This window comes from Pinus tabuliformis, chromosome 1_2, assembly GCF_031772625.1.
Source record: "Pinus tabuliformis cultivar Carrire ecotype Pingquan chromosome 1_2, CPIR1, whole genome shotgun sequence".
NCBI classification, from domain to species: Eukaryota; Viridiplantae; Streptophyta; class Pinopsida; order Pinales; family Pinaceae; genus Pinus; species Pinus tabuliformis.
In genome coordinates this window covers 1,106,431,817-1,106,575,995 of record NC_142298.1, presented here as the reverse complement: position 1 = coordinate 1,106,575,995, position 144,179 = coordinate 1,106,431,817, and the positions used below count along the sequence as shown (strand labels likewise).

General features: G+C 37.1%; 1 pseudogene; it reads right to left on the bottom strand.

The window, feature by feature from the left end:
- Window positions 1–59,153: 59,153 nt before the first annotated feature.
- Window positions 59,154–104,504, bottom strand: LOC149210027 (chaperonin CPN60-2, mitochondrial-like; annotated as a pseudogene).
- Window positions 104,505–144,179: the final 39,675 nt, after the last annotated feature.

Below are 144,179 nucleotides of genomic sequence, written 5' to 3'. Positions count from 1 at the left end.
ACTATTTGAAGGATTTTCATACCATGTTCTTTGAAAGGTATAAAGAATCTTATCCATCATTAAATTTAGTTCAGAACCGTTGCGAACATGCTTATAGATTTATTGAAAGTCTTGAGAAAGTTTATGAATATGATGACTTCATGGATGATGAGATCATGGAAGCCCTGTATGAAAATCCATTTTAGTAGTATAAAGAGAGTGATACGTATCAAGATGATCAGGAAAATTTGCAGCAGGATCAAGATCTTAATACGGTGGAAGATGATGAAAGAGAAGGTTTTATTTTAGATCTGTCCATAGAAGAAGACAACATGCAGGAAAGTCAAGTTTCAATTTCAGAATGTGATAAAGTCAAGTTGGCTAGTTCAGATCTAGATTCAGATCGTGATGATCAAGACAACCTTGTTCTGAATCCCTTGAAGGAGAGCTCTGCTGTTGAGATCATCTGGAATGAAGAAGACAAAGTTACTGACCCAAGCCTTCATGAGGAGGTAATCCAGTCATTTCATGAAAATCAAGATGAGACCTTTGTTCGAGTAAGTGAAAAATATTCTTTCGATAACTCAGTGGTCAATGATAATTTGGATAATTTGATTGCAATGTCATATGAAGATGATCGACAATGTTTTCAAATTTCAGAAGATCAGGGAAATGAGGATTGTCATTTAGGTTTTTCATGTTCTGAAATGTTATTTCATGAAGAAAATAATCGCTTGAGAAAAAAAAAACAAAATGTAGTATCTCCTCTGTCTGAAGATGAGATAGATCGACTCTTGAAAGGTCAGGTTACAGCCAAAGCTAATGCAGGTCTGCAGTGTGCACATGGCCAAGACGGTGTTGGTGAAACTTCTTCTTCTTTTGAAAATGATGAAAGTCTTGACATTAACCTTATAGATCAGCGAATAGATAATATTCTCTTTCATGAAAATGATAAGGCTGTGATGCTTTAAAATATTGAATATTGTTTTCTATTTAAGAATGACCTAGACCATGAAGTCGAGGGATATGGGTTTGAGAGAGACAATATGCCATAATTTCTCATGGTCAAGGAATTTACAACTAATACTCAGATGGTAGAAGCTTATACCTCTCTGTGCCTTCCTATCACTCAGTAACTAGTTGTTCTTTCAGATCAGAATGAAGGGAGTACTTGTATTTTTTCTATTGGATCTCAAGACAAGCTAGTGCTTCAATATTTTCAATATCCTTTTGGCATTATTTTGCAAGCACCAGAGAATATGAATGTTGGCTGGTTTGTTAGCATAAGCCTTGGTTTCAATTGTGAGTTGCCTACATGTACATCGTTCTGCCTACTCGAGGAAAGAGAGAGCAGAATTTCATTGAGTAGCCATTTGTTGGATTGGTTCCATTGGAAGGCCCACTTCACGTGATTATACATATTTCATTAGTAAGCAGGTAGTTTTCGTCATGATTTGAAACCCTTAAATCTCGATGGACTGCTGCCCTTTGAAAGCTTTGTAAATACTTGTTTTAGTTAAGTCAGTCTTGAGTCATTTTCTGTTTTAGTCAGTTTAGTTTAAAGATAGTTTCAGCTGAGTGTCTAGTTTTAGCTTCTGAGAGTCTTGTTTCAGTTTTGGATTAGTCAGTTCAACTATGAGTCTTGAGTCAAAGTTTCATTGTAATTGGTTTTTGGTTTTTCGAAGTTATTGACTCCATAGCCCAATGGACGAAGGCATTGCCTGCTTTCCCAGAGATCTGTAGTTCTTGGCACCTCCAAGGAGCTACCATCCCCATTGGAGCCAATGTTAGTGTCAGTATGTTAGAGATAAAATCCTATTGTTGCATTGCATATTAGGTGTCCCGCCCAGTCAGCTACATTCCATTAGGCGCATGGATCATCTGATGATAGTGGCTTCTCCTACAGTTTCCCTCATGTCATTTAGCTACTGGCTCATGTTTATTCATCAAAAATTGTATACAGACACCTTTTTTGTCTTAAAGATTACAGAAGTCTTTTCTAGGGTTTCTTTGTCATTTAGGTCTAGGGTTTCATTAGGCTTTCATCAAAAATGGTTTTTAAAAGTCTAATAACAACTAGCAGGCACATGGGGAGGTTCCACCATCAATAGAAAACAGAGTATCTTTAGATTTTATTGTACAAGTTCATGTAATTTTATCCCTTCATATGTAAATTGCTTCAGCTGCAACCCTGGTCACTTTTCCTAGCCTTAGTAGCTCCAACACCTTGCAAAAAAAGCAAAACGTAAGTCATTCAGTTCATGACAAGCTCTAATAAGGTGAAAAAGTTCAAAACAGAGTTAAAATAAAGTCATTTTCAAAACATTGTAAAACTGGGTTTTGCCAACCAAAATATTAAAAGACTCCTAGTATATAAGCCATGTCTCCAATTTGAGAAGCTCATTTGCACACTTAGAAGCAAAGAAAATTCATGTGAAGAGTGAGTAAGAGAAAGTGGGATAAATTTACCAAAAAACAGAGGCACGACACATTGGGCAACTAGCGTGGTGCACATAACTGCCGTGGCACATTGGGCTGCAATTTCGAGTGCAAATTTACACAGGCTCGGCGCACATAACTGGAGCAGTGCGTTGGGTTTGATGTGTCGTGCATATAGCCAGCAAGCTCGAAATCTTCAACAATTCATTCCAAATCACCCAAAACGTGTGGATCATCATTTGTGCAAGTAGGTTGAGCCTTCATCAAACCCTATATCTTGAAATCTTTCAAAGGAAATTGTTTCCTAGGGTTTGAACTGTTGTTTTGGCTACCATGTCCATCTTTCTATTCCCTCACCACTCCCTTACTCCACTTTTCCCTTGATTTCCCTATTCCCTCAATTCCACATTCCTAAAACATCATCTATTCCTACCCGAATTCCCACTTCCCCAACATCCCAAATACAAATTCCCAAACCCTAGTCCTATACCAAAAACTCCCAAATCATTCCCTAATTCCCTTTTTCCCTAACTAAACCCTATCCTAACAGTCCCTAAAATCCTTCATTTTCCCCTTCATCTACAATCCCTCATATCACTTTTCCCTTGGTGGAAAAATTAAAAACACATCAAAAATCACCTTCTCATCAAGACAGTTCATCCACTAGGAGAAATGGCATCTGATCCCTCATATGATTATGAAGAGGAGACACACAGTGACTCACCGATAGAAGAGCCAATATCCATTTGGAGAGGAAGTTAGAAAAGGCCATCAATGAGAAGAATATGCTGAGAAACATGGCATATCATTATTTGTCAAGGAAGATGGTGTGCCAAGCTAGAATAAGGAGCTTGAAGGCAAAATTGAAGAGAGCATCAAGGAGGCAAAAGGAGCATGAAGGACTTCAGATATTGGTTGGGACTTCCTTGGCCCAACACAATGCTTGATAAATGAGTCAAATCACAAGTTGACTCATCTCCCTTACATATATCTATATACGGATCCCTCATCCCAGAGATACAAAGGCTGGAATTTTGCATCTTGTAAGGAATTATTGTTGGTTTCTTGAGGCAACATCTTAGTGTTGGGTGATCTAAGCTTTACATGAGGTGAAGAAGGGCTTACATGCTGAGAGGATGATGCTGGGTCAGAACAACTGGTTGTAACTCTCTTGGCTCTTTCTTAATTATCAATAAAGCTATTCAAGTTTTCCTCCATACTCTTGTGTAATCTATGTTTTGTGCGTTTGTATGGTCAATTTACATCTGATCCTAGATTTTTTATGACAATAGATCCATGTTCTCATATAGCGTTATGCTGCTTTGATTCTACAGGTACTCTGTAAAGCTGGGTATACAAGGAAGCAAGTAGAAAAGGACTATCAGAAGAGAGAGGAATCGAGCAAGGAACCAAGCACAAGACAAAGGTTGGTCTCTTTTATTCTTCTCTCATCTATATTTCATAAAGGAAAACGAAAGTAGTTTTACTTTGTTTGTTTCTAAGGTAGCTACCACACCTTAGTGGGATTAGCAGTTCTGCATAGAAACTTTTCCCTGAAACAAAATGGCGACTCCACTGGGGAGCGACTAGGTTGTTTGTTTATATACATTTGTTTACTTTATAAACTTACAGATGGAGCCTGAAGTTGAGCCAGGTAGCTTTCAAACTGCATTTGCTATGCAAATGCAAAGTAGATAAATGTCGCTTCAGTCAATCTTCGGGTTTTGTTTATGAATTAAACAACTGATTTACAAACTCTCTAATTTCCCTCATGGTGGCTCTAGTAATCTCCTTAGATCTACCCCTGTTGTTGATTTACTGATTACCACTTGCTTGGCCAAAATCCCTGAACTGAACTACAAAATGTGACCCGAAACCTAAGCAAAGTCTTGTCCCTGGCCCAGCACACTCTCTGTTCTGTGAATCTGAAATTCAGCGGACTTCCCGAGTGTAGTAGGTGCGCTGCATTTCAAATTCACTGTGTTACAGGTGCGCTGATCAGACTAGGCATTGTTCCTAAATTGTGGTTTCTTTTCACTCTTTTCAGATCTATTCAAGAATTTTGCTACCTGTAGTCAGTACACCTCTGTTTGAAACCCCTTTCCTTGCTATTATTCCACCTCGTGCAAAGAACTGTTAATGTTTTTGTGTATTTGTTGAGTCATTTTCAGTTCTCCTTTGTAAAAAAGTAACGTAATTGTACTGTCATTTCTTGATTGGAAAGTGTCGCAAGTTTCGTTTTCAGTCATATAAGAGAGTCCAATTGGTCTTGATAGTTGATTACCCTGTTACTATTGTATTTGATTTGAATTTGTAGTTTTTCTATTGTCGAAAGCAAGTCTTCATTTCCAAATCGCAAAGTGTTGTCATTGTCTTCCTTTTGATTTTGAAAAGAAACTTGTTAGTAATTGTCGCTTGAAAAGTAATTCAGATTTGCGCATTAGCTTTCTTTTTATCATTCACATAGTAAGAATGCTTAAAACAAATACATGCATGTGCATTTGCATTTAGACTGTTTGATTGGTTTGATTTACGACAGTGCATATAGTGTGTGCTCTTTGCTCTTTGTTGAAAGAATTATGTCTTTCTTTCCTTAGTAGCTAGGATTTTCATTGCACAAAGAAGATAAAAAACTGTTTATCATCTTAGATTGCATTTTAGGAATTGTATATCTACATCACGCGGTGAACCTGAAACGCAAATTTCTTAAGAAAGATCAACTATAAAATAAATTTAATGAATCTAACAACACTTTGGAACCTAACACACAACATCTAGAAGTCTAGGCTAGAGACGTATTCTGGTGTTGTAAAGCCTGGTAATTGTTGTTCTCACTGTTGGTTGGGTGATTCCTCCACTTTGAGATGATAAGTATCAGTACAGACTTGTGCTCCCACGTACCGTCGAGTATATTTTGGGAGACCACAACAGGCTTAATTCTTTATCCTTAGGAAGCCGTGTTTGTCGCCCTATCGATCGCAATGCACTGAACATAGAATTCGGGAAGATTGATTGCCGTATTGTAACAAGTATTCTACAGTTTTGCGATTGGTTTGGTAATCCCTCTGCCTAGATTTCCAGAGTAGTCCCTTTCGTTCCTTTTCAGACTCCTTAACGGAAAAGGTTCATCTGAGCACTTGTCACTTCAGGCTCATTAAAAATCAAAGGCGACTAGAGTCATCTTTTGTTTTTTCTTGACTCTTTAAAATTAAAAAAACAAGTTGTGTCAAAGCGTCTAAAATTTATTTTAAACGGAATAATCACCACCTTTCCTACGTTGGTCTTGGGTTGAGAAAATGGAGTCTAACAACCAAGGAGTTCCCCTTGGAGGAAATCCTAGTCCCTTCTCCTCTTGGGGAGATGTTGGTGCACCCCACATGGCCAAATTGTCACTTCCAGGATTGACGATTGGCTTGCCTGTATGGCTTTTCTCAACCTCTGTCGTTCAGAACACCGCGATTCCTGAAAAATCGAGTCAGGAACTAGACAATTCCAGAGTTACCCACCAACCGTCTACTTCATCCAATTCTTCTTCTCCTCCTTCCTCTTCGCTCGATGGGGCTGGTGAAGCCAAAAATCAAGTATCTGAGAAGAAGAAGGAAAAGAAGAAGAAAGAGAAGAAGAAGAAGGAGCCAAAGGCGAAAGGGTGAAATCAAGCGTCGTCTAACGAAAATCCACACACTGTACCAACCAGGCCTAAATCGCCATGTGTCATTTGCAAATGAGACCACTATCATAGAGATTGTCCCTGCATCCCTCGGATCTTAAGGGACTGGTCTCCTCGTTTGCACAACCCGATGTCGTCAACCTCTGATGATCATGTTGAAAACACACCGTCGACTAGTGAAAGTGAAGTCCCTGGACAAAAAGGAAAGTGCAAGTTTCCTTGTAAACTGTGTGAAGGAAATCACGTCGTCCACCGTTTTCCCTTCTTAGACAAGGCTAAACGAGTTTTGGACGATCGTCCGGTTTCACCGTTACGACTTCCTCCTGGATATAAGAAACTCTTTTCCAGTCCGTCGCTAGTTGAAAATCCGGCTAACCCGCCCATGTGGTTGCCCGAAGCAACTATCGTTGAAGATAAACCTTCTGAACCGATACCAGATGAAAGTCAAAAGGTCGAGGCGGCAGTTGACCGGATCTTGCCTTAAGAGGTTCCATCTTCAGATGATACAGTCACTGAAGAGAACAAGGATGACACCGTCCAAGTTCTTTTCGTAAACACAAACTCTGATGAACATGGGGGAAATTTACCCATTCCTTTACCACAGGAAGGAAGTTCGTCAGAATCGTACCCGGCCGTCCATTCGGTCCCACCTCCAAGCAACCTAGTTGTTTCCTTCGACTGGAATTAGCTAGGTAGACCCCGTTTATCGGCTAGTATACCATTCCGAATCATTGCTCAAATATATAGAATGGTTATGGCCGGTACCATCATAGATGGAGGGGCTTCTGTGAGTATCCTTTCCTCGACTGCTTGGAAAGCGCTTGGTTCGCCATCGCTTTTGCCTAAGATGAGAAATCTAACAGGCTTTGACAAAGGAACCAGTCAACCATTAGGGATCCTTCCCAATGTGCCCATAACACTGAGAGGAAAAACAGTTCATATGAACGTAATGGTAGTCTAAGGACCCCTAATTATAATCTACTCCTTGGACGAGACTATATTTATTGCATGGGAGCCATTGTCTCATCACTCTTTAGAGTAATGTGTTTTCGGTACGAAGGAACAGTGGTTAAGCTCGTAGACCAGCTTTCATTTCCCAGTTCACACATAGCAAATAGTCATATACCATCCCTAAATGGTCTTTTCACACAAGAAATGTCTCATCAATCCCCAGCTCGTCCTCCTGATGAGCATGAGTGATTCGGAGGACATGACTGAAACCCAGGGGGCATGCACCCTGGTCTGCTTTGGCAAGAAAACTTCAGATATAGGGTAGGTTTCCGCGAGGGATATATGACTAGTCTGATGCTCCCGTCCGTGGTTGGAAAAGGGGGTTGGACTAGAATAAGATTCCCTTGTCAAAGTTATGTGGGTGGAGGTGTCTGTGCCACTCGCCTTTGTCTATTTCGGTAGGCATCGCCGAAGAAGTGTTTTTTTTGAGGTCCAGATAAAACAATCTTTGGTAACCTAAAAGAGGTAAAACTTTCCGGATAAAATGAATGTCTTGTCGGTAGAATAGAAGGTGACCTTAAAACTCTATTTTATACCTGGGGGAATGCAAACCTTTTGGCGTGCAAGCGAAGAGAGACCATTTATTTTTTAAATTTGTAGGTCCTCTAACCCTTTAAACTCGTAGGATTGGTCGTTTCCTAACTTGCATAAAGAAAGGATGTGAGGCAAAGGTTCGAAAAATTGTCGTTTTTATATATGAGACATCCTTATTATACGACTGGATATATCGAGCAATTTTAACGCGGACTTCATGCTTGTTAAAAAATAAACATAAGAAATGAGCAAATGTTACCCCCAGCATTTAAGCTCAATAAAAAATGAACCAATTCCCGGTAAACAACCATCATGAATGTAGTACTTCAGCCTTTAAAGCCTTGGTCGTGTTCCCATCATCACCTCCACTCTATATTGGCCGATCATTCACCTCCATTTGATTGTTTACCCCTTTTGAGGAACAGCTGCGAAGAGTGATCCCACTAGCCATCCTTGTAACACTGTTGTGATTGGAAAATTCCAAACCTTTCCTGGAATCAGCTGCTACCCAATTTTATCACTTGTTCCTCAAAGACGAGTCTCCTTTAAGCTCTTTTCAACTGACTCGTAAAATATGAAAAGATTGTCGAGCCATTGGCCTCTCCAGCTCGTTAAAAGGACCGGAAGTGCTATCCCTCCTTTAGATTTTAATCTTTTTGGACGTGAGGGATTATTACACAAAAATATCTAGCGCTTGTTTTGTTCGGCTCGTTAAAAGTATTGAAAATTCATCCCTTCTGTATTGTTTTATACTTCTTCGGACTTAAGGGATTAGATGACGAAAAAGGATTTTTGGAGTTTCCCTTACATCCTTTTTAGACTCTCTAAAATTGAAAAGGACCGAGTAATCTTTATCGTTAAACTCGTTAAAACCTAATAGCGACAAACTTGTCAATAGCAGACAAGAACGAGTTTCACTATCGCTAGTCTCGTTAAAACATAGCGATGGGTTCGCCCGAAGGGAAAATTATACAACAAGCATATGTTATCCTCCTCAAGCTTGACAAAAATAAAGAGGTACTGGTCAGCAATGACTGGGGAAAAATTGGGAAGAAAACTTGAAGAAACTTTGTTGGTAGCAAGTCGCTCTTGAACATGACACTTTCACTCCGCATCCAAGTCGAGTTGGGTTGTTTCATTCACCGGTCACATCACCATGGTCCCATCACACCATCCACACTGGGGTTAATGCTACCAATCCATCACGTCAGTGTCGCTGGTATGTTCAAGAGAAGTCACTCAGAGAATTCACCTATGTCTCACCTGCTACAATACATTTACGGTCCATTCTTTCATGACCCCCACCCTAAACCTTATATCACAAGATCGTTTTCATCTCCATTAAAATCATTTGCTCTGTTCCATGTCATTAATGTGGGATTCGTTATGGCCCTCCTTTGATGGATCACTTTTTGTCGACATCAGCTCATTATCCAAGAAGCCGATCTAGGAACACCCCTTTCAGTACTTTGAAGCTTGCATGCCTCAATGGCAAGTTTCTCACTTCCGGCGACAGGTTTACATCAATGACCTTCGACTGAAAGATTTTGCATGGTGTTCGATGCCAAGTCCTTTATTCATGCCACATGAATTGTACTGCAATACCTTGAGGGTCATTATCATTATTGGTGATTCCTCTTGCGCCTGTTAATAGCTTACATCATTGGCTGGTAATCAGGAGATGTCTTTCCATGTTCAACTCCAGAACATCTCTCACATGGATCGACTTGTACTTTGAGTGAAGATCGAATGAGATTGAAGATCCCAGATCTCGTTTCATCCATCCAGGCTGCGATACATATTCAGGAAAATAAAGGCATCAAATGTACATCATTGCTGCATGGATAATCATCCAATCAAAGGGATGATGGCTCTACCAGAATCATCAGTCTACACTCAGACGATTGTCTGTCCTATGTACATGAAAATGAATTTATAAAGCTGAGCATGGGAATGCACGCCTCAGCTAGATCACGAAAATATTATGAAGATAATGTATTGTATTGTATCTTATAACAAGTCTCCTCCCAACTTGAAATAACTTCGGATCCTCATGATAAAGCATTTCATCCGACATAAAAAAAGATTAATGACCTCATGCTCTAGGGGGCAACTGTTATAGACATTTTTGGGCACTGTAACCCCAAGCATAAAATTTCCATAAACCAAGGGCTCCTAAGCCCCTAAAAGTGTTGTTCCAACCCCTAAAGGAACAAGGTCAACTGATTACAGCTTCTCCCAGAAGTTCTCCATGAAAAACTACTCAGAACTGGTCAAAACAGGATCATTTCACCTGCTCCATAGGCAAAGTGCATTGCATCTCACCTAAGTACACTCTGTGGGTGCGTTGCATTTCAAAAATCCCTTCTATGGGGTGTGATGGGTGAGAAGAGACAAATGGCAGTGTCAATCTGCGAGGTGGAGAGGCATGGAATCTTCCACAAACTTCTCCTGTGACACTTGCCTCTCCGAATTCGACCAAGGATGAGTAAGAGATCATCAATATCCTAGTGGAAGCAAGAACTATCAGAGGGAAGACACTAGTCAATCACAAACTGAATCATCTCCCTTACAAATATCTATATATGGATCCCTCATCCCAGAGATCCAGAGGCTGGAATTTTGCATATTGTAAGGAATTGTTGTTGGTTTCTTGAGGCAACATCATAGTGTTGGGTGATCTAAGCTTTGCATGAGGTGAAGAAGGGCTTACCTGCTGAGAGGATGATGCTGGGCTAGAACAACTGGTTGTAACTCTCTTGGCTCTTTCTTAATTATCAATAAAGCTATTCAAGTTTTCCCCCATACTCTTGTGTAATCTATGTTTTGTGCATTTGTATGGTCAATTTACATCTGATCCTAGATTGTTTACGATAATAGATCCATGTTCTCGTATAGTGTTATGATGCTTTGGTTCTACAGGTAATCTGTAAAGCTGGGTATACAAGAAAGCAAGTAGCAAAGGACTCTCAGAAGAGAGAGGAATCGAGCAAGGAACCAAGCGCAAGACAGAGGTTGGTATCCTTTATTCTTCTGTCATCTATCTTTCATAAATGAAAATGAAAGTAGTTTTACTTTGTTTGTTTCTAAGGTAGCTACCACACCTTAGTGGGATTAGCAGTTCTGCATAGACACTTTTCCCTGTAACAGGCATGTTGTTCCACTGCCTAATTTCTAGTTCTTAGTTTAGAATCAGTTGCAACAGCTCCTAAACATCTCAGCCTGACCCCTAGAGGCCAGGATGAGTTACGGTTTTTCTATATCTTGTGATCTTTCAGTCATTAGCATGGTTGGACTTTTGAGAAATCCTTGAGCTTCATTGTACACTCATATGAACATTTTGGCTAAGGAATTGAGATCAGGATTTGCAGCACTCTTTGGGATCCCTGTGGCATTTTGTTTTGGTATAGTTATTTTCTCTGTAATTGTGAATTTACTTATGCGTTATGTATGACATTATCTATCTTGTTCTTCATGACTAAATCAAACAAGAGTGTAAGCCGAATCCATTGAAATTGCAGTGTTCTACTTGAGGTTTGCTTTAGTTTCGTGATGTTTTCAGTTGTTTGGAGAGGATCCATGGTTTCTCTTGCCCTCTTCAACTCCTCACCTATCTAATCCTTCCATCTCATTCAATTTTAAGTGCCCAAAACAATTTCCTACCTTGCCCCATTAAGATCTCTGCAAGATTGAGCCTCATTCCCCGCACCCAAAATCTGCCTTTTTGGCCTTCGGTTCTCCGGCTCTCCATGTGACCAAGTGCTCAGGGCTTATCCATTTTGAGCCCTTCCGCCCAATGATGTGCGATTAGCGCTAATCGCGCATCAAAAACCTCCTCTGTTTCCCAATATGGGCTTCCCTAGGGCTAATTCCATCTCCTACGCAGTCTCCATGGGCCTCAGTTAGCACGATTTGACCGGGGTCCTCATCGTTCCATGGTAGCTGCCACTGCCACTAGTTTAGAGGTGTTTTTTATCATTCTTCTGATTTCTTTGATATTTGTCCTGACTTGGTACAGCCATGGTTCTCTCGATTATTCCTCATGGATCTAATTCAGATCATGGCCTCGCCATTGAAAAGCTTTTGGACCACAAAAACTTGGCTTTCAAGCATCGACTAAGTGAGGGAATTTTTTTCTCACTTGTCCAATCTCAATCCATTTTGCACTTCTTGGCTTTGAACCTTTGAGCCCAATCCTGAGGTACTCCACATCTCGTTTGAACGTCGTCCTCACCTTCCTGTCCAGTACTGTGTCTTCCTGCAATTCATTAAGATATACAGGTAGCAGGTCATTAATAGAAGGCAATTCACTTTTCTCTTTAGGGCCTTAATCATTCAAGGTTCAAACAATCTCAAGAAATCCACATTTACAACTGAGTAGATGTCCATGTAAGCTGGTAGATCAAGGCGAAAAGCATTTTCACCAATCTTTTCAAGTATCTTAAAGGGTCCATACCTGATAGGCTTTAGCTTTTTACCTTCACCTTGCATCCTATCCTTGCTTATATATAGCTAGACTTGGTCACCAACTTGAAAACTATGCCCCATCTGATGCTTGTCATTCCTAGCCTTGTATTTGGCTTGGCTCTTTTCCAGTTGTTCTTGTATTACCTGGTGGATCTCCTGGATTTTTTCAATGAACCTAGTTTCCTTGTCCACATCACTGTGTTCATCAGGCATGGTATATTTACCAAAGACAAAATCCAAAGGAGACCTTGGTGTGAAACCAAAACATGTCTCAAAAGGAGATCTATGTGTAGAAGAGTGTTTGCTCTGTTGTAAGCATGATGCACATAACACAAGTGTTCATCCCACAGCTTAGGATGTTTATTGCAATATCCTCTGAGTAACTGGATCACTCTCCTGTTAGCTACTTTTGTCGAGCCATCAGTTTGTGGATGAAGTGTTGTGCTTTTCTTTAATTTTGTGTCCATCAGTTCCCACAGACTCGACCAAAACTTTCCCACAAATCGGGTGTCTCTTTCAGATACAATAGAAGTGGGTAATCCAAAATGAACCCATACATGTTCAAAGAATAATTTTGTGGTTTGTTCAGCTATAATCTGTTTATTTCAAGGTATCAAAATACACATTTTGTTGAACCTATCCACAACAATAAATATATAATCATGACCTTTCTTAGATTTAGGTAGTCCTCCAACAAAATCCATGGAAACACTTTCCCAAGGGTGAGAAGGTACTGGTAAGGGAGTGTATAAGCCTAGTTTTCTATTGTTGGGCTTGCTTTTAGCACACATAGTACACCCTATTACATATCTAGAAACTGTCTCATTCATTTTTTTCCAATAACAAAATCTTTGTAGTTTTGCAACTATTTTACTTACCCCAAAGCGACCTAATATCAGAGAAGTATGTGCTTCCCTAATTATCTTTACTCTCTCAGTTTGTGGAATACAGAGTTTCCCACAATGATATAAGAGTCAGTCTTTTACATGATAATCCAATTTTTCTACTCTTTTTCCTTGACTTAAAGTTGCATATACATCTTTAAAGTCCATATCCTGAGCACATTGTTCAATATAGCTTTCATGTAGTACAAAATTATGCTTAAGTATGGTCGATGCATTTATAATGGGTCTAGATAACATGTCTGCAACTTTGTTATGTATGCCCTTTTTATATCCAATGAATAAATGAAACTTTTGTAGAAAACCCATCCCTCTGTAATGTCTTGATTGTTGCAACTTAGTTTGGGAGTGTAGATATTGAAGTGGTTGATGATCAGTATGTATTACTGTCTCTTTTCCCATTAAGTAATGTTCCCACTTTTTCACACTCTGAACTAATGCATACAATTCTTTATCATATGTAGGATAGTTAACTACTGCAGGATTAAAAGTCTTACAATGATAACATATGGGTTTACCATGTTGTGTCAACATTGTTCCCATGGCATAGTCGCCGCATCTGTTTGGATCTCAAATGGTCTTTGTAAATCAAGCAGTGCTAGTATAGGTGTTGTACTAATCTTTTCTTTCAAGGTGTCAAAGGCTTTATGATGTTTGCCTCCCCACTAAAACACCTTGTTCAATCATGTTAAGGCATGTAAGGGAGTTTCAATTGAGGAAAATTTGGAAATGAACTTCCTCCAATATTGTGCTGCTGCTAAGAAGCTTCTCACCTCTGTAGCAGACTTGGGTTTAGGCCAGTTTACAATGACTACCACTTTAGAGGGATCTATTTTCAATTCACCACCCCCTACTATATGACCCAAGTAGTTTAGATATGTCTTGCCAAACTCACATTTTGAGAGTTTAACATAAATTTTTTCCCTTTTCAAAACATCTAGTGTCTGCCTAACATGATTTAAGTGTTCTTCCCACGTTTTACTAAAGATCATAATGTCATCCAGATACACAATAACAAAATCATCAAGAAAAGGTCTGAGTACATCATTCATCAATCTCATCAAAGTAGCAGGAGCATTGGTGAAGCCAAAACGAATAACCAGCCACTCATACAATCCCTGCCTTGTTTTGAAAGTAGTCTTCATGCATCTTGCTCTGCAACCATGACTTGATGGTACCCACTGTGCAAATCCAACTTGGTGAAATAAACAACTTCCTTCAGTTGATCTAAAAGATCATCTATGTGGGGAAGGGGATAGTGATTTTTTATCGTTATCTTATTCAATGCTCGGTAGTCAATGCACATTCTCCACGAGCCATCTTTCTTTGTCACCAAAACGGTTGGTGACCCACATGGTGATGTGCTAAGCCTGATGAATCCCTTCTTGAGCAACTCCTACACCTGCTTCTTGATTTCGGCATTCTCTAAAGCAAACAACCTGTACATTCCAATGTTAGGGAATGGAACATCTTGCTGCAAAATAATATCATGTACTATTCCCTTTTTGGCTGTCAGACCTTTAGGTTCTTGAAATAAGACATCATACTCTGAAACAACCTTTTCTATATCAGCCTGTTATTCAACATTACAGTCCCCAAATACATTGGTTTTAGCAGGTTTATTTTCCTTTACAACCATCAGTAAGAATTGTTTGCTTGAATTTATCATTCTTTTCGCCTGCCCTGAGTTTATGAGAGTATAATTATTCTTGAGCTTATGAGCTCTTACAAGATATTCCATTCCATCTTTAACGAGCAGATACTTGTTCTCAGCTCTATAGAAAATAGCCTTCCTATCATACAAGTAAGGACTTCCTAAAACAATTCCACATATATCCAAAGGAATTATGTCTAACTCAACCTCATCTACAAATTCTAATCCAAAAGAAAACTTGATTTTGCACTCTCTAGTCACTTGTAGTTGTGCTTTATCATTCAACCATCCTAATGTATGAGGTGTAGTTGTTAATCCCAAGTTCTTTACAATTACTTCATAAATTAGATTTACTTGTGAGCCCCTATCAAACAATGTATAAATCTTTTGAAATTTGGAAACAACCGAATATGGAAAAGCTCATGTCCTTTTCTCTCATTTTCTTCATCAATAGTAGATTGAGCAGAATTACTAGTAGATGCTTCAGAATTCTTAACTTTTATGCCTGTGGTTAAAATAGTTGTTTCATCTCCTGAGTTTGACCCCAAATCTTTCTGAATAACTACAACAGTCTTCTTCTTCTTGCCCTCAGACTTCTTAGGTCTCAACTCTGGATGCAGAATCCAACAATACTCATCATCATGCCCATCCTTTTTACAGTGAGTGCAAGAAGCTTTTCTTTGCTATGCAGTGTTCTCCTTCCTTGCTTTCCACTTCTGCTTTCTTTTCTCCTTGCTCTTGCTTGCAGTGGGTTGGGATGGTCCCCAAACTTCTGGATTTCCATTCTTTCCTCTAGCTTCTAGATGAGTAGCTTGTATAAATACCTCATCTATACTAGTGGGATTAAACATGAGGATGGTATGCCTCATGTAGATGTGTAGACCACCAATGTACTTCAAAAGAGTCGCAGTGAGTCTAATGAGATTCCTAGAATCAATGCTCTCTTTCTGAATTCTTGAGTGCACCCTTGCACACATTGCCCTTTCAACTCCGAAGAGTTTGCCAACTCATCATGGCTTGTTGCATGTAGGCCAATGGATAGAATTGCTTCTTGATTGCAGAAACAAAGTCACTACAGACATAGATAGTCTTAACATGTCTTTTCATGTCAGCTTGAGCTCAACCTTCCCACCAAACCAAGGTAGTGCCTCCTAGGCATAGGCTTGCTAGCTGAATCTTGCTCTTGTCTGAGTCTATGTTCTATACCCTGCAATACACATCAATCTGTCTTATCCAATTGTCAAACTTTTCAGCATTTAGCTCTCGATCATATATAGGCAAATAAAATTTAACATCTAGTTTGATTAAGGATGCTTTCTTGTTATGCACAGGGCTATTAGGAGGTGTGAGAAAGTTTTCTTCTTTCCCTTTGCCTTTCGATTGGTCATGGAGATGAGATTCATCTCCTTTGTCTTGTTTAGAGCCAGATGGGTCTTCATCCTTTTGTTTTCTAAAATCCTTATACATTTCCTCTACCGTGGACCTCAACGCTAGGAAACTTTCTAGGAATTGATGGTCTGGCCCTGCAGAACCTTCTTCTAACATTGTCTTCTGAGGGTAGACTCTTCCAATCTCAAGATTAGTTGTGACCAACTCTCCTTCTCCTAATTTGAGCTTTGGTCTAGTTAGCATTCAATAGCTAAACCAACATAAGCTTGTCTAACCTTACAACCTAGAACTCTGATACCACTTGATCCGATAATCACCTTATGAGTGACCTCAGTTAAATATTTAATAAAATGAAGGTATTACAAACTCATGTGCTGGTGTGTGTGTCTATGTTATTTAGGCAAGAAATCAATCAGATTGCAAATACACAGACACTTGAAATGGAAAGACATCAGAGAAATACAGTAAGCAAATACAAGAACACAAGAAATCAATAAGGAGTTCACCCGATCCCCCAGGGCTACATCTTCGGTCCAGCTCTCAGTGGTGGCCTTATTTCATTGTGTCTTAAGCAGAGAATTACAGTGTAGGAGCTTAATATGAGTCTCCTAAAATATATCTACTTGGTAGGGTGGTCCTTGGATTCCCCAAGCCACTGGAGTGCACAAACTCTATTACCTACCAGCTCTTTGACCTCTTTGGTCTGACAGATCCTCTCGGGGATTGGCTTGAATCTCTCAAGCTCTCTGCTACTCGACGTTGCCTTTGGTCAGCTCTGCCCTCTGTCTTCTTACTGCTTTTCTTTATTTCACACTCTTCTTTGCTTCTCTATCTTCTGTCTTCGGTTCTTCCTTTTCCCAATGTGTCTTGTGTTCTTTGTTCATGACTTTAAAGCCATTCATCCCATGTTTGTTTAGTTCATCTTCCTCCTCCATCGAATCACCTATTGTAGCTGCACTTGGAGTTCCCTGTTCGGCATCATCATTAGGCTCATAGGGAGTGGCCACATGTCCTCCTGGAACTGCGCTAGCCTGCTTCGTCGGTTCAATTCTTCAGTTACGTCATGGAATGACTCTTCCTCCACCATGGCAGTCAAAGAAGACCTCAAATCCTTCTAAATCATGGCTTATTCCCTTATTAAATCTAGTCTTATCATTGGGCGCAATATCAACCGTCAGATCTGGATCCCCGAGATCCAACTTTGTTTGCTCATTTCGCGCAGTTGACTTGCTCGACTGTTAACGCACGATGAGCGGTGGTTCTCTCTCTCCTCCGCTTGCCACGCATCGGACGTTGAGTGGAATTGCTCTGATTTCATCCAAAACTGCTTACCGTTCAAGGAGCCCCTGATCAATACCGTTGGTTTTGGGGCAGGTCCTGCCTTTTATCTTTTAGCCTTTTCACCTTTTTTCCTTCGGTTCTCTCACTCTCCATGTGACCAAGTGCTCGAGGCTTCTCCATTTCGAGCCTTTTCGCGCAACAATGTGTGATTAGTGCTAAGCGCTAATCGCACATCAAAAACCTCCTCTGTTTCCTAATCCGGGCCTCGCAGGGGCTAATTCAGCCTCCCGCGTAGTCTACATGGGCCTCGATCAGCGTGCTTTGACGGGGGTCCTTGTCGTTCCACATTGGCTGCCACTGCGATTGGTTTAGAGGTATTTTTGATCACTGTTTTGATTTATTTTATGTTTGTCCTGACCTAGTACAGTCATGGTTCTCTCAATTATTCTTCATGGATCCAATTCAGATCATCCTAGTCTTCCACTTTATTCCATGCTCACGACACTGTCTCTTTTCCTTTACTAGTTGTTGTTGTCATATCAATTGAACAACAATCATCCAATCTATGTTCCTACATATAAAGATAGTGGAAGTCAGTTTTCTACACCCAGATTTATTTAATTTGTTACTAATCGATTTTACCCAACTTCTGTTTTCGTTTCCTCTATTTTTATCCATAAAACAAAGATAAACATGTGAAGATAAATGCTTAATTAGGTTATTTATGATGAGAAAACATACCTTTTCCTCGTCCCAATAGGCGCAATCACTCAAACACCTTTCTTATTCCCCCCGCCTAGGTTCGTCTAACACCAAGTCATTGCAACACTCTTTTTGCCCCATATGGCTCTTGTGATACCATTATGGTATCCTGCCCCTGAGGCCATGGCAACAAGCTCAGGAATCACTACAACATGTGTTAGTCTTATTCCTCCTGTAGATAGCGCACCATAACAAGAAGTTCCTACACCAACACCAACCAATGCTAGAACAAGGGATAAGCAAAAAGCTAAAATGTTGGAAGTATCAAACACTCCCTCCTATAGGGTACCTCAACCTTGTGCTTTGTGTAAAACAATTGGGCACCCCACCCGTAGGTGACCAGAGTTAAACAAGCTCAAATTTCTTATGCATGTCCTAAAAGCGGTAGTAAATCATTTTCCCCCTGCTAGAGAAAATAACATACCCACACATCATAAGGCATTGCGCACCAATCATGCATGTTTCATATGCACAAAATATAGACATTACACTCATCATTGCCCAAAAATCCCTCAATATCGAGCTGCCCTAGGTTCACTAATCCGAACCAACACCCTGTTACTCCCAGTAGAGGATGCATCCAAAAGCCCTTTTTACCTCATGAGGGAATAAGCTTCTTACACCTAGCCCTCTTCTGATCCATAAAACTCCCACCATGATTGGAGGTAACTTCAACCAGCGAGACCCCTACCAACACCCACTTGTTCTTTATGCAATGAACTAATTCATTTCATCAATCAATGTCTTGAATTAAGGTCCCTTAACTGACTGTATCCGCTTACCCTCATTTCCCAAAGCGCCAGACCCAGGCACAGGCGTCACACTTGCATATATTTTTGCAGGAAATCATCACGCGTGGCACTGTCCCTAACTTTCTCAATTCTATTCTATGTTAGGATTCATGCGATGATTTATCATTGAGAATTCTAATTTAGTAACTTCAAATGCTAAACCATTAGATCATACCACACAACCAGGGAATGCAACATCTAGGTCCATTTTGTGTGTGTTTGACATGAAACAGTTGTCAACAGTTCACCAAGGCCCCCATCATTACATCACCCCTCACCATCATCAATATAGATTGGGAAAAAAATAATCTAATGTCATCTGGGAAAAAAGATCACCACCATGTGTGCCCTATGTGATAACCCCAACCACTTGGTAAATTAATGCCACAGATTGAGTAATTTTAATGACATATTTCTCTTAGTGGTCCAAATTCCACAAATCCACCTCTCAAATCAAGAGAAACATACACACTATTATTGTCGCGTCTTCTCTCAATTACATCAAGGACTTGTTAGTACCTTCCATGTTTTCATGCAACGAGAGTAGAATTGAGGCATGTCCACACTAGGAAGTCATTTCATGCCAATACTAACACCCAAAGAAGGCTATTACCTAAAGATGTCCCATCCCATGATGTCAACCAAGCATCATCATCTCATACTATGAGCAATACCGCTACCCACACTCTCTATTTGGTTAGTTCTAGTCCACTATGTAGTATCTACAATAGTACCTGGCATTGAACAGACACATATGATATGTTACAAAAATTTCAGAAGCTTAGGATTTTGCATCAAACTACTATGGAGGAAGAAAATTCTCCTCCTTCTACGCCAACAAGACTGCAATAACTTCCTCCCACTTGGTATCAACCCACCATAACTAAAATTATACCACCACATAATGTTGATGAAGCACAAGACCATATATAATTCATTTCCTCATCATTAGGAACCATGATTCATGTTGTCTGTTCATCATTTTTTGTTCTTGAGACACTAAAATCCACCATACTAGTGGTAACACCACCGACAGTGTACACCCATCCCATCTGCACATTTTCAACCTCACTTGGTTCTACAACACCAACCAATGAATCATCTTCTTTCTTATCAACCAACACAACCAAATTTGAACTCCAACCTTAAGACTTGACACAACCCAAGTCAATGCTAGATAATAATTTTCACTCTGATGATGATATTCTAGAGGCTATGGAAAAACTCGAGTGTCCATGGGACAACATGCACCATCTTTCTTTTTTCTATCGTGAAAAGAATTTATACTTACTAGTGCACCGACCCACGATATCTATGCCATAGAGTTTAAATATTTCCTACCACCAGGAAAGGTCAATTGGTTCAAGAATCCCATCCCAACACCTATTGAATTTGAGGAAGGGAATATGTCAAATATTTCACCTACAATCAAGGTAAATATTTCAAAACAACCTACAAAAGTCAAATATGTCTCCTTGGGTGAAACATGCTCTCAAGAAGAAATAACCACATACACATCCTTGTTCCAATAATACACGGATATTTTGCATGGATTACTCTCAGATGCGAGGCATCAGTCCCACCATTGTAGAAAACCATATTGACATGTGGCTTGATGCCCATCCTGTCATGCAAAAACAACGTCATTTACATCCTTCTAGGGCAGAAGCAATCAAATAGGAAATCACTAAACTCCGCAAAGTTCGGTTCATCTATCCTATATCTTACACATCTTGGGTTTCTAACCCTATAATCATCATAAGAAATAGGCCACCATCCACATTTGTATTGATTTCCAATATATGAACAAAACTTGTCCCAAAGACAATTACCCTATGCCATTCTTCAACCATGTCATCAACACTTATGCCAATCATGAGGTCGTGTCCTCCATGGACAGGTTATTTGGGTATAGTCAAATCTATATTTGTCATACGAATTAGTACAAACCCATATTTATAACCCCTTGGGGTAAACTCAAATACCAAGTTATTCCTTTTTGTCTTAAAAATGATGGCACCACCTTCCAGTGTGCCATGAATTACATCTTCCATAATTTAGCTAATCTTATCCTCACATATTTGGATGACCTTACATTATGATCCAAGAAGTGTTCTAACCATTTAGAGGATCTCCACGTCGTCTTCCAGAGATGTCGAAAATATAACCTATGGTTGAACCATCTCAAGTGTGTATTTTGTGTCAATTTTGGAAGACTATTTCGATTTATAGTTTCCAAACAAGGTATCATAGCTAACCTTCTCAAAGTACAAGCCATTAAGCAACTACCACCTCCAAAAAAATTGAAACATTTACCAAGCTTACATGGTAAGGCCAATTTCTTATGATGCTTTTTCCCCAATTATAATACTTGTGTGCAAGGATTTTTGTGCCTCCTTCAATAGGATAATCCCTTCCATTGGGATGATCAAGCTCAAATATAATTTGAAGCTTTAAAAGACACATTATCTCAAGCTCCTTTGGATATCCCACCTTACCACAATAAAGACTATACCATATATCTATCAACATCATATCTACTTGTCGCTACGGTGTTAGTCCAAGATGGACCAGATAACAAGGAGCACATAATTTATTACATCAAAAAGAACATATCTAGGCCTACATTGAATTATGAACTGGAAGAAAAAACTTCCTTAGCTCTAATACATTATGTATAGAAGCTTCATCATTATATCATCCTTCATACCACTACGATAATAGCAACTATTAACCCCATGAGGTAACTTAACACTCACCATATGATGAACCACAAATATGCTCAATGGATTGTTATTATGCAAGAATTTGATTTACAGTTTAATTCTTCTAAAAGAAAAAAGGTGCTCGTTCTCGTCAAGTTCATAATAGATCTCCAAAAAAATACCTAAGGCTCTCTCATCAATGATGCTCTTACCGGCGAACATCTATTTCTAGTATGAACAAACGACCCTTGTATGGTGACATCCTCCACTTTTTATGAACAAAAATGTTCAAACCCCAACTTACCCACGATGATCGAAGGTGCATTCGTCCCCTTAACATTCAACAACTACACAAGTCTTCATATCAAGGTGGTATTGTACTTCATGACCGTTGCAGTTCTATCATTTAGTCGAAGACCGCTACATCACAAAGCACCTCTTTCAGTAGTGCTTAAATCATGATACCGAATAGGTACTCAAATTCAAAGACTTATGCATACCTCGACAGGGCATTCAACAATGCTTCACCTTTCTTATGCATGGGGGAACCAAGTTCAGTTTATTTGTTGAAGAAACAACCTTGAGGGTGTCAACAGTTATCATCATCAACCATTAGCATGTCAAACACCATAATGTTGACTAGACAAAACTATTTTCTGTTTGATTGTAATAATTTGTCACTAGTCATCATAATGAGCATGGGACATGTTGGCCTCGTATAGACACCTTTTTACTCTTTAGATTTTCTTCACAACGTGGGTATCCTTTATACTAAGTCAAGGTGTTTCCCTACTCCTCTCCATAACAATTTATCTTCGCTCTCAAAATGTTGATCAAATTCTCCATTAGAATAGAAAACATGATGTATTTCAACTATGTGTTTACTCCTAACCTCATACATGAGGGGGAAACTGTTAACACCAGAAAATTGTACAAATGTTTTCACAATCTAGAAGATGCTAAAAGATGTCCAATATAATGCACAAGTGAAGGTTTTCTAGTTGAAGACATTATGAAGATTAAAAAATTTAATTTCTCCTAAGTCCCAAAGTTTATAGAGTTTAAAAATGGAAGACTCTACAACTATTTCTTCGATAACAGCGCACCGCACGAAATTTTCTTCTAAAGTTATGCGGTCAAAAAAATTATTGACTCAACGAATTGGAGACCACTTCACACACTTGGAGGCGATTCTCTGATAGGATCTCAGTCCAAGAGAGTCGACTTCGAGTCACCTTGAAGATATGCAACCCTCAATGGAATCATCTTGTCCTACTCATGAGTAATTTTCATTCATGAACTAAGAGAGGGAACATGGATCCAAAAATTCTATATAAATAGGCTATGGGAGAATCAAATATGAGGCAATGTTATGCTAGTCAAATTTCTATCACGACAAACCAACATTTCATTGTTTAAGCCAAAGAAAGTAAAAGTAGTAGCATGTTGGCCATATTGCTTCTAAGAAATCCATCGTCTTAGTGAGAGGAGAAGAGTCCACCACTTAGAGAGTCTTCATGCTTATTTGAGAGAGAAGAGACACTTGAAAAGAGATTCAAGAAAAGAACCTTGATCCTAACAATTTTTGGGCACCATAGCTCAAAAAATTCTCTTCAAGTGTTTAGTATTCGTCTAGTGTATTCAACTTCTACTACCAACAATCAATAAAGTGATATTTTTCCATTATTTTGATGACTTGTTTGATCCATTGAACTTTTAATTGTGTATTTATCACTTTGTTTTAGTTCATGTTTATGTATGCATTGTTTCCACTATTTACAATTCTTAGTTCATCTAAGTTTGTTCACTAACAATACCAACTCTATCTGTGTTACTTTTCAGGAAATAACCAATTGCTAAAGAGGTGTCTTTTGGTACAAGATTATCACAAAAAGACACCACATTGTTGTCCAAACACTACATTCTTATGGGGGGACGTGCCCCCTCTTGTATGTTGATCCATGGAGTACCAGTAACTTATATGAACCTAAAAGGGAAACCCTACAAGAAATTTCAAAGTGGAAAAAAACAAAGCTCATCTGATTAGAAGAAAATTTGGATATTGAGATTGGTATTGTGTACCTCATTCACCATATTCAAACTTAAACCGTTAATAGAAGGTAAATAGAATACGTAGTGAAATTATAGAATTCAAAGTATACAAAACTTGTATAATTACAATACATTTATGTAGGCCTCTATGGTTTATTGTCATATCTAATTTATACCAAATTTAAGAAGAGTAACCCAACTATTTCTAATAAAAACAAAACAAATATAATCATAGTGTTATATCATTAATGTAATAATTGACATGTAGTAATCAACTCCAACATGGTCTTAATGCTTAAGTTGCAAAAAAAATACTAAATTCAACTACAAACTAAATTACGTGCAACGTATTTAAACACTAAGCTTCTTAAGTTGTGTGATAAATATAGTAAATCTGTATCTCATGAGTATAGTTGTTTAATTCCGCTACTCAACTCCCGAAAGAACTCATGACAAATCATGGACATTCAGGAGACCAGCTCCTCAACTAAGTAGACAGCTATCAGATATCATAGCGAGCTTTTACCTGATCCTTTACTCTTATAAAAAAGAAGAAGTCAAAAAGAACTTTCATTGATCTCGTTGGTTTTGAGAAATGGCTATATTTGTGGAATTTTTTTAGTTTGTCTTTTTAAATATCATTTGCGCGGCTTTTGCAACACTCACACTGCTTTTCGAATGCAATGGTTTAAATCCAAATTTCATGTAATAGAAGCATGCTTGGTTTTTCTCTCTTGGAAAATAGTGCAATTTCCATTTCAGAACCATCTTATATATGTGTCCTACATTCTTTTTCTTTTCTGGTAAGAAATGTGCTAATCATGAGGACATTTGAATTAAGGTAAAACATCATTGTTATAAATTGAACATAGAATATGTAAGAAAAGTGTTTTTGCATCTTTGGCCTTAAATAATTTCTTCTAATTGTATTTTCAAAGATATTAGATCATTTATATGAATAAATATGGATGTCTCATCGCCTATTTGGTTGCCATTCTCTCAGATGATTTTATTAAATCAAATAAGATTAAAAAAGAGAAAATCCAATTAGAAAATTAGCTTTCTTCTTGTTTTCTTCTAGAAAAATTATGTGTCATCGTAGAAAATAACCATGATGGCGGAACATATATGGGTGCAGCATCGACCATAAATGTTGGTCATTTTAATCATAACTGACCACATCAATTCTACCTGCGAAATCCTGCAAACTCAAACACTTACCTTTGCCACTTAATTATTGTTTCGTATATGTAAATGTTGCTTCTGTACCTTTTACCATACCATGTAAATTCTTATTTATCAATTACATTTGTATTTTACCTTCTCATTATGGAAATTGGGACCACTAAAATTTTAAGTAATTATCAACTCCAAAAGAAGCTAAAATTCAAATCGATCACCTCCTCCTTAACTTGAAATCCAGGCTGTCACTCAATTTCAGACTGCTCTCGTGGAAGGATTCAAGGATTCTTAAATATTGCACTGAGCTTGAAAAGAATGAAAGGAAGTGGTTTTTGTATGAAAACACCTGTTTTTGACTGATTTTCATGATACACAATATATCAACAAAGTAAACATAATATACAGCGAAATACAGTAGACACAGAAAACACTTCACATTTATATATTAAAATTGGTGCAAATACAATAATAAGATTCCAACTTATTTTATAATAGGAACAGAAGTTGAGAAAATATCTCAAACTATCTATAACAAACACAAACCAAATCTAATACATGTATTAATGTATGGTAGGAGACGCTATAACTGCAGAATACTTTATATAATAGAAGAGACAATATAAGCTAGCCGTAGTATGCATTTGTCAGAAGCAATACGACGTCTTATTATAAAAGTTTAGTGGCATTCACTGCCTTCGCCGGACTATGCCATTCAGTGCCTCGACCCATGTACAGTATTGTGACCAATACCAGGGCTGTGGCCTAACCGTTGAAAGGGCGGAATGGTTTTCTCCAATTCATGTTGAACCACTTTAAATTTTTGAGAAAGAAGTATTGGCTGCACAACTTCACCAGAACGCTGATGTGAAGCCTTCGACTTTGCAGATAAATTCGGATTCAAGTTACGCTCTGAACCATAATTCTCTTCAAGTTCTGCTCTTCTGCCAACATATTCTATCAGCTCCACAACTCCCTTCTCAGTAGTCATTTCCTCGTTATTGGGAGGGAATGACCTGAAGCCGATTGTCCGAGGAGCCTCACCTGATGGTACTACAAACAACATTATGATAATCATAGCACAGCTCTTCATCATACAAGGCAACCTCTCTATCTGGACCCAACGTGATTATAAGAGAAAAAGTAGCGGACGCAATAACGTATTATCCACGGACAATTTCACTCTGAAGAAGAGAGGAGAATACAAAAGATTACACGGAGATGCGCGTCTGCATCATAACTCGACTGATGAAATGTTTAGACATTGTCATTCTATTTATCTGTTTTCTCTCGGGACCAGTCCACGAAATATAGATTCGAGTCATACCATGGAGGAATTATTTAAGAAATTTCAACCAACCAAAATGGAATAGGATTGATTCTTGTAAAGACGGAATGGCCGCACGAACACAATAAAATCGTACAACCTTCCGTTGGGCAAGCCACCCCGAACATATGGCAAGAATTATTGTGATTGCTTTCTTATGTGCGAGATTCCTGCACAGTTAAAGCCATGAATGATTACCTTTCCCCTTACTGTCCTTGACTTGAGAAATGCTTGACTGTTGACTTCCTTCTTTGACGTTGACTAATAAAAAATTGTTCAACAAGAAAACTGTAATAAATTATTGGATATTTCGAATATTTGAGGAGGAATTAGCATTTGCTTCACGTGTGACTGGCGTTTGTCCTAAGTGAAAGTAAGACAGTGGCTAAGAAGAGGGCTGGCCAGGGCCTGTTCTAGATTATACTTGATTCGAACCGTACTTATAAAAATAATAATATGCCCCTTCGGTACCGTTCACCTTTTTTGTCACATAAAGTTTAGATTCTCCGTCACTTTGGCGTGGATCTTTCCTATTCGATTTATTTAAGAGCGTGGCAAATTTTCTCCTTCATAATACTGCGTCAATCCACGAACATAACGGTTCATATCCGACAAGCTGCACAGGAAGGGTACCGACCTACATGGCATGCGTTTCTTCTTTTGTGTTCAACTTTTACAAGAAAATCTCCCATTCGGGTTTTGCCTTTGTCTCGTTGGTCTAGATCCTTGGCTTGACTCTTTGAATGTTGTGGGAATTGACTAGGTGTTGTGGCTGCAGTACCTTTATCAGTGTTGCCTCACAAGACTACATTCCTATAGGAGGGGGTAGTACCCCTATCCTATGGTGAGCCATGGAGATTCTCAGCAGAGGAGCAATGCAAGAACTTGAAGGAAACCCCAGAAGAAAAACACAGCACATCTATTCCTATCAGAAGAACGTTTGAATGTTGAGGTTCGGGATATGTATATGATTGACGATATTCTGACTTGAATTATTAATAGGAACTAAATAGAATATATAGCTAAGTTATAGAATACAGAGTATATAAAAACTGGTACAATTATATTGTGATATTCATCTCATCCAATATTTAGGAAAAAGTAGCTCAACTATCCCTATACAAGACAAAGTCTTATCATCTCGTTATATCATTAATGTAAGAATTAACCCTAACACCTTCTTAATGCTTAAGTCGCAGACAGAAATGCTAAGTTCAACTACAAACTCAGTAACGCTAAACATACGTAAACAATAAGCTTCCATCAAGATGCCCGACAAGCTTAGTAAAGTTGTATCTCATGAGTAGAATTTCCTAATTCCACTACTCAAATCCAATCAAATCATGGAACTTTTGGAGTCCAACACTTAATTAACTAGACAACTACGATAGTGAGCTTTTACCTAATCCTTTATTCTTTTAAAATATTATAAAATATCATAAACCCACCTCCCTTGGGTTTTCGAAAAAGTTAAAAAAAATTACCTTTCAAAAAAAATTTAAAATATTAAAATCACTTGTGAATGTCCAAGTTAGATTTTTATATTTCAAAATGAAAGACAATTTTTATAATAACCAATCATTATTTTTTTCCCAATTTCTTTAACTCGACACGTAGAAATTATAGGGAATTCTTAACTTCTCCTAAGTCACCAAGCACCTATGTTAGGAGACCTATCAACAGGTCGGCCTCAACAAAAGGGAAGGGTCTCCTACAAGAAGCACAGAGAGAACTACAGGAACCAGAAATGGTCCTACAGGAAACCCTATCAAAGCTACAGGAAAGAGAAAAAAAAGATCAAGAAAGGATGCAAGGGCAAAGCGAAGAAAGAGAAGCAGAAGTTACTTAAGAAAAAATAGAGGAAGATGTAGAGGAGATGAAGGAGCCTAGCCCATAGCTAAACATCACCTCCTACTACAGATTAATTGGAGGTAGGGTGATACCACAAAAATTTTCCATTCCTCTATTCTTTGAACTTGAAAAAGAGAGAGCAAGGACACATTGGTGGATGCAAATTGCTAAATCAAAAGGGGTGGAGGATGTAGGCCACATGGAAGAGAAGGTGCAAGAAATGGGCAGACAACTAAGTAGCATAAGAGACAGGCCGGCCTCAACAAAAGGGAAGGGTCTCCTACAAGAAGCACAGAGAGAACTACAGGAACCAGAAACGGTCCTACAGGAAACCCTATCAAAGCTACAGGAAAGAGAAAAAAAAGATCAAGAAAGGATGCAAGGGCAAAGGGAAGAAAGAGAAGCAAAAGTTACTTAAGAAAAAATAGAGGAAGACGTAGAGGAGATGAAGGAGCCTAGCCCATAGCTAAACATCACCTCCTACTACAGATTAATTGGAGGTAGGGTGATACCACAAAAATTTTCCATTCCTCTATTCTTTGAACTTGAAAAAGAGAGAGCAAGGACACATCGGTGGATGCAAATTGCTAAATCAAAAGGGGTGGAGGATGTAGGCCACATGGAAGAGAAGGTGCAAGAAATGGGCAGACAACTAAGTAGCATAAGAGACAGGGAAACAATGAAGAAATCTCAATTAGAGGCTGAGAACACTTGGCTAAGAAAGAAGCTATACGAAAAGGAATGTCAATTGGAAACCATGGCAAGTTTATCCATAGAGGCAATTCAATGCAAGATGCCAGCGAAGTCATATGCCTTATACCTCAAAGAACAATGGCTACAGTTCCTGATAAATCCCTAACACAAAGAGGAACTATGCCTTTCCAAGACTACAGGCAGTTCATTGACCTCTATGATCAAAGCACCCTAGAGGATCAAGCAAATATATATGAGTTCTAGCTACACGATTTAGGTCTCATAGATTTAAATGTATTGGACCCCAATCCAAAGTTAGGGGACTTACAACTAATGGCCTTGGCATCTTGGATGAGATTGTCATGACGAATCCAGAGCTAACTAAATGAAAATGGTGTTGGAAAGAGAATAAGCATAACCCCTTTTCATCGAAGGAGAACAATCTAACTCAAAAGTTGTCATCAACACTCACAACCTCATTGTAAATGATCCCAAGTTTGCACCATGATACCTTGATGTACAAGAACAAGCAGTCATTCATTTTGAAGACATATTAACATTTGTAGGAGTTGAGAGCCAGCAAACCTGCCAAAGGAGATGGTACACCTTACCCTACAACCTAAAGATCAAAGAATATCATTGTCCTGATAGAATGAGGGATGCACTAGAAAGAGTCCCAATGTATAAGAAAACAATATAGAAACTAAAATTCAATTGGATTGGATTGGAACTCGGCCCACCATTTATTTTAAGTATGCTAGAGGGGAGAAAGGAAGAAAAAGAAAGAAAGCAGTGGGAGGAGATAGAGGGGAATGCAGGTTTTTATCCACAAGACGAGGATACTACATTAGAAGCTTAGGATGTCAGGGAGGCCACCAAAGCAATCAAATACATGGATATATATTGAGTTTCTCAGAGGATAAGAAACATTTTCAGTAGGGGGTGATGATGAGGCTCATAAATGGTTAAATTATATGAACCTTAATGCACTTCCAACTTACTAAAATCATATTTTTGCATCATTCTTTACATGTTTTAATTATGTTTTACTTAATGAGGAGATCAAAGATGAGATATCATGTATAGTAGTCCAGTGTGCATTGGTTGCAGGTTTTGGAGAAAATTTTTGATAATTAAAGTGCAGGAACTCGAATGGAGACAAGCAAGAGGGATTCTAGGAGACAAGATCTCCCTCCCTAACTCCCCATTACTTGAAAATTCATCAATCAAATCTCATCAGCTTGGAGTTGCAAGCAGCCGAGTCATGAAGTGATTCGAGTTGACTCAGCTTACGAATTTAACCAAGATCTTTTGCTTTCATGATGTGATTAGAATTACATTTAAAATAGCATAATGGAACATAAATGTGTGCCGTAAAGAAGAAAGAACATGACAAGAATCAACAACATAAAACACAAGACGTTGATAATGGAGTTCGTCCACGAGGAACTACGTCTTCGAGCCCTAGTGTGAAGATGGTGTAGGCCGCTACATTAAGTGTTTTCAATAGTCATGATGTACATAGGTGGTGACATCGCTGTCATACAAGGAAAATGCCCTCATGTAGGAGTGGCTCCAAGAGATGTTCCGCTGCAGGAACTCTTACTAAAAAAGGACTGATATCAATATGACCTAAACTCATGCATGATGAAAATGAGCATCCTGCCAACATGTCATAAAAGGCATCTCAATGCAAACATACATGGTGACACATGAGTATCCCATCAAGATAACAACAAAGGGATCTCAAACAAAACATGATGAATCATGACAACAAGTACATCCCACAGATGATGTCGCGTCACATCAAGCAAGAATCATGAAACAAGTAAGGAAACAAGATCCCACATCAAACATCAAACAGGGATCTGTGCAACACAATGAATCTCATAGCAAAAGGAAGTACATGAATACATTTCATATACCTAACATCCTGGGGCCATTTGAAGAAAATGATGCCAAACTATTGAAGCTAGTTGTACCATCAATCGTGCGGTGTCCAATCTCATGGAAATGGCCACTTACACATGAATATTAACACCTACACTGCACTTTAAAAAGTGGCCGAAAAATGAAATGCTCAAATGGAAAATCTAAATGCACCATCAGTTTTTGGGCATCAAATAGGGTAAAATCAACTATCAAATTTTTGAATTCTGAGAAAGTGAAAATCTGTGGCTTAAGGAATCTTGGAGATTCCCCTTAGGTTCCTCAAAGATTCCCTCCTCTAGGTCATATGAATATCTTCTACTCAAATCAGGAAACTGACAGTGCCAACGGGTTTGTGTCGCCAAGAGGTGTAGGATAGACATAAAGTTTGTCTAATTTGGACAATGGAAAAATTTCGCCCTCCTGAGAATTTCGGTCAATCATGGTTCCACCTATGATTTTTCAAGAATCATGGTTCAACCTGCAAAACAATTAAAAAAATCAGTGTCTCGAAAATCGTTCTAAGCTCTGCCTTCCTCCCCCTGGGTGCATTGCGGAAATGGGTTTATATACAAACTTTGGGGTGGATTTAACAATGAATTCTGTTGTAGACAGATTGGTATTAAGATTCATGTCATGAGGAGGAGGTTGGGTGGTCAGACCCTGATCCCTCCATATTAAAACCCATTTGGGTTTTTTTTGAAAAAACATATTTAACATTTTTGGGGGTCGGGTCCGCATTGGGCGACCCGCCCATAAACCTCCATTGCGCATTCGTATGTGTCCCGTTTCATTTCTAGGAAAGGTGTGGTTGGTGGCGCATTTGTTTGGTTGCATATTAAATGGGTGTTGTTGTTTGGTTGGGTCGCCCGTGGTGTGGGCCGGCCACGTGGCTGGGCGGGTTCAATTCCTGCCGGCCCAAATGCATATATTGCATATGTATATAATGGGAGTGGGGCATGCATCAAATCCACTCGATGTGGCCTACCCACCACCCATAATTATGTTTATATGTGGTGTGCGATGGTTGAGGGAGGGCTGGTGGGGATCATGGCTTGTCGGCCCCATAACTAAAATTTTGTGATAATATAGTTTGGGTCTGATGGGAGTGGCTGGGGTCATGGTCCGCCACTGAAATTAATATTTTTTTTATTTGTATATAATAATAAACATTTTTCAATTTTTTCTAATATAAGGGATATTAGAAAAATTAACGATCCGACAAATTCACCCAATTCGGGACCTACCTTTCATGCCTCGAGATCGGTCAAATTGTAGGACACTTAAACTTAGCACACAACCCAAATTTTACCAAAACTTTAACTGGCTCATTCTCCCTCATACAAGCTTGGATTGATGAACCGTTGACACCATTGCGATTAGGACGATAAGATCTACGCACTGGTCCTGGTTCAAAAGTATTCTAATCACATTGATTTTTGAGCTTCCATAAGCTCTCTTTGTCCTGTGTGTGTCTCTGGAGCCACCTAGATCAATCCTCCTCACTGAGGAGATTTTGGTCCTCCAAAAGCATGAAAAATAATCTACAACTTCTCTGTACCTTGTCTACATCACAAGCGTCCTGGAAAGTTCTCACATCCATCTCCTTCACCTTTGTTCTTCAAAGACTTAAGTGATGAGACGACACTTGCAACCTCTGTAACCTGCAGTATATTGTTTTTTGCAAATTACATGCTTGACCAACTCATGACCCTAGCAACCCATACTTGCCATGAATTTACAACACATATTTGGTGGTCAAGTTTACATCCAAATGGAAATAATACCCCAGCTACGAAAATAAGGCCAACATATGATTGTTGCTTCAACGGGTGATGGAAAGCACATGTTGGGTCCCTATAATACTAGTGATTACCCCACTAATATTGTATTTATACCCCTTATTAATATTGTTGTGCCCCTATTGTCCCCATATTGTTATCACTGTGCCCCATAGAATCCCTCTATTGTTATTTTTGTGGCTTTATATTATTATTGTTAGGTCGGCTGGGTTATATTGTGATTCCTTAGACTCCTATATATAGAAAGGAGGTTTTGTCATTTGAATCATCTAAGAATTGCTCATTTATGTAATGTAAAGGAGGTTTCCACCTCGAAGTGGCTGAATTCTAAGGCGTGGATATATCTTTTCTATCTTTTTGTGAGCTGGTTTCATAACATTTGGTTTCAGAGCTTTGGATTCTAGGGTTTCGCTGCTCCAAACAGGTCATCGTGGCATTTCCGCTATAACTTTTTTCTGCGACGTTTCAAAAGTTGAAAAAAAACCCATTTGATAAGACATCGCACTAGATCTCAGGTCTAAAGTTCAGAGATTTTTGTGCTATATTTGCGGAGATATGATTTGAGGAAGTTGGGCTTTTTGCAGACTCCTGAATTACATTCCAAATAGGTGACCTGGGGAAAAACGTCATAACTTTTTCTCTGAGCATTGGATTGAAATTTCGTAAGAAGGTGTAGAAAGAGGACAGACTGTAGTTTATTTTATATATTTTTTAGAGCTAAAGGTAGAAACAGTCACTCGTGGCATGTCATACAAGTTCGCTCTACTAAACTAGTCTATAATCTGGTCACTTTGGGAGATTTCGCATAACCCTTCCTTGGAGAATCCAATTTGTATCAGACTGGTGGAATTGGAAACAGGACACAGAGGGCTACAACAGATCATAATTTCAGAACTGGATGATCCGAAATTACAGTGATACATCAGATTCAATATCAGGCTCCTACAATGTGAAAAAAGGTGTGTAGTTTTTTTAAAATTTTTGCATAAGATTGGTTTGAAAAGTTAGTTTGAAGGAATTAAAAGGGCATAGTAAAGCATTATTATTGGTAATTGATGCCCCGAGGAAAGAAAATGCAAACACCTAGTAAGCAACCTGAAAGCTCTAGCTTGACCCATGAAGAAGAGGAAGAAATGCAACATGATATATCAAAATTACAAGACCAAGTGCAACAATTGTCACTTGGACAAAAAGGAACAAAATCTAAGATGGATGGTTTAAAGAAAGATGTAGAAGCCAAGATGGATGGTTTAAAGAAAGGCATAGAATCTAAGATGGACAATTTGAAGATAGATTTGAAGACAAACATGGACAAATTGTAGATAAATATGAATAAGTTTCTACAAGAAATGGTCACTAATGGTGAAAGGGTAGTAAAAGAAACCCATGATGACAACAAAAGAAATGTTAATCATGATTCCATAGACTCTAATGTTGGATCGAAGACCCACGATATTCAAAAAATCAATATGAAGAAGTTTGATGGCAAGGATCTCGCAACATGGATATTACAAATGGAGCAATTTTTCGATCTCAATAATGTGCAACACATAAAATGTACGTATTGCAACTTTATATTTGGAACCAAATCAGTTTGTATGGTATCAATGGCTTTGCTCTCATAAACAATTTATCACTTGGGCAATTTTTATAGAATAATTGATAGCACATTATGAGGATATAAAAAGCAACACTTTTTTTAGTCAATTGATAAGTCTCAAACAAAAGGGTTCAATAATGGAGCACATTGAGGAATTCCAAAAATTGAACATAAGGGTAAAAGATATTCCAGAGGAGCATAGGATTGATGTGTTCGTAGGGTCTTTAAAGGATAATATCCAACATGATGTTCGCCTTTGGGAACCTGATTCATTAGAGAAGGCATTTAGGTTAGCAACAAAAATGGAAAGCAAAATTATGGTAACCAGGAAGCATACCACTCACAACTATAAATATGGAAGTGTTGCTGCCCCTAGTCTTCCACAACCTATAAGGTTGACACCACAACAATTGGAAGAAGAAAGAGTGAAAGGGCTTTGTTACAGTTGTGATAGCACATACACTAAAGGTCATAAGTGTGCTGAGAAGAAATTATTCTACATAGATTTTGAAGAGGAAGAAGAAAAGGAGCAAGAAAGATCAAAAGAAGAGGATGTACTCCAAGAACAAAGCCTAGATAAAGAAGAAATGAATCCAACCATATCTTGTAATGCATTGGCTGGAATTACCACTCCTCAAACCAACAAGATAGAAGGACAAATCAAGAAGAAAAAGGAAATAGTGTTGATTGATTCAGGAAGCACCCATAATTTTATTCATTGGAAGGTAGCAAAAGAATTGAATTGCCTCCTATATCCAGCACCAGAATGTCATGTGATGATTGCAAAAGGAGGAACAGTAAATTTCTCTAGAAAGTGCCATAATATCAAGCTATCCATGGGAGAATATGTATTGACTAGCCCAATGCTTGCCATTCCAATGGGAGGTGCTGATGTTGTACTAGGAGTCCAATGGCTACAATCCCTGGGTACAATAGCTTTTAATTTTCAAGAACTTTTCATCAAATTTTCTGCGGAAGGAAAGGAAGTTGAATTAAGGGGTATTGCAGGGAAACCAAGAAAGATAATCAGCTCTAATGGTATGACAAAGCTTCTAAAAAGGGAACAAGGAGGTGTAATTGCACAATTATGTTCGCTAGATGTTTCCACATTGGAATCATCTATTTCTCTAGATCTCAAAAACGTCTTGGACAATCATTCCAAGGTATTTGAGACTCCCAAAGGTCTCCCACCTATGCGTGATCATGATCATGCTATTCATCTGATTCCAAGAAGTGTTCCTCCAAACATCAGGCCGTACAGATATCCCTATGCCGAAAAGAGCGAAATTGAACATATGGTTGCAGAAATGCTAGAGGCTGGTATAATTCAACCGAGTCAAAGTTCTTTCTCTACTCCAGTAGTATTGGTGCATAAGAAGGATGGATCATGGCACATGTGTCCGGATTATAGGGAGCTCAACAAGCTCACTATTAATGATAAGTTTCCCATTCCTGTCATTGATGAATTACTGGATGAATTGCATGGATCAATTTACTTCACCAAGTTGGATCTTCGTTCAGGATATCATCAAATCAGAATGAAGATTGAATACATTCCAAAAACAGCATTTAGAACTCATGAGGGTCATTATGAATTTTTGGTGATGCCTTTTGGCCTTACCAATGCACCTTCAACATTTCAAGGTTTGATGAATTCAATTTTCAAACCATTCCTTAGAAAATTTGTGTTAGTATTTTTTGATGATATACTAATCTACAACAAGTCTTGGAAGGATCATGTTGAACATGTTGAGAGGGTGCTACAACTATTTGAGGAGAAACAATTATATGAAAAAAGATCCAAAAGTTTCTTTGGAGTCCAAGAGGTGGAATATCTGGGTCATATTGTATCTCATGAAGGAGTTAAGGTAGACCCTAGCAAAATTAAAGCCATTAAGGAATGGAAAATCCCCACATCCATAAAGCATCTGTGAGGATTTCTCGGGTTGATGGGGTATTATCGCAAGTTTGTTAAGAATTATGGGAGAATAGCAGCACCTCTAACAACATTATTGAAGAAAGATGCATTTTCATGGACTCTGGAAGCAACAAAGGCCTTCGAACATCTTAAAGAGGTAATGTTCCAAGCACTGGTCTTAGCTACACCGGACTTCACGAAAAACCTTTATTGTCGAATGTGATGCTTCAAGAAATGGAATTGGTGTTGTTCTTATGCAAGATGAAAGACCCATTGCTTTTGAAAGTCGTCCAATCAAGGGAATGTTTTTACACAAAGCTATTTATGAGAAGGAAATGTTGGCAATACTCCACGCACTTAAGAAATGGGACCCTACCCAATGGGAAGACACTTTAAGGTAAAAATGGATCATGACAGCCTTAAATACTTTTTAGAACAAAGATTATCCTCTGAAGAGCAACAAAAGTGAGTCACAAAGATGTTGGGTTATGACTTTGAAATCATCTACAAAAAGGGAAGTAAAATGTGGTGACAGATGCACTCTCAAGAAAGGATGAGGATGTGGAAGCATTGTTGTGCGCCATTTCTATTGTCCAACCAGATTGGATAAATGAAGCAAGGGAGGAATGGAAGAATGACGAATCAGTGTGGGCACTTATTTGAAAGTTACAACAAGATTCCAGTACGTCTGATACATTTAGCTGGAAAAATGATTCGTTATGTTACAAAGATCACTTATACCTCTGTAAGAATTCCCAGCTAAAACAAAAGATTCTTATGGAATTGTACACTTCTCCCTTAGGAGGACACTCAGGATTTTTAAAAACTTACCATAGGGTTAAGAAGGAATTTTTTTAGGATGGCCTTAAATCAGATATTCAAAAGTTTGGGGCAGAATGTTTGGTTTGCCAACAAAATGAATTTGAAACAATTAAGACACCGGGTCTATTACAACCTTTATCCATTCCAAGCCAATGTTGGGAGGAGGTTTCAATGGATTTTATCATAGGTTTACCCAAGTCTGAGGGAAAGAGTGTCATCATGGTGGTAGTTGATAGACTTACCAAGTACGCACACTTTTGTGCATTATCACATCCATTTAAAGCCAGTACAGTTTCTACTGCATTTATGGAAACAATTCAAAAGCTACATGGAAACCCAAAGATTATTGTAAGTGACAGAGATCCCATTTTCACTGGAAATTTTTGGACAAAATTATTTTCTTGTCTTGGTACTCAGTTAGCTCATAGCTCATCTTATCATCCTCAATCTGATGGGCAAACTGAGATATGAAACAAACGTTTGGAAGGATATCTTCGTTGCTTTGTATCTGATAAACAGGCACAATGGGTCAAATGGCTGCCTCTGGCGGAATGGTGGTATAACACTTCCTTCCATATAGCAACAAAAATTACCCCATTTATGCCACTTTATGGATATCAGCCACCATCCATCACATCATATTTAAGAGAAAATTCTAAGTTTCAGGCAGTGGAACATCACATCGAACATCAACAACAAGTCCTCCAACTCTTAAAGGATAACCTCGTGTTAGCATTGAATATAACGAAACAACAGGCAGATCAACATCGCAGTGAAAGAAGTTTTGATGTAGGCGATTAGGTATTCCTACGGCTACAACCATATAAGCAAATGTCCCTCAAGCAAGCTAAGAAGGATAATAAATTATCACCAAAGTATTATGGTCCATACAAGGTGTTGCAAAAGAATGGTACTATGGCATGCAAATTGGATCTTCCTGCAGCTTCTCGATTGCACCCAGTTTTCCATGTTTCATGTGTAAAGAAGGTTACAGGCGACAAGATCCTAGTTCAAACTATATTGCTATAACTTGACGAGGAAGGAAAAATTGTATTGGAACCAGAAGCAGTCACAGAAACAAGAACTCGACAGCTACGAAATCGATCAATTTCGGAGTATATTATCAAGTGGAAGAACTTATCCGCTGAAGATTCCACATTGGAGGATGAGAATTTTATACAGAAGTATCCAGAACTACTCAAGCGTTGAGGACAACACTTTTTTGAAGGAGAGGGGCATGTTGGGTCCCTATAATACTAGTGATTACCCCATTACTATTGTAGCTATACCCCTTATTAATATTGTTGTGCCCCTATTGTCCCCATATTGTTATTACTGTGCCCCATAGAAGCCCTCTATTGTTATTTTTGTGGCTTTATATTATTATTGTTAGGTCAGCTGGGTTATATTGTGACTCCTTAGACTCCTATATATAGAAAGGAGGTTTTTTCATTTGAATCATCTAAGAATTGCTCATTTATGTAATGTAAAGGACTTTGCCCCCTCGAAGAGGCTGAATTCTAAGGCGTGGATCTCTCTTTTCTATCTTTTTGTGAGCTAGTTTCATAATAGCACACCATCACTGTAACACATGATTTACCACAATAAGGCCAAACACTATTTTTTCTTTGACAAGTGAGGAGAACATGACATCACTTTCACAGTTTATCACGCAACACAAATTGAGACCAGACATCATTGTTGCTTAAAAAGTGATGGGAAACACATAATCACTTTTATATTTTAAAATGCAACAAATTATTTACAAAAGCACGACCATGACAAGCCAACATATGTAGAAACCATTTTTCACTTATCGATGCAAATCAGTCAACCCCTCGTGGCGCATTTGCTGGTCGAACAACCATTTCATCTGGTTCATGCACCGACACTTTGTCTTTAAGGCGCTACTCTCGAAGGAGCCTCCATCCAGTGGCTCTTTAATGACCACCTCTGTTGCAATGACTGCAATACATCTTCTTCCTCCAGATCTACTTAACATGTTTCTTTACATGTTGTTGAGAAGGTTGTTCAGGCCTCCTCCTTTTGTGTGCTTCTATTCTTTTCCAACACTTAGAAAATGTATGGTTATGTAATTCACAAAAGGTACATGTTTTTCAATGACATCCTTTACGTTCATCATTAACAACATGATTATAATTGAAATGAACATTCTAATGTTGAGACTGGTTTTACCTTCCCTTTCCGTCTCTAGTGTAAGTAGGGCGATGAAAGCTTGCCTCAGCTCTTCCCCTACAATGGAAACTTCCATCGGATGATGGGGATTTGTTCCCATCATTCTCTTTCCTCGATGGTTTCGACGATGTCTCTGAAGAATCTAACACCTTCAACCATTATCCTTCGGTGTATCTCAAACCCGCAAATCGATGTCTCTGCACAACCTCTAATGGTTGAATTATGCCTTGGATATTAACACCAAGTTATTTTTCCTCTTTGTATCACATCCTGGTAAGGAGCCCGCGTTTGTCCCTATAATTGGTATCTCCACATCTCCAATAGAAATCATACTATGTGAAGACGAAACCGAAAGGAAATCAACATATTTTACCTCCTCTGTCAATTTCTAAAGAACTGATGAGGGCTTCTCATCATCTTTTGTTGGTGGTTTTCTGGTTGTCTTAGCAGATTCCAAAACCTCCTTTCCAACATACCCAAGTCCTATCTGATGGGGTAATTCTTGTACTTTGATGGGGTTGACAACACCTTGGCCATTAATGCACAAGCCTTTTCCTTCATACCCTATTTTCTTCAATAGTCTTGAGCCAATTCTTGTGGTATGATTTTCAAAAATAGTGAAATCATCATCAGGAAACATACATGGAGATGGAGAAGTTCTTTTTACATCACATGGGTCATGGTGCAGCTTTTTGAAGGCCTCGTACTTGGCTTGTAGTTGTTGTAGCAAACTCTATTTTTCCTCTTTCTCTTCATGTAGAAGCATATTCAATTCAACATTCTTTGTTTTAAGGTTTTCATTGTTGTGCTTCAGTTCTTCCAGGGCCTCTTTTGTGCTCGCAACTGGAGTTGCAATCGCTCCTTTTCCTCTGTCTCTTTTTGTAGAGATTCATACATTATTTCCACCCTTTGGGAAATTTTGAGCATGGTCTCGTACATCACTTTTTCATCCTCTGTCGCTGCACATTCCATTTTTCACGCTTGCAATTCACATTTATTGAAAGATCGCTTTGATACCAAACTTGATTCGAGTTGACTCAGCTTATGGGTTTAACCAAGATCTTTCGCTTTCATGATGTGATTAGAATTGAATTTAAAATAGCATAAAGGAACATAAATCCATGTTGTAAAGAAGAAAGAACATGACAAGAATTAGAAACATAAAACACAAGACATTGATAACAGAGTTCGTCCACAAGGGACTATGTCCCTGGGCCCCAATGTAAAGATGGTGTAGGCCGCTACATTAAGCACTGTCAATAGTGATGATGTACATAGGTGGTGACGTCGCTATCATACAAGGAAAATTCCCTCACACAGGAGTGGCTCAATGAGAGGTTTTGCTGGAGGAACTCTCATTCAAAAGAGAATCCTATCAGTATGACCTAAACTCATGCATGATGATAATGAGCATCTCGCCAACATGGCATAAAAGGGATCTCAATGCAAACATACATGTCGACACATGAGTATCCCATCAACATAAAAACAAAGGGATCTGAAGCAAAACATGACGAATCATGACAAAAAGTACATCGCACAGATGATTCTGTGTCACGTCAAGTAGGAATCATGAAACAAGTAAGGAAACAAGATCCAAAATCAAACATTGAACAAGGATATCTGTAGCACAATGCATCTCATAGCAAAAATAAGTACATGAATGCATTGCATATACCTCACATCCTGCTGACATCTGAAGAAAATGATGTCAAACTGTTGAAGTTGGTTGTACCATCTATCTCCTGATGTCGAATCTCATGGAAATGGCTGCTCACACACGAATGCTGACTCCTGCACTCCACTTTGAAAAGTGTCCAAAAAAACAAAATGCTGAAATGGATAATTTTAATGCACCATCAGATTTGTCGCATCGAATAGGGTAAAATTGACTATCAAATTTCTGAATTTTGAGAAAGTGAAAATATGGGGCTCAAGGAATCTTGGAGATTCCTTGTACATTCCTCAAAGATTCCCTCCTCTGGTTCATCTGAAGATCTTCTACTCAGATCATGAAAGTGAATGTGCCATCGGGTTTGTGTCACTAAGAGGTGTAAGATCGACATAAAGTTTATCCAATTTGGACAATGGAAAAATTTCTCCCTCTTAAGAATTTCGCTCAATCATGGTTCCTCCTGTGCTTTTTCCAGAATCATGGTTCCACATGTAACACAATTAAAAAAATGGGTGTCTTGAAAACTGTGTCGCATTCTGCCTTCCTCCCACTGGGTGCACTATGGAATTGGGTTTATATACAAACTTTGGGGCAAATTTAACAACAAATTTCGTTGTAGATGGATTGGTACTAAGAGTCAAGTTATGAGGAGGAGGTCGCGTCGTCAAATCCCGAATGCTACATATTAACACTCAATTGTTTTTTTTTGAAAAAACGTATTTAACATTTTTTGCGAGTCGGGTCCACATTAGGCAGCCTACCCCTTAACCTCCACTGGGCATCCGGACGAGTCCCATTTCATTTTTGGGAAAGGTGCAACTGGTGATGTGTTTATTTGGTTGCATATTAAAAGGGCATTGTTGTTTGGTTGGGTCACTCGTGGTGTGGGTCGACCACCTGGTAGGGCGGGATTGATTCGTGCCATCCCAAATGCATATATGGCATATGTATATAATGGGAGTGGGGCATGGGCCGGGTCCATAGGAGGTGGCCCACCCATCACCCATAATTCTATTTATATGTGGTGTGTGGTGGTTGAGGGAGCACCGATGAGGGTCATGGTTCATCGGCCCCATAATTAAAATTCTGTTATAATATAGTTTGGGTCTAATGGGGGTGGCGGGGGTCATGTCCCGCCACCCAAATTAATATTTTATTTTATTTTTATATAATAATAAACATTTTTCAAACAAATTCTCCCGCTTTCAAGACCTAGGTTTCATTCCCCAGGGTCAGTCAAATTCTAGGACACTTAAACCTAGCCCACAACCCAACTTTGACTAGAACTTTGACTGGCTCGTTCTCCCTCATACGAGATCAGATTGATGAATTGTTTGCATCGTTATGATCAGGAAATCAATATCTACGCTTTGGTCCTCGTTTGAAAGCATTGTGATCACATTTATTTTTGAGATTCCATAAGCTCTCTTTGTCCTGTGTGTATCTCTAGAGCCACCTGGATCATGAAGTTCATTGGCAGTCAAGCCAGTGATAGTTGAAGACCAGTTCATCTCAATATTGGAGCCAAGCCTCCTTAAATTTAAGGAGGTTGTCTGTAACTTCAGTTGTATAAATCAAGAGGCCTAGAGCCTCATTAGTATTCAGATTTTTTGTTCAAGATAACTAAGCAATTTTCGAGTTGAAGCATTGTAACCAAGCACTCTTACATATTTCTAATTTTTTAATGAAAATGGGAAGCATTCCTTTGATCCACACTAAGTTGAATCACAGGGCTAAAGCTATTAGGTTATACTCATGGTTGTTGAACTGATCTTGGTGTTGTTAATTTCCAAATATTGGTAGATTTAATTAATTTGCTTCCATTTGTGGATAGTTATAATAGTAGCATTGTATTGAGAAGAATATTTTCCAAAAATGCTGACGATAAGTGGTTTTCACCTCATTTCTCCCTTTCAGGGAACATTGTTTGAGGAACACTTCCCATAGAGCCCAAAAAGATAGAATTCTTGCTTTTTGCATAATATAAGGTTTCCCTGCTAATTAGGTCATTATATTTCAGTTTCATAGGATAAGTTGCAATTGGTATTTCTGATCTCTTAGGTTTTGCACTAATTTCATCTCACTTTCATATTGGTTTGAAGGACTTCCATGCATGAACTTAGCAAGTAAATGGTGATAACTATGTTTTCTTCTATCTAAATAAACCCTTCTTGTTTTTGATGAATTTAGGTATAAATGCCAAGAATGATGTGTGTTGTTGCAGGAGTTTCTAAATTGCAGGGAGACCTCATCTCATCAGCATCCGGTAAGCCATATCCACCCACAATTTTCAAAAGTCGCCAAGGTCTCAATTCGAATTCTTGTCTTATTAGGAAAGGTTGTCATTTCCATTGAGCAAATCCAACCATATTAAAGATTTGGCTTGAGTTTTACGTAAGTGCCTACCACTCCCATGCATTAATCCCTCCTTATTCACCTGTTCCAAGCTCCATTCCACCTTCTAGACCATTCCCTAATCTTTCGTCCTGTTCTCATAGTAAAATAGGGGATCTTGTAGGTGAACTAGTACTTCTTGTAGACATCCTATAGGAAAACCTGTAGTAGCCTATTTTTAGCGCGAATGAAGAAAAATCATCACTATAGCTAGGATTACACCCCTACTTTCCCTCCAATCGATCTAAACCATTGTACACCTCTTCCTCCACACCTGTCTCCCTTGCCAAAGGACCAAGAAAGATTACCATTTAAATTTTCCAAGCAAAAAGATAAAAAAGAAAACTTTCTTTAATACTTATTGATGCATACAGCAGTTAGTACTCTCTAGATCGAATTTCATGCTTAGATTAGTTAAAACATCACATTTGTTAAAGTAGGGTTCTTTTGCAACAAAATATGTTAGCAAGTAGATAAAGGGTTTCATGTTATTTTGCAGGCATTTGTTTCAGTCTTTCCTTCTTGCAATAAACAAAAGTACTTTTCTCCTAATTAGGGTAAATTTCCCCTCTCCAAGTTCATAATCAAACTTCTTCTAGTGAATAAAAGGCTAGTTTGAGAAACCCTAATGTTCTATCATCACAACTCAGTAGTGACAAAGAGTAGACCAATTACATCGATTTCTGTATACAACAGTCTCACCTCCAAGTTCATACAAACCCCAGGTTGATGATGTAAAGTCGATAGCCATAGGAGTTGTAGCATCCTTGCTGCAATACTGGTGCTCATCAGAGAGTCGTCATACTTCTTTAAGAGAGAAGAGACACTTGCAAAGAGATTGAGGAAAAAAAATCTCCTTCCTGACGATTTTTTAGCACCATAGCTCAAAGAATTCTCTTCAAGTGTTAATATTCATCTATTGTATTCAACTTCCACTACGAACAATCAATAAAGGGATATCTTTCCATTATTTTGATGACTTGTTTGCTCCATTGAGCATTTATCTCTTTGTTTTACTTCATGTTTATTTATGGATTGTTTTCACTATTTCCAATTCTTAGTTTATCTAAGCTTGTTCAGCAATAGCACCAACTTTGCAGGGAATAACCAACTGCTAAAGAGGTGTCTTTTTGTAGACCATTGTCAAAAAAACACACCACAATGTTGCGTCCAAAGAATACATTCCTATAGGAGGGAGAAGTACCCCCTCTTGTATGTTGAGCCATGGAGTTGCTCAGTATACTAGCAACCTATACGAACCTAAAAAAGAAACCTAGAAGAAATTTGAAACTAGAAAAAAACAAAGCTCATCTAATCCTATTAGAAGAAAGTTTGAATGTTGAGATTCATATTATGTACATCATTCACCATATTTAGATCTTGGAACCAATTCATATTGCATGCCTTTAGGATCGACCTCATTATTCTTCACTCATTTCTTACCAACCGCATTACCGGGCCACCCTTTACATGTTTTGTCGAATCAAGACGGATGAACCACCGCACCTTACGTTTGGCTTACCCTTCACCCATATTACAATATACCATCTGTGTCACTTCATCTACCTCACCAACCCAACACGAACACCAACCAATGGGTCCCCCACCTTCAGCAAAAACACCACACCTCCATACAGGTCACCATTTTCATGGGCCACCCGTCTCTGCATTTGTACATCAAAACCACCTTCATATTCTTTTAGAAAGTGTGCAAAGAGTTTTAGGAAAAATCTTCCCACTCATATTTCCATTTATTTTTACCTGGCAGCAGTTTCTAGTCACCATTGGTTGGAGCTTGCGCATCACCCACATTTATTTACCCTTTTGCATCACTCAAAACATACTTACACCCACCCTAGAAATTCTATTAATTCCATGGCCATCCCTATCAGCAAAAGTGTTTCGACTGTCGTCATTTAGATAATAGCTCTAACCTCAAGCCAATTATCCATATCCATTCATATCGTCAGCCGCCATTATCATTCCTTCTTTTAGCCACACAATTAAAATCTATTTACACCTTATATTGATTCCTCGACTCATCATGGCGAGTAGTCGACGCTTCGTTTGTGTCGACTTCAACACTCATATTCCAGGATCGAGGAAGTACCTTGGATATTCCCCCCTTGAAGTTATTTCCTCGTGTGGCACAATAGGAATCATTATTGCCCACTGATGTTATTGGTCCCCTTAACATTCAACACCAACACAATATTTCAAATCAAGGTGGTACCATACTTCATGATTGTTGTAGTTCTATCAATTAGTCAAAGAATAACACATCACAAAGCACCTCTTATAGTGGTGTATACATCATGGTATGGAAGATGTACCCAAATTCAAATACTTATGCATACCTCGACACCTCATTTAGCAATGATTCAACTTTCTTATGCATGGGGGAGCCAAATTAACACTATATATCAAAGAAATACCCTTGAGCGCGTCCACAATTATCATCATCAACCATCAGCATGTTAGTCATCACAATGTTGACTAGAGAAAACTATTTTTTGTTCGATTGTAATAATTCGTCACTAATCATCATAATGAGCATGGGACATGTCTGCCTCGTATAGACACCTTTTTACTTTTCATCTTTTCTTCACTGCATGGTTACCCTTTATACTAAGTCAAGGGTTTTCACTACTCATCTCCATAACAAGTTATCCTCACTCTCAAAATGTTGATGAGATTCTCCTGCATAATAGAAAACATGATATATTTCAACTATACATTTTCTCCTAGCCTCATACATTAGCAGGAAACTGTTAACACCAGAAAACTGTACACATGCTTGCAGAATCCATAAGATGCCAAAAGTTTTCCAACATAATACAAAAGGTTTTATAGCTAAATACATTATCAAGTTTAAAAAATTGAATTTCTCCTAAGGTCAAAAGTTTATAGAGTTTAAAAATTGAAGACTCTGCAAATGTTTCTTTGATAGCCAAGCACCACGTGAATTTTCTTCGAAAGTTATGCAATCGATAAAATGGCTGACTCAGTGAATTCAATACCACTTTACACACTTGGAGGCAATTCCCTGAAAGGATCTCAGTCCAGGACAACCGAATTGAAGCTGCCTTGAAGATATTCAACCCTCAATGGAATCATGTTGTCCTACTCATGAGTCATTTTTATTCATGAAATAAGAGAGGGAAGATGGATTCAAAAACTCTATAAAAACAGGCCATGGGAGAACCAAAATATGAGCCAATGTTATGCTGGCCAAATTGCTATCGCAGTAAGCCATCATTTCATTGTTGAAACCAAAGAAAGTAAAAGTAGTAGCATGTTGGCCATATTGCTTCTAAGAAATCCATCATCTTATTGAGAGGAGAAGAGTCTATGACTCAGAGAGTCTTCATACTTCTTTTAGACAGTGGATACACTTGCAAAAAGATTGACGAAAAGAACCTCCTTGCTGACAATTTTTTAGCACCATAGCTCAAAGAATTCTCTTCTGATGTTTAGTATTCATCTATTGTATTCAACTATCACTACCAACAATCAATAAAGGGATATTTTTCCATTATTTTGATGATTTGTTTGCTCCATTGAGCATTTATTTGTGCATTTATCTCTTTGTTTTAGTTCATGTTTATGTATGTATTGTTTCCACTATTTACAATGCTTAGTTTATCTAAGTTTGTTCAGTGACAACACAAACTTTGTATGTGTTACTTTACAAGGAATAACCAACTGCTAAAGAGGTGTCTTTTGGTAGACCATTGTCACAAAAACACACCACAATGTTGCGCCCAAAGACTACATTCCCATATGAGGGAGAAGTGCCCCTCTGGTATGTTGAGCCATGGAATTGCTCAGTATACTAACAACCTATATGAACCTAAAAAGAAACCTAGGAAAAATTCAAAACTAGAAAAAAACAAAGGATTAGAAGAAAGTTTAAATGTTGAGATTCATATTCTGTAGACCATTTACCATATTCAAACTTAAACCATTAATAGAAAGTAAATAAAATATATAGTAAAATTATAGAATTCAAAATATACAAAACTTGTATAATTAAAATAGATTTACGTAGGCATTTGTGATTTATTGTGATATCTAACTTATTCCAAATTTAAGAAGAGTAACCCAACTATTTCTAATAAAAACAAACCAAATATAGTCATAAAAACAAACCAAATATAATCATAGAGTTATATCATTAATGTAATAATTGACATATAATAATTAACTCCAAACGCGGCCTTAATGCTTAAGTTGCAAAAGTAAATACTAAATTCAACTACACACTAAATGACGTGAAAAGTAATTAAACACTAAGCTTCGATCAAGTTGAGTGATAAATATAGTGAAGCTGTATCTCATGAGTACAGTTGTTTAATTCCGCTACTCAACTCCGAAAATAAATGATGAGAAATCATGGACATTCAAGAGACCAACTCCTCAACTAAGTAGACAGCTATCAGCTATCATAGTGAGCTTTTACCTTATCCTTTACTCTTATAAAAATGTCAAAAATAACTTTCATTGATTTCACTAGCATTATCAGAATCTGGTTGGTTTTTAGAAATAGCTATATTTATGGAATTTTTTAGTTTGTCTTTTTAAATATCACTTGCGCTGCTTTTGCAACACTCACAATGCTTTTCCAATGCAATGGTTTAAATCCAAATTTCATGAAATAGAATCATGTTTGGTTTTTCTCTCTGGGAAAATAGTGCAATTTCCATTTCAGAACCATCTTATATATGTGTCCTACATTCTTTTTCTTTTCTGGTAACAAATGTGCTAATCATGAGGACATTTGAATTAAGGTAAAGCATCATTGTTATAAATTGAACATAGAATATATAATGAAAGTGTTTTTGCATCTTTGACCTGAACTAATTTCTTCTAATTGTATTGTCAAAGTTTTGGTTGCCATTCTTTCAGATGATTTTATTAAATCAAATAAGATTAACAAAGAGCAAACCAAATTAGAAAGTTAGCTTTCCTATTGTTTTTTTTCTAGAAAAAGTATGTATCATCGTGGAAAAGAACCCATGATGACGGAACACATATGGGAGCATTCACCATAAATATTGTTCATTTTCATCATAACTGACCACATCAATTCTAACTGTGAAATCCTGCAAACTCAAACACTTACCTTTGCCACTTAAGTATTGTTTGGTATATGTAAACGTTGCTTCTGTACCTTTTAGTATACCCTGTAAATTCTTATTTATCAATTACATTTGTAATTTTACCTTCTCATTATGGAAATTGAGACCATTAAAATTTTAAAAAGTTATCAACTCCATATTAAAACAAAAGAAGCTAAAATTCAAATCAATCACCTCATCCTTAACTTGAAATTCAGGTGGTCACTCAATTTCAGAATGCTCTCTGGGAAGGATTCAAGGATTCTTCAATATTGCAGTCAGCTTCAAAGGAATAAAAGGAAGTGGTTTTGGTATGACAACACCTGTTTTTGACTGATTTTCATGATCCACAATTTATCAACAAAGTAAACATAATATACAGCGAAATACAGTATACACAGAAAACAATTCACATTTATATCTTAAAATTGGTGCAATACAATAATAATATTCCAAATTATTTAATAATAGGAACAGAAATTGAGAGAATATCTCAAAGTATCTCTAACAAACCAAATCTAATACATGTATTAATATATAGTAGGAGACGCTATAACTGCAGAATATTTTATATAATAGGAAAGATAATATAAGCTAGCCATAGCATTAATACATGTATTAGTATATAGTAGGAGACGCTATAACTGCAGAATATATTATATAATAAGAAAGATAATATAAGCTAGCCATAGCATGCATTTTTGAGAAGAGATACAAAGTCTTATTATTAGTCCCTACCTTCAGCAAGACTATAGTGATTGAACAATCGATGACCACTGATTAATTAATTCTTTGATTGGTTTTTGTTATTCACTTTGTTCCCTTCTATCCAAAGTTTAATGTTGGAAATGTTATTCGCTATAATTTTAATCAAAGTTTTTGGGTGAGAAAATATTAGACCTCTTATTATTACAGGCTTCACATGGCCCAATGCAAGGAGATTGGGGGAACATTTTTATATGCAAAGTTTTGTGGTACGCTACATTTTAATTCCAAAGTTTTACCAAACATTTTTTTTATATTCAATTTTTTTATGCGGCACTGCATTTTATATCCAACTTTTTTTTGTAACCAAAGTTTGTGCTTTTTGCACGCACCTCTGCCACTTAGCTGGCAAGTGTAGCCATGTAGAGACAGAGCTCTGCCACCTCTACCACTTAGCTGTGAAGTGTAGCCATGTGTAGCCATGTAGAGACAGAATGGTCACATGTAGCCACACAGGCTCAACACCTACCTCTTGGTCTCATCCCATGGCCTTGAACATTTCTTCCTCATTGTTGGAATAGAATAATTTCAGATAGAGTAATTTTCGATTGAGCTATTTTGTTAAACACTCCATGGAGATGTGCGCAATTTGGGGTAGTTGGAGTCATTTCGAAATATTGTGAGAGCCAATTTGGCTATGGCATCGATAGCATAAATGGAAATCTAAATGACATTTTGGATATGGCATCGAAGAAACCCTTAGCATAAATGGAAATATAAACTACATTTTTAGAGGTGCTGAGTGAAGGCAGATCTTGGCAAACCACAGTCTGCATGACAATTTAGGTAGTTGGAGCCATTTCCAGAGAAACCCTTAGCATAAATGGAAATGTAAATTACATTTTTAGAGGTGTTGAGCGAAGGCGGATCTCTGCAAACCACAATCTGTGTGACAATTAGGGTAGTTGGAGCCATTTCCAGACATTGTGCAACGATTTGGGTAGTTGGAGCCATTTCCAAACATTGCAAGAGCCAATTTGGATATGGCATTGAAGAAACCTTTAGCATAAATGGAAATCTAAATTACATTTTTAGAGGTGTTGAGCTAAGGCGGATCTCTACAAACCACAGTCTGTGACAAAAGGGACAAAGGATTTTTGGTGGTGGGGTGAGCATGGAAGCGAGTGGGAACAATGATTTTGCAGTCGGTTGCTGCCTAGACATTAAACCACCATTGGAGACGAATTTGACGAATTTGAGGGCGAAGTTATCACATTTGACAAGCCTTCAAATATGGTTGTTCTTCTAGAATCTTGCATGCAACTATGATTCAAGGACTAGAAGCACAAAATAAATTGAATATGCTTAAGGCTAAATCATCATAGATATTTCTAGAGATGTGAAGCTAAATGTAAACTAATAATGGAAAAATGGAAGGAGGACAAGGAAGTACCTGGTTAGTGAGCTGGCATGGACAACATGAAGACAATCAAGTGAAGCATCGGTAAAAATTGTGGCAATTTTGTGAGTTTCTTGAGTTTATTTTACATTGTTCATTGTTCTTTATTTCATTGGTAAGATGGAACAATTTGAGATGAGATCTTGCCTCAGATAGAGGGCTCTTAAGGTGATTCAAGCTTTGACAACAATTCAACTCCTTGCTCAGACCATGATATTCTCTTACCGGACTAAAGCTAGAGCAGGAAGGTCACTAGAGCAGGCCCTTGCTTTGAACAACTCCACTACCCCTTGTTACTGAGCTAGTTACCCTTTCCCAGCTAGTTACCGCTAGATGCTTGGCAAATGGCTTAGTGGCCGAATCGGATGAACCTGCGTTTGGCGGTCACTAGGATATTCACCTTGACCTTTGTTGAGCACATGGGAGTTGAAAGATCCACAATGGTATGCGAGCATGGAGTCGAGTCAAAGCACTGATTCCTATCATGGTTCTAGGGAGGGATTTTTTCATATGTTTGGTTGTGACATTAAGGCCCCTCCTGATTGAGAATACCCATATTTATTTTTGAAGGTGGCATCCTTATTCCTTACTGATTCCTGCTTCCCCAGTATGCCAGTGATAATACCCATCCTTATTTCTAAAGGTGGCATCCTTATTCCTTACTGATTCCTGCTTCCCCCATATGTCAGTAATAAGATCCTGCTATCGAAATTTTCTAGGCAAGCCTTGTGGTAGTGGGAGGTCAAGATCAATATGGGGAGATAGTAGAGATATGTTCTGGTTTGCCAAGGGAGGGACGAGGACATTTCACCAGTTTGGAGGTTGATCTTTGGCATTGAATTCACTATTCGAGGCCCCTCCAGCACACACTATCTTAAGAACTGTGTGAAGAAAGTCTTCTAACGTATAACTAAGAAAAACTCTACTAAATCTTACTCATTTGGACTCTCTCAATGTACTTGTCTATTGTGTTCGATATGAGATATGCTTTTGGAAAACTCGTAGATGAAATCAGAACAATTGCCTTCATCTTTAATAAAGGAGTGTGTCTGCTTCACGTTGTCCATCGTGCATGTTCAATGTTTGAAAAATAAATAAGTGCTAAGACTATGAGTTGTCCATCGTGCATGTTCGGTGTTTGCAAAATAAACTAGTGGTAAGACTATGGGCCCACAAGATCAGACAAGTCATAAAATTCTGCGCCTAGTGTCAAACAAGTGGTTCTTTATATTAGATGATTAGTAATCTTTGTATGTTGCATTTGGGTTCTTTATATTAGATGATTATATCATATTTGTATGTGACATATGCGTTTACACTTGTCTTTTACCTAAGGCTATATTTTGGGTATTGATTTATCCTTCAATTTTCTAGGAAAAAAGCTCAAATCACTTGTATTATTCTTAGCTAGTGATTCTCTTGTTTTTCCTAGTTAGGATTTTTGTTAACATCAATATTGTAATATGAAAGGGTTTCTATATATTTACTCCTCATTCCTTCTATATACAAAAATATAATGGTTTCTTAGGTATGATGATTTTCAATGGCGATTTTGCGTAGAACGAAGTGTAAAATTATTTCTTTGTTTCCAAAAATAATATGCGTTATCGCTAACTTTTTCGGAAGCTTACTAGTTTCTAAATTCCTTAGTTAAGTGCGAAAGGGTTTGAACCTTGAGAGGAAGAATGCCATTTACATCCTTCCAGTTCTTTCTAGTTATAATTGTTCTTACCATGATTGTCATCATATGGTGGAATAACTTGGTCTTTACTATACTTCCTTAACCATAGTTTCTGAATTGCCTAAGAATTACTAGTCTCTAGATATCCCGTGGTAGCAGTGACTCTAATTCAGGCAAGCTTTACTCCACCACTAGGGGGAATCCATGGCTTTCTGCTTGGCATTAGAGGGGCTTGTTGTTCAATGGAAGGCTGTTGTCCATTGCGTCCTATCGTTTGGCCAAGTCTAGCAGTCATCACGTCCTTTGGTAATGAGAGTTATACTCGATCTCTATAGACAATGCAAGTTTCATGCTGAAGATGCTCAAAGTTGGTTATTCAAGTGAATCATTTACAGGGTGTTATGCTCTTGACCTGCGAGAAGATACCAGGATATGAAATATGCAGAGAAATATACCCAAAACACAAAATAATGAGAAACAACATCAAGTATTTTATTATTCAGAAAGGAAAGCAATGTTCACTTGCCTCTTCGAGGGGGCACCCTCCAATAGAGCTGGGCTCGATAACAAAATAAGACAACACGCTCCTCAAGGGGATTCTCTATCCTTTATATAGGATTCATACATGCAATACCATGGGTCAGTACCATGGTTCTTATTAATACCATCTATCTAATACCATGGCCCATTTGCAACAAATTGTGGTCCCTTCTTTAAATGTGGGTGAACCACTTACAATTATTAATATGGGATTTATTGACTCTTTAACTAACTAGAACTATGACTCAACCCTATTACATCAATAAGGGGGTTAGGGTTGGACACTAACATGCCCTCCCCCATAAAAATAACCTTGTCCCCAAGGTTGAAGCTGCAGAAACTGCTAAAGAACAGTGGTTGGTTCTCGGTCGCATCTGCTGGAGAGGTGTCTTTCCACTTGACGAGGACTTCCTTGATTGTGCGACTGTGCAGGTGCCATTCTCGCGTGTCAAGAACTTGTTTAGGTTGGAGCCAGATTGAACCTTATGCATCTAATTTCGGTAGACTGGTTTGAATTCTGCAATTGTTCCCAACCATTTTCTTGAGGCATGAGACATGGAAGATGAGATGGATTTTTGCAGTGGGTGGCAAGGATAGCTTGTAGGCTACTTCTCCAATGCACTAATTTATTTGATACGGTCCGTAGAATTTTGGAGATAATTTCTGACAACCCTTGTCTTTGTGTCATGTTTGCTTATATGGTTGCGGCGTCAAGCATACCTGATCCCCTTCTTGAAATTTGTGCTCTTAACGATGTTGGTCTACCTGTTGCTGCATGTGATTGTGAGCTTGATTGAGATTCTCTTTGAGGTGGGCAACCATGGTTACACGGTTCTGTAGGAGTTGATCCACTAATTGTACCTTAGATCATCCCTAGATATAAGAAGTAGGTGAAGCAGGTAGTTGACCATAAAATGCTTCATATGGAGTCATCTTGGTGGTGGCATGATAGTTAGTATTATACCACCATTCAGTAGAGGTAACCACTATGCCCATAGATGTTTCTTTTTTGAAGTGAAACACCTGAGGTAGGTCTCCAGACATTTGTTGACTGCTTCAGTTTGACCATCAGTTTGGGGATGATAGGAAGTACTGAGTTGTAGTTTGGTACCTTGTAGCATGAAGAGTTCCTGCCAAAAGTTACTGCTAAAGATCGAGTCACGATAAGAAACAATGGAAGTGGGCATGTCATGTAATTTGAAGATCTGGTCGATGAAATATTGAGTCATCAAGTGGGTGTAAAAGGGTGGGGTAGGGCGCAAAAATGAGCATACTTAGAAAGTCTGTCCACAACCACCATGATGACTGACTTGTTGCTTGACTTCGAAAGACCAGTAATGAAAGCCATAGAAACCTCCATCCAGATTGAGGCATGGATGGGAAATGGCTCTAAGGTGCTTGGGGATTTGATTGTTTCTCCTTTGTGGCACTGACACACATCACACTCAGCTACAAAATTAAGAATGTCCTTTTTCATGCCTGTCCAAAACAATGAACGTCAAGTGCGTGCATAAGTCTTCTGAAAGCCTAAATGGCCTATAGTGGGAGATGAGTGCACGTCTGCCAAAATGCGACTTTTGAGGGTGGATGTTGGTGATATCATTCCTTTGTCCTTGTAGCGAAGAATCTCATCCTGGCAAGAGTAGCCCGCTGTGGAATTTGGATTTGCCTGCAATTTATTAATGAGTTGGGAGAGCAAAGGATGTGAAAACCATTCCTCGCAAGCCTCTTCAATCCACTCTAGAATGGGAAGAGATATTGCTAGCAGGGTGATTTCCTCTCAAATTGGCGTGATAAAGCATCCGCTACAACCATTTTGTGCCCTTTCTTGTAAATTATCTCATAATCATATCCCAACATTTTGGCTAGCCATTTACTTTTTTGTGGCGAGGATAGGCATTACTCCAAAAAATATTTAAGGCTTTGATGGTCTATGTGGATTTGGAAACACCGCCCCAATAAGTATGGTCACCAGGTATCCACTGCATGTAAGATGGCCATCATCTCCTTCTCATAGGTAGATTGTCCCAAATTTTTCCCACTTAGTTGTTGGTCAGTGAAGGCTGATGGTTGACCTTCATGCATTAAGACAACCGCAATACCCGTTCCTGAAGCATCACATTCAATCACAAAAGATTTGGTGAAGTCGGGTAGTGCCAATATGGGAGTGGAACACATGGCATGTTTGAGAGTGATAAATGGATGTTGTGCTTCATCATTCCAAAGCAATGAATTTTTCTTGAGAAGGTGAGTGAGGGGTCTAGCAATGCAACCACAATTGTGGACAAATTTGCGATAGTAGCCGGTGAGACCCACAAACCCTCTCAAACTCTTCAAGGTCTTTGGTTGAGGCCAATCCTACATTGCCTTGATCTTTTTGGGATCCACCTTGACACCTTCACACTGCACAATATGGCCCAAATGCTCGACTTCTTTCATGCCAAAAGAGCACTTGGACAATTTGACAAATAATTTATGCTTTCAGAGCAGTTACAAGAGCAGGTCTACAGGTTGAAGATGTTTTTCTCAGGTGAGGCTGTAGATGAGGATGTCATCAAAGAAAACAAGGACAAATTTTCTGAGATATGGTTTGAGCAGGTGATTCATGAGGCTCTGAAAAGTGGATGGGGCATTATAGATACCAAATGGCATGACTAGGAATTCATAATGGCCTTCATGAGTTCAAAAAGCAGTCTTTGGAATGTCTACTTCTTTCATGTGAATTTGGTCATAGACCGAGCGAAGGTCGAGCTTAGTAAAGAATTGAGCCCCATTTAGTTCATCCAACAAATCATCAACAACCAGGATGGGAAATTTATCTTTGATTGTCAGCTTGTTGATGGACTTGAAGTGTCGACACATACATCATTCCCCATCTTTCTTGAGCACCATGACCACAGGCGATGAATAAGGACTAATGCTAGGATGAATGACATGAGCTTGTAGGAGTTCCTTGATGATTTTTTCAATTTCATTCTTTTGGGTGAAAGGATATCTATATGGGTACACATTTGGTGGTTGTGCCTTTGAGATCAAAGTAATACTATGATCATGCTCCCCTCTCGAGGGTGGAAACTCCTGAGGCTTGTCAAAGACCCACAGATGGTTGTTTAAGACCTGTTGCATCTTAGGATGAATATGAAGAGAAGCAAGCTCGAAGGCCAGGATGACATTAAATTGGGCTATAACACCATGGTGCCCCTTTTTTAACAACTTTTCCATCCGATGCAAGTTGATGATAGATGGATCACTTGCCTGAAGTCCGCGGAGGGTATGCATGTGGTCATTCTTCTTAAAGTTCATATATAACTCTTGGAAATCCATTGTGATTGGGCTGATTGTGCAGAGCCATTCAACACCCAAGACAATGTGACACCCACCCATCTTGATGGCAAACATGTGGGTCTTTAGGTGATAATCCCCCATCTAAAGTTTGACATTTTCACAATGGCCTTCACATTTCATTGTCCCCCCATTAGCAATCTAGACCTAGAAATTAGAGACTGCTCTAACAAAACAATGAACTACTTCAACAACTCTTTGATGGATAATGTTATGCATACTGGCACTATCAATCAAGATTACTACAAGGTGATGTTTAACAAATCCTCTGATTTTAAGAGTTTGGGGAGAAGAAATTCCTGTCAAAGCTTTGAGCGAGATAACTAGTTCTTTTGGTGTAGCTGGGAGCTCATTGTCTGGCTGGTTGTCCTCATCTTCCTCCTCTGATCCCTCAAATGGTGGGGCTTCCTCAGATGCGCTGTGATCAATAACATCAATTTGAAATAATTTCGGTTCATTTCATTTATTCCCCAGGGAGTATTTCTCATCATAGTAGTAACACAATCCTTGCTTTCTTCTTTCTGCCATTTCCACTGGCGTCACCTTTTGAACCTTGAGTTTTTGGGTAGTTCTTGGAGCCTGGGTGGGGCATCCCTTGGCTATGAAATTTGGACGAGTTGACTGGGTCACTAAAGCACGTTCTGCTTCACGAGCTATCGTGCAAGCTGCCAGCCATGTGACTAGGTGGTGCATTCGAACGTGGGGTTGTATGGCTTCTTTGAGACCACTGATAAAACATTCCAAGTACAATTCATTTGCTAGACCTCCTGTGTGGAAGGCTAATGCTTCAAAGGCTTTAATATATTCTTGCACTGTCCCTCTCTGTCGGAACTTAGTAAGATGACCCAAATAGATTCATGGTTAAAGCGATCAGAAAGGGCTTTCAATAATACCTACCAAGTCATTGGCCTTGCATAGTAGCGTTGATGCCATTGCCACCATTGGATGTTTCTTGGTCCAGGTACAGGCTTCCCATACTTAACTTAGTCGCATCATCTCTGATGTGATTCAATGTGAAATAATGCTCCATTGGTGATAGCCATATGGCCGGATGAGAGCCATCAAATTTATACATGTCCAGCTTGGGTGGTCGAGGCTGCGATTGTTGACGGTTTCCATAGAAGTGAAGAGAATGGCTAGATTTTCCCTCAAGGTTTTTATTAAAAGCATATGCCTCTAATTATACCTCCGACTTGCCCTTTGCGATTGTGTCATTTAAGGATTGGATCTGCTTCATTAATGCCTCCAACTTTTGTTCAAGGGTGTCTATCTTCTCATGAGCCATAGCTTGAGCTCTGGTTTATACCATGCATAGATCTGATGCACTTTTCATTACTGTGAAAAAATATATTTGGGACCACCCGAAATTTTGACGCTTACAAGTGAATGGTGCCACCTTGCTTAGCCCGTTAACCTAATTCTTATGGGCTAAGTCTCGTATAAGCGTCTAGGGAGGGTCTCAGAATTTTTCTCTTTTTTATTTTTCCTATTTTTTTTTTTACCGAAAGGAGTTTTACTCCTTGCTTAGGAATATTGTAGTAGTCGTTTCCCAAAAAATTTAATTCTTCCCAATGTCCTATGAGAATCATGCCAAGGTATAGGAACCATAATTGTCCCTGTAGAAATAATCAAATTTTTCAGCGAAACCCTCAACCGCAGAGTATGAGCAGGGATGTGGCAGTGATCGAACCCCTGTTGCTAGATCTGAATGGCAGATCTGATTGCTGCGGCGACGATAGAACCTAGCCTGCTAGATCTAATCTGGAAAAGATGACGCATGATCTAGAGAGAGACAAGGGATCTATGGTCTTAATTAGTTTCAGGTGCTACAGATCGCAATATACATAGGGGTCCAACAATAGTACTCAACCCAATTTTTCAGGGCACTAACCATGGAGGATCAAGTGTACCTTTAGTCGTACTACTCGACTACCCTATCGTACACACGAGTAATCTTCCCAAGTGTTGTTCTCGGTGTATTGTAGCAGCAATATGGCCAACGATTTATCTATGGCAAGGTTTCAAGTGAGCCTAGGGGGTTTCCAATATACCTAAAGGGAACTTGGAAGATAGTACGTGTGCGGTTCTGTCTAATGCGCTACTACTCGAAGGGGTACCCACAAGGGTTACAAGGGAGTCCAAAAAGCGTGACCACCTCTTGTATTTCCTGCGTGCATGCCTCCCCAAATCCATAGGTTTATGTGCTCAACAACAGATCTCATGGTTTAAAGACGCAGGAACACCTCTCTAGCCAAAAAAAAAATCTGCTAAAATGGAGAACCCACTATATTTGGAAAGTGATCTAATACCACTTGTTATGCTCTTGACTGGCGAGAAGATACTAGAATACCAAATATGTGAAGAAATATACCTAGAATATAGAATAATGAAAAATAACAACATGTATTTTATTATTCAGAAAGGAAAGAATTGTTCACTTGCCTCTTCCAAGGGGCAACCTCCAATAGAGCTGGGCTTGATTACAAAATAGGACACGGCGCTCCTCAAGGGGAGACTTTGTCCTTTATATGGATTCATACATGCAATACAATGGGTCAGTACCATGGTTCTTATTAATACCATCTATCTAATACCATTGCCCATTTGCAACTAACTATGGTCCCTTCTTTAAATAAGGGTCAACCACTTACAATTATTAATATGGGAATTATTGACTCTTTAACTAACTATAGCTATGACTTGAACATATTACGTAAATAAGGGGGTTAGGCTTGGACCCTAAAATAGAGGGGAAATAGTGCAATCGCTTATAATATGATGCGTTTTTAGTACTGTTGAGATTATACTCAAAGTTGGTTATTCCAGAATTAAGTATTTCAAACCATTCATTATTATTTTTATTAAAGCAAACACCTTGACAAGAAAAAATAAATATTATGTAACAGGTCAGATAATTTTATATTCTTGCAATTGAAATCCTTGTTTGATCCATAAGTTACGAATAACTCAGTTCCTCTAAGTTGATCCATCATGTCCTCGTTGGAGCTAAGTTTCACATTCCTTGAAAGGATTGAACTATCAAGAGGTTGTTGATTGGCTTGGATACTTTATTAAATTTCTTGTATATTTTCTTTTACTTATGCCTCTATCCTTCTCTTCACCAAAACTCAGATAGCTTGTTGTAATGTGCACAATATGGTCTTTGAATAAATTGTATAATAATAAACATGAGATTTCAAGAATGCTCTTCACCAAAACTCAGATAGATTGTTCTAATGTGCACAATATGGTCTTTGAATAAATGGTATAATAATAAACATATGATTTCAAGAAGAAAGAAGAAAGTCTTTGGCAACATAGTAGCCAAGGTCAAGATTATCTTGCTCCAGTAATTTTCCAACAACCACTACACCTTTGACACCCACATTTGCAGCAATCATATATGCAGGCATATTCAATGCATTATGAATAATTTTCACTCCAATCTTTTGGTCAAAGTTAGTAGTTTGATGTTTTTATTGCTCCTTTGTCACATAAAGAAGAGAAATGCCACCTCCTAGCACAATACCCTAATCTAATGCTGCCTTTGTGGCATTCAAGGCATCTGTGACTCTGTCCTTCTTCTCCTGTACTTCTGCCTCATTAGCTCCACCAATCTTCAGAACTGCAACATCTCCTGAAAGCTTTTCCAACCTCTCCTGATACTTTTCCTTATCATAGTCTGTTGTGATGGCTTCAATGGTGACCTGAATCTGCTCACATACTTCTTCTTTACACTTCTTATCGCCACCTCAATCAAGAATAATAGTGTCATCCTTCGATGAAGTTACCTTCTTTGCTGAACCAATCATAGCAGCTTCAACCTTTTCAAGCATCATGCCAAGTTCTTGCAGTTAGAAAAATATATATTAAAGAGAAATGGAACATATAAAATATTGCAGAAGTATAAACATAGAAAATGCAGAAAACAAGAGAGACACATATATACGTGGTTCACGCAGTTTGGGCTGCGTCCATGGAGAAACAGCTAGTCCTTCTTTTATTACATTATCCAGTAAACTGAAGAGATACAACCTACAACAGATCTTCTGTAACACCCTCTTCGCTCTCCATCTCCTCTCTCTTCCTCACTCAGAATACAGATATACATAGACACAATAAAATTCCCTCATATATAGTGAGGGATTTCCTTCTAGGGAAAAAAAACCTGAATTAAACATAACTTCTACTGTCAGATCATCTGCCTAATGAATGGCCCAGATTGACTAGAAATTACTAGACTTTTATAATGCAATTTTACATTTATTTTTAGCTTCGGGGGTGCTGCCACCAAAACCCCCCGCTAGGGGGTGGCTCCACAAAGGTTGCAGCCCCCCCGGACCCCCCTTGCAGCGAATATTTTACGAGCCGCATTGCCACCCCATTTCAAACTGGGGTCCAATGTGATGATACCTTTGAATATATAAGATAATCAGGCCCCACACCCAACAATTTTGAAATCATTTGATCACTAGTAAGTACAACAAGATCCTCCAGGTTGGCTTTTATGTTTTCTCCAAAGAAACAATCAGAATATCTCTACGCTTATTCAAGATATCTTTTCTTATTTAAGGTCAGCTCCATTGCTTGGACAACTGCGTTCAAATTTGAAATTTCCTTTTCATGTATCAAAAGCCAAGGATTATCTAATTCAAAATTTTGGGCCTTATCATTTCTGATAAAATACAGAGATATATAGCTTTCATTCCTTCAACAACCTCCAATTTATTGACACCATATTCCTATCTACAATAGTTTTGACTCCCACCTTTCCAACTTTTTCCATTTCTTTGGCAATCAGTTCACCAATTTCCCTTTCACCATCTTTGGAAATTTTCCCTTTTACCATCTTTGTCAATTAGTTCACCAATTTCCCTTTTACCATTTGCTGAGATGGTGCCTACCTGTACAATTTCCTCAGATGTGCTTATCATCCTTTCTCTACTTTTCAAATGTACAACAACTGCATCAATTGGCATGCTAATGCCCCATCTCAATTCCATTGCATTCGTCCCAGCTGCAAGTCAGCTAATGCCCCGTCTCAAGTCCATTGCATTCATCCCAACTGCAACTAATTGCAACTGACTTATAGCCTTCAATGAATATTGCACAAGTAAGGATGGTCGCACTAGTAGTGCCATTTCCTACAACATCGTTTGTAGCATTGGAAACTTTCTTCACAATACTTGCACAACCATTTTTTAACATGTCACTGAACTCATTTCTTTTTGCTGCAATAACACCATCCCATTTTTTAACCTTTCACTGAACTCATTTCTTTTTGCCACAATAACACCATCCTTTAATACTTTTGGAGAACCATAATTTTTTTCATAACAACATTGTGACCCTTTGGTCCCATTGTCACCTTTATAGCATCTCCCAGTTGTTCCACACCTTGCAACATTGCAACATTAGATTCAACACCAAATCAGATATCTTTTGCTTTACTTAATTTCTAGAATTGTTTTGTTTTTTTGGTGCAATGGGTTCTTGCTTCATGCCTTGTCATGGCCAGACCTTCGATATTAAACAATAGAAGTGTAACAAAAAAATGAAACCATAGAATAATAGAATAAGCTAATTTGCCTAAAATATAACCAAAAAATAAGAAACAAATTATTAGATTATGCCTAAGACAAACCTTACTTCAGCACTACATTTAGCTTAATATAATATGCCACAGAGATTGAGAGAAAAGGTATTTTTCATTGTAATTAAAGCATGTTGTTGCTCATTCTAATTAGAAGTTGTAATCTAAAAAACCATTAACCATTGCTGAACATGTTTGGGCTTGACTACTTGGCAGGGACTATTGTTGCCTCCAACGCTTGTTAAAGTTTAGTGAGATTCACTGCCTTCACCAGATTATGCTTTTTAGTGCCTCGACCCATGTATACTATTGTGACCAATACCAGGGATGTGGTCTAGTGGTTGAAAGGGCAGAATTGTTTTCTCCAATCCATGTTGAACTACTTTGAATTTTTGAGAAAGTATTGCCTTGACAATTTCATCAAAATGTTGATGTGAAGCCTTCCAATTTGCAGATAAATTCATATTCAAGTTACCCTCTGAACCATAATTCTCTTCAAGGTCCACTCTTCTGCCAACATATTCTATCAGCTCCACAACTTCCTTCTCAGGAGTTGTTGACACCTAATCATCAAGATTGGGTGAATATAATGTAAATAAATAAATAAGTAATATGAACAATCATCAGGGGATGAAGTGAACAATCTCTCCCTCATGTATATAATGAAGACCTACCTAAAGGAATAATACATATGAATGAATTTTGCTTTGAGGAGTTACTGCCTGGCCTAACATGGTATCGGAGCTAGATCCCAAAATAGTTGTAACTCCCTTCTGCCTAATGCTCTCTGTCCACTTCCCCTGTGCACTTGTCTGCCGTAATTAATTCTAAATCCTCAAACTTGACAGCCTCAGACCTGAAAACCTTCTGAATCACTGCTACGAAAGTGTTCAGCCTTGAGGTTGTGCTACAGTGAAAGTTTACTACGTAGCTGCAAACTTGTGAGCAACCTTGCGAGAAGCCTTGGTGGTGAGCAGCCTGCTTGATACATGGAGCCTTAAATAAAAGCCTTGTGATTTATGGTAGAGCCTCGCCTCCGAACCACGCCAAAGAGAACTGATGCCTCCATGCATTTGTATGCTATATAAAGTTGGTTTTTGGCATATAACATTGGTGTTTTTGGCATATAACGTTGGTATTTATGCTGGCATTAACGTTGGTATTGAATGTTGTTCATGGCATATGTTAAATGCGTATGAAAGTTAAATGTGTTGAAAGTTGATTTGAGCCATGCGTTGAATGAAGCGTTGTCTTATGATATGCGTTGAGGTCTGCGTGTAAATTGAAAGTTGCATTGTTCATTGCGTTGAATTTAAGTTGGGAATGTTGCGTGAAGGGCCACTATATGCTTGGTATTAGAACATTGTTGGTATCAAGCTGTTGGAACGCTGTTGGTGTCAGAACGCAGTTGTAACATTGATATATACCTCTTTTGGATGCATTGTAAAGTTTTCTGTCCAGCGCTGTACAGTTTTTTATATATTTATGTTATATTTAGGCTGCCATATATTTCAGCTGCCTCACCCATATATATATTCTATACTTTAATGTTGTCTAGATGAATGCCAATTGACATTTGAATTTGTTGTCCCATCTTATCAGAATTATTTTTTTCCATTAAGAGTAAAAGTTTTGCAGCAAAAGTTTTTTTACAGTATGCATTCAATCATATCCATCGTGGGAATAGTTCTCACTGGTAAAGAGAACTATCCTGAGTGGTCCCAGATGATAAAACACACACTCATTTTCAATGAGTTGTGGAAAGGAGTGTGTGTTGGAGATGGAGACAAAGAGCTCATCATTTGGGTAAACAAGAAAAACAAAGCTTATGCATTAATCGCAACATCTGTAAATGAAGAGGTAAGTCACCATATTTCACCATTTTCAACTACTTTTGAAGCCTTACAAAAGCTGAAAGAACTCTATGACTCACATTCTTCCCTTGAAGTTGCTCAACTCATGATTAAACTCTTCACTCTTGGACTGCAAAATAATGATCCTCTTGCTCTTGCATCTGAAGTAAAGTCTATAATGCATGACATCAAATCCACTAAGGTTGAATTGGATATTCCTCTTATCATTTTTCTCAAGGAACTTTATCCTACTTACTTCACAAATGAAAATCTCAAAGATATCACCTTTGACTCTCTTGTGAAAAAGTTTGCTGAAAGAGAGAAAGATTTTGGAAAGAAGACAACCCCTGAATCTTCTAAAGAGGCTGTGTGCCTTGCTCATAAAGAAAAGAATTCTCCTCAAGATTCTTCAAGAGGAAGAGGTGGTCGAAGAGGAAGAGGAAGATATTTCAGAGGAAGGGGGCTAAACACTCTCAAGGAGAAAAGGAAAACTTGCAATGCATATGTTGCATAAGAAATGGATCACATGATGCCTCTACATGCTATTTACCATGGGACAAAATTGAGCAGCAAAGAAATGAACATAAAGGTAAAACTAATGATACAGACAAAGGTAAAGCACCTGAATCCACTCACTATGTCGTGACACAATGTGGTATTGGAGTAAATGAAGATTTATTTAATGCTTCATTTGCTTCTTGGAAAAATGATTGGTTGCTTGATTCAGGAGCAACCTGCCACATGACTCATAGAAAAGATTTTTTTGAAGAATTTACTGACAGTGTTGATGGAGCAGTATACTTTTATAGACCAATCAAAAATCAAGCCATTAGGGCTTTACACAATCAGGCTTAAACTACTTGGTCTTCAAGGCTTTATTCTGCATCATGTTCTATATCTCCCACAGCTCAGGATAAACTTGTTTTCTTTGGTCCACATCTGCCAGCAAGGTCACTCCATTCATATGTTTGATGGCAAGATTGAGGTAAGAAAAGCATCTAACCAGTCACTTGTCATGAGGGGAATGAAGAAGAAAGGCTTCTCAAGCTGCAAGGAAGCTCTGCTCGTGCATAACATTTCTCATACAATTATCATCATGAAGATGGTACACTTCCATCAAGTTTATTATGGCATTCTAGAGTTGGACATTTGAACTATGACAGCGTCCACTTGTTGAAGAAAAATGGTATTGCTGGTTTGCCTACAATTCCTAGGAAACTTAAGCAATGTGATGTTTGCATTCTAGGAAAGAATAGAAAACAGTGTTTTCACGATTCACATTCAAGAGCACATAGAAAACTTGAACTCATTCATTTATATTTATGTGGTCCAATGCCCGTTCCTTCTGCAAATGGAAATAAATATATGATGACATTTATTGATGACTACACCAGAATGTTTTGGGTTTATCTACTGAAGAACAAATCTGATGCTTTTCAAACATTCAAGAATTTTCATAAATGGATTGAAAATGATGCAGAATCTCATATTAGGTCTGTTGGAACAGATAATGGAAAAGAATACACATCAAATGAATTTGAAAACTATCTTTGCCAACATGGGATCAAACATCAAACAATTTTAACTTATAATCCCCAACAGAATGGTGTAGCTGAAAGAATGAATAGGAAACTATTAAATATGGTACAATCGATGCTCTTCTTCAAAAATTTAAAGATAATGTTTTGGGTCGATGATGTTCTATGTGCTACATATATAAAGAATAGGTGTCCATCTAATGCTATTAGAAACAATACTCCATATGAAATGTGGTATGGACATGTTCCTTTGGTAAAGCATTTGAGGGTCTTTGGTTCCACCTATTATGCCTTGATACCAAAGGTACATAGAAACAAACTTGGTGCTAGAAGTCGTAAGTGTATCTTCCTTTGGTATTCAAACACCTCCAAATCATACCATCTCTATGATGAAGTAAATAAAAAGTTTGTTGTACCTAGGGATGTAATTTTTCTTAAATCATCCAAAACTGACAATGTCGTTGAGCAGAAACTTGATCACTTAGATAGATTCGCAAAAGAAAAATCATTTCAAGAATTTCATAATCAGATTTCACATCTTGAAGGGGGGATTCCTATAGTAGATCAACATGTGAAATCTTCTTCTAAAGAACACTCTCCCCCGCATGAAACTCCAACAACGGATGATGCTTTAAGTGATGTGATTGATAGAATTGGGAGACTCAATCTTGATTCAGTCCCAACTCAATCAACAGAGCTGCCTAGACCATCTGAGAAAGGTCCCCCAAAGTGGCTGAGGAAGACACTTGAAAGTGTTCATCCTGATGAGGTTGGAAATACAGGAACTAGAAATTAAAACCGGAAAAATGGAGGTGGTGTGGATGACTCTAATTCACTTGTTGATATGGATGTTTCTTATGATTTTGAATTGAACTTGTCTACAGATTTTGAACCAAATTCCTTCAAATAAGCCACTTCTCATGATGAATGAAAAGAAGCGATGCAAAAGGAGTATGATGCCCTCATAAAGAATGCCACTTGGAATCTGGTTGATCCTCCATTAGGAAGCAAACGAATTGGCTACAAGTGGGTCTACAAGAACAAGTATAAAGTTGATGTCTCACTTAACAAGCACAAAGCTAGGCTTATGGAAAAAGGTTTTGGATAGAAGGAAGGGGTCGACTATGAGGATACTTTTTCCCCCACAACAAAATGAGCTACCATCTGGACATTCTTTGCCCTAGCAGCTTAGAACGGTTGGAAAGTCCATCAAATGGATGTAAAAACTGCTTTCTTGAATGGAGATCTAAAAGGGAATGTTTTTATGTCCCAGCCTAAAGGATTTGCTGTGAAAGGACATGAGCATGAAGTATGTAAACTGGTGAAGTCCTTGTATGGCCTCAAACAAGCACCGCGAGCCTAGTATGAAAAACTAACTGAGCATCTTCTTAAACTCAATTTCAAACATTATGATCTTGATGATGCAACTTTATTTGTCAAGAAAGTTGGAAAAATAGTTGTATATCTTGTGGTATATGTAGATGATCTTTTAATGATAGGGAACAATGAAAGCTACATTGCATCCATAAATAAGGAATTGGGGAAAAGTTTTGAAATGACTGATTTGGGTTATGTTCATTACTATCTTGGTATTGAAGTAACCCAACATCTGAAGTCCATATTTCTTTCTCAAAAGAAATACATTGGAGATCTATTGAACAGGTTGGGCATGACAGAATGCAATCCTCTTACTACTCCAATGGAACAAAACTGAAATCTCACATCTATTGAAGGAAAAGAATTTGAGGATGCAACAAAGTGTACATAGCTTGTAGGAAGTCTCAACTACCTAACTACTACCAGACCAGACATTTCGTTTGCTGTTGGAATCCTCTCCAGATTTATGCAAAAGCCTTGTGAGGGACATTGGTCTACTGTAAAAAGAGTTCTAAGGTACTTGAAGGGAACTCAAGACTTTGGAATCAAGTATACATAGTTGGACGACTTTAGCTTGATTGGATACTCTGATTCAAACTTTGATGGAGAGAAAGAAACTGGGGTATCTACTTCAGGATATGCTATGAGTCTTGGATAAAGAGCTGTCTCCTGAAGATCACACAAACAATCAGTTTCAACAGATTCTACAACAGAAGTAGAATACGTGGCAGCAACTGAAGCAACAAAAGAAATTGTGTGGCTTAGGAAAATTCTTAAAGATTTGCAGGGAAAACAAGTACAATCAACTCCACTCATGATTGACAATACCTCTGCAATAAAGTTGGCCAAGAACCCAAAGTTCCATGATCGAACGAAGCACATCAATACTAAATATCATCTAATTCGACATCATGTTGAGGCCAAAACAATCCATCTCCATCATTGTTCCACTAATGAGCGATTGCAGACATCTTCACCAAAGTGCTTGGAAGAGAAAAGCTTGAGTGATTTAGAATGATGCTTGGACTCACCAACATCCCTTCAAATTAAGGGGGGAGTGTTGACACCTAATCATCAGGATTGGATGAATATAATGTAAATAAATCAATAAGTAATATGAATAGTCATCGAGAGATGAAGTGAACAATCCCTCCGTCATGTATATAATGAAGACCTACCTGAAGGAATAATACATACGAATCAATTTTGCTTTGAGGAGTTACTAGTTGGCCTGATAGGAGTCCTTTCATCATCTAATGGATAATTACTTTCAAGTGTGGCCTTAACCTGAGAATCATTACTGGGAGGGAATGGCTTGAAGCCAATAATCTGAGGAGCCTCACCTAACGGTACTACAAGAAACATTATGATAATCATAGCACAACTCTTCATCATTCAAGGCAACCTCTCTATCTAGACCCAACGTATTTTTAATAAAAAGGTAGCGGACACAATAACGTATTATCCATGGAAAATATGACACTCTGAAGAATAGAATAGAGTACAAAAGATTACACGAAGATGCGCCTTTGCATCATAACTAGACGACAATAGATGAGAACTCGGCTGGTGAAATGTTTAGAAATTGTCATTCTATTTATCTATTCATTCTCAGGACGAGTACACGAAATATAGATTCCAGTCATACCATGGAGGAATTATTTAATAAATTTCAACCAACCTTAATGGAAAAGGAAGAAAAGACCGCAAGTCTCCGTGGAGAAAATGGTGGACAAATTTTTGGTGGGTGCATGAAAACAACAGTTACTTTGTTTTACTGTGTGTTATTCCATGTAAGTTTAAATCACTGTAATTTTTATTTTACTTGGTGAATGAGCTACAGTCTCATGTAAATGTATTTTCATGTTTAAGAAATGAATACTAAGTTTTAGTGTGTCACTCCAAAACTATCTTGTTATTTTTGCTGTGAGTCTTCATTAAGTTTCTGGAATAGTTCCGCGGTGCGTGAAATCCAAGTCTGGGAAATAGCCTCGCAGTGTGTGAAGTAGCTACACAAAATCAGCGTTGCTAAGACGAAAATTATATTTCCCAAATTTTTTTAACATGGTACCAAAGCGAGTTAAACTCTGTTAGTGTAAAAACAAGTGTTTTTACTGACAGTAAAAATTGTTTTTGAGCGCGCATTATTTTTTAGCATATTTACCAGCAGGTAGAAAGTTTGTTTTTACGCTAAAAATGGCAACATCAAGCACAAGTTTGACTAATCCTCAAATACCTTAGTTTAATGGCAAAAATTATGATTATTGGGCTATTACAATGAAGGCCCTGTTTTCTTCTCAAGATATTTGGGATTTGGTGGAGAATGGTTTTCATGAACCAGCAAATGCAGCAACATACAATGCCTTATCTCAAAAAGAAAGAGATGTGTTAAGGGACAACATGAAGAAAGATTCAAAAGCCCTGTTTTATATCTGTCAAGCAGTTCACGAAAGTATTTTCCCAAGGGTTGCAGCAGCAACGAAGTCCAAGCAAGCATGGGACATCCTCCAGACAACCTACCACGGCATGGCAAAAGTCAAGATAGCAAAGCTGCAAATTTTGAGGAAAGATTTTGAAACACTTTGTATGAAAGAGTCTGATAATATAGACTCGTTATTTACACATGTAAGTGGGCTGGTTACTCAAATCAGGTCGCATGGTGAGACAGTTGAGGAAAAAGAAGAATAGTTGAGAAATTTTTATGGAGTCTGCCAGCAAGGTTTGAGGCCATTAGTGTGGCCATCGAAGAGACAAAGGATCTCTCACAGTTCACATTGAATGAGCTTAATGCATCACTAATTTCTCATGAACATATACTGAATAGAGCAGCAAGCTCCTCATTGGAGCATGCGTTCAAGACACAAGTATCATTTGGTCAAGGTTAAGGCAGAGGAGGATCATATGCTACAAGAAGAGGAAGAATCCCACACAAAGGTGGAAGAAGTAGCCCTTCAAGCTCAACTGGAAGAGGCATCAATCAAAATCCAAGTCAACGCCCAAGCCAAAATCAAGGACAAGGTTAGAGGTATGATAAATCTCAAGTTCAATGTCATTACTGTAAAAAGTATGGTAATTATGCAAATGAATGTAGAAAGAAGCAATATTGCATTAGTAACAAAACAAGTGTAAATTTCACAAGAGAAAATCAGAATCATGATAGCATGTTTTTAGCTTGTAATGTAGCACAAGAAAAACAAAGTGATATATGGTACCTAGATTCAGGGTGTAGCAACCACATGTCAGGAAACATATAAATGCTTTCTAATCTAGATGAAAGTGTGAAATCTAAAGTGACATTAGGGACTGATAGCATAGTCTCTGTCATGGGAAAAGGAAGAGTTAATATCCTAACAAATAAGGGGGAGAAGAAATAAATATCTGATTTTTACTTTGTCTCTGGTCTGAAACATAATCTCATGAGCATTGGACAACTCATGCAAAGAGGCTACAATGTCTTCTTCAAAAATGATGTGTGCACAATTTTAGATAGGCCTCCAAGAAGACAATTGATTGCAAAAGATTAGATGATAGACAATAGAATGGTTCCCCTGAAAATAATATCATATTTGCAGAAAGAAGGTGCACATGCACAACTATCTATGAACTCAAAAGAAAATGGAAGAAAAGGGGCAGCTGTCACATAAGTAGACTTTCAAGCAGAGGTAAAAGATGAAAACTGGTTATGGAACTTGAGATTTCGACATCTCAACTTTGGAGGTTTGAATCTGCTGCATAGGAAAGGCATCGTGAAGGGTTTACCACTCACAGAAAAAGAAGACAACATATGTGAAGGATGTATCTTCAACAACCAACATAGAGAGACATTTTTAGTAGGAATGTCATTGAGGGAAAAGGCACCTTTGGGTATTGTCCACTCAGATTTATGTGGACCAATGCAGACACCATCAATTGGTGGCAGTCACTATGTACTGACCTTCATAGATGACTACACAAGGAAGACAATGGTATTTCTCCTAAAACAGAAAAGTGAAGTGTTGGAGTGCTTTTGCCAATACAATGATCTTGTTGAAAAGCAAAGTGGACACTACATCAAAGTCATCAGGATTGACAGAGGTGGAGAATACATCTCAAATGACTTCCTTAAATTTTGTAGCATGGAATTCACAAGAAGTTTACAACAAGATATACACCGTAGCAAAATGGTGTGGCAGAAAGGAAGAATAGGACCATTATGGAGATGGCAAGGAGTATGTTTAAGGCAAAGAATTTGCAAATGACTATTGGGCTGAAGCTGTCGCTTGTGCAACATATATCTTCAATAGATGTCCAACCAAAAGCATCCAGAACATCGTTCCTGAAGAGGCATGGAGTGGAAGAAAACAAAATGTCACTCACATGAGAGTTTTTGGATGTGTGGCTTATGCACATGTCCCGGATGAGTTGAAAAAGAAGTTGGACAACAAGGGGTAGAAATGCATATTTTTTGGATACAACGATGAATCCAAGGCATACAAACTCTACATTCCATTAACGAAGAAAGTTATAATCAACAGATATGTGTAGTTCATAAAAGAGGAAGCATGGGATGGAAGTTTATAATAGACAGTCAATGTCAACGCATGCATACCAAATGAGGATAGAGAGGAGTTAATAGCAGAAATTAATTCCTGAACTCTGACTCCCTCTACTCCTATTCAAGTGCAACAAAGCAGAAAAAAAGCAACACCATCAACAAAAAAAAGGATTGTTTCGCACAATCAAGAAACTGCTTCTCCAAGCACACAGCGAAGTGCGACACCAAGTGACATATCAAGCCCATCTTTAGCAAGCACAAGAAGGCTAAAATTCAGAAATTTAAATGAAATTAATGAGCAAGATGAAGTTGATAGTGGTGCAGGTCTGAATTCCTTATTTGCATTATTTTGTCATGTACATGACCCAATCCACTTTGAAGATGCAATCAAAGAAGAAAAATGGGTTGCGGCAATGGAGGAAGAAATAGAAGCAACAGAAAGGAATGACACATGGGAGTTAGTGAGTGTTCCGAAAGGAAGACATGTCATTGGAGTGAAGTGGGTCTATAACACCAAAAGCAACATTGAGGGAAAGATTGAAGGGCACAAAGCAAGGCTTGTTGTCAAAGGATACAAGCAACAGCATGGAAGAGATTACTTGGAGACGTTCGTCCCAGTCGCGCAGATGAAGACAATGTGCACAGTTGTGGCGATTACTGCGCAATACAAATGGAGAGTGTGTCAGATGGATGTAAAATCAACGTTCTTGAATGGAGTGCTGAAAGAGGAAGTGTATGTCGTGTAACCGCCTGGCTATGAGATTGAAGGCAAAGATGACAAAGCGTATCAGTTGGAGAAAGCTCTTTATGGGTTGAAGCAAGCACCGTGCGCATGGTATAGTAGGATAGATACTTTCTTGTTGGACAATGGTTTTGGCAAATATGACGATGAGCCTACTCTCTATATCAAAGAGAGCGAAGGTAATATTCTCATTATCGTCTTATATGTAGATGATTTGATCTTTACAGGCAACGATGATTTACTCATCGCTGATTTCAAGCAAGTCATGAAGAGTGAGTTTGAAATGACTGACTTGGGATTGTTAAGATATTTTTTGGGCATAGAAGTGAAGCAAACATAAAATGGCATTTTTATCTCTCAGGAAAAGTATGTGGCAGATATTTTGGAAAGGTTTAAGATGCAGAACAGCAAGTCCGCACCAAATCCAACTGTCATAGGGTTGAAGTTGAGCAAAGAAGATTGCAGCAACAATGTCAATCCGACATTATGCAAAAGCATGATAGGCAACCTGATGTATTTGACTGCCACTAGGTCGGATATAACGTATGCAGTAAGTTTGGTGTCAAGGTTCATGGAGACACCCAAGGATACACATCGGCAAGTAGCGAAAAGGATTCTAAGGTATGTCAATGGGATAAAATAGTATGGCATTTCGTACACAGCAACCAGCGATTTCAGGCTGGTTGGTTACACTGACAGTGATTGGGCAGGCAATGACGATGATAGAAAGAGCATGTCAAGATATGTTTTTCATTTAGGTTCCGGAGCCATTTCATGCGCCTACAAGAAGTAGCCATTAGTGACACTGTCAATAGCAGAAGTTGAATATGTCACAACAAAAATAGCAACATGTCAGACAGTTTGGATGAGAAGGATGTTGAGGGATCTTCGTCATGACCAAGAGGGCGCGACAACTATTTTCTGTGACAACACCTCAGCAATTGCATTGTCAAAGAATTATGTGTTCCACAAAAGGACCAAGCATATTGATGCTAAATATCATTTTATTAGAGAGTTGATTAACAATGATGAAATTGTGTTGCAGCACTGCAGGTCACAGGAACAATTTGCTGATATTTTCACAAAGCCATTGGCAGGAGAAAATTTTGTTATCTCAGAAACTATTTGGGAATTGTCAATGGCAGCAGTTGTGATTAAGGGGGAGTGTTGGAAATAATAATCTCAACCACCGTAATAAACAACCTGACAATAGCCATACATGTCAGACACTTTTGCAAGTTGCGTCTATGCTTGAAGACATTTTTTGCAAGTTGTGTCTCAACGTGAAGATAGAAGGTCTGAAGTCAGACGCAAACCATTCAGAAACTCAACAGAGGCATACAAGGAAGTTATGTACTTACGTAAACAGATACTGGCAAGCATTAATTCAACAACCTTGCCCACACTCTAGAAACACCCACGCGACTCTGATCACACTCAACAACAACATCAAAATTAATTTCGCTTTGTCATGAATTAAATGTAAAATTGTATATTGAGTTATATATGAATGTAAAAATCATTGTGTATTAGTTAGACTGTGTAGGGAGGGTAGAGAGTAAGAAGTAAGAAAAGAGCACAAGTCTCTGTGGAGAAAATGGTGGAGCAATTTTTGGTGGGCGCATGAAAACAACAATTACTCTATTTTACTGTGTGTTATTCTGCGTAAGTTTAAATCACTGTAATTTTTATTTTACTTGGCGAATGAGCCAAAGTCTCATGTAAATGTATTTTCATGTTTAAGAAATGAATACTAAGTTTTAGTGTGTCGCTCCAAGCCTATCTTGTTATTTTTGCTGTGAGTATTCATTAAGTTTCTGGAATAGTTCCGCGGTGCGTGAAATCCAAGTCTGAGAAATAACCTCGCAGTGTGTGAAGTAGCAAAATCGGCTTCGTGGCGCAAAAACTAGTTTCGCGAAAATCATAACTCTTTGCCTTTCCCCTTCGTGAAAACAAAAATTATATTTCCCAATTTTTTCTAGCATTTAAGACAGTGGCTAGAAAGAGGGCTAGCCAGGGCTTGTTCTAGATTATACCCGATTCGAACGTATTTATAAAAATAGTAATATGCCTGCCCGATGTCGTTCACCATTTTTGTAACATAAAGTTTAGATTATCTTGAACTTTGGCGTGGATCCTCCTATTCGATAATACTGCGTCAATCCAAGAACATAATGGTTAATAGTCGACAAGCTGCACAGGAGGGTACTGACCTACATGGCATGCATTTATTCTTTCTAATTAGTGTTAAAAAAAATCTACCATTGGGGTTTTGTCTTTGTCTCCTTGGTCTAGATCCTTGGCTTGACTCTTTGAATTTTGCTGGAATTGACTAGATGTCGCAGATGCAGTAACTTTTCCAACGTTGCTCCCAAGACTACATGTTATAGGAGGCGACAATACCTTATTGTATGGTGAGCAATGGAGATTCTCAGCAGAGGAGCAATGCAATAACTTGAAGGAAACCCCAAAAGAAAAAACACAACACATATATTCCTATCACAAGAAAGTTTGAATGTTGAAGTTCAGGATATGTATATGATTCATGATATTTTGACTTGATTTATTAATAAGAAGTAAATAGAATATATAGTCAAATTATAGAATACATAGTATATAAAAACTGGTACAATTATATTGTGATATTCATCTCATCCAATATTTAGGAAACATAAGTCAACTATCCCTACACAAGACAAAGTCTTATCATCTCGTTATATCATTAATGTAAGAATTAACTCTAACACCACCTTAATGCTTATGTTATAGAAAAAAAATACTAAACTCAATTACAAACTTAATAACGTGAAACATAATTAGACAATAACCTTCCATCAAGATGCGCGATAAGCTTAGTAAAGTTGTATGTCATGAGCAGAATTTCCTAATTCCACTGCCCAAGTCCTAAATCAAATCATGGAACTTTTGCAGTCCAACACTTGAATTAACTAGACAACTATGATAGTGAGTTTTTAGGTATTCCTTTATTCTTCTAAAATAAGTTAGAGAGATCTTTCATTAAATTCGTTATCATTATTAGAATTAGCTTTCAAAATTGAACCCGTCCACCTCCCTTGGGCTTCCAATAGAGTTAAGAAAAAGTACCTTTCAAAAAAATTTTAAATATTAAAATCACTTGTCAATGGCTAAGTTTAAGTTAAATCTTTATATTTCAAAAAGAAAGACAATTTTAGTAACCGATCAATATTTTTTTTCTCAATTTCTTTAACTCGACACGTAGAAATTATAGGGAATTCTTAGCTCCGATACCGAGTAATATTGATTGTAATATGAAGGATTATGAATTATGACCAATTAAGCAACTTGCAAGTGAGGTGATGGTCCGAAGGTAATTGAAAGTAAGCCCAACTATATTGGATTACTGTCCACATTGTACCAAGTTACCGTTGCTTTAGTGTAGCACAGACTCAACAATTTTCGCTTTCGATGCCCTTCAATTGAATTTCGACTCCCATCAGCGCACGATGTGGTATGATATTTTATTTTTCATTACATTTTTTACTTTCAACGTCATTAACTTGAAATCGAACTATTCAACAACCATCATCCCAAATTTGGTACCATGTTTTATATTTTATTATTTAAATTTTGAAAATATGTGCCCAAACGAGACACAATGACGTTCATGAACAACTTGAAAGGTGTTCCTTGCAGGTGCTCATGACGTATTATTTTTTTATGTGATGCATGGTGTAGATTGACAACTTCAACTGTGCTCTGTAATGGATTGGCTGGTTGCAATGACTTGACGGATACCGCAACACTCTGAATATCGATTATTATAGCAATCTTTGGCTTGCAAATTCAGAGAACATAGAATAAGTCATTAATTTCTACTCGCATAGGTAGTTATAATTCATGACCGCATCAATGACTTATGCTTCACCCGCGTCCATTTTTTTGCCAAACTGTGGAATTACCATGCTGCTGTGTATAGCAGGCTAGTAGTCTGATTTTTATTATCTCCTCAGGGTCGGGGCAGGACTTATTAGAAATTGAGATCGACGAGAGAGTGTAATTGCACACAACACAAATCTCTTTTCAATATTTTATTGATCACAAGAATTACAACTATACAAGACATAATATACTCATATTGACACATTCAGATCATGATTCCAACTCATAACATAGGAATCAGCGGCTTCTACATTGATGTCTAGCGATTCACAATGACAACTACATATGACATGGAAGCATTACTTCCAACACCCTCCCTTAATGCTTACATAGAAAGCATATTACAACAACAATAAATAAATATATGTTTGAGTGGTCTTCTAGGATCAACAATATTGACAACTCAGCTCGTCGGGACTTCCACTATAAGGGCCATCATGTAATGAGCCATCCTATGGAACACCCACCATCTATCAGGTATTTAGCTTTCGGCTATTCGTCAGTTGATAGGATGGAGATCTAGATACTCAATGTGCCCAAGAGTTGATCAAAGAGGCATTTAGCTTTCGGCTATTCGTCAGTTGATAGGATGGAGGTCTAGATACTCAATGTGCCCAAGAGTTGATCAAAGAGGTTGACCTTAGACAAGAATTGATGTTTCGGACACCGGGGCTTCTATTTTAAGAACCACCAACCCTTTTTATAACTAAAATTAGTAACACACAAGAATTGACGCTTCGAACACCAAGGCTTCAGTTTAAGAACCATCAATCATTTTAAAAATACATAATACCCAAACAATCTCACACTATTTGTTTTTCATAATACAGAGAACTATAATAATAAAATTCTAACTTTAGCTCACACCACAACTTGAACATAATATCAGAAAACTTGAAGTTGACAGAGCAATCTCTGAGATTTCTGGAGCAGCACAGACTTCCGTGGCCATAAGATATTCATTATTACGCCTGTTTTTCACATGAAATGGGTGGAGAGATACTCTCGTAGCCAATAGCAATAGAATTGATTCCAACCAAAGCTGCCTGAGAAATTAACATAAACGACAACGTGGGATATAGAAAGTACATCAACAACATCACATTGTTCCCAACAAAAGTTTCTCTCATCTCCATAACCGATGTTAATAACCAAAAGGTTCAATAATTTTGTTTTTTATCAGAAGATCGAACTACTTCTGACAGATCTCCAACTGTAAATCGGAGTCACCACAATACGAACCACAGACGGCTCCATGGACTTCTATAAATGGTATACAAAATTTCTAAACTGCAGGAGATCTTCTTTTCGTTTGACCAATTTGATCGACTTTTAAAAAAAATATTTCCTTGCTCTCTAATCCATGCACCCACTGTGTCCTAGGAAGAATTGAAGAGCGTAGTCGGGTACCGCAATATTCGAACAATATTCATCAACACTTGCTCGCAACTATTGTAGGTCCACATGCGATTGCATAGGGTTTGTATTATGAGCTTCCAACTCCAACATTAACAAGGGTATCAATTATTGAATTGAGGCTTCTGTGATCTATAATAGTTGTAAGAAGAATTTCGGCATAAATCACATGTAGAAAGACCTTTGTCGACGCGTTTCGAACCAGCCAGGGTTTTTTTTCTCGCTTGAGAAAAAAAAATCTAAGTGATCTCATCTATAACTCTATGCACACGAACAATACAAAAAGAACCACACATCTAAGCTACCAGTAACCAAGTCAATTATTCTCATAGCTCTCACATGTTCTTGGCTTTCCCTTAACGGAATCAAGCCAGAACAGGCTGTGATACCATATTAGAAATTGGGGTCGACAACTGAAAGTAATTGCACACAACACAAATCACTCTTCAATATTTTATTGAGCACAAGAATTACAAATATATAGGACATAATACATATGACGTCGAAGCATTACTTCATATGACGTCGAAGCATTACTTCCAATAGAACTCAAAATGTGGAGTAGGCCAAATTAAAATGACCTAAAGCTAGTAGCCTTCGGGAGATTGAGTAGAAGAAGATGATCATTCTGTTTGACATGCAGACTGGAAACAAAATGTTATTTTTTATGCTCGCAAACTTCTATTATTTTTTATTTACTGTGTGTTGTATTAAATGGCTAGAGGTTAGTTTCCTTACGTTTATCTAGTTTGGGGATATTTTGAGTTAATGTATTGAATTTCTAAATGTTGGTGAATGGTAACTATATATTCCTTTATTTTTCACAATCAGGATTCAGGATTTTGGCTACATTTGGTTGGTTTTATGGAAAAATTAATCAAATACCCTACACTGTGAACGAAATATCAATTATACAAGTAAATTTTTGTAGTTAAGAGCATATGGTGAATTAACCCTGAGATATGGCACATTATTGAATTGAGGCTTCTGTGATCCATAATAGTTGTAAGCAGAACTTCGGCGAAAATCACATGAGGAAAGACCTTTGTCAACGCGTTTCTAACCAACCAGTGTGGTTCATCATCCGGACAAGTTGAGGAAACAGATCCAGCTAAGTATGTTAAATAGTCTGAGCAGAGACTCCAACGGCTAAATCGATCAACGGATAATTTTGACCTACGGACCCAGGTCAAATTACAGTTCTTTAATTTAATTTAATTATTATTTTTAATATTAATACATAAAATATTTATTTAATGGTTAGTTTTAAAAATAAATTAATTAATTAATTAATATATATATATATAGATATATATATATATATAGATATATATATATATATTAAAGTACTAATAATAGGTTATTAATAAAAGTTAGAATTCAAAATAAATAAAATACTATTAGGGTTAAATGGCACATTTTTTAAATGAGCAATATTTTTATGTATGAATGAGATTGGTGGAGAATTCAACATGATTTTTCACTGCTTGAGGCGACAGATCCAATCGATTTAGATTAACCCTTATTTTCTTTAGTTGTTTCACCGATTGAGCGTACCCATTTTCAACAAATCCAATCGATTTAGATTAACCCTTCTTTTCTTTATTTGTTTAAGGAAGCTTAAATGTTTGAGTTTGTTTGGATTAAATCTTCTCAAAGAGACTAATGTCTGATGGCATTGTTAGCCAAAACACAAAACCTTGAAAAGTTTGTTAAAATGTTCAAACTGATTTGATTAACATAATGAGTATCCACAAAATCCAATGTTAGTTTGGTCACCAATATATTGGCACTTGGGTGTATGTAGCTATGAACTTAGTCGTGGTACACTGTACCAATTTGCTGCTAGCTAAGTCAAGGAATTTCTATGTGATGGAAAGATAAAACCCATATGCAAAATCCAAAATAAAGATGAAGTAAAAAATTTGTAATTGTTTTGTGTTAATACCAGGGTAGATCCATCTAACTCCTGATCTATCACGCGCAAAGAGAGATCGAATACCTTTAGGTGCAAACCTTTCCTCAAAATATAATAAGGTTTGTACCTCGAGGGAGTAGATCGCTCTCAGTGCATGATAGATCCATATTTGAATGGATCCAAGATGGTTCCACTGAAGCAATGCCATATTTTTAGATTATAATTATTACGTATCTGTTCGAGATAAATTTCATACTTTAAAATTTACATTATGTTTTCTTTACTTGACATGACCATATGATTATGTTTTTCAGTTTAGTCTATGTTGTTGGCCTTGAATGGTTTGTACATCTATGTTTGGATGTTTTGAGTGGTTTGTGTGTGTCTTTGTTTGGATGCTTTGAGTGGTTTGTGTATTTGGATTTGAGTGGTAATGTTTGTGAATGTTACAATTTTTGTGTTATATTTATATATGTGTATCTAATTGTCTATTATTAATTAGTTGGTGATTAAGAAGGAAGAAAATCTTGTCAATAGCTTGCAGGAGGATTGATATTGCACATCTATTTCATTTAATTTTAGGTATAACAATTTTTGACAACTAATTAATTTTTAATAGTGTCTCTCCAGGTATTACTAAATATATCATGAAGAGTAGTTTTAATTTTAAATTTGTTGAGTTACCTCAATATGTTGAGATGATAGATATTATTATCTCATTTTAAGGCCATGGCCAAGCTAGACATCAAATTTGTGTATGAGACCCCTTGTTTGTGGGACGAGAGACCCACCTTCGTGCAGCTATAGGCATACGTACTCTACCCCTCTATTTTTGTACTCATGACCTCTTAGGAGGAAACACATATTGTTAACCATTAGGCCCACTCAAGTTGTATAACAAGATGATAGATATTGTTAATAGCTTTAATTATGAAAAATGATGAAATGAGAAATTTGAATGCAAATTGAAAATGTCATAGTGCTCAATGGCAACAAATGTGAATAATAAGAATGTAGCCAAATACAAATAGTCTTCATTGTGATCAAGCTGAAATATTTTCTTCTACTATTTTTATTGTCACTATTATTATTTTTGGCATATTTTCATATCGATTATATGAAAAGTGCAGTTGAAATCATAAATTGGACAAATATTTACTGAGTATATTGTAGTAAACATCTTACATTTTCTCTCTTCCTCTCCAATATTAATAGGTTGAATTACTATAACACAAAAACCAATGCACATTGTCAATATTTTTTTTTCTTACACTAAAATCAATCACACTATTAATTGAAACTCTTTGAAAGTAAAGTATCATCATACGTCGAGTTACATCAACTCATAAATCAACATCTACATTGAAGCCAATGCATCTAATGCAAGCAATCAAATATGATTAGAAAAAAACATCTACATTGAAAGCAATGCATCTAATGCAAGAAACGAAATAAGATTATAAATCAACATCTAGACTTAAATCAATACATCTAGTGCAAATAACCAGATATAATTAGAAATAAACACCTACACTAAGATCAATACATCTAGTGCAAGCAATCAAATAGGATTAGGAATCACATTTAGATTAACAAAAATGCATCTAGGGAAAGCAATAGAATATCATTAGAAATCAACATATACATCGAAATCAGTGCATTTTTTGCGAGCATTCAAATAGGATTATAAATCACCATCTAAAATGAAATCAATGTGTCTAGTGCAAACAATCAAATAGGAGTATAAATCACCATCTGCGCTGAAATCAATGCATGTAGTGAAAGAAAAAAATAGAATTAGAAAAAATCTGCACATAAATCAATGCATATAGTGCAATGAATCAAATATGATTAGAGATAAACATCTACACCAAAACCAAAGAATCTATTGCAAACAATAAAATATCATTATAAATCAACATCTACACTGAAATCAATGCATCTAGTGCAAACAATCAAACAATATCAAAAATCATCATGTATGTTAAAATTAATGCATCTACTGTAAGAAATCTTCTTCCCTCACTCCCCCCTCCATCGATATCAATATCTCTCCCCATATCTCCTTCTTTGTCTCCCTATCTCAACCCCAAACATACAAACACTCTCTCCATCTCTCCCTTGTCACTCCCTCTTTCTGTCTCCACTTCTCTATTTCTCTCTCTATGTATTTCTTCTTCCCTCCATCTCTCCCCTTACAACTCCATCTCTTTGTCCCTCCCTCTCTCCTCCTATTTCCCATCCTTCCCCTTTATCCCTTTCTCTCCCCCCATCCCTCTCTTTCTATATCTTTTCCTCCAACCCCGCCACTTTCTCCCTCCCTCTCTCCTTGTCTCTCTCCTCCTCTCTGCCCCTCCATCTTTGTGTCTTCCTCTCTCTATCTCTTATCCTTCTCTCCCTATCTTAATCCTCTCCTTCTCTCTCTCTTCATTCCTCCTCTCCCTTGTACTTTAGTTTATCTCTTTAGGTGAAAGCAATCAAATAGGATTAGAAATCACCATCTACACTAAAATCAAAGCATCTAGTGAAATAAATATGTTTCCGTCCCTCCCCCGCATCTATGCATATATCTCCCTCCATCTCTCCTTCTTTGCCTCTCTACCTCATCCCCCCAAAATGCACATGATCTCTCTCTCTCTCTCTCTCTCTCTCTCTCGATATATATATATATATATATATATATATATATATATATATATATATATATATACCTCTCCCTCTCTTTATCTCTCTCTTTTTCCCTACCTTCACTTTCCATCTATATCTCTATCTATCTTTTGTCTTTCTCTATCATCCCCTACACATACACACTCTTTCTCCATATTTATCTATCATTTCCTCCCTCTTCCTCTGCCTCTCTCCCCCTTTCTATATTTCTTCCCTTGTGCTCCCATGTCTCCCTCTCTCTCCATCTCCCTTATCGCTCCCTCTCATTCTCTCCACCTTTCTCTCTATGTGTATCTCTTATTACCTTCCTCTCTCTCTCTCTCTCTCTCTCTCTCTCTCTCTCTCTCTCTCTCTTCCTTCCTCCTCTCTCTCACGTCCTCTCTCTCTTCCTTCCTCTCTATCCCTTTCTCTCCCACCTCCCTCTATCTATCCCCATCAAATTTCTCTCTTTCTCTTTGCCGTCCAACTCTGTCACTATCTTCATCCCTCTCTCCTTCTCTCTCCTTCTCTCTCCCTTTTTCTCCATCTCTCCTTATTTATCATTCTATCTCACCTCTAAGCATAAGCATTCTCTCTGTATCTCTTCCCTGTCACACCCTCTATCTCTCCACCTCTATTACTCTATGTCTTTGTTCTTCCCTCCCATATATATCTAGAGTTAATATATATCATTATAATATAAAAAACTTAATATTATATTAAATCTGCTATTGTATTAATTAAAATTTAATAAGATGAATAAAATTAATATTATAATATATTAATATTAATATTAGATTTAATCATAATATTACTATGAATATTAATCTTTCAATATTAATATTAGATCTAATGATCTTTTTCAATGCACGATAATAAAATCTATAATAAAACAACATCAAATGAACATTTTAGAATATTATAAATTTGATGTGGAAATATTTATGTGTATAGAGATTTTAATATATCCATAGGATATGAGTTTCCTTTTAAAGACTCATTTTACAAATAATTAATTAAAAGAAATATTAAAAGGTTTTAGAGCAAGTTTTTTGAATTTTTGTGTTGAAATAACATTTTTATTTTGATTTAAGAAATGGTAGCGGCTTTAGAAAGAGTAAAGATGTTTAAAATTTTATATAATTCGGAAGTTTAATGTTGTAAATTTTTTGGTGTATGTATATTTATGATCCATTCAAATTCAATATAAAAGTATTTTAAATTTTTTTATCTAAATGCATGAGATAATTGTATTGTAATTTTTTTTTATATAAACACATGCATAGCTATATTGTATTTTTTTTTATCTATATGGTTATTTTCATTTTTGTTTGTGGCCAACATTAATTTTTTCTATTTTCATTATTATTGTATATGGGAGAGACTAACATAAATATTATTTAGATTTCTGATTGTTTGTTTTTATGTTGGAAGACATTAGCTAAAATTTAACTTTGAGCACATACATACTTACGCATTTGGGTCATACTGGGTTGTAGAATCTGCCTCTCGATGCATTGAAGTTGTTTTTATTTCCTTTACTAATAAGTATGTTACTTCTTTCTAATTTATATATTTATTTTTTTGTTTTTTTTATTGACTAAATACTATGTGTAAATCATGAAAAATCTCTCTTATTGGTCACCCTAAGAAGGATAAAAAGAAATTTCATATTCTTGATGGATTTGGTCTCCAAATCAATTCTAATCAACCATGTTTCAAAATGAAGTTGATTCGCATCTCCATGAAGATGATGAACACAAAAGTGTACAACTTGTTGAAAGAGAACCCATCAATGAAACACGAACGAATATTCAAATCTAAATGTTAGACAAGATTTCCATGGGATTATGTTGTAAAATATTATAATGATATCAAAAGGATAAAATTTTCTTGGTGTGTTAAATTTAAAAGATACACTCTATGTGTAAAAGAGTGAAGTACCACTCTTCAAGTTAGTGGTGTGAGTGGTTCTGCATAATCAAAAGCGCGTAAATCATATTTATAACTTTTGGATGGAGAAAGAAAGTGAGGTAATATTCCAATCACTAAAAATGTCAAGCTAATGGTAGATGGTAAAAAAGAAAGAATTATATCAGTGATTGAAAACATGTATTTTGTTGCTATATGTGATTTATCTTTAGAAATCTATAAGTCAATATTTGACATGAATAGGTATAAATGCACTCGACACATGCCTCTAACGAATGAATATTCTGCATACAAAACACATCATCAGGAAAAGAGTTTCTACGAGTTGCTAATGGGTTGTATTAGAACGAACTCATAGACGATATTTTACATATCTTATTTTACTCAATTTTAGTTGATGAAAGCATTATTTGAACTATTGAACACCATTTGATAGTTTATGTTACATATTTTACAAATGGATGAAGATTTCAATGTGTAACAAAATTTATATGTTTTCTTCAAATAGAGGATGGAACAACTCAGTGTATGTATGATGCACTCAGAACTCTTTTAGTACAAATGGAACTATCTTTGATGAAATTAGTTAGTTTTGGCTCGAATGGTGCATTTTCCATAAGGGGTAATCGTGAAGGTTTATCTAATAAGTCTTCTTGAGATGATCCACATTTATGGGATATCCATTACATAACCCATCAGGAAGTACTAACATTTTGTGATGTTTCATCTCATTTTTTAGAGTTGCAATATATTGACAAATTTGTAAATAAAGTTTACTGATGGCTTGGGAAATCAACTAAAAGACATAGGGAATTGAAGGCACTAATGGAATAATTTCAAATCACTAAGTTACAGGTCTTAAAAATTCATCGAAGTGGGTGGATCTCTAAAGGCAAGGCCATAAACTCATATCTTCTTTGTTAAAGGATTGGGAGCTAGGGCAAAAAAAATGTATGAGTTGGAAACGATATTTGAGATTAAATTATGCATTCAAATACTTTCATATGTGATCATTGAATTAAGTTGGCTGGATACAAATTTACAAAAGGGCCATGTGGATATTATATCTATTGGCACTAAGTTAGATGTTTCTATTAGCATGCTTCACAAACGATTTTTGGGAAACATTTCTAGGTTGGTGCAGTGTCAATGTCTTGTTTTTCAGTTAAATCATAAGGAGAAAACCTTGAATTTGCATATAGTATAGGTATGGTACATTTACAGCCATTGAGGTTCCAGTGTTTTCCAAAGATGCAAACATTGGACATAGTAGACGATTGTATTGTTTTGGGAAAATGTTTTTTTCTAAAGGTGATTCAATATCTAGGTAGGAGATTTACAAATTTATATATATTTAACGCTGCTAAGCTTTTTAGTCCTCAACATTATTAGGAAGAAGCGAATGATAGAGGTTGTCAAACAAAAATAAGGTCGAAATGTTTATGTGAAAAATTTAGTGTTAGAGAGTCACCTATTGTGGATACTATCATATGTTTCTATGAAATATATAAATTTATTTGTATTATTTCTAAAATGTACCCCAAAAAGCCTTTGTATGGAGAATGGGATCTATGTGTAGTTGAACCTGAATAGTTTGAATTCTTTGCATATTTTATTCAATTATGGCCACGAGTTATTCTTGTTATCCTAGCAAGCACAACAATGTATGAAAGAGGTTTCTGAAAATTAAACGAGAAAAAAATGATAATATATCTAGAATTTCATGGGAGGCACTAGATATCTTAATTCTTTTGTGTCTTAGTGCACCTCCTGCTAGAAATGAGATATATTGGAATGCTATTTATGATGTATGACAACAAATGTAAACTACAAATCCTTTTCCATTTGGAAAATAGATTTATATGTTTCAATGATATAAGTCCACATACTTTTAAAAATCATCAAAAGAATAGAAAGAACATAGGTTTACCTTTTTTATATGGAAGTTGAGAAAAATGTTTGCTTATTTACCAAGTTCAACTGAGATTTATAGTGTCCTATTGTAGCAATTTTTTAAATTTTTAGATTTTTAAAAATTTAGAAGTACCATGTTTCATTTTTAATTATTTTTTAAAATTTTATTTAAAATACCATTTTTAATAGAATAATATTTTTTTATAACCTTTGATATTTGAAAAATTATATGAATACATGCCCTTAAAAATGAAATTAAGGCTAGTTCAAATTTGAAGGCTCCTCGATCTAACATATTTTACAAAGACCATGATTATATATTTAGCATTGCAAACATTAGAGATACAAAATGTAAGAGTTAAATATATATTGTATTTTATATTTTCAATTTACTATTATAATGTGATGTTCTTGAAAATATATTTTCCATTTATTATTATAATTTGATGTTATTGATAATGTTTATGAATGAGAATGTTAAAAATTTATAAAGACATATTGAAACATTTACGGTCGGCATTCCGGAGATTCATAAATGTTGCGTAAGAATTTCACATTTAACATAAATCCTCTCCATTTATATCGATAAAGATTTAGACATTAAAATTGGAACTCAAGTAACGAAATGTTGCTATAAATGGTCATATACTTAGAAATGATATACAAAAATTTTAGAAATATTAAACTATCCAAACAACATCTAGTTACAATATTCAATAGAACCAAAATGTGCTTTCCATTTACACTACAACAAGAAACAAAGCGTCCTGCGCTGTAACTTTAATCAAAAGTGTCTGTGTTAGATAGTGCCGTAAATAATTTTTTCCATTTTGTTTGTAATAATGAGATATAGTTAACTTATAAATATTTAAAATAATTCGATTAAAATTAATAAATTAATTTTTATAATATTCTACAGTAAAGAAAAATAAAAAAATCAAATAATAACAATAAAAAAATCAAATAATAACAGAAGTCTATTCCAAAATCAAGTTAACACTTTCATTTTCTTTAACTAAATTTACTTTTTCTAACTTTTTTTTATGGTTTGAATTCATTTATAATATGGTATTTTGTTCCCATCAAATTTGAATTTTATGAAATTAAAATCACAAAAGTAGCAATAAATTAAAATAAATTTATCAAATTAGTTTTTATTTAAATTTATAAATATATTTAAATTTAAAATAATTTGGTTGAAATTAATAAAACAATAAATATATGTTTATATTAATAAATATTTTGTTTTTGATGTTAGTCTCTCTCACAAAACAATAATAAATCCAAAAATAAATAAATTAATTAAATATTACAAGTTAGGAATTTGTGCCGAACTCTTGGGTTGTTCCTCTAAGATAGGAGTTAGTTTAGGTAACTCCTATATTGGTGTGTGTCTAGTGAGAAATTATCTCAACCAAAGGAGAAATTATCTCAACCAAAGGTGTCTAAGATAGCACGCACTATCTTGAGAACAATGTCTCTCATCTATTTATTTGTAACACTATATTCCATTATTTTAATGAAAAAGAGAGAGAATACTTGAGTAAGCCATGAGGTTGAAGCCTTCTCTGCCAATATTTTGTGTCTGATTTTTATGTGTTTTCTGTAATCTGTTTGAGTTAATTTCAATTTTCAATATGTGGTATCAGAGCAATTTTAGTTCTTAGGGCCTGTTAAGCAAAGCGCAAGCAACGTAGTGATATGTTGATCTTGTGTGGATCATATCGGTGTCAAGATCTTTGATTCTGTTGTGATGAGTGCCAATGGTGGAGACTGTGACTAGTGCATATGGCAGATCAATATTTCACGTGGAGCAACCGAGAAGCGTAGAACAACAGATTTGTGTGGAACGTAAGTCGTAAAACTATGATGCATCAGATTCCGGGAGAAACTGTTGCATGAGTGTTCTCGAGGAGCTACTGTTGATGACAATAGGACTGCATTGGAAGTTTTAAGTTCAACATGAACCCCAGAGAAAATTGATGCTGCTTCCTCCCAACGACTGTTATGCCCCATGCACATTACAGTAAGTATGTCATCTCTTTGTTTGCACCATTGTTTCTCTCTCAGAGAATACAACAGCTACTTGACTTTTGAATAATTTAATTTGTTGCTCTGCCACGTAATTCTTCTCAAGTTTCGATTTGTGAAAATCGACAAGCTGACTTTTGATACGATAAACTTTTGAAAGCTCCTCTTGAAGATTGTGATTGTTTCACACAGTAGCAACTAGTTTCTATTTTGATGTTTCGATCTCCTGCTCCAAACCAACAATCCTTTGGGCTTGTATCCGTGTTATGACACCAATATAGCCAGATATTGATTGTTGCATGCGCAATTGTTCAGTCTCTCTTTGTAGCTCCCTATGTTCATTCCCAAGCTGCTCAATACAAGACTTCAATGATGCAACGTTTGCAGTATACTCTCCCTTGTATGCGAAAAGATGAATCCACTCTAGAGCCGACCTCATAGGATGTTGTAAGACTCAATTCTCTAAAATTCCATTGTAGCGAGAAATAAAGAAGTGAGATTGCCAGTTGGATGGTAGTTGATGGTTTTCCTTCTGAGGCGTTGTGCTTTGAATGATTTAGAATATAATTTGCATTGGGGTTAGTTGAATACTGGTGGATCAATAGAAGAGCATTGAACTCTTGATGCCTTAGATTTGATTTTATTGATTCAGTCCCATTCCATTATTGAAGGTGCATATTTGGAAGCAAAAGGAGCCCCCTTAACAGAGTTAAAATCTAGAATTGTTATTTTCCCACAGATGACAAAATTCAGAGATAATTTTTAAAGTTAAATTTTTAGATTTGAAAGTTTAAAGTGAAAAAAAAAGAACTAGCTCTGCATCAAGTGGGAAAACTCTAAAATATTTAACATTGTTCTAGCAACAAGTTTAGAAAGACCTTAAGGGCAAGGTGTTTCAAGAGCCAGAGTGAACTATCAGCGTGTCAATTACCGAATTTTGGATGCCCCAATTCTGTGGTTGGGAGATAAGAAAATCATTGTGTCGCCTGAAATAAGGTCCAAGAAATTGATTTCCTCATCACCACCACTGAATTTTTCTGGGAATGAGATTCGAAGGCTGGCAGACTATTGTGCAATAAATTTCACTACCCATATTTAAATTCCACATTGAATTTCGTTCCTTGCATGTGATATATAGCTTTACGCATTTGATTGAAGATGAAAGAAAAGATTGGATGGATTTGCTAGAGACCAAGGCTACAGATTCTGGTTTCTTGTGATTGAAGGTGAAAATCGTGACAGCATGAATATTTCAGTTGAATGATCCATGCATGGCTCTTCACATTGGTACATTGAAGGAGTTTCTGCCACATGAACATTAAGAAGAAATTGGAGGTGTTATGAAACCAGCTCAAGAAAAGATAGAAAAGATAGATCAATGCCTTAGAATTCATCCTCTTCGAGGGGGAAACCTCCTTTACATTACATAAATGAACAATTCTTGGATGATACAAATGACAAAACCTCCTTTCTATATATAGGAGTCTAAGGAGTCACAATATAATCCAGCCAACCTAACAATAATAATATAAAGCCACAAAAATAACAATAGAGGGATTCTATGGGGCACAGAAATAACAACATGGGGGTAATAGGGGCACAACAATATAAATAAGGGGTATAACTACAATAGTAATGGGGTAATCACTAGTATTATTGGGACCCAACATGCCCCTCTCCTTCAAAAAAGTGTTGTCCTCAACGCTTGAGTAGTTCTGGATACTTCTGCATAAAATTCTCATCCTCCCATGTGGAATCTTCAGCGGATAAGTTCTTCCACTTGATAAGATACTCTGAAATTGATCAATTTCGTAGCTTTCGAGTTCTTGTTTCTGTGACTTCTTCTGGTTCCAATATAATTTTTCCTTCCTCATCAAGTTCTGGCAATATTGTTTGCACTAGGAGCTTGTCGCCTATAACCTTCTTTAAACATGAAACATGGAAAACTGGGTGCAATCGAGAAGTTGCAGGAAGCTCCAATTTGTATGCCATAGTACCAATCTTTTGCAACACCTTGTACGGACCATAATACTTTGGTGATAATTTATTATCCTTCTTAGCTTACTTTAGGGACATTTGCTTATATGGTTGTAGCCGTAGGAATACCCAATCACCTACATCAAAACTTCTTTCACTGTGATGTTGATCTGCCTATTGTTTCATTCTATTTTGTGCCAACATGAGGTTATCCTTTACGAGTTGGAGGACTTGTTGTTGATGTTCGATGTGATGTTCCACTGCCCGAACCTTAGAATTTTCTCTTAAATATGATATGATGGATGTTGGTTGATACCCATCAAGTGCCATAAATGGGGTCATTTTTGTTGTTGTATGGAAGGAAGTGTTATACCACCATTCAGCTAGAGGCAACCATTTGACCCATTGTGTCTGTTTATCAGATACAAAGAAACGAAGATATCCTTCCAAACATTTGTTTACTATCTCAGTTTTCCCATCAGATTGAGGATGATAAGATGAGCTCTGAGCTAACTGAGCACCAAGACAAGAAAATAATTCTGTCCAAAAATTTCCAGTGAAAATGGGATCTCTGTCACTTACAATAATCTTTGGGTTTCCATGTAGCTTTTGAATTGTTTCCATAAATGCAGTAGAAACTGTACTGGCTTTAAATGGATGTGATAATGCACAAAAATGTGCATACTTGGTAAGCCTGTCAACTACCACCCTGATGACACTCTTTCCCTCAAACTTGGGTAAACCTGTGATAAAGTCCATTGAAATCTCCTCCCAACATTGGCTTGGAATGGATAAAGGTTGTAATAGACCCAGTGTCTTAATTGTTTCAACTTTATTTTGTTGGCAAACCAAACATTCCACTACAAACTTTTGAATATCTGATTTAAGGCCATCCGAAAAAAATTCCTTGTTAACCCTGTGGTATGTTTTTAAAAATCCCAAGTGCCCTCCTAAGGGAGAAGTGTGCAATTCCATAAGAATCTTTTGTTTTAGTTGGGAATTCTTATAGAGGTATAAGCGATCTTTGTACCATAATGAATCATTTTGCCAGCTAAATGTATCAGACATACTGGAATCTTGTTGTAGCTTTCGAATAAGTGCCCACACTTCTTCATCATTCTTCCATTCCTCCCTTGCTTCGTTTATCCAATTTGCTTGGATAATAGATAGGGCGCACAAATATGCTTCCACATCCTCATCCTTTCTTGAGAGTGCATCTGCCACCACATTTTTCTTCCCTTTTTTGTAGATGATTTCAAAGTCATAACCCAACATCTTTGTGACCCACTTTTGTTTCTCTTCATAGGATCATTTTTGTTCTAAAAAGTATTTAAGGCTATCATGATCCGTTTTTACCTTGAAATGTCTTCCCATTAGGTAGGGTCGCCATTTCTTAAGTGCATGGAGTATTGCCAACATTTCCTTCTCATAAATAGATTCTCTTAAAAACTTTCCCTTGATTGGATGACTTTCAAAAGCAATGGGTCTTTCATCTTGCATTAGAACAGCACCAATTCCATTTCCTGAAGCATCACATTCCACAATAAAGGTTTTTGTGAAGTCCGGTGTAGCTAAGACCGGTGCTTGGCACATTTCCTTTTTAAGATGTTCAAAGGCCTTTGTTGCTTCCGGAGTCCATGAAAATGCATCTTTCTTCAATAATGTTGTTAGAGGTGCTCCTATTATCCCATAATTCTTAACAAACTTGCGATAATGCCCTGTCAACCCAAGAAATCCTCGCAGATGCTTTATGGATGTGGAGATTTTCTATTCCTTAATGGCTTTAATTTTTCTAGTGTCTACCTTAACTCCTTCATGAGATACAATATGACCCAAATATTCCACCTCTTAGACTCCAAAGAAACATTTGGATCTTTTTGCATATAATTGTTTCTCCTCCAATAGTTGTAGCACCCTGTCAACATGTTCAACATGATCCTTCCAAGACTTGCTGTAGATTAGTATATCATCAAAAAATACTAACATAAATTTTCTAAGGAATGGTTTGAAAATTGAATTCATCAAACCTTGAAATCTTGAAGGTGCATTAGTAAGGCCAAAAGGCATGAAAAAAAATTCATAATGACCCTAATGAGTTGTAAATGTTGTTTTCGAAATGTCTTCAATCTTCATTCTGATTTGATGATATCCCGAACGAAGATCCAACTTGGTGAAGTAAATTGATCCATGCAATTCATCCAGTAATTCATCAATGACAGGAATGGGGAACTTATCTTTAATAGTGATCTTGTTGAGCTCCCTATAATACGAACACATGTGCCATGATCCATCCTTCTTGTGCACCAATACTACTGGAGTAGAGAAAGAACTTTGACTTGGTTGAATTATACCAGCCTCTAGCATTTCTGCAACCATATGCTCAATTTCACTTTTTTGGACATAGGGATATCTGTATGGCCTGATGTTTGGAGGAACACTTCCTGGAATCAGATGAATAACATGATCATGATCATGCATAGGTGGGTGAACTTTGGGAGTCTCAAATACCTTGGAATGATTGTCCAGGACTTTTTGAAGATCTGGAGAAAGAGATGATTCTGATGTGGAAACATCTAGCGAACATAATTGTGCAATTACACCTCTTTGCTCCTTTTTTAGAAGCTTTGTCATACCATTAGAGCTGATTATTTTTCCTGGTTTCCCTACAATACCCCTTAATTCAACTTCCTTTCCTTCCGTAGGAAATTTGATGAAAAGTTCTTGAAAATTAAAAGCTATTGTACCCAAGGATTGTAGCCATTGGACTCCTAGTACAACATCAACACCTCCCATTGGAATGGAAAGCATTGGGCTAGTCAATACATATTCTCCCATGGATAGCTTGATATTATGGCACCTTCCAGAGCAATTTATTTTTTCTCCATTTGCAATCATCACTTGACACTCTGGTGCTGGATATAGGAAGAAATTCAATTCTTTTGCTACCCTACAATGAATAAAATTGCGGGTGCTTCCTGAATCAATCAACACTATTACCTTTTTCTTCTAGATTTGTCCTTCTATCTTGATGGTTTGAGGAGTGGTAATTCCTGCTAATCCATTACAAGATATGGTCGGATTTATTTGTTCTTCATCTAGGATTTTTTCCTGGAGTATATCTTCTTCTTTTGACCTTTCTTGCTCCTTTTCTTCTTCCTCTTCACAATCTATGTAGAATAATTTCTTCTCAGCACACTTATGACCTTTACTGTATTTGCTATCATAACTGTAACAAAGCCCTTTTGCTGTTTTTTCTTCCAATTGTTGTGGTGTCAACCTTATAGGTTGTGGAAGACTAGGGGCAACAACACTTCCATCTTTATAGTTGTGAGTGGTATGCTTCCTGGTTGCCATAATTTTTCTTTCTGTTTTTCTTGCTAACCTGAATGCCTTCTCTAATGAATCAGGTTCCAAAAGGCGAACATCATGTTGGATATTATCCTTTAAAGACCCTATGAACACATCAATCCTATGCTCCTCTGGAATATCTTTTACCCTTATGTTCAATTTTTGGAACTCCTGAATGCGCTCCATTACTGAACCCTTTTGTTTGAGACTTATCAATTGGCTAAAAAAAGTGTTGCTTTTTGTATCTTCATAATGTGCTATCAATTCTTCTGTAAAAATTGCCCAAGTGATAAATTTTTACGAGAGCAAAGCCATTGATACCATACAAACTGATTTGGTTCCAAATATATAGTTGCCATACGTACCTTTTGTGTGTTTTGCACATTATTGAGATCGAAGAACTGCTCCATATGTAATATCCATGTGGCGGGATCCTTGCCATCAAACTTCCTCATATCGATTTTTGGAATATGGTGGGTCTTTGATCCAACATTATCATCTATGGGATCATGATTAACATTACTTTTGTTCACATCATGAGTTTCGTTTACAACCTTTTCACCATTAGTAAGTATTTCTTGTAGGAAATTTGTCAAATCTATCTTCAAATCTGCCATGTGTGTCTTCAAATCTGTCTTCGAATCATCCATCTTAGCTTCCATGCCCTTTTTCTTAGATTCCACGCCATTTATCTTAGATTCCACGCCACTTATCTTAGATTCCACGCCACTTATCTTAGCTTCTGTTAGATTTTGTGAGAGTGACATTTGTTGCACTTGTTCTTGTAATTTTGATATATCATGTAGCATTTCTTCCTCTTCTTCATGAGTCATGCTAGAGCTTTTAGGTTCCTTACTAGGTGTTTGCATTTTCTTTCCTCGGGGCATCAGTTACCCATAATAATGCTTTACTATGCCCTTTGAATTCTGTTAAACCAAGCTTACACAAAAATTTAAAAAAAAACTACACACCTTTTTTCACTTTATAGAAGCTTGATATCAAATCTGATGTATCTCTGTAATTTCAGATCATCGAGTTCTGAAATTGCAACTTGTAGTAGCCTTTTGTGTCCTCTTTCCAATGCCACAATTCTGACGCAAATTGGATTCTCCAAGGAAGAGTTATGTGAAATCTCCCACAGTGACTTGCTTTTAGACTAATTCAGCAGAGTGAACTTGTACGACCTGCCACGAGTCACTGTTTCAACCTTTGAATCTGAAACACACATACAAGAAGCTACAGTCCGTCCTCTTTCTGTACCTTCTTACGAAATTTCAATCCGAACCCTAGAGAGAAAGTAATGACGATTTTCCCCAGGTCACCTGTTTTGAATGTAATTCAGGAGTCTGCAAAAAGATCAACTTCCTCAGATCATATCTCTGCAAATATCACACGAAAAGCTCTGAAATTCAGATCCAAGGTTCAACGCGATTTCTTCTCAAATGAGTTTTTTTTACGACTTCTGAAACGTCACAGAAAATAAGTTATAGAGAAAATGCCACGATGACCTGTTTGGAGCAGCGAAACCCTAGAATCCAAAGCTCTGATACCAAATGTTATGAAAACAGCTCAAGAAAAGATAGAAAAGATAGATGAAAGCCTTAGAATTTAGCCTCTTCGAGGGGGCAACCTCCTTTACATTACATAAATGAACAATTATTGGATGATACAAATGACAATACCTCCTTTCTATATATAGGAGTCTAAGGAGTGACAATATAATCCAACCGACCTAACAATAATAATATAAAGCCCCAAAAATAACAATAGAGGGATTCTATGGGGCACAGAAATAACAACACGGGGGTAATAGGGGCACAACAATATAAATAAGGGGTATAACTACAATAGTAATGGGGTAATCACTAGTATTATAGGGACCCAACAGGAGGAGTGAAAGGTGTGATTTTCCCATTGATATTAGTTATTCCAACCAAAAATCATTGATTCGAATCCGCAAGGTAGAGGTACATTGGAGACTCACAACATAAAGTTTTTGTTATTTGTGTTAATTATTTTAAAAAGTATACTTTTTAATGCAAGTTGTCCACAATATATCTCAAATCTCGAGAATATGAAAGTCATAAATGAGTCTTAGCACATTCAATGAACTTTTTTAATGGAGCGATAAGATGTGAAATAATAAGGTTTTTAGAGTGTGAAGTAAGAAGTGATTTTGTATTTGGAGTGATAAGTGAATTTCTTTGAGAGAAATTATGTTTTTTTGTAATCCAAAGCTATATTTTACTTTGTCAAATATTTTGAGAGTGATTGAGTGATTGCAAGTAATTTTTGAAGAAAAATTTCTTTTAAGAAGTTCTAGAACTTTGAGAATATTCCATGACTATGTTGTAAATGTGAAATATGATGTACTCCAAAGTTTAATAAAGATATCATTTCTTTGTGGTGATTGTGTCATAGATCTACCCGAAATTGAATAAGGGGATATTAGGTACACGAAGAGTGTGTTGATGATGGCGAATGCTTCATGTTGTTTCTTATGATATGTGTCTAGTTTTGACACATAAATGATCACATTTACCACACACATAAAGTTCAATACAGGTAAGCACAACACATGTAACAAAATAACTTCAAGGAAGGATAATTAAGCTTAACACATGCATTTGCATCACTACAACAAATAATCAAAGCTTTCAACATCGACATTCTACCTCAACAAACAAATTCACTCAAATACAATCAAGTTCATGAATCTGCAAACTCTAGCATTTCAAAGCAAAGTCTACATCACTACGATCAAGTCAATGAATCTGTAAACTTCAATGTTTCAAAGCACAGTCTACATCATCATTATTGAACTTGTAATCAAACTCAAATTACATTGAATTGTAAGGGTGTATTCTCAGTTGAAACCGACACCCACGTCTTGAATGGAGTCAAATTGAATTCATTGTAGTGAGTCATTAAATCATTAAGTGTTTTTTGGGTGCATTTTCGACAGTGTGCGACACCCTTCCTTTAAGTAGAATCAAGTGAATGCACAAATTTTAACTCTAAAGAAAACAAGCAACAAGTTCATATATCCTGCAAGCGAGCATGAGTATTCATTCAAGAAATTTGCTTCAAGACAGTACAAAGTTCAAACCTTCAGGCAAGCCAGAGTGAAGTTCATTGCAGTAACCATCAATGCAACCAAACAAGTTCAACTCTAACACTAATCAACCAAGTTGAGATCGACATCAAACGAGCATGGCTATTCCTTCAAGTGAGCAAGAAGTCACCAAGCAAGGCAAGTGAGCATTCACGCAAACACAATCGTGATCAAGCGAGCATGAATTCCAGAGTTTAAGCAAGAAAATTCTACAACTCTAGCAAGTGTTCCCAGCAGGTGCAATAAGAAACAAGTCAAGCGAGCATGCCATTCAAGTCCCATAGCAAGCAAGTCTGTCATGCAAGTAAAAAAATCAAGTGAAACAGTTCACAACACAACATCTACGACAAGAAAGCTTGATTTCAAGTGAGCAAGTTCAGATGGCAAAACATATTCAGTTGTTAAACATTCTTCATAGTTTGATGATCTCCAGTGATGAAGACATGGTGCACATCAACAAAGAAACTCCTGCTGATCTTTCATGGCATCTATGACAAACACATGAAGCCATTGAGTTTCTTCAACTCGAATAGAAACTTCAAAGGAATGAATTGCAAGAAACGAGTGATACTTTCAAGTCTTTGAACCATCCAGATGATAAGTCATTCATCCCAATAGCTTCAAGTGTCGAAGTTGTTCCAATTCAAATTTCTTCCAAACCCATCATCAGGCCCTGGGAGGAAATTCAAAATAACAAGAATCGATGAGGCTTAGGATATGTCACTGACGACACCAACTTACATATCCCAGATTATTCCAAGCCAATTAAGTTCGTGAGTGCAGGATTTTTTGCACAACTCATCGCAATAGGTTATGAGAAAGTTGTAGACAAACAGAATTTCACGCAACCTGAAGTTGAAGTCCAACCAAAATGTTCTCATTTTCAAAGAACCGGTCATATGGAAGATCAATGTTTTGATCTCTGTCCTTGTCGCCATTGTGGAAAACCCAATTATTCCTCAGAAAAATGTCGCAACCTACAAAAATCAGCCAGATTGAAGATACATTATGAATGCATCAATCCTTGGGAATGGTCATCCACAGTCAAAAGATTCTCTAAGTTCTACAACCGACTACAATCACACATAGTGCAACCCGCAGTGAACCGATGATGGTACTCTAATGCAGTTGAGTGAGGGAGTACAACAGTGAAACTCTCCTTCACTTAAAGGGGGGAGTTCTGCATTCGAATATAATATGAAGAAGATTGTATCTCCCTTCAGGTAACAAAGGGGGGAAATTGTTAATGAAATTGGCAAGTGGTTGTCTAACTGAAAGTCTCGACAACATCAACAAAGCAGCCAATGGGCGTCTTCATCAACCAATGGGAATTTTTCATCAGCAGTGAGCATCAACAAATTTGCCAGTGGGTGATCGATAGCAAAGGCAACAGTGAGCAGCTTTCATCATAGTAAAAGCAACATTGAGTTGTTTCTCGACATCTTCAGCCAGTGGGTGATCATCATTGGAAAATACGCCAGTGAGCGTTCATCAAATTGTGTCAGTGGACACCGGATGTTGTTTTCTAAGCAAAGGATAGTTGGATCCTTTTGTGGCTTGGCACATGATGGAGTTGTCAAGCGTCATCCAGAGATGAATCAGTCATGTAGCTAACACAGTCTCTTCATATTACAGTTTCTTCAACATCCAGATTTGGCGGTTTTTTTAGGCAATGTTTTTTGAGGATCAACATGAGAACTTGGAAGATGGTTCCTCTTTCTTATCTTGGATTTATCATTGAGGGGGAGAATGTTATCCTCTCTCACAAAACAATAATAAATCCAAAAATAAATAAATAAATTAAATATTACAAGTTAGGAATTTGTGCCTAACTCTTGGGTTGTTCCTCTAAGATACGAGTTATTTTAGGTAACTCATATATTGGTGTGTGTCTGGTGAGAAATTATCTCAACCAAAGGTGTCTAAGATAGCACGCACTATCTTGAGAACACTGTCTCTCATCTATTTATTTGTAACACTATATTCAATTATTTTAATGAAAAAGAGAGAGAATACCTGAGGAAGCCATGAGGCTGAAGCCTTTTCCGCCAATATTTTGTGTCTCATTTTTATGTGTGTTTTCTGTAATCTATTTGAGTTAATTTTAATTTTCAATATTTGAAAATAAAACTAGTTTAGATTTATCAACTCTAGATCTACCAAGTGTCGAGTTGACCAAATCTCTTAAGATGTGAAAAATTTTTTCCGAGTGAAAAGATATTTGATCCTTGGTAAATCTAGAGTTAAGATGGATCTAGATTGGTGTTATTTTTGAGCGGAGAAACACTCTTTATCCCAATATGGAAGAGATGTTTTTTTTTTTTGTAAGTGAGCAGTTTTATATTAATTCATCAAATACATAATATACAAAATGGTCTACATGCACAGACATAACTAAGACTTCCTTACCCACTCGAAATGTCTAGGAGTGGAAAAAACATGATTTCTTGAGCCTAAGGCTAACCACGCAGGATTTCCCAGAGAAGGGCTTGAGACAACAAAACAGTCCATCACACTGGATGGCTGAACAATGGTACGAAAAGACTGAAAGACTAGGGTGCTCTTCGCATTAACAAGAAACGAGTAATTTAGAAACCAGGAACAAAACATACCAAAACGAGATGAGAGAACTGAACCAGATAAGCTGTTACAGCTTTAGGACAACATAATATTTACTGGGATTACTTGGGCCTGCCTTTTCAGTCCCTTTCTCAGGCTGAGGATTACGCTAATGCATGGTTCTCTTACCCTGACTAGTATCCGTTGCTTCCTTCCTGCTCTCCATCGTAGCTGATGATCCCTGAAGTATGGAATTCTTGAGAAGACTGATGAGGATAGTCATTTTCTTCAAAAAAATCTGACTTCTTGTGATAGGGTGCTTAGATCGAATTCCACTGCATCCAGTTTAGCCATGTGCTCTGTCGAACTGTAGGAGGTTGACTGATGAACCTTTTTGATATCTTCGCCCTACATGCTATGCGCCTTGGCTAGCATGGTTTTCATTCTCCAAAATTCAGCCTAAGTGCGAATAAATTGAGTTCCTGTAGTGGTTGTAGTACCCGGGTCATGAAGCCATTCATTTTCCTTCGCCAGATCTTGCTCTTCCAATCGTTCTTCCTCCTCTAATACCTCCACTTCTATCTCCTCGATTTTTCACTTTTTCTTTAGGTAGTCCTAGTTTCATAGGCCGCCCTTGCCTTCAACGGGTCCTTGTTTGCCAAAACATTTCGACTACCTTCTCGCACCATCCTGCTATTGAAAAATGTCGAAACACTGAAACTTCTTCTGGTGCAGCGATTGTTATGTCGCAATAAGTGAGAGGATTGTGTGCTATTCTTGTGGTGGGAAACTGTAGATATAGTAGATGGTGACCAGATCTGGCCCTAGGATTTCCACTTCACCGTCGAAAGGGTGTTGATCCTCCCATAATAACTATTGTTGTAAATTCCCAATTCCAGTTCATCATGAGTATCCTTAGTCTTAACACCACCACACTCGAACATACTATTTGAATACCATTTGTCCTACCCTTTGATTTGTTGATGGCACTGATAATAGGTTTTGTTGGTAGTTCGCCTTGATTGATGGCCTATGTTCATGTGGATGATTTTCCACTCCTCCTTATGTCCTTCATGGGTCTGATGGCTGATATCCCTTCGATTGGTTATCTTCATTTTCAATTAAGGCAAAATTCTTCGTACTCCTGCACCACTTCTTCCGTTAACTTATGTCTCGTCTCGCGAGAAGTGAGCACTTACTTTGAATTTCAGTGCATGTGACCTCATGCCAACATGTGTCCAGGTAGCTAGAGTGGTTTTCGATCCAAAAGTTGGCCAGATGATCTGCCACTGCATTTTCCTTTCTTCTCACTACCTGTAGTATGATTCCGTCGAGGTAGGAGAGGTGCTCTGCTATGAGCTCTGTCACTTTGGCTAGTCTCTAATGCTTCGTGGCCTTGCTCGGTTGCACCCCTGCCTGCATTCTCCTTGCTGCTGTGATGGCAATTGTGAATCCCCTTCCACCATCGTGGCTCCTGTTTAGGCACCTGAGAATTATTAATCCTTTCTCTAATGCTATGAATTCCATTTCATTATTAGTTCCTTTCCCTAGCGCTTGGTTGAAAATATGTTGTATTTCGCCTTTGTGATTCCACAGAACCCCTCCTATACCTGCAGGTCCCAGATTCCCCCGAGAAGCCCCGTCAAAATTGAGTTTCAGAAATCCTAACGGTGGAGGAATCCAGGCATTCACGACTATGCCTTATTGTTGTAGCTGATTTGAAGATGTAGTTATGGTTCCTATCGCAATGCCAAATGCCTTCAAAATCCACAAGTCATCCACTGAGAAATCCTTATTATGTTCAGCTTTCCCTCTGGTAAGAACTTTTTCTCTTACATTATGCAGAATTTTCCTTTAATAAGTTCAATGTTTCTGGTTTCATTTTGGAATACTCTTCCGTTTCTCTCTTTCCATGCCGTCCATACGATAAAGCCTAGTATGAGGTTCCAGATTGCATTAACCATGTGGGTTTTGGAACTATTGCCTCTCCAATTCTCTATGCTCTCCTGAATTGAGATTCTTACCCTATCTATCCTGTTAAATATGGATTCCATCGAATTCTAGAGGCTGTCTGTCCATTCTCAAGTATTGAGGAGGTGATTCATGGTTTCCTCCTCAATTCCACATAGGGGACAACGTGAGGGGCCTATGAACCCTTTTTTCCTAAGGTTCTCCCAGGTAAGTGTTCTTCGGTGCATCAAAAGCCAGAGGAAATTTTTAATCTTGGACCAAAGTTGTGCATCCCACACCTTACTATACCACTTGACTATTTCCTTATGTTAATTTCCTTCTATGTAGACTCTTGCTTCTTTCAGTGAGAAGTTGCCCCCCTTGAGCTTTCCCTAATGTAGTGTATCAACAACCTTATCTTTCTTTTGTCCAGCTCTATTTTTAGAGCTCTTATATTGTCGTTTTCCCATTCTGGTGTGTTTGTATCACTGAATAACCACATTCTCCATGCTTGGTCATTCTCATTTGGTTTCCAGTAATGGTTTACTATCATTCTCCTTAGCTCCTGGCTTCTTCTTTGAATGTTGATAAATTCATGGCTTTCCAGCTTAGTTAATTGTTGCCAAGCATCTTCCCAAAATAGGGCCCACTTTCCATCTCGGATTTCCCAAAAGCTTTATTCCTGAATTATGTGTCGATTTGTTCTGGCAAGGTTCCAAATATGAGAGCCATGAGGGGTTTCTTGCATCCTAATCAAATTTTGCATGCTGTAGTTATTTGCATTTTTAGCTTTCCAATGCTTTGCCCAAGGTAAATTGGGTTCCTTTAGCCACCTCCACCATAATTTGGCTCCACATGCATGGTTGACTGTGAGGGAGTTTTGCAGATTTAACCCACCCAAGTGTTTGGGTTTGCATATATTATCCCATGCCATTAGATACCACTTTTTCTTCCCTGAATTTCCGGACCAAAGAAACTCGCTTTGGATGCACGACATCCTTTGAAGAAAACCTTTAGGTGCTGGGAGAATGGAGATCATGTGATGCGGCACAGCATGAAGGACTGATTTGGTGAGGACTAGACAGCCTGCAAAGTTAAGGGCTCTGTGTGTCCGATGATGACATCATTTCTCTAGGCTAGCAATAATTTTTTCCCAGTGCAATTCTTTCCAAGGTTTGTCAGTCAGCAGAATGCCAAGGCATCTTGAAGGAAGATTGCATCTTTTGAAACCTAGGATGTTAGAGAGATTCCTCTGGACAGCAAGTTGAGTACTCAAAAAGAAAATAGAAGATTTAGCTAGATTAAGCTCCATAGCTGAGGCCATACTAAAGAAATTGAGTATATTTTTGGAGCCATGAGCTTCTTTAATTGATGGCATCCCATGCAACATTGTGTCATCGACAAACTGTTGATGTGTAGTTGGAGGGCTTGAGGGTAAGGGTTGGAGTCCCTAAATAATTCCTTCCTCTTTTGCTCTGCTGATTAGCTGGCTTATCCCTTCCATTAGAATAACAAATAAAAAAAGAGAAAGGGGGTCTCCTTGTTGTAGACCTCGAGAGGAAGTAAACTGGGTTGTTGGAGCTCCATCAACCAGGATTGAAAATCTGGTAGATTTAACCAAGGTTAAGATCTAGGCCACCCATTGTTTTCCAAAGCCAAAGGCTTCAAGAATAGCCTCCAGATAGTTCCAGTTTACTTTATCATAAGCCTTTGATAGGTCTAACTGTATTAACATGCCTACTTTTTTCCGAGTTCAGAGAGTGTGGATAATCTCTTGAGCGAGCAAGATGTTATCCATTATTTTTCTCCCTTCTACACATCCTGATTGTTCTCCTGAAATGATTCCAGGAAGAATTGGTTTTAATCTGTTGGCTATGACTTTAGAAACAATCTTCCTCCTCCTTTGGAATAAGGGTTAGGAACGTCAAATTCAGGGATTTTAGGATGGAAGAGGATCGACGGGAATCCTCTACCACATCCCAAACCTCTAACTTAATGATTTCCGAACACACTTTATAGAAGTCAATGGTGAAACCATCCGGCCCCAGTGCCTTACCATTTGGCATATCTTTCGTAACCTCTTCTACTTCTTCCAAGGTGACTTCTCAATTTAAGGCCTTGTTTTGCTCCTTGTTGATGACCTTGGGGATAGCAGTTACCAGTTCATTGATAGCTTCCTCTCTATCAATCTCAGGTTCCCTAGCAATCTCGCTAAAATTATTTATAAGAAGGCTTGAGATCTGATGATGAGTCTGAACCACGGTTCCTTGCTCATATTTGATGCTTAATATTCTATTAGCCCCTATATGATCAATGGACGATATATGAAAAAATTTAGCACTCTGTTCACCTTCCTTAACCCATTGTATCCTCGACTTTTTCTTCCATAACACTTCCTCTTGTTGGCATCTAGCCTGCCAGTCTTGCATTAGTTTTTGTTCTATATTCCTTGAATCTTCGTTAATATTTCCTTGAATCCAATCCTTGTGAATTAGTTCCATTTGTTCCTCCAGATTCTTTTTTTCTTTAAATATGTTACCAAAGACTTCCTTATTCCATGCTTTTAGTTTAGCTTTGATGTTTTTAAGTTTAGCTTGTAGAATGAACAATTTAGTTCCTCTTATGCCTAACAGTTCATTCCACCATTGTTCAATTTTCGTAATGAACTCCAAATGACTGAGCAAAAACTTCTCAAATATAAATAGCTTATTCCTAGGTGTGCCTTGGATAGCTACCGTCATTGTTATGGGCCAATGGTCAGAACCTCCACTCGGCATTATGTCTGACTCTACAGTGATCCCTTCTAGGAGAATGGTTTCTGTTACTAAGAATATATCCAGTTGAGAGGCTATTTGCCTATCACCTGCTCTTTTTTTGTTCCACGTAATGGCTTCACTCTTAGGGAGGACATCTACCAGCTTCACCGAGTTAATGAAGTCTTTGAAAGCTTCAATATCCCTATTCAACACTCTTACACCTCCTTTCCTTTCCGTGAGCATAGTGATCATGTTAAAATCTCCTCCAAAGATAGCATTCACATGAGGATATCTTAGCTGCTAATTGTATGGAGTGCTAAGCCATAGTAATTTGGCCACTAGTTTCTAAGGTCCATAGACATTTGTGCATAAATATGTTTCTGGATTCCCTAGTATTTGGAATTCTATTGAAATATGAGATCTGGCTGCTTCAAATGAAACTAGCTGCATCACCCGTGGATTCCAAAGAATGGCCACACCCCCTTCCCATCCACTACTGGCTTTTTCTAGGTGGTCCATTCGTTTACTCAGTTTTTTACTAATATTGGCCATTGTTTGGATGGAACATTTAGTTTCTTCCAGAAATACTATGTCCAATTGTCCCTTTTGAACTTTCTTCTTTAATAAACGATGCTTTTCAGGATATTTAGCCCTCTAGCATTCCATGAAAGTACTTTCATAATAAAAATGATTTAGGAGGTTCATGTGAACTCCTCAAGGGCTTTCATCTTACCTGAACTGAGGAGCACCTGTCCTAGTTCTTGTAACGCCTCATTATTAGTCCTTCTTCCTCTTTTTTTCCAGTGCTTTGAGTTGGTGGAGGTTTGATGCAGTCGTTGCATTCTTACCCCTAGCACCTTTTCTATTCTCGAGCTCTTTCTCTGCAACTCCATCTCTGCTTGTTGTCGTGCTATGAATAAGCTATTAATTCTGTTTACCTCCTCTTCTGAAATGTGTTCCATTCCTTTCTTTTTCTAGTCTTCTACCATGTTTGGTAGATCCATACCTTCTTGTTCGAGCATTTCACTTAATTCCATATCCTCAAGCCCTATTTCACTGGTTAACATCTCTAAATCTTCTTCTAAACCTTTCGTTGGACCCTGAGTGTGGTGTGTTGCTTGTTGGCTTAGAAATTGGTTCTTTTGTTCCTGTTGTGGCTTTGGATTGACCTTCTTTCAGCATCTCACTCTTTGTATTGTTTTTCTCTGACTCCATCTCTGATTCTAACACCTCAAAAGCATTGCTTGTGTTTCTGAGGGAAGTGCTTACCTTGTTTAGTCTTTTTTTGTTTGCTCTTTGTCTTGCATTTGGTTGCAAAAAGGCTTCCTTATTTTTATCTTCTTTGTTCTCCTTGGTATTCTCTACCATTTTGTTGATTGGGCATTCTCTGATCAAATGGCCATGCTCTTGACACTTCCTGTAGAGCAACGGGATCTGTTCACAGTCTATAGCTTGAAAATACACTTCGTCTCTGTATTCCAACCATAGGCCCTCATGAAGTGCTCCCGAGACATCCATTTCCACACAGATTCTAGCACAAGAGGTATATCTTTTCTGTAGTGTTGCTTCTAAGGCTTTGATCAAGGTTCCTAGTTTTCTTCCGATTTGTTCCACTGTTGCATGTCCCTAATAATCTATTGGTAGGGAGAATAAACGAATCCAGACTAGTAACTGTTTAAAGGTTTCCTATTCTGGCGTGAAGTTGGGTTTCCATGGTCTCATGTAGAGACCTACTGAGGCAAAGAAATATGATCCTCCATCAAATATTCGATCCTTGTCTTCTAGATTGGAAAAAACCACTGTAAAGAATCCTTTGGCCCTTAAGTGTAGCCTTAAATCTCCTTTTGGTTTCCATTGTTGCATTATCCACATGCAAAGTGCTCATTCCGTTGGCTAGAAGGCCATGAACTTGCAGATAATTGCATGTTCTGCCATGTGGTCATAGTACCCCTGAAGTCCCAGATCAGAAATTATTACCCTTAGGGTATCAGTGGCTTTGGGCTTGCATCGTGCTTGGTTTTCTTTCTTCTTGGCTATTGACGATGTTCCTTCCTGTCCTGCCTTGGCTTGGTTTGGTTCCTCGTTTTCTTTTGATTGTGCCTCCTCCAGCTCATTTCCTTGTGTAACATGTGCTATGACTGGGTTTCTACTCTCTCTGTTTGTTGTACTATTGCTTCCTATGATTCCTTTATGTTTCTTGGTGTTTATACTCTCATTGTTTCTCTTTCCTTTGTTGGTCGCATCTTCCTTACCGAACTTCTCAGAGCCTAAAATTTGCACTCCTTCTGGTGCTACTTTCCCTTTGTGCATCATTCCCTGTTTATATGATGGGGTCCCTATGGACCCCGCTTTTTCCATTTGCAGAGTCAGAATCTGCCCTCTTCTGCGAAGCTCTGCCGCTCTGGCTCTGTCTTCCTCCAAAGTTTGTACTCAAGCTCCAGTTAGAATAGTTTTCCTTCAAACCCTAGTTTTTTCTCCACCGCTCTCTAGCCTCGATCGCTTACCAACTCCCCAATATGGAAGATATGTTATAATTCATTGTCCTATAAATATTTTAGCCCACTTAAATTATACAAAAATAAAAATAAAAATTAAATAATTAAAAAATTAATAATTAAAATTAAAAATTAAATAATAAAAGAAATAATAATTAAAATAAAATGAAAGTAAAATTTTTTTGGCATCCAAAGTTTTTCAACTCAGAGTTTTGCTCATAATATTTTTATGTAAAAGAAATATTTTATATAAAAAATGACTAGAAACCTTAAATTCGTGTTAGACCTATTTAAAATAAAACTTTAAATAAAATGGTCTTATTTTAAAATGCTTTATTATTTAATATTTTTAATTATAATATTGATATTATTTAAATGTTCATAACGAGTAAAAAGATATAATAATATTAACGATGCATAGCATGTGGGATAATTGGTTGGAATTTAGTCGTTGTATTATTAGGTTTTTATGAGAATATATATAGAGAGATGAATGATTGAAAAAATCTCCCTAATGTATAAATTAGGAATAGAATTTTCATGATGAATATTGCATCGTTTTATATTGAGATGAAGGTTGTTTTTTAGGGTTTTCAATACTCATCTAAAATATTGATTGAAAGGATTGGAATATTTTGCATGTTATGAGTTTGGTAGTTTTTTATTTAACTTTGTAGGTAGTGTAGAAGTTGTTTTGGTTTTTTTGTTTTTATTGTTTATTTTGTTTCTTTTGAAGAAAGTGAAGGCCTTTTTTCAACACCAAGGAATAACCTGGCGAGGGCAAGTACTCTACTCCATAGTTTGAATCTTTATTGGACACAAACCCTTCACAATCCAAGTGTTTAGAAAGCCACATTGCAACCAAGCCAAATAGAGTGCGAGGCCATATTGCTCTCCCTCCTTTGTATGAACATCAATACAACTACTTACTTGAATCCTCTTGTCCTAGAAATATTCCAACACATTTCATTGAGCAGGATCTTGTGGTGCTCCTCCTTCCCATTCGTATGAGCATGTGTACACGTACTTATAAAAATCATCAAGCTCAAAGGGAACTATAGAATCCATTTTATGATGTGATCCTCATGTCCTTCCTCTCCATTTAGCTGGAAATGAGTACAACCACTTACCCATGGATATTCTAGAAATCCACTTTCTCAGGCCACTAATGAATCGACCATCTATATGCCTAAAGATTCTCAGTTGAATACTTAGGTCTTTACAACTCAAATTGGTTCAATTTTCCCTCATCCTAGTTAGTTCCATGTAATCGCTACATAGACCTAGTGAGGTAAGACACTACATGGCCTCGCTGAAAATTTTAGTATGGTTTTAATCCCATGGGTACAGTTACTGTCGTAATTGTAAAAATAAATTAGAATCTCTAGCGAGAAAACTCTTGGATAAATCCAAGAATAACAATCAAAATACATCTTTATTAATTTAAAACCCTTGAGGTACTAACTCTATATTATCACTCCTTAAGGAAGGAGAACACTCCAAAATATATGTGTTTGTAAATACAAAACAACACTCACATCCATTCGCTTCCTATATTTACCTATATGTACTTCTCTAAGATATTAAACTCTAAAAAACCCTAACTTGTGGTCGCTTCCATAATGTCACTTTACCGCTTGATTTATTGGCTATGACCTATTTATTCATCATCCTTCATTGAACTAAATAATTCACGTCCCATTTTTTAATGAGGGTCAAAAACTAAAAAACATCATTAATGGGGGTACCCATTTACGAGATTTATTAACTAAACTAACTACTTGTGGTCCCATTTTTACATCACATTATTCCCTTGGGTACCGCCTTATGTACCCCATATTATCCACCCCCATGTATACTACATTCCACTCCCCATAAAACATGTTTCATCACTCAAACACGAGAAAAAAAAATAATAAGACCTACTCAAAAGAGTATTCCACTAGTACCATGCACATGCATCCATCCATTCAAAAGAAAGGTGAACAGATGCTCCCTTGCTTGAGATGGAATTTGGTTCTTATGGTTCCCATGTGTAGATGTGTTGTGGTTGGGTCACCATTCTTCCTCATGTGTCCTCCAAGTGCCTTCATTCTTTAGCCTCATTTGTTTCTCGGTAATTGATGTCTTGTTGGGTGGTGTAGGTGGTGATAAATGAAAGCCTTACTGACTGTTTCCTTCTTCAATTCCCTAGTCGATGGTGCCTCAATGGTGTCTAGTTCATTTTGTGCTACTTGTTTTTGTTTCTTTATTGGCTTGTCTTCTATTATTTCTTCCACCAAAGAATGATTATCTCATGTGTCACTGCTTATAGAGGTTTATGCTTGCGCCTTTTGAGCCTCTACTTGTTTACCGATGGAAATATCCTGCAACGTAACTTTCTTCTTTTTGTAGCATAGCTTCAAAAATTTCTTTTGCACATTAACATTGACTGTACCAAATGCATCCATCCAACGATATCACAAAACAACACCCTACCCATCCATATATCAAGCATGAAAATATCAATTCAACACATACTTATCCATTGTAATCTTCAAGTTCTTAAATACTTGGGTATGCGCACCATCAAAATATGTTATTTAAATATGTTGTGGAGAAAGTCACAATATTTTGGCCAATTGATATTGATGAGGATATGCTTACAACTAGGGTTGATATAAACAATGACCTTCTCCTCGTGAATACATCCATTAACCCAGAGTATTGAGATACCAGGAAATAAGCATTTATGACTCTTATTGTCCTTTTTCCTAGAATGAGACCACTTGTCCAAAATGAATTTTTCGAATTCATTATTGGAAGCTCCTACATATTGTCATGCTTGAGTGATTTCCACCATATTTTAGCCTCAACTATGAAATACCTCCATAGGAAGGTTGCCCACAATGTGTTTTTTGACTTTTGATCTTTTATGTATTCTTCAATAGTAGGACAACCATCCTTTCCTTTAAAAAACATCTTTCTATAAACTGTAAAATAGAATGAGGGCCTTAAAAATAAATCTCTTACTTTGGGCGAAGAATTTGAAATGATCACAACTCAGCCAAGATAACTCAAAATTCTTATTGTAACACATTTTTAGAAATGGCATGGCCACTCGATGATTGCCATATATATAACATCACAATTTGGGCACAACGTTAACTCAGACTTATGTTGCGAACTTTCCAATGATCACAGAAATATTATGAAAAATATTGATTTTAAATCTGTGAGATATCCTCCATCCAGACTTTGATTTAAATGTTTTTTTTATTTTCTATAAATTAGGTGTTTTTCCAATAGGAATTCAAATCTATAATTAGCTTCCTAAAATTATGCACTAAAATTTCCATAAAATTCCCTAACAATCACCACCCATAATGTTTCGTCCAAAAATTTTGTATAAAATAACTTATTTTAAATCAGCAAGATCTCTTGCAACCAAACTCTGAGATGATTTCCTCCTTTGAAATTGAGTCTTTTCTAGAGTGGAATTCATGAATACAATTATTTTATTAAAATGTTTACCATCGTCACCCCTTTCATATGGTAAACATCCACATCAATCAATAGAACCTCCCCACTCATGGATCACCTCATGATATAGACACCCACATATGATGGGGATCCATGACCATATATCCAGACCTCATAACCACTTCAAATTGCATGCCTTGATGATCAACCTCATTATTCTTCACTCATTTCTTACCAACCCCATTACTGGGCCACCCTTTACATGTTGCGGCGAATCAAGACAGATGCACCAATGCATCTTACATTTGGCTTACCCTTCACCCATAATACAATTGACCATCTATGTCACTTCATCGACCTCACCAGCCCAACACGAAGACCAACAAATAAGCTCCCCACCCTCAACAAAAGCACCACACCTCAATAGAGGTCACCATTCCCTTAGGGCACCCGTCTCCATGTATGTACATCAAAATGTTCACAACGAATAAAAATATATAATAATATTAACGCGTAGCATGTGGGGTAATTCGTTGGAATTTAGTCGTTGTATTATTATGTTTTTATGAGAATATATATAGAGAGAGATGAATGATTGAAAAAATCTCCCTAATGTATAAATTAGATATAGAATTTTCATGATGAATATTGCATTGTTTTATATTGAGATGAACGTTGTTTTTTTAGGGTTTGGAACACTATTGATTGAAAGGATTGAAATATTTTACATGTTATGAGTTTGTTAGTTTTTTATTTAACTTTGTAGGTAGTGTAGAAGTTGTTTTGGTTTTTTGTTTTTATTATTTCTTTTCTTTCTTTTGAAGAAAGTGAAACCTTTTTTCAACACCAAGGAATAACCTGGCGAGGGCAAGTACTCTACTCCAATGTTTGAATCTTTATTGGATACAAACCCTACACCATCCAAGTGTTTAGAAAGCCACATTCCAACCAAGCCAAATAGAGTGCGAGGCCATATTTCTCTCCCTCCTTTATATGAACATCAATACAACTACTTACTTGAATCCTCTGGTCCTAGAAATAGTCCAACATATTTCTTTGAGCAGGATCTTGCGGCGCTCCTCCTCCCCATTCGTATTAGCATGTGTACACATACTTACAAAAATCCTCAAGCTCAAAGGGAACTATAGAATCCATTTTATGATGTGATCCTCATGCCCCTCCTCTCCATTTAGCTGACAATGAGTATAACCACTTACCCATGGATATTCTAGAAATCCACTTTCTCAGGCCACTAATGAATCGACCATCTATATGCCTAAAGATTCCCAGTTGAATACTTAGGTCTTTACAACTCAAATTGGTTCAATTTTCCCTCATCCCAGTTAGTTCCATGTAATTGCTACATAGACCTAGTGAGGTAAGACATTACATGGCCTCGCCTAGAATTTTAGTATGGTTTTAATCCCATGGGTACACTTACTGTCGTAATTGTACAAATAAATTAGAATCTCTAATGAGAAAACTCTTCGAGAAATCCAAGAATAACAATCAAAATACATCTTTATTAATTTAAAACCCTTGAGGTACTAACTCTATATTATCACTCCTTAAGGAAGGAGAACACTCCAAAATCTATGTGTTTGTGAATACAAAACAACACTCACATCCATTCCCTTCCTATATTTACCTATATATACTTCTCAAAGATCCTAAGCTCTAAAAAAACCCTAACTTGTGGCCACTTCCATAATGTCACTTTACCGCTTGATTTATTGGCTATGACATATTTATTCATCATCATTCACTGAACTAAATAATTCTAGTCCCATTTTATAATGAGGGTCAAAAACCCAAAAACAACATTAATGGGGGTAACCATTTACGAGATTTATTAACTAAACTAGCTACTTGTGGTACCATTTTTACATCACATTATTCCCTTGGGTACCCCTTATGTACCCCATATTATCCACCCCCACGTATATTACATTCCACTCCCCGTAAAGCATGTTTCATCTCTCAAACATGAGAAAAAAACAAATAATAAGACCTACTCAAAAGAGTATTCCACTAGTACCATGCACATGCATCCATCCATTCAAAAGAAAGGTTAATAGATGCTCCCTTGCTTGAGATGGAATTTGGTTCTTATGGTTCCCATGTGTAGATGTGTTGTGGTTGGGTAACAATTCTTCCTCATGTGTCCTCCAAGTGCCTTCATCCTTCAACCTCATTTGTTTCTTGGTAATTGATGTCTTGTTGGGTGGTGTATGTGGTGATAAGCTGAAGCCTTACTAACTGTTTCCTTCTTCAATTCCCTAGTCGACGATGCTTCAGTGGTGTCTAGTTCATTTTGGGCTACTGGTTTTTGTTTCTTTATTGGCTTGTCTTCTATTATTGCTTCCACCAAAGAATGATCATCTCATGTGTCACTGCTTATAGAGGTTTATGCTTGAACCTTTTGAGCCTCTACTTGTTTACCCATGGAAATATCCTGCAATGTAATTTTCTTCTTTTTGTAGCATAGCTTCAAAAATTTCTTTTGCACATTAACATTGACTGTACCAAATGCATCCATCCAAGGATATCACAAAAAAACATCCTACCCATCCATATCTCAAGCATGAAAATATTAATTCAACACATACTTATCCATTGTAACCTTCAAGTTCTTAAATATTTGAGTATGCGCACCATCAAAATATGTGATTTCAATATGTTGTGGAGAAAGTCATAATATTTTGGCCAATTGATATTGATAAGAATATGCTTACAACTAGGGGTTATATAAACAATGACCTTCTCGTCGTGAATACATCCATTAACCTAGAGTATTGAGATATCAGGAAATAAGCACTTATGACTCTTATTGCCTTTTTTACTAGAATGAGACAACTTGTCCAAAATGAATTTTTCGAATTCATCATTGGAAACTCCTACATATTGTCATGCTTAAGTGATTTCCACCATATTTTGGCCTCAACTATGAAATAACTTCATAGGGATGTTGCCCACACTGTGTTTTTTGACTTTTGATCTTTTATGTATTCTTCAATAGTAGGACCACCATCCTTTCCTTTAAAAAACATCTTTCTATAAACCGTAAAATAGAGTGAGGGTTTTAAAAATATATCTCTTACTTTGAGCAAAGAATTTGAAATGATCACAACTCAGCCAAGATAACTCAAAATTCTTATTGTAACCCATTTTTAGAAATGGAATGGCCGCTCGATGATTACTGTATATCTAGCATCACAATTTGGGAACAGTGTTAACTTAGATTTATGTTGTGAACTTTCCAGTGATTACAGAAATATTATGAAAAATATTGATTTTAAATCTATGACATATCCTCCGTCCGAACATTGATTCAAATGTTTTTCTTTTTTTGTAAATTAGGTGTTTTTCCAATAGGAATTCAAATCTATAATTAGTTTCCTAAAATTATGCACTAAAATTTCCATAAAATTCCCTAACAATCACCACCCATAATGTTTCGTCCTAAAATTTTGTATAAAATAACTTATTTTAAATCAACAAGATCTCTTGCATCCAAACTTTGAGATGATTTCCTCTTCTGAAATTGAGTTTTTTCTAGAGTGGAATTCATGAATACAATTATTTTATTAAAATTTTTACCATCGTCGCCCCTTTCATATGGTAAACATCCACATCAGTCGATTAGGCCTCCCCACTCACGGATCACTTCATGATATAGACCAAAAATACGTTGGGGATCCATGACCATATATCAGACCTCATAACCACTTCAAATTGCATGCCTTGAAGATCAACCTCATTATTCTTCACTCATTTCTTACCAACCCCATTACCGGGCCACCCTTTACATGTTGCGGCGAATCAAGAGAGACGCACCAATTCATCTTACATTTGGCTTACCCTTCACCCATCTTACAGTAGACCATCTATGTCACTTCATCGACCCCACCAACCGAACACAAAGACCAACAAATGGGTTCCCCACCCTCAAAAAAAGCACCACACCTCAATACAGGTCACCATTCCCTTAGGGCTCCTGTCTCCGTGTATGTACACCAAAACCACTTTCATATTCTTTTAGGAAGTGTACAAAGATTTTAGGAAAAATATTCCCACTCATATTTCGATGTCTTTTTACGTAGAGATAGTTTCTAGTCCCTATTGCTCAGAGCTCACACATCACCCACATTCATTTACCCTTTTTGCACCTGCCAAAACATACTTACACACGCCCTAGAAATTCTACTGACTACATGGCCATCCGTATCAACAAAAGTGTTTTGACTCCCATCATTTGCATAATAAATCTGACATCAAGCTAGTTGTGCATATCCATTCATATCGTTAGTCCTCAATATCATGCCTTGTCTAACCCACACCATTTAAATCTATTTGCACCTTATATTGATTCCTCGACCCATCATGTCGAGTAGTCGACGCCTCTTTCCTGTCGACTACAACACTCATATTTTAGGATCGAGGTAGTACCCTAGATACTCCCCCTTGAAGGGATTTCCTTGAGTGGCACAATGGGAATTACTATTGCCCACTAATGTCATTCATCTGCTTGACATTAAACAACAACACAAGTTTTCATATCATGGTGGCACTGTAATTCATGATTGTTTCATTTTTATCATTTAGTCTAAGAGCCCCACATCGCAAACCACCTCTTTCAATAGCTTTTACATCATGATATGGAAGAGGTACCAAAATTTTAAAACACTTATGCATACCTCAACACCTCAATTATCAATACTTCACCTCCTTTCTTATGCATGGGGGAGCCAAGTTAACTCTATTGTCAAAGAAATTCCCTTGAGGGGTGTCAACGATTATCATCATCAACCATCAGCATGGAAACCACCACAATGTTGGTTGGACAAAACTATTTCTTGTTCGATTGTAATAATTTGTCACTAGTCACCATAATGAGCATGGGACATGTCTGCCTCATATAGACACCTTTTTAAACTTTAGGTTTTCTTCATAACATTGTTATCCTTTCTACTAAGTCAAGTGGTTTCCCAACTCATCTCCATAACAAGCTATCCTCGCTCTCAAAATGTTGATTAGATTCTCTAGCAAAATAGAAAACATTATATATTTTGACTATATGTTTGTTCATGTCATAAATTATGGGGGAAATATTAACACTAGAAAATCGTACACATGTTTGTACAATCGAGAAGACGCTAAAAGTTGTCCAACAAAATACACAACTGAAGGTTTTATAGCTGAAGACATTATGAAGTTTAAAAAATATAATTTTGCCTAAGGTCCAAAGTTTATAGAGTTTAAAAATTGAAGACTATGCAAATGTTTCTTTGATAGCAACGCAACACGTGGAATTTTATTTTATGGTTATGCAATCGATAAAATGGTTGTCTTAGTGAACTCGAGACCACTTCACACGCTTGGAGGTGATTCCCTGATAGGATCTCAATCTAGGACAGCCGAATTCAAGTCACCATGAAGATATGCAACCCTCAATGGAATCATCTTGTCCTACTCATGAGTCATTTTTATTCCTGAACTAAGAGAGGGAAGATGGATTCAAAATTTCTATATAAATAGGCCATGGGAGAACCAAAATATGAGGCAATGTTATGATGTCCAAATTTCTATCATAACAAACTAACATTTCATTGTTGAAGCCAAAAAAAGTAAAAACACTAGCATTTTGGCCATATTTCTTCTAAACAATCCATCATCTTGGTGAGAGGAGAAGAGTGCACCAGTTAGAGAGTCTTCATACTTCTTTAGGAGAGAGCAGGAACTTGCAAAGAGATTAAGGAAAAGATCAAGTTTACTGATAAATATACTGAAGCTGTATCTCATGAGTATAGTTGTTTAATTCCGCTACTCAACTCCCAAACGAAATCATGAAAAGTCATGGACATTCAGTAAACCAGTTCCTCAACTAAGTACACAGCTGTGAGCTATCATTGTGAGCTTTTACCTGATCTTCTACTGGTATAAAAAAGTCAAAAAGAACTTCCATTGATTTCACTATCGTTATCAGAATTGTTGGTTTGCATAAATAGCTATATTTATGGAATTTTTTAGTTTGTCTTTTTAAATATCACTTGCACTGCTTTCGCAACACTCACATTGCCTTTCCAATGCAATGGTGTAAATCCAAATTTCATGGAATAGAATCAAGCTTGGTTTTTCTCTCTTGGAATATAGTGCAATTTCCATTTCAGAAGCATCTTATATATGTGTCTTACATTCTTTTTCTTCTCTTGTAAGAAATGTGCTAATCATGAGGACATTTGAATTAAGGTAAAGAGTCATTGTTATAAATTGAACATAGAATATGTAATAAAAGTGTTTTTGCATCTTTGACCTTAACTAATTTCCTCCAATTGTATTTTCGAAGATATTAGATCATTTATTCGAAAAGTGTTTTTGCATCTTTGACATTAACTAATTTCTTCTAATTGTATTTCCAAAGATATTAGATCATTATATGAATAAATATGGATGTCTCATTACATATTTTGGTATATTTTTGTTGCCATTCATTCACATGATTTTAATTAAATCAAATAAGATTAACAAAGAGCAAATCCAATTAGAAAATTAGCTTTCTCATTGTTTTTCTCCAGAAAAAGTATGTATCATCGTGGAAAAGAACCCATGATGAACCCATGATGACGGAACACATATGGGTGAAGCATCCACCTAAATGTTGGTCATTTTAATCATAACTGACCACATCAATTCTAACTATGAAATCCTGCAAACTCAAACACTTACCTTTCCCACTTAATTATTGTTTGGTATATGTAAATGTTGCTTCTGTACCTTTTACTATACCCTGTAAATTCTTATTTATCAATTACATTTGTATTTTTACCTTCTCATTATGGAAATTGAGACCATTAAAATTTCAGGTAATTATCAACTCCATATTAACACAAAAGAACATAAAATTCAAATCAATCACCTCATCCTTAACTTGAAATCCAGGCTGTCACTCAATTTCAGAATGCTCTCTTGGAAGGACCGAAGGATTTTTCAATATTGCACTGAGCTTGAAAAGAATAAAAGGAAGTGGTTTTTGTATGACAACACCTGTTTTTGACTGATTTTCATGATCCACAATATATCAACAAAGTAAACATAATATACAGCGAAATCCAGTAGACACAGAAAACACTTCACATTTATATATTAAAATTGGTGCAAATACAATAATAATATTCCAACTTTTTTTATAATAGGAACCGAAGCTGAGAAAATATCTCAAACTATCTATAACAAACACACACAAAATCTAATACATGCATTAATGTATAGTAGGGGACGCTATAACTGCAGAATACTTTATATAATAGGGGGGACAATATAAGCTAGCCATATTATGCATTTTTCAGGAGCAATACAACGTCTTATTATAAAATTTTAGTGACATTCACTGCCTTCGCCGGACTATGCCATTCAGTGCCGCAACCCATGTATTGTATTGTGACCAATAGCAGGGCTGTGGCCTAACGGTTGAAAGGGCGGAATGGTTTTCTCCAATTCATGTTGAACCACTTTACATTTTTGAGAAAAAAGTATTGCCTGCACAACTTCACCAGAACGCTGATGTGAAGCCTGCGACTTTGCAGATAAATTCGGATTCAAGTGACTCTCTGAACCATAATGCTCTTCAAGGTCTGCTGTTCTGCCAACCTATTCTATGAGCTCCACAACTCACTCCTAATGGATAATTACTTGGAGGTGTGGCATTAACCTGAGAACCGTTATTGAGAGGGAATGACTTGAAGCCGATAATCTGAGGAGTCTCACCTGACGGTACTGCAAGCAACATTAGGATAATCATTGCACAGCTCTTTATCTTTCGATTAATTTACTTAAGGAAACCGCTCTATTGTACCGAACGTGATTATAAGAAAAACAGTAGCGGAAAAAATAACGTATTATCCACGGACAATATGACACTCTGAAGAAGAGAAGAGAATACAAAAGACTACAGGGAGACGGCAATAGAGGAGAGCACGACTGGTGAGATGTTTAGACATCGCCATCCTATTTTTACGCTAGCTCTCGGGTCCAGTCCACGAAATATAGATTCCAGTCATGCCATGGAGGACTTATTTAATAAATATCAACCAACCATAATGGAATAGGATTGATTCTTGTAAAGACGGGATGGCCACACGAACACAATAAAATCGTACAACCCACTGTTGGGCAACCCAAAACCCGAACATATGGCGGCAATTATTGTGATTGCTTTCTTGTGTGCCAGATTCCAGCACAGTTAAAGCCATGAATGATTACCATGCCCTTACTTTCCTTGACTCGAGAAATCCTTGACTGTTGACTGACTTCGTTGACGAAGACTAACAGAAAATTGTTCAACAAAGAAACTTCAATAAATTATTGGATATTTCGAATATTTGAGGCGGAATTGACATTTGCTTCACGTGGTGACTGGCGTTTTTCCGAACTGAAAGTAAGACGGTGGCTAAGTAGAGGGCTGGCCAGGGCCTTCCTACATTATACTTGATTCGAGCGTACTTATAAAAATGGTAATATGCCCGCTCCTTATCGTTTTCCTTTTTTGTGACATAAAGTTTAGATTCTCTTGTACTCCTTCCAATTCGATTTATATAAGAGCATCTCAAAATTCTCCTTCATAATACTGCGTCAATCCAGGAACGTAACGGTTGATAGCCGACAAGCTGCGAGGAAGGATACCGACGTACATGGCATGCGTTTACTCTTTGTAATTAGTGTTAAGAAAATCTACCATTGGGGTTTTGTCTTTGTCTCCTTGGTCTAGATCCTTGGCTTGACTCTTTGAATTGTGTGGGAATTGACTAGGTGTCGCACCAGCAGTAACTTTAGCAGTGTTGCCTCCCAAGACTACATTCCTATAGGAGGGGAAGTACCCCTCTTGTATGGTGAACCATGGAGATTCTCAGCAGAGGAGCAATGCAGGAACTTGAAGGAAACCCCGGAAGAAAAACACAGCACATCTATTCCTATTAGAAGAAAGTTTGAATGTTGTGGTTCACGATATGTATATGATTAATGATATTCTGAGTTGAACTATTAATAGGAAGTAAATAGAATATATAGTCAAATTATACAATACAGAGAATATAGAAACTGGTCCAATTATATTGTGATATATATTCATCTCATCCAATATTTAGAAAAAATAGCTCAACTATCCCTATACAAGACAAAGTCTTATGATCTCGTTATATCATTAATGTAGGAATTAACTCTTAACACCTTCTTAATGCTTAAGTTGTAGAAAGAAATACTAAATTCAACTACAGACTCAATAACGTGAAACATAATTAAGTAATAACTTCCCATCAAGATCCGTGATAACCTTAGTAAAGTTGTATCTCATGAGCAGAACTTCCTAATTCCGCTTCTCAAATCCTAAATAAAATCATGGAACTTTTGGATTCCAACGCTTGAATTAACTAGACAACTATGATAGTAAGCTTTTACCTAATACTTTATTCTTTTTAGAGAGATCTTTCATTAAATTCATTATCATTATTAGAATCAGCTTTCAAAATTGAACCTGTCCACCTCCCTTGGTGTAAGGCCCATGAGTTGCGGATCTTTTGGCAAAAGTGCATGACGGGCGAGTTGGCGACAGGCTGGGGCAACTGACGAGTTGGGTGTGCCTGCACGGTGCGACAAGTTCGGTTGAATGACGGAGGAAACGAGCGAAGTGTGCACGATGGGCGAGTGACAAGCTGGGAGGTAACCGGCAAGTTGGGGCGCGCCCGCACGGTGCGACGAGTTGACCGAATGGAGGAGATGAGCCAACGTGCGACACGAAATTCATCTTGAAAAATGACCAAGTGTCAGGAGTATTGGCGAGTTATATGTGGGGGCAGTCCTGCACATGGGTGCCCACACCATGGGGTGATGGAGGGGCGAGTTGGATGAAATGGTGGGCCAGCTTGGTGAGTTGACTTCCCAAGCAATGGGCCAACCACCATATAAGAAAAGTGTTGGAATGGTGGCAAAAATAATCAAGCAAAGTTTCCAAGTGTTCATGCGAACTAGGAGGGCGAGCTACTTGGGAAGAATAAAATTTGGCGAAGTGCAAGTGGATTGTTGGGCCGAAGCACGGAGCCGCAACAAATGCAGAAAATAGAATTACAGGTCATGCCAAGGTGTTCGGACGAGGGCGTTGACCTGAACGTTGAAATGGGCGAGGTTGTTCGAAGACGTTTGGGCCACGACATCGGCCTGAACGACTGAACGGGCGAGGTTGTTCACAGGCATTTGAGCAAGGGTGTCGACTTGAACGACTGAATGGGCAAGGTTGTTCGAACGCGTTCGAGTAAGGTCGCTCAACGGTGTTCGGGCGAGGGCATGTAAGGGCGCCAGTTTGAATGACTGAATGTACGAGGGCATGCGAGGGCGCTGTCCTGAATAACTGAATGGGCAAGGTTAGTCTCAATGACGAAAAGGGTTAGGGCACCGGCCTGAACAACGAAAAGGGTGTGGGCAGTGGCCTTAAAGATTGAACAAGAGAGGGCATCCACCTGAACGAGTTGAGGGCATTTTGCTGAATGAGCCGAGGGCGAACGAAGGCGTACGATGAAATGGTGAATGATGTGCTAAATAGCGGGATAGTGAACGAGTTGTGATGGATGGTAGAACCGGTGGGCACTCCGAACAGTGGTTCAGGCAGTCCGAACGGTGCAAGCTGGGTTGCACGATTGTGACAGAAATTGTACCAAGGAAACTTGGGGTTTCCTCCAAAGACTGTAAAATTGCATATTTTGTGAAATATTGTTATTATCGGGCAAACTTATATTTCAGATAGAAAAATTTAAAAGCTTAAGTAGTTGAATGGTGAGATGGTATTGAAGTGATTTCAGATGGAAAATCAACATCTGATATATAAGAACCAAGTGATGAGAAACTTTCCAAGTTTATTCATATGGAGTAGATTGCATCCACTAAGAATGATGTAAATTGGAAATTTGAATTTCTTATTGAAGGGTAGTTGGTAACTTGATGAAATCATAACACTAATAACACTGATGAGATAACATAGATCCTAGATGGATGTTGAATAATCTTAGTTCATAGTTGAATGTTTGTAAAAGTAAATGAAATTGATTTTTCTGATGACTTGTGATAAGAGTATTATTCTATATTTGATAAGTATTGAGATGTTTCTCATATTGCTGATGTTTCATGATATGATGGTATGAGGGTGATCATGCACATGTGGTTCATATCTATATAGTTGTTACAATAGTGTTGTTCTATCCTGATGATGATGATGATATGCATAGGCATTATGATGTTATGTCAAGGTATATTGACATATACATTTACTATGTGATGATAGGTATTTAATGTTGAATACTAATGATGGACATGATATGCATAAAGTGGCATAGGAATTATGATGCTATATTATGAGGTTTATTGAAATATGGTTCATTTATTATGTGAAGTCATGATATGTCTTTGATGCAAATATGTTGATGTTATAACTTATGATAGTATTTCAAGAGGTGAAGCATGTGATAGTTGCGTATAAATTTATGATGTGCATGAGCATGTAGTTCGTTATTATTCATAATATTCCAATTAACAATGATGAATGTTACATGATCACATGCAAGACTTGGCATGTGCATTATTTTCTACGATACTATGATGGTATAGCTAATGCATTGGTTTCATGTTGAGGTGTGATGATTGACAAGACTCCACAAATGGGCCGAGAGAGCCAGTTTATTTGATGATCTCGTGCAAGCCCATACACACGAGGGAGAATAAGTAACACCATATGGGCTGGGGACAAACTCAATCAACACTACATATGCCAGTTGTTCCTTTGTCTTGTGTAGCTCTTGATGGATAGCTCTTGAAGGGCTATGGGACCATCTTAAGGAGGCCAAGTGCCTGATGTTCTAGGCTAGGTGCCTGTGATTGGATTTGGATGCCGAAGTCTGGACGGGTTGTAAGGACTTCGATGCCTGGGGCTATGTGCCTTAGTAGTTGTGGAGGGAGTGGGCTAGCCTTGCAAGATGCCTCGAGTCATTGAGTACCATACTGGATGCTTTCCTTCGGGCAGATGAGGTCTGAGTCAAGCACGAGCCTTGGGGCTAGCCTTGGACTAGGATATAGACTGGGGAGGCTTATGCCTGGTTCCAAAAGGGGGAAAAAGGACAAAGATTGCTTGAGATTTCCAGGGTGTTGTGAAGACTTTCGGTGCTTGCTGGTTATACTAGTTCAGTAGAGGGTGTAGGGCAAACATGAAGTAATAAATAAAAAAATAAAATGTTAAATAATTCAACTTAGCTTTGAGACGAAGTTCCTTAAAGTGGGGAAGTATGTGATGTCTCTTAATAATAAATAATAATAAAAATAATAAATAATATAATATAATAAATAATAAATAATATAACATAATATTAAAATACAAGAAAATAAATAATAAACAATAAATAAATAATAAATAATAATAAAATAATAAATAACAATACTAAAGCTCTAAATAAATAGAAATAAAACAAGAAAGCAATAAATTTGCATGTGGACACATGGAGTATGTGAATGTGGTTTACCTTCCAATTTTTGCTCTATTTAATAGATGGCGAGGAAGATGAGAGGCATTCCATCATTCCATGATTCCACCATCCATTCTCTTGGGAGAATAGTGTTATGAGACAAAGGATACCCTGGTAGTAGTACGTTGATTGAGGGCTCGGGGGTGGCCAATTGTAGCAAGATTTTGTGCAATTGAACCTACGGTTGGGTGGGGAGTCATCCCCAAGACTTTCTTGCAGGTAACAAAATTCAACTAGAATTCAACTAGTGTTCCACAGGTAAGTTGTCTCTCTTCACTCATATTTTTGTAATTTAATGTTAACTAGTTGATAAAGTGCTTATGGATTATAAATTGCTTGATTAATCTAATTAATTATGTGTTGCTATTTCAAGGCTGTTACAAGGGAGTTGCCCTTTCCATTAAAATATCTGATCTACATATGTGTAAATGGTAATAACGATGAAGATGATTAATTGAATGTTTCTACTGTGTATGTGAATGTTATACTTAGGAAAGTTGAAAAATAAACTAGGTATAGAAAGTAGGCGTAGTCCACACTTATAAGTATTGTTAAAAAGAAAGTAGGTGGTGGTGTTGCACCCTCCATCGTGTAGTTGGAAGAGTATTGCCAGGGTAGGGGCATGAAAGGCGATATCATAGCTCCAGAATTTGTGGGATTTGATGACTCAGAATTGTAGATTGAAGAGTTACACTTCGTGATAAGTTTAGGAGAGGTGAAGCTTCGTGCTTGGGCCAAGATGAACAACAAGACATGGCAGGTTTGTAAGAATGCCAAGGGAGGCTCTTGTTGACCTTATACAGGTTGAAGCGGATGAAAGAAGAGAACCCATGGATTCGAGATGAGCTTTAAGTCTTGGAAAGGAATGTTGAAGATGAACTTCTTTGATTTGGTTGGGCAATGGAGCAGGGTGTAGTTGCAGTTTGCGATGATGAAGAAGAGGAAGCTGTGATGTTCGAGGATGTTGCAAATATGACATTGATCGAGGATGAACATGATATCGTTCAAGTTGGAGTAGGATCGCGTAGTTTGTAGACATTGGTGGATGAGGGTACTCACATGGAGGAGCCTCATGATGAAGTAAGTACTACTTATACTTGTGTTTCATTAGAGCTTCTGGTAGATGGGCCATATACAGGAGAGGGAAAATTCAATTTGCTGATAAGATGGAGAGTCTTACCATGGATTTCTACAGTGATACCTTGTATGCAGAGGCAACGTCCATTGAATGTTGCAGAGCTTGTTGGGGTTGTTTGTGACCTTATGGCAAAAGGTGCAAATGCCCGTGACAAGGGAGGAACTTGATGATCATTGTGGAGGAATGGGTCATGCTTTAGCCATATGGAGAAATTAGCTAAGTGCCCACCATGACTCATGGACAGATTGGAGAAGGGTACACACTTGAGTTTGTTCACATTTGGGTGGACTTCTCATGGCCGAGACCAAGAGGAAGTCTTGGTGGAACCTTTAGTGGGGGAGCCATGGTGGAAGAGACTCATGTGATGATATATTTATATGGTTTGGGTGATCAAGTTCACTAGACCAGATTGAAGACTTGGATGAGGATGACTGATTGTTGTGATGGGTCTACTTAGTTGGACAACATGGGCAACTTGAGTCATGGACATTGAGTTGGAGACATGGAGCATGGTAGTCTTATGCAGGGACATTATGCAGGAGCACATGTAGAGGTGTCACTTATGGGCATCCAATGAGGAGTGCCAAGGTAGGGATGTTGTGCAGGAGGATTTGCTGATGTGACATGGAGATGTTTTATTTATGAGACGATGGGGATGTTGTGCACCCTTGTATAACAAGGCCATGGACCTGGTTGGACTTGTGAGTAGACTATGGAGCATCCCTACTACATGGAGATCTTAGGCATCCTATAGGGACCTTTAGGCCGAGACATGTATGCTTACTAGGGTGTTTGTTGGAGATGACTCATGGAGCTCATGATGAGATGAGGTTGTGACTTTCGGGACTTGATATTATGCTGGACTTGGAGGATTTGATGCATTGAGGAGCTGAGGTCAGGGACTTTGATGCAATATGGGGTGCATACTTTTGAGTACATTTATGGTTGTGATTGAGAGAGTGACTTGAAGTGGAGGATCGATATGAGACACTTTGGAATGATGGAGTTGGAGTGATATGATGCCTTGGTGGCAACACTTAGGCATGGGTTGAGATGAGACTTGACCACTTTTGATACATGGGGTGAGCCGAGATTGATTTTTGACCAGGGGTAACACATGGATGATGAGATAGGTGTATACATGTTTCTTTGGCAGACTTGAGGGATAGCACATTACAAATATAATGGAGGTTCCTTCATGGACCTGGATGTGGCAGATCGAGAGAAAATTTGATTAGAGGATCTCTTCATTTTAAGGAGATGGATTTTACACATATGTGGATGATGACGTTGGGATAGATGAGACCGATTGACTTGCAACACATTGACACCAACATCATGGATAGCATGTTATAGATGGGATGGGGGTTACTTCATGGGCCTGGGCATGGCTTACATTTTGATGGAGGTGGAGATGGATTCTTGGTTGAGTTGATATTATGACAGGAGGCTAGGATAAATGATTGATGATGGCACGAGGATGTGCATTCTCATGGTTTGAGCGTGTTAGCATTGTGTCAGAGTATCATGGTATTAGTTCACACCATGACGATACATGATGGAGTTGACATGATATGTTGTAGTGAGCATGTAGGTTCAGTTGGAGGGGCCAACCTTCCATGGTGGAACAGCATGTGACGACTGCGACGAAGGTGGTTGATGATCATGGATTAGATGGAGACATAAGCCTTTATGGTTTATGTGATGGCAGGGCAAAGGCATGTAGCATGAGCATTTTGATGTTGGAGCTAGTGACACTTTGCAATGTCATGTGATGGTGTTGTCGAGGATGAGAACCATTTAGAGTGGGGTAGTATGTAAGGCCCACGAGTTGTGGATTGTTTGGAAAAAGGTGCATAACAGATGAGCAGGCGACGAGCTGGGGAAATCAGCAAGTTGGGTGTGCCCACATGGTGCGACGAGTTGGGCTAAATGATGGAGGAAACGATCAAAGGGTGCACGATGGGTGAGCGACAAGCTGGGAGGTAACCGATGAGTTGGGACACGCCCGCACAGTACGATGAGCTGACCAAACGGAGGAGAGCCAACGTGAAATGAAAAATTCATCTTGAAAATGACTAAGTGTTGGGAGTATTGGTGAGTTATATGTGGGGGTGGTCCAGCACATGGGTGCCCAAATCATGGGCCGACGTGACAAAGGGGCGAGTTAGATGAAATGGTGTGTCGTCTTGGTGAGTCAACGCCCAAACCAATGTGCCAAAGACCATATAAGTAAAGCATTCGAATGGTGGCAAAAATCATCAAGAAACTTTTCCAAGTGTTCATGCGAGCTAGGAGGGTGAGCTACTTGGAAAGACTGAAATTTGTTGAAGTACAGGTGCTCTTGGGCTGAGGTACAGAGTTGTAGCAAATGCAGAAAATAGAACCACGGGTCGTGCAAAAGCGTTCGAATGAGGGCATCAGTCTGAACGACCAAATAGGCGAGGTTGTTCAAAGGCGTTCAGGCAGGGGCATGTGAGGGCGTCGTCCTGAAGGACTGAATGGTTGAGGTCATTCGAAGGCATTTGGGCAAGCACATGTGAGGGCGTTGACCTGAACGACTGAACGAGCGAGGTTTTTCGAAGGTGTTTAGGTGAGGGCATTGACCTGAATAATTGAACAATTGAGGTCATTCGAAGGCATTCATGCAAAGGCGTTCGGGTGAGGGCACCATTCTGAATTATTGAACGGGCAAGGGTGTGTGAGAGCACCCACCTAAACAGCTTGATGGGTGGGGTTGGTTTGAATGAAGAAACGGGTGAGGGCGTGTGAGGGTGCCAGCCTGAATGAGTGAACAGGCGAGGGTGTGTGAGGGCATCCGCCTGAATGAGTTGAGGCCGTTCGGCTAAACGAACCGAGGGCGAACAAAGGCGTTCAATGAAATGGTGAACAATGTGCTGAATAGTGCGATGGTGAATGAGTTGCGATGAACGGTAGAACTGGTGGGCAGTCCGAATGGTGGTTCGGGTAGTCTGAACGGTCCAGGCCGAGTTGCATGGTTGTGATAGAAATTGTACCAAGGAAAATTGGGGTTTCCTACAAAGACTGTAAAATTGTATATTTTGTGAAATATTATTATTATTGGGCAGATTCATATTTTAGGGAGTTGTCCCTCCCATTAAAATATCCATTGTGCATATGTATAAATGGTAATAATGATGAAGATGATTAATTGAATGCTTCTATTGTGTATTTGAATGCTATACTTAGGAAAGTTGAAAAATAAACTAAGTATAGAAAGTAGGCATAGTCCACACTTACAAGTACTGTTAAAAATAAAGTTGGTGGTGATGTCACACCACAATCATGCAGTTGGAAGAGTCCTGCGAGGGTAGGGGCATGACACTTGGGCTTCCAAAAGAGTTTTAAAAAATTACCTTTCAAACAATTTTTAAAATATTAAAATCACTTTTGAATGTCCAAGTTTAAGTTAAATTTTTATATTTAAAAAACAAAGACAATTTTTATAATAATAGATCAATATTTGTTTTCTCAATTTCTTTAACTCGACACGTAAAAATTAAAGGTAATTCTTAGCTCTGATACTGAGTAATATTGATTGTAATATTGAGCTGGAAAGAGAATGAATCAATTATAAAGGGTTATGAATTATGATCAATCAAGCAACTTTCAAGTGAAGTGATGGTCGGAAGGTAATTGAAAGTCAGCCCAACTATATTGCATTAGTGGCCAAACTGTACCAAGTTACCATTGCTTTAGTGTAGCACAGACTCTGCATGAAAATCACAACAATTTTCACTTTTGATGCCCTTCAATTGAATTTCGACTCCCATCAACATTATTTGGTATGAAGTTATTTTATTTTTCATGAAATTTTCTACTTTCAACATCATTAACTTGAAATCGAACTACTCAACCATCATAATCACAATTTGGTACCATGTTTTATATTTTATTATTAAAATTTTGAAAATATGTGTAAACTAGAGACAATCACTACTACAGCAAGGAAACTTTTAACACATTTTTTAATACAAAATAAATATTTTGTCTTCAGAAGTCATTTTTTATTTTAATTATTTCACATTAAAATTTAATATCAATTGAGTTGTCTTAAATATAAGGTTTAAGAAAAAACAATTAGACACAAAAATATTTTAAGTCAAAACTTTATATTTAAGACAAAAGTTGTTTAAGACAAAAATATTTTAAGACAAAACTTTAAATTTAAAACAAAAATAGTTTCAGACAAAAATATTTTAAGACAAAACTTTATATTTAAGACAAAAAGAGAGTGAGACAAAATTATTTGAAGAGACAACTTTATAATTAAGACAAAAGCAGTTTCAAACAAAAATATTTTAAGAAAAAACTTTATATTTAAGACAATAGTCACCTAATATGAAACTCATTTAAGACAATTAGCAATCATCAAAAGAACATATCAAGTTAAAAAAATATTATTTAACAACTACAAAATTGACTCTAACTGTGCACCCTAAGACTGCCACCTTCCAGGCTAGTAATGTCTCATGCCTATACCAAGGCTATTATTTCACTTTCCATTCCTATTATATTATATAAAGGCACTGATTTGTTGGGCTCTTCATTTTGTGAGGGTAGCCAACTCTAAAGAACGCGACAACTGTTCCTAGCAAGATTTCTTGGACATTAATTCCTCTTTTGTCCCTTCGATCTCTCTTGATGTGATTAGAGACAAGTTGTATGTCGTTGCATTCGACACTGCTACATGGTGGGCACTTTTAAGACACATTTTTAAGACGAAACAAATCTTTTGCCTTAAAAATTTCAATACGAGGGGCTAGTAAAAAAGGTAGAGGATTAGGGGTCCATATTTATGCTATTGATGGGTTCTTCAGGAAGGAGAAGGGTGGAGGCTGGTAACAACTGATGGGATTTACGATGATGGAGGCGAAAAACATAATTGTGCTTCATGAGAAGAGCGATAGAGGAACTTTCGATGAAAGTGGATAGGCATTAACATATTTGGAGTACTTTTCAAGGTCTCCATTGATTGTGTTTTAATATGTGTTTTTTGAGTGTTTTATTTATTTTGAATGCTACTTTTATTCGTTGGTTTTTGTTATCAGCACATTGTTGTGTTTGAACTCCTAACTTTCATTGGAAAAATTGGTTATATTCACTTGAATAATTGTCAAAAAATGTGGCAAGAAATTCTCAATTTGATTTTGCCTTGATTAAATTGAGAAAATTTGAATTTCCAGATTAGAAGAGAAGTTGGATGCAATTAACTTGTATAACATGGCTTGTTTCACCCTTTTGACTCAGTAAATTTGAGTTAGAGGAGTTACAGTTCAGTTAAGCATGTTCGATTTCCAATTTGAAGAAATAAAGTCAGTTATCTCAAGTTATTTTCAATTAAACTAGTCCTAATTGTTGGAGGAACTAGTGGAAGGTCAATTGCGCAGTGGGACATGATTCAAACTCAATGATCATCTAGTTAAATGATCAATCAACGCAAAATAGCTAGTGCATGCAAAGAATTTGAGTTCCCCAGTTGTAGTGGAGATTCCAAGGCAGTGTAACATCAATTATAGACTAGTATTGAGTGTACAAGTGTTTCATGCAATCAGATGATCAACCTTAGGAATTGCACAATCCATTTTGGAAAATTTTCTAAATAATAGGGGCATAATTTCTCAAGGAATTGCGCAAGGAAATAGGGACTCAAGTAGAGGCATAAATTGACTAAGTCTGGGTTAGATCTTCTTAGTGAGCAGATAGATAGGTTATTCACACGTAGGTTGTTCTCACTTCAGCAAAGCAATTGTAATACATCTATATTCCTCAGATTAACACAAGAAGGAATTTGGGTTTTAGCATATTTCTTTCCCATGTGCATGTTTTTTATTTCTTCTTGCATGTCTAAATTTTTTGTTCTAAACTGTGAATTAACTTATGCAGTGTAGTAGAGTAGGTTTTTGTCTTGTGATTATGAAAAAATCATGAGCAGTTGAAAATATACACCATAATTTATACATGGTATCATAGCATGATTCACATTAGAGTAGAAGTTTCAAAGTTGTTTTTTGGGAGGTTCGATTTTTCAATTCAGTGTAGCAGGATCTCTCAAGAGCTGAGAAGATGAGCTTCAACAGATTGAGGTTAGACTATGACTTGGAAGGCAACTCTAATTTCATTGCATGGAAGGATCACATGGAGGAGGTATTCAATGATAATGGATTGCTAGAATACATTAAGAGAGATGTTTCAAAACCAATGAAATATGATGTCCAAAACCTTTCTCAGTGGAAGAAAGATGTAGCCAAGGTGCCAAGAATAATATTGGAGGGAGTACCAGACCACATTGTCACCAATCTCCATGAGAAATAAAAGCCTTATTCAATTTGATAGGAGCTGACATATATGTTCCAGAATAGAAGTGTCCCCAGGAAATTAGTGCTCAAGAATAAACTTTGAAATATCAAGATGTAGAAGATTGACTTTATCCTGCATTATTTGAGGAGGTTCACACTAGTTCGTGATGAGCTTGAAAGGGTTGGTGTTACTGTTTCAGAGGATGACTTGGTAAGCATAGCCCTTCTAGGCCTTCCCAAGAGTTGGCATAGCCATCAAGATTCAATGAATTGGTTGTTGGAAAAAGTAACTATGTTCAGTCTTCAGTAATGTACTTGAATCATTATGTAATGTACTTGACATAATACTAATGAAAAGGATTTTTTATTATCGTTGTTGTCACTTATTAAAGCATGCGTTTCATGCTTGGGTCACCATGTTTTAGGTCAAGGTACCATTGAGGACTTCTAGGATTTGTTCTGGGTCTATAAAGTTATTGTACATTTAACGACACCCTTCTTAGGTTTTTGAATCATAAAAAATGTTTAGTATTGAGTCAAATATGAATTATATGGAACTTTTAAACCATGTCAGCCTAAGAGAATATCAAGATGGCCCAGGGACCCATTCAATCACACAAGAAGCGTATAAAAGGGAGGACTATGAATTCATTTGGAGCATAACTTCTCGTTTTCTCTCTCTTATGGGCACAAGTGTGAAGTAGGAAGTTGGGAAAGTGTGTTTCCTAGAAGTTGAAGTGAATGAGAGTTTGGTGGAGTCTAAGAAGTTAAGGAAAATATAAATTTTTGTGGTGGTCTCTCTGAGATTCGTGCTCTAGTTTGGGAGAACAAAGTCTCCCAAGTTAGACTATTGTAAGAAGTTGTTAGCTATTGCAAGTGGCTGCATAGTCAAAGTTGCTGGGAAGGGATCAATCTTCTGGAGGCTGACTTGTTGTGGAGGGAAGGTATGCTCAAGGTCTAGGGTGAATAGTCTTAAAGAATACTACTGAAAGGAATAATTACTTTGACTAGTTTTTCCCCTCGAGGCGGGTTTTGCGGTGACATGTGCCTACACCTTGTGTCCATTATTTTATGTGTTGTTGCTTTTGGTAATTGCTCGATGAAATAAAGAAAGAAGATACAAAGAATTGGAATAATAAGAAACATCACAAATAATTATCAAGATCAAGAAAATATTAACTTGCTTTCTGATTTCCCAACATGGTATCGGAGCTTTGGTGAAGAAAGAATAAAAATGCAGATCCATTCAAAGGCACTATCTCAAGGAAGGAATCTATCATGTTCAAGGAAGATTTCTAACTATATCAAGGGTGAGAATAATATTGAAGAAAAATCTAACTTTAGATCCTAGAAGAAGAGGATTGACATGATCCTCAAGAAGAACAAGGTGCTGGATTTAGTAAAAGGAAATCTAAAGAAGTCTACAGAAGAAGCCAGTGATGCCGATAAAGTGAAATTCATGGATCTAGAACTGGTAGCTATGACTGTAATTGTAGAATGGATAAAATACCATATTGTCCCATTAATATCTAACATCAACCATTCTTAGGAGATGTATGAAGCCTTTTCAAATCTAGTGACTATTAATAACATTGGTCAAGTGGCAAGTTTGAAGAATGATTTGTGGAATATAAAGATGACAAAGGAAGATATTATGGAAGCTTGTTTTTGAAAATAACTAGACTCAAGGATGATCTTTTGGCCATTGATGAGATTAATCTAGACAAAGAATAGGTGATCACTACTGTAGTAGGATTTCCACCCTTTTGGAGTGCATTTTCTTAAGGTCTCAACAATTGGAAAGTAGCTCCCACCTTTGAATAATTGTGTGTCGCATGTAGTCAAGAAAAACTAAGGATATTTACTGCTACCAATATCAGAGAAGTATTAAATGATTATGTTTCTCATCATAAAGGAAAGAGATCGAAGGGAACACAGAAGAAAGTTGATATGTCTACGATAGAGTGCTATCAATGTCACAAAAAGGGTCGCTATAAAAGTGATTTCCCCAAGAATCCGAGGAATAAGAAGAGAGGAAGAGATCAAGAAAACTTTGTAGAAGAAGGAGACTCAAAGAAAGCCAAGCCTGAAGAACCAGACATTAGGGACTTAGAATATTGAGTCCTTTGATTTTAGTTTTCTATATCTTTCTTTATATGTTTTAGAAGTCATAATAAAAACACATTTTTAATTATTTCTGTAAGTTTACAGGTATCCCTCTAGCTTTGGACAGATCTTCCAACAACTACCTAAGATATGTATCCTATGTCTTTTCAATTTTGGGCTCATTTAATCATTTAGTTTTGATTATGTTAAATACTAATCATCATTCTCCCTCTATTGTCTTAATTAGGGAAAATATCTACAAGCAGGAGGATCACTCCAGAAAAGTTTAGTTAAGAAACAAAGGTATGCTTTGAATTCATTGATTGAAAAGATTATTCATTTGATGATCTATTACTGACCTTGTTATGACTAGCTGTATTGAATTCTAGTGATTCGTGTTTGGGTGGTTCATCTCTTGACAAATCTACCTGCCCCACACTTATCTGATCTTATAGAGCCCTTGACAGGTTCTTGAAAAACCTAGCCAAAGGGTATGATCCTACTTGTGATTTACTTAGTGTGGGTTTTTCCATTTTAGTTTGGGCTTATCGAGGAGAGGAAAGGAGGGTTTCACCATTTGAGTTTGTGTTTACTGAGGAGAAAAAAGGAGGATTATTTTTTGTAGACCTGATTTTAGACTTTTTCTTTTCATTTGAAATTATTATGACATTCTTCATACCTTATCTTGAGAGAAGAACATAATTGCTAGTAGAGAAACACTAGATTGCTAAAAGGATAATTGATTTTGTAGTTTTGAATCAATGAAGAAAATTACAAGTGCCTCCTTTCATAGATAAAGTTTGAAAGGTGCGGTCCCAGGAGAAAGTATAGCAACAAGAGAACATCCAACTGACAAGGGACAGACTACTTTGAAAGACGCATTAAGAGGGAAACCTACAACATAGAAGAAACAAGACCCAAATCTAACAATCCTAGGTCTATACATTGTAGAAAACATGGGAAAAGCTCCAGATCTATCCATTGAATTACCAGAAGTAAGTGATATCTTCCCTATTTTACACACAAAAGCCATCATTTGTCATTTTAATGGGTTCTGGCCAAAATCTGAAGAGATTAATGAATGGATCGACGTCAACTAGACTAGATAGTTTGATATTTACCTATGCACAAAAAGATTTTTTGTCGTTCGATTTTTTATTTTTTTTTATACAGTGGAATCGGCAACAGGGGCAGCCTCGCGACTCGCGTTACACGGGGTCGATTCTGACCGCTACCTATATAACCACTGGGAGCATGCGCCCGCCCCTCTCCACAGCTCCATTTTAGTCCGGGGGATTTGAACTCGTGACTTTCAGTGCAGAGTCGCCTTTCTAACGACTTCCCGCGATGTGATTACCAACTCGCCTACCCCCGTGGGGCCTTTTTGTGGTTCAATTCGATACCCAAAAATATTACAATTATGTCATAAATGGTGTGTTAGAAAATTATATATTAAAGGCAATGGAACACATAAAATATTGTAGAAATATGAACAATAAAAACTCATAAAACAAGACAGACACAGATATACGTGGTTCACCCAATTTGGGCTACGTCCACAGAGAAACAACCAGTCCTTCTTTTATTATATTATCCAGTAAACTGAAGAGATACAACCTACAATAGATCCACTGTAACACCCTCTTCGCTCTCAATCTACTCTCTCTTTCTCACTTAGAATACAGATATACATAGAGCAATACAATTCCCTCATATATAGTCAGGGGTTGCCTTCTAGGGCAAAAAACCCTAAATTAAACATAACTTCTACCATTAGATAATTTTCCTAATGAATGGCCCAGATTGACTAGAAATTACCAGACTCTTATAAGGTAGCCACTCCCCCTGGACCTCCCCTACAACTAATATTTTACAGGAGGCGTTTCCACCCCATTTCGAACTAGGGTCCAATGTGGCGATACCTTTGAATACAGAAGATAATCAGGATCCACACCCAACATGGTGGGCCATGGTTCTGGGGAAGGGAGGGCCTCTATGTAACCCCATGGTTTTCTAGTTTTGACGCAAACTCAATGGTGGTTACAAAAATGTTAGTATGGGTTAGGCTACATAACCTTCTACTGCCTTTTTGGCACCATCAGTTTCTAGAAGGCAGAGGGAAATCTCTCGAAAGGTACCTAATGGTTCAAAAGTAAAAAGAAAAAAAAAAGTCCAGCTTAGCTCGCAATGTGTAATTTTATTTTTTACTTTTATTTTTTTATATTTTTTGGTATATTCTCTACTACGTGTGTGTCATGCACACTAGTCCTATGGGACAACCTCTTGAATTCTTCAATGCATCTACTAAATGTAACTTTTCATTTTTATTAAGAAAATGTTGTTGATTTTCCCTTGGAAAAAAAAGAAGATAAAGTTTGAAACCTACAATTAATAGAATTCAACTCATTATAAAACATTCTAAGACATGATCATGTTATGGCTATATATTTCCTTATACCATTGTCATTGAAACACTTGGTTCAAGTAGCGTTGGATCCACAACTTCACCCAATGCCACATAATTAAGTTGGAGTAAATTTTCTCACACCATCCCCTTTCGTAAAAGAAATTCTTGAAAACTTATGGTTATTTTACATCTGGCATACCCTTATCACCCTAGTACTTTGACCATTGGCAGACAACCTTATTATTAATTTTCCATCAAGATAATGGGAGACACAATATCTCTTTCGCCTTCGTAACTTCCCATTTATGAATGTAATATGGAATTTGTAACTTATCATATATGAATCTAGCATGTCATTTACCTAGTTCAGTATCCTCACATGTTCAACACAATTAAACTCCAAATCTAGCTCCACAAATAATAACATATTCACTTTCTTCAAGAAATAGTTTTAGGACCATCCAAGGTTACCCAACAATATTATGGGTAACATTTGGCTCCAAATAGGATACACATGTTTGTCTTGGGAGCACTTGAGAACCCAAAAACCACATCCTTACAACAATATTTCTAAAGTAAAAATTTTTATCCAAGGTATCCACCTCAAACTCTCAAGGAGGAAATATCCTTTTATTGTGTTATACTATCATATAAAATAAGGCAATGTCGAAGTTTGCATGCTTGTAGGCTATAAATTTGTTTAATATTGTCATAAAAAACTAATTGAAGCACCTTTCTTTTGGGTTGTGTTATATTCTTTCCACAACTACCCCACGTAGTTAACCGGGGGGTTAGAAGGGGGGCAGATCCCCCCTTTTGTTGGACTGATTACATGGCAGGGGGAGTCATAGGGAGTTTGAGGGGTGTAGGTAACTCAACTCTATGGGGTCTGGGGCAGCGCCCCGGAAAATTTTGTTTTTGGACCCTATATTAGGTTGGGAAAACATACCTATGGTTTTGTGCATGATTTTTCGCACATGGTTTTGGACACGATGGTTTTCAGTCCATGGTTTTGGAAGCGATGGTTTTCTTGTCCATGGTATTGAATGCTTCAGCTTGTATAAATATGTATAGTAACATTGAAAGGAACATAATGAAAAATCAAGCTAGCAGTCCCGATTTTGGGATCTAGGGGAAAATCTTTCTGTATATGTGTTTTTGGTGTTATGCTCTCGCATTGTTTATTTTCTTTGTTTTATAATTTGGATGTAGGAAATTTCTGTACAAGGTTAAAACCTACAATTTTCACCAAAAAAAATTTCAATTTTTGTATTTGCGTAAGTTGCCACATATCTTTTCTCCAGGAAGCCTTACATACACTTTTGATAGTAAGGATTCTGCATTATATCCATACTTATGGTTGCTTCCTTTTCATGAATGAAAGAAAAGAAGACCTACATTTTCCCACAAAATAATTTATCTTTTGTTGACTATACAAGGGTTATGTGTACAGTTCATTCATATGAAATTCACACATAGATATATAGTAGGTTCATATTTTCTTTGGAGTAGATTCATCACACTTGATGGTTATTCTTGAGACTATGCAAATAGGAACACCATGTATATATATGTTAGTGTCACTGATGGCTTTTTTGCTTAGGATGGATGTCACTGATCCATGTATGAAAGTTCTTAAATGTTTCAAATGCTTCGTATTTGTTCTTCAATAAATAAAACAACAAATTATGGTATAGTCATCAATAAACATCATCACATATTTATTTCCATCTACAGAAACATAGGGACACACAAATAAGAATGAATGAGTTCAATATTTATATGTGCTTTGGAATGAGAATCATGAAATGATTGTTTGTTGTGCTTTCCTAAGATAAAATCATTACATTTTTAAAGTTTCCTAGGAACCAGTAACACAATTTTTCTTAAACAAACAAAGGTTTCCATAGTTCAAATGTCCAAATTGAGCATGCCAGAAAGGACTTGATATAATTTTACCTTCACCATAATGATAACTGTATGAATTTTTTTGTGAATCAACAGAGGTTCCTTGCAGATTCAGATGCATTTCTTCTTCTATCCCTCTCATGACCGTAGTTTTGGTCATGATGAAGACGCTAAAGGCTGTGAGGTTCATTCTAGTGGATAGAAAGGACATTGAAAATTGTTCCTCACTGAGGAAGAGAAGATTAAACTCCTCTTCTTTGGTGAGATATATGCACAACAAGGGGGCACTAGTAAATACATTTGTGCCTTTTCACCCCATCATCAATCACATTTTCTCCTCAATGGGTTTTTGTGTTGGTTCATTAGCGTTGGGGAGAAATATGGTGGAGACAATCGGGGATGGGGTTCATTGGTGTGAAGGATGTTGCTATTCCTTGGTCCTTGTGATCCTTTTTCTCTACTTATTTTATAGTGCGAGTTGTTGGTTTGCATTGCGGCGTGCTTGACGCTTCATAATCGATTTGGTTCCTATCATATATACTTTGCGTTATTCCATGGTGGCTCTATTGGTGGCCTTGTGACATTTTCTCCATGGTTATATGTTCGGGTTTTTACGTATTTTGTAATGGTTTTATTCCTAAATTTGGGCATTTGATAGATGTAGTGTTTTCTAAGGGTTCCTTTATGTAGGCCTACGTTCCTAATTTGCTAGATTAGAGGTAATAAATTTTATCGATGGATGAAGGATGTTTAAGTCTATTATAGTGGTTTAAAGCCCCATATTTTGAATATGGGCTATGATATGATGTGTAATTCCTAATATAAGGTATCCAGAATTTTGAACTACCATGCGCCCATGTTACATTTTGTATATTCATTTGAATTAACAACATTTTGTGAGCATGTAAAAATATATGTAGAAATATGTACACACACATAATATTCATAAACTAATTTGGATAACATCAATAGTAAGAAGAGTAGATGGATTTTGTGAGGTCCATGAAGTTGGTTTACTTTCCATGTCCTTCAAGCCCACCTAAATAAATTTGTGACACAACGAAAGAGCAACACCCTTTTTGACATCCTAGCCTTATGAAACCTCCACAAATTCTGTTACCGTATGTGCCCAAGACATAATTACCACCCTTAGTGTTTTCAAAATCAGTGCTTAAATCATCAAGTTCCTATCACGTCTCTTAGCCTCCTTCGAGAACTCTTAATATCTAAGATCTTTCAACTTTATTCCTCTCCTCTCTCGCCAAAAGTTCAGCAAACCATAATATGAAAAAATAACCAGAGTTCCTTCTCAACATCTTCTCCTTCCAAGACTTATTCCCTCTCCATCACCAAAATATTTATTCCCCATTAATGGTTAACCTACCCATTCTTTAAGTCCCATAACTGAACCCCACCCCCTCCCCCAAATAATAAGAATTAATACATGAAAAGTAATCAAACAATTTTAGTTATTTAATCAAAGTCAAATAGTCATGAGAGGACCAAAATTAATTTAATAATAAATTATTCATAAGGCTATAGTTAAAAGCATAATCAAGCTTAATCAAGCTTAACTCTAATCATAAGCATTGTCATTAATCAACCATTTAACATTATACACCATAGAATACTATCGTATCTAGGTGAGTTATGGTTATGTAGATAACGTACACATACCTTGTATATATACTAATAACACCAACAAGGAATTCACAAGCAATAAATCTTTTAGTAGGTAGGATAATAACTAATCATAAAATAAAATAGTTGGGGAGTGGGTGTTACAAATAGGTCCATTAATCTTATCATATATATCTTATATATTATTAATATTTGGCTATTACTTAGTAAATGAACCATTTTTCATTTAATTTTTCAAAAAATGTTTTCCCTCACTCACTAATGTATTAAGAGTGCTAAGGGAGGATGGTGATACAATGTCAATCTGCATAGGTTCACCCCCTCTCTTGGTGTTCAAATGGAGCATAATAGTAACTAGAAACTAAAATACTAGCTAGTAACACTAAAGGAATTAATAAGCTTTTGTATCGAGAGCTCTATGAACTCTTTTTTAAGTGCATTTACCAATTGAACTAATCGTTATTGCTACCAGCTCTTAACTAAACCACTTTACTATTAAAAACATGTATAATTAATGGTTGATATATGCCAATTTATCAAATAACTTAACAATCACAATATCAATTAGTTAATAAGGGAAAATTTTGTCAATGCCATGAAGACAAATATCATTGAAGCAGCTTAGTTCTATGGTGTTCATGGAAATTGTTTTATACCTCAATGCATTTTGTTTTTACATGTAGTCCAATAGTTTCCTTTATTGACAAACATATCAAGCCCTAAAATTTATTAATGATTTCTAAATATATAAATCTCCATACTGGAATGATATTTGTTCATATTGGAATTGGAACCCACTAGTTCTACCTATTACAAACAATGCAGTCACTTCAGTAAATTTACTATATCAATTCAAATTGCACGAGTGACACCATATAAAGATAAAAAATTAAATTGAGTTTCATTATTATTATATTTTCAATGAAATTATACATTTATTTTTTCATAAAGTTGGGCTAGTTTAGGGAAGGAAATCTAGTTTCACTACGGAAAATGGGAAAACAAGAAATTAATTTTTCTTTTTTGCAAGGAAATTCCAAATACATTATCACACTATTTTAATTGTTATCATTTATTAAAATGATCATGGTGGGTCATACTTTCAAAGAGAAATGCTATGACTCTTCATAATATATTAGTATCGATACTTTAGGAGAGACCTCTTTGGCTCAAGGGTTAAGGAAGGATTTTGACTTCAATGTCAAACCATCAACCATATCCTCAACATTTATGCCATCATGGAGGAGGGGAGGCATTGGTCTTCAAAAGGATTATTCTAATTTGTAGTTTTTTCAAAGTTGTTTGATGTTATCTTGTGGGAGGGATTTCTCCATGAATGACATTGGAATTTCATATACTTTGTTAATTTCTATTATATGTCTATTAGTTTGTTCTTGGTTGCCTCCAGATAATGAATGTATTGTCTATTTTTATCAAAAAGACCGTTGGGGTGAAGCACATGTAGCCTCTCTCCTCCACGTTGTTCCATATATATATATCAATGGGCATGATTCCTTTTCTTCAGAGCATATTCAACCCTTTATTCTTTCAGCATGTCTTATTCTCCATTATCCTCTTGGAATCTACCTTGGAGGGTCTGCAAAGGATCGACCTTGGGAAAATTAGGGTCTATGATCTTTAATGACTTAAAGAATGTAGTGGGTCAAGATATTTACTGGCCTTTTCTTACATATATAGTGTGTCATCAAGATGGTGAAAACATTAAGGAATGTTTCTCTATAGTTTCTGGGTAATCTTGTGCTCTTCATTTCACCTTTAACATCATTCATGTACCTTAAGGTTCCCACCGATTGTTATTCTACACTATTAATAATTATCACTTTGATAATTGTGGCTTTCACTGTGACGTCTCTAATTCGTTTCTCCGTATCCCCTATTTGTCTGGTTGGGAACTCGTCATACTATCATGCCTTGCCATAAGTCTAAACAAACCTCACAACCACAACCAAGGGGTGTTTAATACATTTATTGAACTAAATTGAAATTATGTTTAAAAGTACATAATACTAAAAATAGTCTATAAATCCCAGAAAAAAGGAAAAGGAAATCTATTGAACCAAATTATTAAATGAAATTATAATTTTGGCTTAAAATTAGATTGTTTCAAAATATTATTTTATATTAAATTTTTATTTTGATGCCTAATTTATTATCCAGGAAAGAGATGTTATGTATTTGGGAAAAAGAACGCAAGTAGTTGATACGTGTTATTCTTAGGGAGGAATTTCACAAACAGCTAGCTACCTATTATGTTTGGATGCCTAGAAAGATCATACGCCTTGTGAAAAGGGATTCATGGCCCCTGGGAATGGAATCGTCTTGGTATATTTGACCATAGCCTATCCTCTAAGGAAATCTACAAAGGAGACCAAGGTAAATCTGCAAATCCATGGATGCGTCCATGTCAAGCAGGGACAAAGGGGCTAAGTACAGTTTGGCTATCTTGGTGGAGAAGCATGCTAAGACTGTGCCCAACCTGGACTCCCTTTTTAGGGCTATGGGATTTGCGAATCTATGGATGTGCCAATTTATGGCGGGGACAAAGGGGATACAGAAAATACTGGTTGTATTTGTGGAGGGTCATGCAGAGACTATGGTGAACCTTGAATCCTTGTTTTTGGCTATGAGATGACCTAGTTATAGGCTACAAATTCGTGGATGGGGTAGATGCATCGATGTTGAGCATGAAGAAAGGGGTTAAGGATAACACTAGCTCTCTTGGTGGGGAGAGATGCCAAGACTATGGCAAAGATTGATTCCTTGTTCAGGGCTATAGGATTAGTAGCTTATCTGTGGCATTCAGGCTCAGGCCAGAGCTCCAAGATAGTGAATCAAATTACAGTTGCTGTGAATCTGGGAGGTTTTAGCTAGGGCCTTCTACTTGCTGACAAATTTTGGTTGGATGTGTCTGAGTACCTGTCTCTTTCCTAGGTGGGAGCAGGATCGAAGGTGATGGAACATCTCTTTGGAGAGAGGTGCATCAGGCAATATTTTTTGCCTAGGTTTTTTGCATATTATATGCTTAACAATATGGGTATGTGGATATGACATTGGAAGGCGCTAAGAAAATGGGGATTTATCTTCACTAAACTACACTTTGTCACCAAATTTATCTATCTATGATGGCAAATGGAGATGGGTGGTTGGCTTTTAATGCATTTATTATTGCCATTCAGAGGCTTGGAAACCACTATTTGATGGCCACACCACTGTTAGTCTAATGTTGTGACTATTATTCCATGCAATGCAAAATGGAGGGTTTACATAGCCCTTGCTCCATCCAACATCTCCATGATTTTCAACAGCCATGACAAGGGTAATATTTTCACAATATGGCTATAACTGAAATTATGATTACTTATTTCATGTTGAGGTATGGTGTTGGGTCTTGAAAATGTCACTCATTTCCATTACACTTTCACTATTATGTCCATTATTTGACCTCCATTTCACCTCCATTTCACTACTATGTCACCACATTCATCCCACTTTCATTATCATTGGGCCACATTTATGTTTTTCCAAATTTTATTAATTCTAAGCCTTTTTAAGTGAATTTGTCGTTAAAAATTGGAAAATAATGTGCATATGCTTATACCTAACAAGTGGGTTGAGATTTTTGACATGCGTACGTCAAAAGGAGGCTTCCAGAAGACCTTTATGTGGCACCCTAAGGCCAAATTCGAATTTGAGTGGAGTGAATCATGAGATCATAAGGATATTTGTCACATCTCCTCATTGTATTGAAACTCTAAGAAGACACATGTCTTATGAGTTCCTATATTGATTAGGACTCTAGGGGTAGAGGGAGAGATTCATGGACTCTCATTAATGAGATGACTTCTCATATTTTTGTATATGTAGGATATCTCTATCCTTCATTTTTTAGCTTAGAGTTTAGAGTTGGTAGCTTGGATCTTGTCATCCTTCTTTGATGGCATTGGAAAGCTTTAGAGAGCTTTGTTGTACTTTGTAATTTTGAATAATTTGAATAAAGCTTTGATGTTCTCAACATGGAAGAATATGTGAAGTAGATGTCATGGAGCACATTAGAATGTAAGGTAGAATAGATTTTGCTTTGTAGTCTCGCTTTGATTTCATTCAAGTATGTCATTTTATTGCTTTCAAATATGATAGTTTAGATTTTCCATTCATGTAATTTTAATTCATGCAAGTGTGTTCAATCAGTTTATTGTAGATTAGTTTTTTTTCTTTACATGTTCTTGTATTTTCTTATTAGTTTTTGCTCAAGCTTTTTAATGTAGTTTTTGCATCAAGTGGTGATATGATACTTGCTTCCTCTGCTGAACTTTAGTTTTTAATTCCAGTTGTTATGCTTTTATTTTAGTGAGATTTTTTTACTACATTTTAGATAGCTTGGATATCAGTCCTTCATGCTATATGATGATATCTCCGGTGCCTTTAGCTTAACCCCATTTTAGAAGTTAATTGGAAAGCTATTAGGTTATAGTTGAAGTAGTTGATTTTGATTTTATTGGTCTGCAAGTAGATAGTTTAGATATCAATTCTTCATGCTATATGATGATATCTCCGGTGCCTTTAGCTTAACCCCATCTTAGAATTTAATTGGTGATCTATTAGATTATATGTGAAGTAAATGATTTTGATTTCATTAGTCTGCAAGTACATAGTTTAAATGTCATCCTTTCATGGCATATGACGATATTTCTGGTGTCTTTAGCTTAACCCTATTTTAGAAGTTAATTGACAAAATATTGGAATTATGGGTGAAACCAGTGACTAGTTTCCAGCTTCTTTATTCTTTTTGGTCTTGAGTGCAGTAGTTTAAATTTATTTTCTGTAATAGATGGACAGTATAAATAGTAACCTCTTTTTCAGTATTTCATCTTTAGCTTGATTTATGTAGCTGCATGTTTACAATTTTGTTCAACTTCCGATTTTATAGATAGCATGTTTTGAGATCTTTGAAGTGCTAAGTTTGGAAATTATTATAAGAAGCATAAACTTCGTCTTCAATTCTACATCCACACTTGATCTTTAAAAGCATTCTTAAAACTTTAAACTAGGATTTCGATTGGATTAGAATACTTTAGGAGGCCAACAAGAACAAAACCCCAAAACAACATAAACTATAAAACAACGAAGTAAGAAAAAAGGTTAACTAAGAACATATGGTGCACCACACTTCATCAGTTTATGGTACCCGAATTGATAATTTATGTAGAGCAATTTAAGATGCTAAATTGACTAGAGATTTTGGTGTCCTTGCTGGGGAAGTGTAATTAGGAGACCTTGTTTCTTAAATCTAAAAAAAAGAAAAATTAATAATTTCTTGAGTATGCTCTCCTCCTGCACTTTATGTGATCTGGAGGATCAGAAAAATAGTTGTTATGTTAAAAAAGAAAAAAAAAAGAAGAGAAAAACGGGACAAAATAAACTTCATCATTTTATTTGATTCAATAATAAAAAAAAGAAACAATAATAAAAAAAAAATAATAATAAAACCCAACTGCTTTGATAGGTTCAATTGTCCAAGATTGACTAGTTATGGTTTGTAGTGGTCCTGAAAACATTGTATCCTGTTTTAATAAGATTCTTCAGATTAGTCGTGGAATGCAGCCTGATTCCGAACTAACTGTGAATTTTGCAACTAATTCCAAGGTTTAGTAGGTTATAGGCATCCAATGAAGAAACCGACCACATGGGCATCTCTGGGATTGTCCCAACATGGATCCTATCCTAGTCACCTAGCCCAGATTGATTAAAGAAAACCAGCTTAAGGCCTCAGTCAAAGTCCTGTTTTTAGCATATTTACCTTGAAGTCTTTGCTACTTGAATATGAAAATCATTAATCATTTTTATAAAATTTCACAATTTCAAAGAAGAAAAAAAAGGAAACAAGCAATGGCTATCTCCAATCTTAGCTTTCACTGTGGCCTCAAGAGAAAATATGCATCCCTATTCAAGCTTTGGCCTTAAAATGAACCTGCAGAAACATTAAATATATATATATATATATATATATATATATATATATATATATATATATATATATATATATATATATATATATATATATATATATATATATATATATATATATGCAAAAGCCTTCTCTAGTTGTTTGCTTGACTCTTGTAATCAGCAGAAGCAGGCCAATATTAGTGAAAATCTTTAGCCCTTTGTAAGCAACCCATTTGCATTCATCAGCATCATGTATCTTACTCATATGGAGAGATTTCAATGGATTACAGAAATTGCTAAGAAAAACTAATAGGAATATTGTTGCTAAGGTTCAAGACGGCCTGCCAAGCCACAAAGAAATCATTGTTATTTTTCTTCCATATTTATCTACATCCTTTCCTTCGTCAGAAAGTTGGAAGGTTCAATATTGTCATGCGGAAAGAGTCAATTTTGTGGACAAAACCGACCTCCCTATAAAACAAGGCTTTTCTAGTGACAAACAAAACAATCAATCACTATCTTTCCCTAAATATGCATTTAAAATAAAAGCAACCAGGTGTTTAAGGCTTACCTCTAGTCCAACGTTGTTTGTAGCACCCAAGCCTCTTCGATCTAGATGAGCTCCTTCTCCGTGAAGCCTGCATACACTAACAAGCAAACAATTACATAGCACTTGAATAACTCATATAATAAAACATATTCATCATAAAGACCAAGGAGTTTATGAAACAAATTATATATAACAACTTGTTGAGAAAAATGAACTTAATTGTATTAGTTGGAAACAAGAGAAACCTTACAACCAGTGCCTTGGTGTTGTGCAGGTCCCTCCCAGTGTCCAGCAAGAGTTCTCCTCTACTTTGATCAGCTCACCCACTTCCAAATGAAGCTAAGAAAGGATTGGGATCTCTCCTCTCAAGCTCTATAAGGGAGTCCTAATTTCAGCAGCATCTACCCTTAGGAATGTTCAGCTTTCAACCTCCTCTCCCTTTGGCACAATGCCTATATTTATAATGCTTTGGAGGAAGTTAAACAGGTCCACCATCAATGGGATAAGCCTGTCTTTCAAAGGGATAGCTCCCCTCTTCATGGGATAAGTTCCTCTTTCATTGGGATGCATGAACCATCTGGAGGCGCTCAATCCACGTCAAACCATCTTCTAGAATGCTCTAGAATCGACCGCAAGTAAGTTTTT